Here is a 144,179-nt window from a genome sequence, read left to right on the forward strand (position 1 = left end):
AAGGGATTTTTCATTATTTTTTTACGAACAATGGGGCGTTGCTTGGGGGTTTTAGAAAGAAGAATAGGCCTATATTCATACTAGGGACTGTAAGAATGTCCATTTAAAATTTCAGTACAATCGGTTGAATAGTTTCTGGGTGAAAGCAAAACAAACAAACAAAGGCACTTCCATCTGACATTAATTCCGCTGAGAATTGAAGCTCACATCAAACGAAATATGCCACTGCATTCTCCTCTTATTCATACAAAAAAGTCTAGAACTACCTATTCATTTATGCTGGTACTTCAACTATTCATAATTATCTATTAATTAATTATAGATTAATTCTCAGACATTCCAGTTTTTTGATAATTTTTAATTAATTAATATTACAAACGTTTCAGCAGTAGGATTGAACTTTAACTTATTTGTTAAACTTATACTAATTTCAGAACATATACTCTTTTTAAAAGCCTGACAGGTTCCAAAAGTCGTGTGTCACTCTCAAAAACAAACTGCATGTTTCAAATATTATTTTTGGAAATACCTTGTATAACATTTAATTAGTAAAAATATATTTTATTCTGTACTTTTTCATTAATACTTTAACAGTTTAAAATATATATTAGAAGATAGGTAAAGAATTATGCCCTTATTATATATTTTGCATATTATATTATACTACGCAAGTAAATTATGGTCTACTAAGTAATCCCGTCTTTATAACGGAGTCTTCCATTCGAAATTTCTACTATTAGTGAAATTGCAATAACACTTTAAGACTATTTAAATCCTATTGTTTAATTAGTAAGCGATATCATAAAATTTATTATTATTGGCAGCCGTTTTGATTATGACAAGTGTCTTCCAAATCATTTGTCGCTTATCAATCGTACAAGAAGATGATGAGAAATTTCTCTGTGTACTGAAGATCAAGTGTTTTCATTTTCATATGCAATTACACCAAGTTGCAGCACTGGAAAATTTAATGTTTTGATTACTGGTTCAGTAGTGATTAATTATGTTCTCCAGTAGTCAATTAAAATACACTGGCATTCATCTTTAGCGATCTTTAAAATGAGAATTCAGTATGTCACAAAAATGTAACTGTGACCCATAATTCATTTGAAATGTTTATTGTCCTAATAAAAAATTAAATAAATAATGATACAAATATTACAAATTAGGTTTGAAAGGATTATTAGATTATTTATGACAGAAACTATGATACTTTATAAAGTGTACATGAAGATCGGTGATCGAAAGCTAATAAAATAAAGATATGTAATAAATGTAAACGATTAATATAATTTTATTTGAAAATATTCAGATAGAAACTATCAAATAGAGAATCCTCCTGAATATTTATTCATTCTTGTATAACCGCCTCATATAAAAAAGTAATTTAAAGTTTAACTGCCAAAGTGTGCAACAATCACAATTTCACTCAGGCTGTTAAACAATAAGAGATATCTGTACCGAAGAACATATTAGGAGCAACCGATTTTTCTACACTTAGAGTAGCTGAGGTTGGAAAAGTTGATTGCATGTGAATATTGGGATTCGCTCCAATTACCTTCCTTTTAATGCTGCATTAGAAGATAGCGATTTAAGGGGGGCTAAACGCAAAAAATTTTTAATTTTCATTTTATTGAATCTACTTTTCTTTCTAAAAAGAATGGTGCAAACAGTTTGAATTGTGACATTTCTAAGTATTTTTATTTTTATTTTTAAAATACCTTACATCTAGGTTTTTTCCCACGTATAGACAGAATTTATTGAATAATTCAATTGATCACGACACCTGATTAACTTCACTTATGATGATATATTTGCCTTTTATTCAGAGTATTTCAATTTTAAAACATACACATGTTGGCTAACCTGTCTAAAAACAGCTGTCTGCATGAGAATTAAATAAATGTTGCTGTTAATCAACAAGCAATATAGTTCTGGTGTTGTGAATTTGTGAAAATGGTTTTCAATTGCTATTTGATATTTTTATTTCTTTCTCAGAACGTACAATGCTTAGAATAAAAACATGGTGCAAGAAACGCAAGTTTACAGGAAACATGTATGTAAGAGAGGATGGTGAGAGAAAACCATCGATGTACACAGATGTTTTGAACCAAGTGTTATCTAATGCAGCGGAATAAATTATCAATTAAACAAGCTACTGCAGATGCAGTGGAAGAGAATGACGGGTCTAGAGAGACATTGCTATAGCCTATGATGGTACATGGCAAAAGAGAGGATTTGTTTCCAAAAATTCATGTTGCACAGTCACAAGTGTTGATACTGGCAAAGTATTGGACATAGAAGTAATGCCAAAGTACTCTACTGGATGCAACCACAACAAAACAGATACAACAATGGCTGCTCATGAACCACATTGCGTAAAGAATTATGAAGGTCCAAGTGGTGGAATAGAAACCGTCGCAGCAGTTGCGGTTTGCATGCGGTCTGAAACTACACGTGGAGTTAGATACGTAAAGTTTCTCGGAGATGGTGAATTCTAAGGCATACTCAGCAGTCATTGAAAGTAAACCATATGGAGAAACACAAGTAGAGAATCTTGATAGAGCGGCCCGAAAGATGACCAAAGAGTCCAAAAGTGCAAAAGAGAAGAAAGAAGCTTGCTGAATGTGAAGGCGGAGGTGATAAATACTGTCCAGGAGGTTTCTAACTCTTGTAGGTTACATTGTCATTGTATATAAAGGCTACCTTGGTTTGTTTTTTTGCGATTATCGAAAGTTTCATTTTTTCAACCTTTAGGTACCATTATCTTGGGAACCGTTCAAGATATCTCTTTGAAATTTTTAATCATCGTTCACTGAGACATAAAACAATTTCAAAGAACCAATCCAAAATATATATAAAAAATTGAAATAAATAAAAAATTAAATATCCCATTTTTTTATAATAAAAAAATTATTAAAAACGAAAAAATTTATAAAAGTTTTATTTTTTATGTTAATAATATAATTGGTTCATCATAGCTTGCCAAAGACCTCAGAAACACCCTCCAAAAACTTCAACATTTTATCTAAAATACAACCCGAGATAAGTGTACCTAAAATTGGGCTCTTTAACTTGGGCGACATAGGACCGTTTAGCCCCCCAGATTTGAGTTCTGAAGTCGTATTCGTCTAAAGGGTTTGAAAAACGACCGTGACGAAGAAGCTCAAATGCTTAACATCGTTTTTAAATCAAAAACAAATATAGTGTTGTCTAAATGAAGGCTTTCGATTAAATATGCTGCAGTAAGAGGAAGGTGAACTAGTGCTAAATCCAACAATCATAACATATTAATTAAGAGTAGTACAAATAACAGATTACAGAAACAATCATGAAATCGTTTTGAAAAATAAAATATTCTTCAAGAAGAAAATAAAGTAAAAAGTAGACTGTATTAGATTAATAAGAAAGCAATGATAATTTTACTAAAGAACTTAAGATTGAACATAATTAAAATGGAAGAAAAAATTAAATTTGTACTATTTTAGACTATAAATCTGAAGGTTGATATATTTCAGATCTATATTCATTATGTTTTATATTTATTGTAAGGAATATAATATTTTAAATTTGTTAAGTTAATGTACTAAAATAAAGGACGCGCAATCATTAATTATTGGTTTAATGTTATTATTTATTTAGTGTTGTCCAGATTTGAAATTTATTAACGAAAAGTAGAATTGTATTAAAATATAAAAGAGTAATTCAATACAATACGTGTACGCTATTGGTAACTTTAATTAAAATTTGTTTTTGTGCTGTACTTTGCAATATACATATATCTACAAATGATGGTTTCAGTGCTGGCAAAAATTACCTTGATTCACGCCCAAACGATACAAAATGTAGTATTTATTTCATTCTTAAACTAATGACCACGATTTTAACTTTAAATAATTTTAGATCTCAAGACCAAAACTACATTCAAAGTAAAGAAACTGCTATGGGTACACGGTTGCCTCCTTCTTACGCCAAAAAATTTATGGGACTATTTTTTAACTAGTTAAAGAATTTTGTAGCTAGTCAAAACTATAACCTCTAATTTGGTTCAGGTACATATATATGATATTTTATAATAGCGCAGCGTGGTATCAAAAAAACTTAACCACTTTCTTTTAATCTCAATTAATCTAGTATTTTAAAATTTACATGGTCTATCTCACCAGGTTCAGTAACAAACTTGGATACTGATGTATTTATTGAAAATCATAATTTGAAATAAAAAATTCATATCAAAGACAGCAAAAAAATTAAATATTTTCATTTTACCAGCTGCCACCCAATTAACATTAAAAACTGTATTTATGAGAGACTATAAAAAGGGCAAAAGATCCTTGTAACAAACAATTTGGCTGCCATAAATACATAAATATACGTCTAATGTACATTTTGAAAGGGAGTCTCCAAAACACTTTGTTCCTAAAAAATCAGAGTATCTAAAAACAATTCTAGTGCTATTAATCTTAATAAAACTAATACTTACTCAATATTTTCTCGGTCTTCATAAAATAAAAAAAATTCTAATGAATTCTTTTCCTATTTTAGAATCTTCCTCTGAAAATATAAATTAATTTTCTAAGCCCCCTAAAGTAATCTTTAAGAATCCTCAAAATTTACAAAACATTCTCTATAGACCGAAATTAAACTATAAAGGCAATGAAGAAAGTAATAACGCCAAATTTAACGTGTTCAGTCGTTGTAACAAGCCAAGATGCGGCATCTGTAAGAAGTTAATGAATTCTAAATATTTTAAAAGTGGTGCAAATGAAAAAGAATATCGTATTAAAGGTAACATTGATGACACTGCAAAAAACGTCATTTATCAAGTAACCTGTAAATTCTTTCCAAAACATTATATTCAAAACACTAACACTAACTTAAGAGTGAAAATTACCAATCATCTGTTTGACGTTGTTAATAAAAATTATGAGAGATCTTTATCTGCTCATGCGATTCAACATAATCAAAATAAATAAATTGCTTCGTATTAAAAAGAATTTATCGTTTATAGCCAAATCCGAACCAAAATAATAATCTGATAAATTTCAGAAATGTTTAAATTGCGCAACAATTAAATTTAAAATCAACTTACCAAATCAATTTATTCTCTTTTCGTGCATATTTAAGTTTTAGTTCTATGTAAACATTTAAAAATATTCTACATACAGCTGACTGAAATTTTATTGTTTATTTTATTTAATAGTAACTGGGATTTCTGTTTTGTTTAAACTTTGAACTACTTGGAAGAGTATATATGTGTGTGTGTGTGTGTATATATATATACGTCTAAAAGCAGTATGTACTTGCGGCATATATGCAAATTCATAGAAAAAGTACACTGAACAAAACATTCGCACACACTAGAGCAGGTGGATCAATCTGGAACCTCAAGTGTGTTTGCTTGATGGTTTGCTCTTAACTAAGATACGTGCATGTTATTCACGCATTGATTATGTTTTAATGTCTGTATATGCTGAACCAAAATAATCTCTACCTAAAATAATACTTTACGATTTGTTTAAATCTGAAGAAGAGGATGGAATAGAATCCTCGAACTTCGTGTTTAATTTATGTTAATTGGTTTGTCAAATTTCACTTTTTTGTACAAGTGCAATGCAAAATACTCTTCGTTTTTTAAATTTAAAATTTAAAAATATTTATAGTTTTTTTCATACCTTCTCGCATTTTTAATTCATTATTACATGGTTTAATATCACATATATTCCGAAAATTATCTAAAACGGTCAAAAGACTAAATATTGTTACTGCAAATAACTATATGACTTAAAAGTTTTCGGCCATTTCAAAATATAATAAACATACCTTTCTAAAACATAATACATCATTTTAATTAATAATATTATGTTGGTATTCATAATTTCTAACTTAAATTGATTGTTGCAACGATTAAACGTTACTCTTAACTAAAACTTTTCACAACTGCGTATGATTATTTTGTAGTTTATTGTCCTGAAAAAAGTTACATATTACGAGATAAAATTTTTGTTTACTTTTAGGAAGTAGTACAGATAATAAATTATATAAAGAACTATGTCATTAGAATAATTTGTAATTACATTTACCCATACAAACAGTGATGTTATGTTAACAAGTGCACCTTACTTTTAAAATTTTAAGGTTTTGAACGAGAAGTTTGTAGTGAGGAAGTTTGCAAGGAAAACTGTTAACAACGAAGTAGCCCTGAAAGAGTTGCTCTGGAGTGCAGCGTCAGCCCAAGTTAACTCAAGTTAGACATAGCTGACTAACTCTGTTACAGGTAAGAAACTTAGTTGGTTCAAGTTTTTATAGTACTCATGATCAAAATTAATACTTTTTTCCATACACAAGTTTTAATCCTAATTGCTTCGTAGCTATCTTCCTGAGCTTTACATTAAGTCTATACATTATATGTTAAATTCAAAAGGTAAAAATTATAACAGCCGGTTCATATGTCCAGTATATATATAATAAAGTATAAAAATTAAATTCTGCTAAAGTATATTCTATTTCAACACAATTCTACAACACATACTACAATTCTAAAATTAATACTAGTTTTAGACAAAATTCATTTAACTATATCATGTAAAACTAGATTTTGGGAACGTAAGTTACAGGTTGTGTATAATTGCAAATACTTAATGTTCAGTCAAACGGAAAAGAAACAGGATAGAAAAAAGTATTTTTTTGTTTTGTTTTTTACTGGAGTATATTTTGCTAAATAAGTTATCGAAACTAAAATAAGGCATAAATAACAAAATTTAAAACTAGATCGATTTTTTTGATTCAGGGAAGGTGTCTGGTCGTCTCCAAATATTTTATTTTTGACTAAGTAAATTTTCTCCTTTATGGTTTTGGATCACTTCACCAAATATATTTACTCAAACTTCTAGTGCTAGTCTTATCATTTATGCTCCATGTGTCAGAAGCGATTAGTCTAACAGGTGTTAGTCTCAAAACGTTTTATTATGAATATCAGTCTTTGTAACTAAAAGTAAACAGCACATTCATATGTGCATGTTGATATTTATGTATATAAATCATAAAAACAAATCTTTTGAAGATTTATGGAAAGACTCACTGCACAGAAAATTACTTTACCTTGAGGACACAGTTTCCAAGCGTTTATTTTATGCAATAAGTTTAAATTTTCTATACAGGAAAATTTTAAGACATGTAGATCACAAACAGTGCCTGCTCCTATATTTTATTATTGTATTAATATCGTTTTTCAAAGTAGCACAGCTTTGACAGATGAAATATATTTTTCTGTTATAATTATGCCACTATGGATAACAATATTACAACAAAAATGTACTAGAAAGCTTAAAACTTAACAATCAAAACAGAACCGTAGATGTCTGCTTTTTAAAAGCTAAGAAAGTAAAGACTGTATCATTTTAACAGGCGATACTAAGCCTAAAAAGACCTCTTTACCGCTTAACCTGGTAACCTACGGTTTAAAGGTGACTTCCAAATTACAACCAAAGGCCGCTTAGGCATGCCGCTTACTAGGACAAGATCGCTCAGATGTTACCCATCCAAGCAACAACCACGCTTGGCGTTGCTTATTCAGTTATCTCGCGATAGCGCCGTACCTGTTTTACTACGCTATTGGCAATCCAGTCCTCGTACCACCGCTGTCATGTTACTTTTGTACAAAACACGAGTTACGATACCAAAGGATGCGACGATATAGCTTTTCTCTGCAACAATCCATCTTCTTTAATGCGTGTGACGTGTGTTTTAATTGTACAGTGATATCGCTAGATTCATTCTCACCAATATTTTATGATAATGTTTTACCTTAAGGTACATCCTTGGTTCGCCCTTTCCCTCAGCATGCAGTAGCTCTTATAATGCTCCTTTGATGCATAAAATTCGGGGCGTCTTACAGCCAACAAACACATAATAGAGGTTTTCTACATAAAAGTTATACGGCCATACCATAATTATACGAAAAGAACATTGTTATATTCTTAAAAAAACTTGATGAAGGTTTTAACGAGATTATCTTAAAGTTGAATCTGTTTACGCAATCGTATAAGTAAATTTACTTAGATGGATTGAAAAAGGATACAATACCTTATCGAAAATATTCAGGCGATGAGAATAAGCAGAAGGTCAGCATTACCTTTTGTTTTATTTATTTTTTTTCTTTTATATGTATGGGTAAATTTCAGATATAACATTAATCGCAAAGCTTTGGTGAATTTGCCTCTTACTAAACGCTGTCCTAGTATGTTTAAGCATGGATGAGAGATGTTTGTCCCCTATCAAATACACTATAAGCATATTTTGTATTTCCCCTGTTAACTTATTTATATAATAATACCTATGGATTAATGGATTGGAGAGCAATACACTGTTTTAGTTATTTAGTTTATTACTAGCTGTAACCCATAGCTTCGCACAAATTTTAATTTTTTAAATTACAGAGACACCATGACGATATTGTTTTGAAATGGCATTTTTAGAATGTTTGTGCTCCTGAGATAAGTGATAGTGACTGAAAAATATCCCAACCTTTTTATCCATTTTGCATTTAAGTCTAATGATGGAGCTCTGTAGTCGGAGAGTGAAACTGGTTTTTGTAAGTACATTTGCATTTTCGTAATTTCTCTCCAATATTTCATAGTAGTTTATTGAATAGTTCTAATGAAATCAGTATCAGTTGAAATATTTTAGGCTAGTGTAGAGCCATTTTAGTATAAAGTAAGATTTAAGTTGTCATCCTTAGCTTTACATATCAGTTAACACACTTATGATGTAATAAATTATTGCATTTTCTGTACTTAATTTAAATCCTCATAAAACCCCAGACAAAGAAAAGCTTCTACATGTAACATGAAATTTGTACGGTGTAATTCAATTATACAGATGAAGAACAACATAAATTTACCATCACAAGTTTAAAAGGATATACATTATTATACTGTATTTTATTCGTGACTTTAATATGTGGGTACAACGCATTTACTATCTGCTGATTAAGTCGATAAATATAATGCATAATAGAATATTAAAGGAGTTTTTAATACTAGAGAGAGGTAGCTCGGATTGATTTTCGAAATGGGAATAGGCCAATATGTTACCCAGAGACTCTAAAAATATCCATGTAAAATTTCAGTTCTATGTTGTCCAGTAGATGCTACAATGTGACTGAGTAGCAGACATACTAATACACACAGAAAGACACATCAGATGGTTATACAGCGGTAAAGATTTTTATTTGACATGTTGCCTGAAATTTTGTAGTTAATTGAAATACCTTTATTGTTAAAAATATGCATTTATCATTTCATTACGTATGGATCATCGTAGCCATAGTAGCAGTGTTCATTTTAATAGAAGCTTCCAGTTAAAGCTCAAATAAAGTCATATCCAAACAGTATTATAAATCCGAAAGTAACTTTTTTTGCTTTGCTTTGACGCGTAGCCGATTTAAATCCTATTTAAATCCGTATATTAAATCCTACTGGTCTGGTCTCTAAAGTAGCAAAAAATCTCATCTTAGTCTTTGTTAATTGTTAAAGTTTGGAAATATTAATTGAAAGATGCTTTTAAATGTAATCTGCTTTCCGGTGCAAACCGTGGTTTTTGACAGCACCGTATGTTTTATTAATTTAACAGATTTTTTCATTTTGTTTACATTTTATAGTGCTAAAACATAGAGATAAAACAACAACAACGGCACAGAGTAAAAAATTATAAAAATAGGAATATGAAAAGTCAATCAAATATAAACTTATAACCGTACAATTTTAAATATTAGATATAATTGTCAAAGGTAATTATCTAATTTTGAATACAAATTTAAAGGCTGTTATAAGACCGATCCTTATTGTGTGCTACTTATTCCTGTGTATGGAAATATATTTTCTTGATTGATAACAAGAGGCAAAATAAACTATGCAAAAGAATCAAATATACTAATATCAGAGTAAATTTAAAAGGTTCATTTATACACTTTTTGACATATTTTCTTGGTCATGGCAACAAGGAAAACGGATATTTGGTGTAGGAAACACAACTAATTTGAACCAGAAAGTACACATAATTGTGTAGGTAACCACAAGTGATTTTATATGAACACATAGCATTGATGGCCTTTTAGCTTCTATTGATCTCAACACTACTATATGTATCTATTTCAGGAAAGTGTAATTGTTGATGGACAATGTAACATAGTGCCATGTAAGCACTGTTTTGAAAAAAAAAAAAAAAAAAACTTGAACTGGTTGAACATAGTGTGTTCACAAAGTCATGCCACATTTGTAAATAGTTTTAGTTTTCAAAAGTATATACAGAACGAGAATAATTAGGATAAATTATTACTTTAAATATTGTTACGTTAGTTTATCTAACCTCAACATTAGCACCTTGAATCACTCTGCAGATATCCTAGCAAATTTTGATCTCCTCCCATTTCATATGAACTTCAAGGGTAACTGATTCCACCGCAGCTCTAATTCGATGCTTTAGAGCTATAGCTGTTAAATACTTCAAATAGGTTTACTATAAGATTGAGATACGGCCCCTTATATGACTATTTGAAGAAGTAAAGTAGTGCGAGCGTTGATGGCAAAGCCTTTCAACCTATAGAACTTTCAGCCAATTACACTGTCAGAAACTAGCAAACAATTCTTCTGTAGTGAGGAAGTGCTCACGAGAGTAGAAGAAAATAAAAAAAGTAATTCCTCGTTTTTAAATTTGTAAAAAAGCATAGATTTCTTGCATATCCAAATAAATAAATCAGTTAATAGTATTTGGATAAAATAAAGATTTACCAATCACACGATCACACGAAAGGTTTATTTTTTGAAAATCGAACCAATGCTCTACAAAGGCAAGCGATTCTTCACCTCCCCTGATACGAAAATTATGATGATGCAACTTTCCGAATAAGTGAAAGGAAGCCTCATCATCAATAAAATAATGACATTTATAATATACACGTGTATCCAGTTACAAACTCACATTGTACTCAAATCATAAAATCAAACTTTGTTAGCCTCACAACACAGTTAAATTTTCTTTTATCTAAGTTGTCATAGTGATTGTTTTCGTAACATTAGCCATTTTTAGCTAATTGTTATCCACACAGCACTAGGTGCTGTGACAACAATTAGCTAACTTAATTAATGAAAACACAACTCTATAAACAGCTGTTTTAATTTCAATCAGTTTCATGAATTTAAGATCAATATTCCCTATAGCTACATTGTATTCTGTAATAACTAAATCAATAAAATAGTGACATGACTTTGTGGACCACACTATATATACTTAACCATTATACGTGGAGCTAAAGTACTTTACGCGCGTGCTTTGAAACATGAAAACATTGTTTTGCATGTAATGAACAGTTAATCACAATCCCGGTAGATGGTGGAATTCCCAAAGACTCCAAAATATAGGAGCAGACATGTGTATTGAATGTTACAAATACTTTGTATTAAAATACAAAGTTGCAAACCAGAATTCAAAAGATACATTACCAAAGGATTACAGTTTAGGACCTCAAGCATCAGGTATGTTAAATACGGCTTTACAATTGTTTAACAAGGTACGATTTAAAAAAATTTAACTTTTCTTAGATACATTTTATTGTAATACAAATGGGAATCCTTCTGATATGTATTATTGGTATTTATAATTATTTTTATAAAATAGTTTCCCATCCATCACATTACTTCTTCCCAATTTTAATTTATTTTCACATTTTTACGTTTCATGATTTTATTAAAGAGTTGAAATAACAGCACACCATTTTATTTACATACATAACAACTCCGGTTAACTTACGAATATGAAAAGGTTTAATCTTGTAAAGATTATAAATATTAACTGTATTTTAGGAATGTGTAAAAAGCTTTACTGAAGAAATATGTTTGTTACATATATTTATTTTACATACATATTTATGGAACAAAGTACAAAACCATCTTGTACATGAGCGTATATATTTGCACATACATATTTACTTAACATAGTATAAATATTCTCTTTTTCAATAATAAAAACCACTCACAGCCTCTACAACTTTACTTTACTGAAATAACCCACAAACATTGTTATAAAATTTTTGAATTTAATAACATTTCAGTAGTTACACTATCTTAATAGCATATTCTATATTCATCATTTAAGTTTTGTGAAACTTTCCATCAGAAATCATCATAGCTCACTTATCGTAGTTATAGTTATCTGAAAAACCTGAGAATTGTTAAACTTTACAATATTATAAGATCAAATAAGTTAATAATTGAGATTTTATTAAATCACAAATTTTTAACTTTGTTAATGCATAACCACAAAGAAGATGTAATAGTAAATTACTGTGTATGATTCTTAGAACAAATTATCAGGTTTATATAAAGGACTAATAACCCATTTTACAAACGGACTTATGGATTTAATGTAGACGTGTTTCCACACTACTACTTCGTTATTCAATAAAAATTGTATTACTTCAATATGTTAACATTGCTTTTACTTATTTTGTATGTTAAAATAATTTATTAAGGAAAGGTTTAACCGTTCAATATAAACAAATAAAAGAAGCTTAAAATATTGGTAGAGTGTTAATTTATTTGAAATATATAATCTAAGAGCTGATGTGTAAGTTTTTGAATTTAGAAGTGAGTGGGTCAAAAGGAATTTGAGTTATGTTTAGAAAGGACCTGTTAACCTGTGATTTACTTCACTGAGAGTTTGAATTATAACCGCATTATTTTCTCGAGAAGCAAGGGTTCAAATTTCAGTCTTTCATAGCCAGACTTTTTAGTCTATAACCGACTCTCAGCTGGGAAAGTAGTCAGCTCCTCTGCCGCTGTTATACAGCGTGTTGCGGGGTACCCAGTAAGGGTCGCTCGACTCCGGGGACGAGTGGTTGGTCTTGTTCTTGAGGATGGACTTTGGGGGCTCTTCTGCCTCGGGTCGTATGCTCTCACAGGTCTGCTTCATCTTACTGAGCTGTTCCTGCAGGCTGCGGTACTCCTCCAGGAACCGCTCCAGTTGAGCCGCATGGTAGTCGTAGGTAGTGGCTGCTAGCGCGCTGGGTGAGTACTCCGCCCGCTGGTCCAGCAGGTCAAGGATGGGAGTCTCGGTGACGGGACCGACAGGACGTGGCAGTTCCCTCACGGGGGAGGTCGGTAGGCTGGGATGTCTCCAAGGTGCGCGCCCAGCTGGTCCCTGAGATAAGTTCAGCGAGCTACTAGAACGCTGCTCACCTACCGAAGATAACCTGGACAAGCGGTAATGATGAAATTTACACATTAAAATTAACTTAAACTAAACAATTAACTCAACCGTCGCATCAAGATACTACTTGTATACATTACATGATAATATGATCACATTTATGATAATACAGCATGATATTTGCTCTCTATCATCTCTAAGTGTGACATTGAAACACACTTTATTTTTATTAAAGTATTATTTCGACGTAGATCATGTTATTTAATATGATTTAGTAAAATAGTTCATGCTTTTAGTAAAAAAGACTGAAAGCACCTATCCGATAGCCTTTCCCATCGGAAAAATCAGTCAATACTCTCTATTTTTAATGACACATTAACCTTTACCAAATCGTTATTTAATAGTTGCAATTGCATATACATAGTTTCACCACCATATATACGTGATGTTCCATGATAAAATTAAATATTCTAAGGTCTTAGTATCTTAATGACATGGGTACCTGAAATTATCAAAATTAAAAATAGATGTTTGTAAATTTACATGAAGTAATTTTCTTTTACCTTATTGTGTAATCATTTTATTACAATGTAGTGTAGAGAAAGGTGTTCTTGTAAAACATCTGTCGTAATTTATGGAAATTAAATCGGGTACAGTGGTGTTTAGTCTGGTTATACATATAATAGAATCTTTATTATGTCGTTTTATAGACTTAATATTACATTATCTTATTGCTCGTAAGGTTTTAAATCAGCCTAAAAAAGAATTAAGGGGGGACTTTTAGAAGTTATATAGCACTTGATTTCTTATACGAGTATATGCTGTGTAGTATTTAAAGACATTTTTATGTAAAAGGTATAAGTATACGAATGGTCAGCTAATTCTAGGCAGTAGACTAAGGATTAATCATATCACCTGTAATATGATGAAGACCTTGACTCCGAGGATAATCTCCTAGAGCCACCACTGTCTCCGCCACTACTGCCGTACCTGCTGTCTGTCAGTAGTGGACTCTGACTCTCTGACACTGCAGGCTGTCTTGTGGATCGTGTCCTACAACATCAGTTCAATATGATGAAGAACTGTTCTCCAAAGATAAACTCTTAGAACAAACGCTTTATCCGCCACTACTGCCGTACCTTCTGTCTGTCAGTAGTGGACTCTGACTCTCTGACACTGCAGGCTGTCTTGTGGATCGTGTCCTACAACATCAGTTCAATATGATGAAGAACTGTTCTCCAAAGATAAACTCTTAGAACAAACGCTTTATCCGCCACTACTGCCGTACCTGCTGTCTGTCAGTAGTGGACTCTGACTCTCTGACACTGCAGGCTGTCTTGTGGATCGTGTCCTACAACATCAGTTCAATATGATGAAGAAATGTTCTCCAAAGACAAACTCTCAGAACCAACGCTGTCTCCGCCACTACTGCCGTATGTCGGGGTATTCGATACTCTACAGTAGCCAGAAATAACCATTTTCTTTGTGGTCTGAATAACATTTTTTAATATAAGTGTTGATATAGTTATGAAAAAACGATTTAATATTAAATAATACTTGTTATACTAGACGGTTTAATAGTGCGGGCAACGCAAGCGACCAGTTGATGAACGCGATGGAGTGATTAAAAACCAATAACCAGTGACCAAACCAATTAACAATTGATTGGATCCTCTACCTCTTAACCATTTTTATTGGACCAGTTGAATATTACACAATTGGCTTAAAAAGCATTGTAAAAAGTTACGCTTGTATAACGATTATTAAACGTTATTTATTTCAATCATAAATATAGAGAAACAGTCGATAAAACGTTACAAACAATCGTGGAAATTTAATTTAGTTTTAATGATGTGGGTATTCAAGCTGAAAGATGGTTTTATAAAGATATTGAAGTAAAATAAATCTTGTGACTTGGATGAATGCAAGCTTTATAATTGACTTGCTTTTTTATAAGGTGGATGTCCCTACCGCCCTTTCATCGCTGCTATGTTTGAACGCTAATTTTATTAAGCAAATTGGGTACATTATAATTGCGTTTGTTTAAATATTTGTATCGCTTATCACGTTTTATAGAATTCGTTAATGTATACAAAAGAAAGTATTCATATAAAAATTAAAATTATTAGGAAAAATATTTGATGAAACTAAACAAAATAAACTAAAATTTTATTGGACTTCCATATACACTAGGATTGAAGTAAAGCTGATTTAAATAACTTTAAGTATACAGGGTTTCTTTATATGGATACGAAGCTTTCCAATTCTTAACTACAAATATATCTTTATGCAAACAAATTTAAATGGGTTTTTTTAAAGAATAAGTTAATTGAAACAAAATGATGGCCGATAAAGAAAACTACATGTTAATTTTTTAAGCATTATTACAAGTAAAAACAGTACAATTTTGGACGCTCGTCATGTTTCATGTTTTAATAATAGAACATTAAGTTATAAAGAAAATAACTAAAGAATAGGGATCATTCCAAAACGTAATGACCTTTATTAGTAAAATAAAATTGTGTCAAATGTCTGATAGCCTATAACTATTTGGCATTCTCCATGCTCATTACTAAACTTATATCCAGAATCAGTAATTAAAATACAAACCGCTTGACAAGAGAATTTTGTTAAAACAAACTGTTTTAGCAGCCAAAACATTTCAATGTAGAAAACATTTACATCATAACAGAGATAAATTAGATTATTTTGTTATAGTTTTAGGGAGGATTAGTGCATATAATACACTATTAGAGCTACAGACAATTATTCACTTGCTAAGTAAGATTGCATATTATGTGCAAATCAATTCAAAACAAACAGTTCGAATATAAATAGTCTTTAGACGACTTTAGCTAATAAATAAAACAATAGTAAAGCTAAAATAAAAATTTTATTATATGTGTTAAAACCAATATTTTTGTAGCAAATACTGCATCGTAAATAGTTCTTTCACATGCCTTTTAATAGCCAACAATGCTAAACACTGGGGATATTTGAATATTTAGGCAAAACATGTGCTAAAATTGTTGATATTAAGAAAATTGATCCAGTCTTATTTGGGTTACTGTATAGGAGCAATTTTTTATTCAAGTGCAGGATTAGAACATTGTAGCCAAGTAACTAATATAAATGGTTACATTTACACAGGCTAATTCTTTAAGTTCAGTTTTACGCAGGATGTATAAGATGTATGTATTCAATGAATTACACGATAAGCAGTACAATGCTTCATAATGCTGCATACCTTGCACTGTAAGATCCTGCATTAGTCATAGATACTAACCACCATCTTGGTCCAAGCCAGGTCGGCTCTATATTGCAGTTGTGAAGTACGACCGCTCCCACCACTTACACAACAAGCATTGCATGCAATAATTTATCATGCTGTGTAATTTACACTTACATCTTTTTCATTACTCACGCACGTTTACCACAAACCTGTTCTTCTACACAACATACATTGCATACAGTAATTAATAACGTATCGCAGTCACACTTACAGGTCATTAATTACTCTCACTGCTTTACTACCAGCTTGTTCCAAGCAAGATCTTCTTTATAATACGGTTGTGATGTATGGCTACACAAGTATTGCATACAATACTTCACAAGGATATGTATTTACAGTGTTAAGGAATACGACAGTACCGACCAAATAACAAGCTACTAGAGCTGACTAAATTTATACGTGTCTTGACAACCAGAACATTCTTAAAATGCTGTTCGAAATTTGTTCGATCATAATTTCACTAGCCTCTCACATTGCAGATGTACTTGAATAAGAATAAAACTGTTACGGCGATACGTATACGTATAAAAATCTGCGTGAAATCGTGAATGGAATCTACAGTTTCGATTTACCTAATTCTATGAAAGGTCATTTTCTCTTCATGCGTTTGGATTTTAAAACATTGGACTGGAATTTTTGCAGTTAAATGCTCTTATAAGTTTATAAAATTTAAGTATTGTTTTTTTAGTTCTTTCCTTACAAAGTTACCTCGTAGTAGAGATTGGTAATGCTTGCGTGCAAAGTAACCTATGAGGTGGAACATGATTTGGACTCAATTTTGATATATTTTCACCAGGTCCACTTAACATTCTTATTATAGAACGTGTTAGTTATGACTACTCCAAGTCAAATCTGGCCCAAAAATGTATTAAAAGAAACTAGGTTACACCAATTTCCTGAAGTAAATTAGCAGTTCAAAAAATGACAGTGTTACTTCATTGTATAACTGAAATAAGAAATAATATTTAACTTCTCGTATTTTAAATCATATGTTGAATATAATATCCTTTTACCAATATGTTTTCATGTAACCTTTTTGAAAGTAGCAGGGAAAACGGTCAAATGTATTTTGGGTATAATAACTGTCAAAAAGGTTAAGATCTTATTGCCAATGTATAATAAACAATGACTGTGGTCAGTTTAACTGTATTAACACGGAAACAAATATGTTCCACTAAACACAATAGTTACTACTGGAATCCAAAAATAATATAAACTTTATGAAAAATAATGATGGGCCAATATCACAAATTTAAAAGTGTTGACCACTCAATAATTTAATTTTAACCCGACCGTAGACTTGTTACGAAGTTTTAATACTACGCATAAGAATTTTAATCTATTTAATCACTGAAATGTCTAAGTAAAATACGTGATTTTTAGTTTTCAATAACATCGTTAAACATGGCTAAGTTATGACTAGAGTTTTTATTATGTCTAATGTAATCTAGAATACAAATGTTCACCTTATAAAATATAATAGTTTTGCTATATTTGTCCCATAAGTTGAAAAATACTACTTTATTAAAAAGAATATATTGTTTAAAGGCAAACTTAAAATTGGAGGAGAAATTAAATATAAAATGTCTTTAAACAATAATGTCAAAGAGACGAGCTACAGAAAAAAAACTTGAGTCCATTCCAATATTTATGTTATAGATTTTTTAGAACATTATAAACTATAAAACATGTTAAACTGCATAAAAAGAAATATTCCCTTTTTATCTCAGAGTGTATATAGGAATAAACTGCATTTTGCATGGTACTATGATAATATTTTAATTTAAACACTGTACATGTGTCATAAATTAGATTGTTATTTAAATTGTAGCTCCATATTATTTACAAAAATATATGTATATATACACATTTTAAATACGTTCTTGAGATTAACAAAAATGTGTTTTTTTATTGATAATTAGCCACTGAATATCAAAATAAAATTTTATTACCTAGGCAAAGTGCTGAAGAAGTGGTTATGGTCTGGTTGAGGAGATGTCTCAAGCAAGTCAGGATAGTTTCTATCATCCGAGGTAGCCGTCGTGTAGAGACTTCCTGTAGGGAGAATTTCTTTCCTGAGCACGTGATGTTGAACCGGAGCGTCTCCGTAGAGGTTCCTGTGACAAATGACTTTCAGGAAACACTTAGTGACAAAAATGTTCCTGAGCGACTGAAATCCTTTGTTGCAATCGTACTTCCTTCTATTCCAGACACAATCGTCCTGCCTCGCAATCTGGCCATGTTTCTCAGTTACTTTTCTCTTTGTTGTCGGTTTCTCTGTAAGACCTTTAAACGATTCAGATGACAGGACCTAAGAATAAATTTAAAGAAATGCTTATTCTCGGAGTATCGTATAAGAGATAAATTTTACCTCAAAGAATGGACCTAGAATGGAATGGACCTCTCCAACCACACAATAATATTTTTAGTACTACACAATCTAAATGCACTTTATTAGACCATATGTATCATTGTTATTAAACAAATGTGGAATCATACAACAAACTTTTAATACGAATAATATCAATCAACACAATTTACATATAAACAACTACTTACTTTATTCCCCGTTAATGAAAGAATGCAATGTTTTGCAAAAACTTATTGAATATACTATTTCCTAATATTAGTTGCTGTAATATATACCTTTTTTAATCTTAAATAATACCAATAAATTTTACAGATCTCTTAACATAGGCTATAAAATCATTAGTATTTTGATTATGTCTCACTTTTAGTGCTGATATTTTAATAACAAGTTTTTTTTAACCTTATATAGTATTTTAAAACATAACAGATTATGATTATTGTTTTTACCCGATTGAATTTATATTAACTATGTATGTATTATAACTATAACAGCCTTTTGGAAAACTTAGAAATGTGAAATTTATATAAACGGAAGTCCTTATGATACGAAACAGCACGTTAAGTTATCCTAAAAAGAGGAAACATTATGTACACGAAAAAATGTGAAGAATATATTTTATAACGTACGTTGTATATCTGAACTAGTTTTAGAAGTAATATCATAATAATGTTACCATAACAAAAGTACCAACATTGTTCCAGATCTGAACGAAGCAAATAAAAACTGCTGAGGAATATTCAATGATAGCCGATTATATAGGTGAAAATAATCTTTAAAATTGAAACTAAAGTAGTCAATAAGGATAAAAAAGCAATTCACTTTTTATGATTACATTGGTTTGGAGACTTGTGTGTCTATGGAAAGCTATGGGGTTTAGTGTCGGAAGGCAAGTAAATATTTGACGCATCCAGCAAAGGGTTTGTTTGTTTGCCTTGAGACCAAGGGAATTAGAAATTCAGATATCTACAGATAGTCCTGAAAGGCCAACAAAGCAAAGGCACTTTTCAAAACTTCAGAATCGCATTACTGCCAAATTGATAAAGGAATTAAGGCTTTGCTGGAAATAAATTGCTTTTGAAATACACTTATGAATGTTTTAGAGGCTGAAGTCCAAGTGTTATTGGTAAAAACCTTGAAACCCACATTTAAAAAACTATTTCTCTAAAAAGTTTAAGTTTATACAGACATTATTCTATGTAGTAAACAGACAGTGATGAATTAATTGTCGTAGACCATAAAAAAACAGTTTTGTTCAGGTTCGATTGCCTGTAAAATATATCACATAACAGGTTTTTTAGTACAAATTATTTTGTAAGAAGTTTACACTACTGTAGCTTGAAGTATATGTTTTACTTTCAATATTTTATGTTAATTTAGTATTTTAAATAATACAGCAACAATAATAATTCTTTATTTTACAATTCAACTTCAGCTAAAACATACTGATCTGGAACCCCATCGTAAATGTTGTCTATGTCATATAATATATAATATAAGAGAAAATAAAAGAATTTATAATATCGATGATCCCAATCTTAACTTATAGAATGAATAATAATATAGAAATAGAAGGTGTAACATTAAAAATCACTACATAGCGGTTTTTAATTATAAATAAAAATAAACTAGAATTAACGATTCATAAATGATGAGGAAACTTAAGAGGATTAATTCATATGACTTCCTTACCTGGCTGCTCGGGAATGTCCTCTCGAGAATTCTACGACATTTTCCTTAGCGTCCGACACGATCGTGCTTGGCGTGTCATCCTCGTCGTCGCCGTCCCCATCGTCGGCCGGCACCCCATGGTACTCGCTGTGTCTGGGATGCTGCTTGCTAGGAACCACGACCGCCACCTCTGTGTAGTGGTTGGCTGCCGTGTGGTTCATAGGCTGTTGGGGATTCTTATGGTTCAGTTCCATCTTCTCGTAGCTCTCTTTCCTAGTCATAGGCATCCCGTGTTTCTGGCGGGCGGAGCAAATGCATACAACCATTAGACAAGATGCAGCTACAAAGAGGATGGCGACAATAATACTGGCTAAAAGTATGTGCCAAGGGAGCCCTGCGCTTTTAATCCTTCTGGCAACTTCTAGTGTAACGTTACTTTCAACCTTGCCCGCATTGTTTTCCGCAGAGCACAGATACACTCCGGCATCTTGGAGATCTAAGTTGAGTACCGTTAACCTGGTTATTTTGTTCATCACTGTAATCACATAAGGTCTTTTGGCACTGTTCGTCACCCCGGACGAAACGTTAGGTAGAATACGACTCTTCCAGTACCATCTTACGACCGGGTCCGGAATTCCAGAGATAGCACAGGACAAAGTGACGTTTCCTCCCTCTGTACCTTTGAACTTCTCGGAGACGGATGAGATAGTGGGGGTACACGCGAAGTCGTCGAGGCTCAATCTATCCCATGACTTTCCTTGTAGACGCTTCGGTGAGCGACACATAGGAGGGAGGCTAGAGGGGATGTTGTGTCGTAACATCCATTCTCTGAGCTCCCTAAGGCCACAGGAACAATTCCATGGGTTACCCGAGAGTTCCAGACCGTGCAGGTTCTGTAAAGAGGTTAAAGTCGAGGACTTGACATTTCCCAGTTTGTTTTTGTCTAGTTTCAACCACTCGAGAGTACCATCAAGCCCACTGAAGGCACGAGGTTCAACAGTTACTAGTCTGCAGTCTGACATTTCTAACCGCACTAATTGAGGAATGTGATTGAAAGCGTCATTAAGAATCCTTATAATAGGATTGCCACTGAGTTTCAATTCTCTCAATTCCCCTATCGAATCGAAAACGTGCGAAGGAACTGCCACTAATACATTATAACTCAAATCCAACTCAACTAAATTCTTTAACTTTCTAAAAGCGTATCTGTCCAAAGTCTTAATTCTACATTTGGCCACGAATATTTTCTGTAAGTTGAGGAGTTCTGCTTTGCTGAAGGCGTCTCTACCTATTTCGGAAAGGTTGTTCCCCGTGAGATCCAACACTTGGGTGCCAGTGTCCAGCGAGACAGGGATGGTGGAGAGGTTGCCGTTGAGACATAGCACCGCTTCCTTCCCGTTCTTCCACTTGCACTCACATACCGCAGGGCAGGATCCCGCCATCACGCTCGCCACGCAGCAGGCCAGCGCTAGCAGCAGGTGCGGCACCTCGGTGTCCGCTACCATGCCGCTAACAGCCCCCCATCACTGGCAACCTGCAACACCACAAATAATTATTAATAATTAATTGTTCTATAGGACAAGATCCTGCCATCACTTTCGTCACGGAGCAGAACACGCTAGTAGTAGGAGCTTTAAGACGTTTTCTCCTACCATGCCACTAACAGCCCTCCCACATCTGGCAATGCGTAACACCATAATTATTTACTTATGCATGTACTATCTAGTATTATTATATTATAAGTTCAGTTCTCAAGGCAATCTTTGGTTTAGGAATTATTTTTTTTAAATACTAAGTTATTTGTCATAAATGGTCAGAAACAGACATAACTCAAAAATTTTACTATTCCACGAGAAATTACAGACATTTAGAATCCAAAAAGGGTATATCACACCTGGGGCTTTTAACTTCAATTTTCGTTATTAGTTCATAAACTTAAACCTTTGGTCAAAAGGTGATTGATGAGAAAGTAGTAGCTAAGAGCGGAGCATATTCCGCAAAGGATCCTTCCTAACTAGCTCATATCCAATAAAATATTTTGCCGACCACTGCCATAATTTTCCCCTCAAGAGATTTATTCCTCTGTTGAAGGGTTGTATCCTCAGTTAAGTTCATCATCCAAAGTAAGCTTAACCTTTGATGAACCAATCCGCCTGGTCTACTTATCCTCATAATTGATTCACCTCTCTCAAGGAAAGAAGCTGCTGTTCTTTTAACCCCCGTACTCCAAACACCTTTATCTTTTCATCCTCCGCAGTACTACCTTACTTATAGTTCCCAAAGTTAAGTCCACTTTTAGGTGTACTAGAAACCTGAAATTTTGAAAACTTCTCGCTTAAGTCCTTGTATCAAAAAAGGCTTGAAAAGGTGGATTTGGAATTTGAGAGTGTTTGGTTACTTAAGCGTTGGAGATATGATACAAATTTATTAGAATTTTTTAATTTAGGAAATCTTTGTTTGAATGTTATTTTTGACGATGGAAGGATTGTGAAGGAAACAGGATTTTTCCGGACATTTGCCATCGTTCAGTGAAACAATAAATCAGTAACACTGCGTTTCGAGATCTGTAATCTGATCTTTTCTTCAGGTAATAACTAACCTAATACATAATTACAAACTAGGTTCTTTAACATATATCTTAAACATATGCTTATCTTTAACATGGTATCTTTAACATTAGTTTTCAAACCTAGTTTCAAATGATGTATTAGGTTAGTTATTACCTAAAGAAGAGATCAGATTGCAGATCGCGAAATGTAGTGTTACTGATTTATTGTTTCACTGAACCGATGGCAAATGTTCGGAAAAAATCCTGATAGGAAATCTGCCAGTGGATTTGATCTAGGATCTCTGCTTTGCTCTCTACACAGCTTGTGACGACTGCGCTGTGCAGGTATTGTCTGTAATTTGAGTGATAGAATAACCAATTCTGTGGGTAATAGTATTCTTATAATATTATTTTTATATTTATAATATATATATTATATTATAATATTTATATTTTATAATAGTATTTCTTATAGTAGTAATTCTTATAATAGTATTCATAATTTCAAGCTAAAGATGTGCAATAAATATAAGTTGAGAATTTTTCGTTAAGCAACTACCTACCATTTTGTATTTTTTAGAAAAAAGTAATATCTCTCTAAAATAGCGTATGTAGAAAATGTTGAATGTCAAAAGTTTCACAGTTGAGAAGTAAAAGCGTATTTTTAAAGTTGATGGAATTCGTTGGAAAAATTATCTTTGGAATTGGTAACAAATTTATAGTTTACTATAATAACGGCGCCAATGTTAGGAATCTTCTTTACACTAACATCTCTACTTAAATATTTTGTCACCATCTACTATAGATTACAGTTTTGTTTGATATCGTGAACCATTTAAATGGTAATTTAATTGTAATGGAGATTTTAAGCTATCTACTTAAGGGGGATCGATACTGTAATGAATTATATATGTTATATTAGTTATTATTTACAAAGAGTCACACCCTGTTTATATAAAATTAATATTAACAGTAAAAATTACTTAAACGAGCTAATCTTTGATGATATGTAACAGAAATTATTAGTTTGTCTATATCGCGTTTTTTAAACACGTCCAGTAATTAACTGAACGGAAAGCAATAAAAACTTGTTAAAACTAACTTTATATTAGTGGGTATAAGATAATTAACAGTTACCATTATACCAGCTAGATTAGGTATTACAACTAGGTCACAAGTTAAATTAATTTAGTTTTACCTCGAAGCTGTTTAAGTGTTTAGAGCTAATGAGATTATCTGGATCGTGGAAACTCATACAAACTTTAAAATCACTTAAAGTGTTATGGCATGTTAAAAATTTCTTATAATAAAAATAACTAGCCCAAAATAATTTACAAGTTTTAAAAAGTAACCAATTATCTACTTTTTAGAATTGTTGGAGGTTCCTCTTGTAGCATTTTACAAGAGAAATTTTTACAACAATAAGAAATACAATGATACTTAAAATTTACATAATTGATGGTATAGATCATATGATATGGTATACCATTAAAGATTATAAATACACTCTATTGTACCAATAAATAAAAATGCTCTAATAATGATCTAGTTGAAAACCTGTTATTATTGTTTTTTTTCCAAGTTTTGAAGATTTCATTTTAATCTAAATTGTTGTAAACAAGCGTTAAATTAAAATATTACAGCTGGAATGTTTTTAAATATCTTCAAAAATGTGAAAATAAATAAATGTTATACGGGGTTTAAGCCGGATGTTATTTAAATGCATTCATGCAAATGTATTCGTTCATTTAAAAATTCATTACTTTGAAAAAGACATTGAGGAACATTGATTTTGTAAAATAAAATTTGTAATCATAACCAAGTTAATTGTTTGGTACTGCAAGTAGGATAACAGCACCATTCCCACATTCCCGTAAATTTAATCAAAATCTATAAACAATCAGACGTCAAACATTCTGACTGTATTAAAATCCGGATCTTCAAAAGTTCTGATTTTATTCTAGCGATATATCTCCTAAAGTAAATACAAAAATATTAACAATACGACAATTTCTGCGGATAATACCTGAGTGCGAAACAAATGTTGGGTGTTTGTTTGTCTATGAAATTAGGCGTAGTGTTCACATTAATTTTAATGTGAAACAGTATAGATGGATAAGGTTACATTTAAAGTAAGATTCAAGGAGAATGGTCTAATTATTTCTGAAATATTTAAAATGTTAATGAATTGACGTCATGCAAAGTGAGAATACTCCAATCCAATACGTTATTCCTAGGATAATTAGGGTTAACGATGGAGTACAGTTATTCAAAATGCCAATACATTTTTTTTTAATTCAATTTGGTTATGTGTTTGTTAGCGGTGTTTATACAACTGCACACATATGTATTTTGTTTTAGATTTTCCTAGAATAACTCAATTACAAAATTGAAATACTGTGGCAGACAATATGACGTTTCCACAATAAACCAATTAAAATTACATAAACGGAGTTGTATGTACATTTGACTCAGTTTCCATCAATCTGACATATAATTAGGTATCCATAAACAATATGGAGGGATAGGCGACTGTCGTTGTTTTAAGCGGGATACGATAATGCGGAATGTATGTTCAGAGTAAACTTTTGGATATTAACATCACGTTTAATAACTCTGAAAATGTCATAAGAATTATGAAAAATGCCGTATTGTTCTTAGTATTAAAAATAGACTCATACATACTTTCAATACTATCTCCTAAATCATAACAAATCGACTGATGAAGCTGTTAGTCACTCGTGGCGCTGGAAAAAAAGTTCAGTCGGCTTATCTCTCCCAAGGGTGTCGTTTCGTCGTAGCAGATAGTCCGTGAATGCTGAACTATGCTGTCAACGAACATCACCAGACAATTCCGCGCAGCCAACAAACAAACACAAAACACAAACACACAATAACTGTCAGCCAGCCAGGTGCTGGTGGGCTAATGTTATGATTCCAGCCGTACCAGTGTTATGTGGTATGGTATATTGTGTTGTGTAGTCAAATACAACTTTAAATTCTGTATAGTTTTATTTCGTTAAGTTCTGGTCTATTATAGGACAATATTTTCAACAAAAATAATATTTTGCCACATTCGTTTTATAAATAAAAATTATTGCTAAGCACTATTCCCACATACGCCAGAAACGATTCGGCTAATTACTTTATATAATATCATCTGATACCCGTGTCCTCAATTGCAATTAAAAAATAATGGTTTCGCCTTTTAGTGAAAGCATCTATGATGTAATATGATCGAGCCCTTTGATATTTTTCATAAGGAAGTAGGCATGTATGTGGTTGTTATTATTTCTTGTAGTTTTTATAGCGCCCAGGGCTAGATTCAAAAGTAAAATACAATTTTTACTAGTTCATACTTTTTTCTGGGTGTAGAAGCAAACCTTTTTCCCTTTTCAAAGTTCAGGGAAATATATTTGATAAAACCGTCTACCTCCGGCTCGTGCCATCAACGGTCTGTCTAAAATCACTCCAGTGTGTAACTGGTAATTTATGTAGATTAATTTTAGGACTACCAAATTTTTTTTTATTTTATTAATAATTTGATATTCTAGTGACTTAAACAAGGATTTTATATGTATAATTTCATATTCCTTACTTCCAAACTTGTTTTATTTTAAAGATGTAAAATTATAATTTGTTTGGGGGTGTACGGGCCCCCATTAGTTTAGTTTCCCGTGTTTTGCTATAAAGAAATCTTATATAAATAAGTAGGACGGAGAAGCCCTACCGTCTTTGACACTTTAATAACAAATTGTCTAATAATGTTTATTCCCAGGCCTACATTCCCTTATTTACCATGCAACAGTGAAGTTTCCTTGTTGCCGTCTTTAAGAAATTGTACAAAAATTTAAATTTTGATGACCGTCGCTTGAGGTTAATAAGCGTCAACTACCAAATCCTTCTTGACTGGCCTTATGATTCTTTTCGTCAATAAATTGTTTTCATATGTATATTACTGTAAGTACTTGACAGGTGTAAAACAAGCCAGTTACTTCCCTCAATAGGTAAGAATAAATGAGAGTAAAATAAAATATACATACATTACTATTAAAATATATACGTTTCGTTAAGACAAGTGTTCCTTGAAATTTACTACATTTTTCAATAGGTGATTGATGATAGTAGCAAACTACTATTAATGATTATTTTTATATGAATGTTGCTTGAAGCAGTTTAATAAATAATACAAAACTTGTGTCCTAACCCCATGTAATTATACTTCTAGATCTATAGAGGACATAAACCTCACCTCTTCAGACTGCAGGCGTATTGTGAGGAGAGTGGCTCCACTGGCAAACGTGTCTTATCGCACTGAAAGTAGCAATTGTAATGTAGCTGCTTTGCCTTCCTCAAACTCCTCACCAGTCCACAGATCATTAGAAATTCACTGCATTTATATGTCTTGTCCGTGTAATAAGGAGTATATCGATATGATCACTTTAAATCCATGATTTTTTTATTTAGTAGTTTCAAAAATATTAGAGCTAACTAAAACCTTCACCCACATCTTTTTATTCTAAGGGACTTAGTTTAAAAAAAAAACTCCAAATTATTCTGATACACATGTAATTTTTCCAATTATCTTATTATTATATAAATATACTGTCAACTTTATGATTAATAAAATGTTTAATTAAACATTCAGTAATACTACAATTTGAAAGCACGTTTTGTAACAACAATTACAAAATTACAAAAATACGTATTAGTAGTTTATAAGTATACATTGTTATTAGTGTGTAGTTAAATACTCAAATGTAACTAATTCTTGATCAGTGCTGTATTTTGTATTTGTTGTAAAAATGTGTTCTCAAGAAATAAAATCATTCTTCTTCTTCTTCTTCTTCTTCTTCAAATTAAATAACTAACTAAAAATCTTTTAATATAAATGACCTAACTTTTATTATAGTTATCAATCCCATTTTTAACAAAGCTGATATTTATGTTTGAGAAATATGATTCTGTATTCCAATTTCATAAATAAATCGATCCTTTTGTAATAAACAATATAAATTATAAACGTTGATGTAGCTTAAATGAACCGTTCATTGATATCTGGGTTGGTCCGGAATGCAAGAGAGAACTAAAGCATACTTCAGGTAATTGTTATGCTGAAAGGGTTTCCTTACAAAGGGTGGATTCTACCCCTCTCTCGAAAACAGTTTCCCTCCCTAATCACCAACAATATTGCCATCTGCTAAGCAGTGGTCATTATTCTACTTTTTTATTCTAACAATTATTGTTCTATAAAAATTCAATTAATTGTACTCAATATTGCCGATCGTACTTGGAAAACGAAATGTTTAAAAAGAATGCTTAACGTATTAAGAAATGGCTTTTGTATCACATTCATAGCATTGCTAAATTATAAAATTTATTTCGACAGAATGCTTAGTATAGAAAGATAAGGAATTTGAATATGCAATATTGTATTTATTTATTTTTTTAAAGACGATACTTCGCTTATAGTAAGATAATTGTTATATAATAACTATGTATTTCTCACAGTAACTACTTTACATAGTAACAATGCACTATTATCATATATCAAATACAAGATTCACTTATATATTTCTTTACCCCTTAAATAAATATAAAATGTCGTTAAAGACAGTAGTAGGCAATTTTTTATAAGACACTATTAAAGCAACTTAGCTTTGGGGGTATTTGGATATAACAGGCTTCGGTAATAATAAAATCAACTTTAACATTTCGAATTTTAAGCGGTGCAGACTGTATCTTTAGCAGGAGTGTAAGAAAACATAAACTGTATCATGCTACATATTTAATTTTACTAATTAAGCACTAATATTTGGAAAAGTTCTAGCCTCTATGTCAAGAGCTTGCTAATAATTTAGATGTTTAGTCCTAAATAAGTAATAAGTATAATTTATATGGTATTTAGTATTATTTGCTTCAAGGGTGGTTAAAAAATGCAGTGATAAAATAAAAAAGGAGATCTACAAACTTAATAAAACATTACATCCATTGTGACCTATAAATTATTATTTTACTAATATGGTAGTTATTTTATGATTTTGGTGGAATAAGAATTATTTCACTGCACTTGAACAGGTTAATCCAGTTAAAATAGCAATTAAAATAGTTTATTTCAAGTGTTGATATCTCTTCCAGATGTGTTTTCCTGAGATTGTTATGGTTTTGAAATTACTAAAATTAATATATTAGGTTCAATGTTTGATTTGTTCTAAATGTCAATGATTGAAACTTAATCCCATTGTGCGGTATCCAACGTATTTTGTGTAATACTGGCACGGATGTGCAGTGGGTTTGGATGGATCACTTGCGTGGAGATCTGGTTTCATCCCTTCGTTAATTGGACGAATCCGGCTTATTCTAGTTGTATACCCTTTCTCTAGCGTTATATCATTGTTTGGAATCACTGCAATGATTTATTCCAGTATTTTGTGAATGACCGAATAACATAGGCCTAACATTTATGAGGTTTATTCCGATGTAGAATCCTCCATTTCACTGTAGAAGAATCAAGGTTTTATATACTGTCTATCATAATATATAAAAGAAATAATAAAATTCAAGTCTTATTAAAATCCTGTATATATATATAATGTATAAAGTTAATTTGTTTAAGCCTTTAAGATGTTAGGCATTATAAATTAAGTTTTATAAATCCAAAAGCCTAAACGACTGAATCCAATACGTATATGGTAACAAACAAATGTGGATTTTAGAACCTAGTTTTGTGAGTTTTTTTTTTAATTTTTGACAAAAAATTAAAAACCGTAATTTATGGATTGAAAGCCAACTATTTTAGATATTTTAACATAGTATAGATTCCCCTGTAGAAATGTTTTTTTGAAGTAATATACTCCAATCGGTTACTATAGTGAAAATGTGAATTGAATTAATATGTTACTCAATAAAATTGAGTTTGGTTTGAATCGCTTAAAATTGTGTTTACCAGTATTGTTTCTTTGTTATGTACATTTATCACAATTGTGTGAGGCCGCCATCTTGAAATATTATACCAAAATTCTTTAACCGCAGTATTAATTAAATTACCTAAAAATAATGGTTTTTTCAATATAGCATCATAATATCGATATTGGTTTTCAACCGATTTTTTCTTTGTATTCATTAATGTGTCAATATCTTGAAAGCTTATTAATACAAAAGTAAAATAGTTTTTGTAAACTTACCTAGTATTCAAAGACATTTTTAATTTTATTTAAGATTGTTCATAGTGAAATATACTCTTTTCTGCCCAAGATTTATAAGTTCATAGAATCTTAAAAAGTTTACAACATTACTTAAAAAATTTTGTATTATGTTTTAAATTGTATTAAGTTTTGGGCTTTCCATGAGTCCCAATTGCAGTGTTTATCAAATTTTCTCTTATTACGAATACCGTGACACTTAATTTAATAGGAATTTGGCTTTGTATTTTATAATTATGCAAGGAGCATTTACAACTTACAAAAACATCTTTGACTAATGTTCAAGTTCCTCATACTAATTAATTGAGGATGTCACTCAATGAATGATAAGTTATTATACAGTATATTATATATAATGTGACATCCTTGTTTAAATTAAGGAACTGCAGAGTTATGATTTACGTTTGTATGCATGTAGTGTGAGTCTGATAAGGTGTTATAAATAGAAAAAAAGCGGTGAACGGTTTGAGCAATAAAAATACAAACTCCTTAAATCACATTCTAGAAATTTATTACATCAGTTATAATATTTGAGGAATCTAAAAATAATCAAAATCACTTCTCAAATTTAACGTTGCCGAGTTCTCCCACCATTGGATACTATATCACTAAAATTGAAAAAAAAACTAGTTAATTAATCTACGAATTATTAATAAGCAAATAACTAAGTTTACCAAAATTGTCGTGCTTCCAAAAATTGACACCAGTAAAATAACAGTAATTAAAAAAAGTTTTGAATAGTTATAAAACTATAGCCCTAGAATCTAAATTTTCTAAAAAAACTCTGAAAAATCTGTTCGTCTGAAAAGTACGGTATTATTTTTATCCAGGTAACAAGTTAAACTCAACTAAGACATCATAAATATCTTAAACTGGAAATAATTACATGAGCTGAAAATAGACAATTTTTAACCGAAATAGGATTGTCAGACCTATGTATTTATTACATGTATTTCATTTGGCGGTAACTGGCAAAGCTAACCATAGTAATGTAATTATAGAATAGTAAGTTAATTAAAACTAGGAGTTCCCCTTAAAGCATAAAACCGAAAATAAGTGACCGACGTGGATCCTTTTCATTCTTGAAGCCTATTTCCGATAAAACTTACCCTATTACTAGTTAAGTAAGGACTAAGTAATATTTGCAGCAGTTTTCTGTGCTTCAAAAATACGTAACCGTGTATCTAACGAAAGGTTTATACGTATAAACTATCTAAAATTCATTTTATAAATTCCTTTTTGGCTTCATATATACCAGAATTATATGTACAACCAAGTAATCATAAAACTTGCTTGATAAACATGGAAAAATGGCAAACATGATGGTTTCATGTTATGATTGTTTTACATAATAATGAAATAATTGTTAATACGAGGATATAGCTGTCCTGTAAATGTAGAACATGATACAGACACAAAGGCAATATTGTCTTATAAACAACTGTTAAAACAGCAAGTACATGGTAGTGCGGGGAGCCACGGCAGGGTGGGTGGGTGTATAACGCTGCTGACGTGTACACTCGCCTCAATGCACCTGCCTCACCCCTCACCCCTCCAGCCGTACATCGACGTATATGTCAGACGTATTTCGTACTTACATGTGTTCATATGAAACATTTAAGCCACTTTTTACTATATTATTTGGTTCTTACAGTTGTAAAGCATACTAACATTAATCCATGTTCTTCGTTTTAAATATTAATACGTAGCAAATACAAGGTCTTTTAACCTAGCCCTATGGTAATATATAACGTGGCACAAAAGTGCATGAAGGACAGACATAATGTATGTCTGAACGTATATAAATTTACGTATTCACAACTTTCATATACAACTGCAATCTTGAACGTTTATCACTACAAAAATCTTAAAAAATATATATTATGGTTTATATTTTTTCATCAAATACATTTATTTAATATACATCTGATTGTTATACTAAAGCAGTACAACATTATGATTAATATAAATAGATTTTTGTTCTAATTTATTTCATGCTATGTTAAAAACAGTCTCAAAAATCAGACCCTACGACAATATATATATTTTTTTAAACGAGGTTGGATTCAGGACATAAGATTGTGTTATACTATAGATATGCGCTACTATTAAGTCTTCATTAGAAGACGCGCCTTAAAACTATCTTCGCCTCTCTTGTAATGAAAGTGGCTATTCACTTATTATACAAAAAGGAAGGATATATCAGTTTATGGCCGAATGTAATGTGGGGATTTATGGAATGAGAAGTACAGTAAATACAAATCACTGTTTGGAATTGACCCATCTTATTCTGTACTTAGACGGAGTATTCGTTAAACTTTAGAAAGGATGAAATGATTTAACACAGAGGATTCTTGTCTACTTCTAGAGAATAACAACCTTAACTTCATCATTATTTCCAAAACATGTAATTTAGACTGACAAAGAGCACTGTCTTCCATAAAAACACAAATAGTGCCTTATGGTAACAATGAGTTTTTGTTTACGTGACTGCTTATTGTAAAACACCTTAAACGTCATAATATGAATTAAATTTCTTATGAGCAAGTACCTTTGTTTCGAATTGGCACTAGGAAAGTGTGGAAAATTTAAGAAATGGACGTGTGTGGTAGAAGGAAGGTTATTATTTACTGTAAGATATAAATTTTATAATTTTGTTTCTATAGTAAATGAACACTTGACTACTTACTGTAAAAGTGACGTTAACAGCGTTTATGGACGTTTCGGAATTAGTTATTGTCATTTATACTAGTATCCGATGGGTCAATAACGCATTCCAGGAAATAGTTTTGACTGAGCAAATAACGTTTATAGATCGTTTGCCTATCAATGTGGAATCGCCAACGAACAGTGTGAGTATATTCGTGAAACAATTTGTTTCTATATAACCAATATCGAGCAGTCACTGGCTGTTTATATTTTGTTGTATTGCAGGTTGACACTCTTTAATGAATAAAAAACTTTTCATGCGGTGTACTAGTCAACTATAGCTACTTTATTGATCCTGTATTTAAAAATGTACTAATATTGAAATACACAATTTACCATGATAGATTATGCTCATTATTCAAAAATAATAACATAATATCCATTTTCACAAGAATTTCAATACGTTTATGATGCTATTGTTGTAAACATTATGCTTCAATGCTCTAATAATATATAATTTATTGACATTTATAGTGAACATCGCGCATTAATGATATATTATTATGGTAGTGAGTATATACATAATTTCTTTGTTTATTGACGATAAATGATTTTATAGGATAAAAGGCTGTAAATTTGGCCATCGTTATATGTTACAAAAAGTATAACACGACATTTCGAGTATTGAAACGTGATTTCTTCTTCAGGTGACAAAAATTATTTAATACCAAAACATGCACAACACACTTAAAACATCAGCATTAGTTTAAATTTGTACCGTTGGTATACGTTGTCAAACAGTAGTGTGTGTTGAAAAAATATATAAAATTATGTTACGTTATGACGGTTCTATCCTTTTTTATTATATAATGTTTAAATCAGAACACAGAAATATGTGAGCATAAGTTTATCGCGAATAGAAGTATTTAATTAAAATCTTGGATCAATATCTTTCAGTGGCCCCATCCATCGTGAATTCTAAATAAACTCAGGTACAGTTACAATTTTACTTACATTGGCATAACAAAATATTTTGTTTCATGCATTCTGGCTGTAAAAAAACTATAGAAAATTCCAAACAAGTTTTATCGTTTATGTAAATTTAAATGTAATTAAATTAAGTTGTAAAAGAATAGTCTTCTATGTTAAAAAGTGTCACAGTAAAATCGGTGCTAATGAAAACCAAATACATTATTAATTGAGTAATATTAAAACCACAAATATGATTATCAGTTTTGTGAGCTAAGTGTTTGATCAGTAGGTGACTAAACACATAAATGTCACTTAATCTTGAATCCTTCGGTAAGGATAAAAATATTCTGCATCGACTCAGTATCAAAGCTAACTCTAAACGACATTATAAAAAGTAATATTGGGACAAGACTATTTAGTACTAAAAGATATTAAAAATAACTCCAAAAAGGAATTTAAAGTTCCTAAAAGACAATCCTTCTTTGCGACTATATACAAAACAGTATATTTTATAAGACGATAGCTTAATTTTTGATTTGAAAATTAAACTAGTGTAAGTGAGTCAATATTTGAGATGAGAATATGGAATATTGAGATGTAAGACAGCTACACTTCACTTAAATTACACTATATGGTTCTATATTGTAATCTAGGTGTCTCTGATTTCGAAATTATTATGTCTCTAGTTTTGAGCTTCGTCGTCATTGACTTTGTTTGGATCACTTTATAGGAACATGGAGCCAGATTCCTGGTGTCATTTGATAAAGCGTCATACCCGAAATTCAACAAAAGGAAAGTGAGCTAAATTCACATTCAAATAGAAAATATTTTTATATTTGAAAAATTGATGTGTAAGAATAACTGTGATGTACTAATGTAAAATAACGCCGCTAAGTATATGGCTGTATTTAGAACGTATTTATAAGACATAATGGATACCCAGTGCATGGTGCAACTGATATAAGGATACAAGAAACAGGTTGTATATTCAGGCTGATATGATAAGATTTATCAGAGCTAATCCATGTACCGGAGCTGTTTATAAGTGAAGAAACAACTGTTTTATTATCATGCGGCAAAATGCGGGGGAGTGGGATGGGTGAAAAGGGAAGGATAGCTGATTGTTTTAAAATTTCTACCAATTGTATTGATATCTCTCCCCCATAGCAATAATTAGATATTTATAATAAATATAAATACCATAAGTTTATTATTATTACTATTAATAAAGTATATAATATCTATGTAAAATTGTAAAGATAGCACACGACAGAATAAATGGTGTAAGAATAATCTTGATTTTTTTATGTGGAGGAACACTGCAGTTGAGAGGTTTTATGTAATTCTGCCTAAATTTTGTTTTATATATATATATATATATATATATATATATATATATATATATATATATATATATATACACAGGGTGAGTCAGAAATATGGTAAAATATTTTAGGACGTGATTCTAGAGCTAAAAAATAGCCCATGACTTCTATCAACATTTGTGAGGTCCACGTATGTTAATGTAAGAATTTGATGTAAAAAATTTTTAGGACGGTACCACTGTTTTACGATTTGGCATCCTCACGTATTACACTAAACAGCAATTTTTTGCTGTTTTATAATAAGGAATGAGTACCTGATTGGTAACAGCTGGTAATAATTAATCATTTAAACAAGAACTGTTTAAACATTTTTTTAATAATAAATAATCAGCTGGGCATTTATTATTAGATGACATATGTCACCATTAACATACATGGACCTCAGAAATGTTGATAGAAGTCATCTGAGAAGATTCTACGGTGCTGATAATGACGTCACATTCGGCGTCGGGTAAATCCGTCACCAGGCCCACATATGAGACACACATATTTTTAATAGTGCTAAGTTAAACAAAATGAAGTACTCAGATTTTCTTATTGAACTTAATTTCTTTAAAACTTTTAAAAGTGTTTTTTCAGGTTCTGGGAACAAAATTAGTCAATTACAAAAACGTCGGGTATACTCGTAATCAAGCCACTGAACTTAGTTTATAAGCCAAACACAAAAATTGTGTTGAATTAGAAGAGTTGGTTCTAACTCCAACCCAACTCTTCTAATTCAACAGTCCTACATGATCGGGCGATGCCTGTATTACTATGCTCCGAAGACCTCAAAGAACCTGTATCAGATAGGCGTTGATGAATAGTGGCAAAAATCTTGCGCTTGGACACCTGCGGTTAGGAAAGTTCTCTTGATACAGACGTCTTGCTGAAGTACTATTGCAGCGTCCCAAACCATACATTAAAATCCATGTCTGCTAATTCAGAGTTTGAATACACATGAATACTACCTTCCATTTTTAATAAATGAAACACACAACACAAAATCACTAATAAAATGGATGGAAATAACTGGTTAAAATACTTAACACCAGCACATAGTATCTTTACAGTTTGTTGTTTTGTTCAACAATGAGGTGACATATGTCATCTAATAATAAATGCCCAGCTGATTATTTATTATAAAAAATGTTTAAACAATTCTTGTTTAAATGATTAATTATTACCAGCTGTTACCAATCAGGTACTCATTCCTTATTATAAAACAGCAAAAAAATGCTGTGTAGTGTAATACGTGAGGAGTCAATTTCATAACTCTTTTACACATTTAGTTAGTTTTGTTTATTATGGTTGTTTTTAGAATTAAATTCTCTATAATCTGCATTAGGAAAAACAATTTGTTTATTGGTCATTTAAAAATGTTATTTGACATCAAACATTTAAGACGGTATTTTTGTTATTAGATTTTTGGCAAATTTCATACCTTTTCTAAAAAACTGTTCACGCTACAACCTCTAGAGTGGTTTTTATTTGATTTTTCAGGTGATATTCTTTATAAATCTATCTTATTTGAGTTAAAAGGTAAGAACAAAACCTTTCAGAATCACTTAATTTCACCAGGTAAACTGAAAACAAAGCAAAATATTTCGCTAGCCATTACTCAGTAATGCAGCGTTTCCGAACCTACCTTTATATAACATTTTTTTTCTTATTTTTAGCTCTAGAATCACGTCTTAAAATATTTTACCATATTTCTGACTCACCCTGTATATGTCCAATTCAGATATGCCCGATGGGATCTTTCCTTTTTTTTTCACTTAATTTTTAACGATTATATCGAAATACTTAATATATTACATTTTCTATGCTTTCCTTTTTTACAATTTTGGAAATAAAACTGTCTGGGATGTATTTGAACTTATGGTTACTGATAAAAACATCACGCCAAAACTCATGTTGTATTTATATCAGTAGCTAGCTCATAACTTACGTAAGATGAGCCAGAATGATCGAAGTCGTATTCCATGTTCATTTTTGAGGCATAAAGAAATTTGTATCACTAAATCATATAGTATTGGGTCCGTATTTACTGAGATTTTATTGTTTTGTATAATAAAAATTTTAATATTGAGGGTGGTTCCCTCAAGTTTGAAATAAAATTCATGGGTAACCAGGACTATTAAATAGAAGGCATCATTTTTGATGACAGTTGTCTGTAATTTTAGCACAATATAAAAGATTTTAAGTAGATTACGTAATTTCCGAGAAAAAAATTTTATAAAACTGCTACATAATATAATATTAGACTTGAAATTCTCTTTTCTTTCATTCAGTACAGAATACTAATACAGGTAACGTTTTAAACCCTTTTAGCCCCGGCGTCCGATATACCGGACAGAGGTGGTCTAGCTAAAATACCCAACGTCCGATATACCGGACGTCTCGAGAATTTAATGTAGCTGGCTAATAATATGTCCAAATGCCATCAGTTTCGGTATAGTAGTCGGTGAAGAAACGGGCTACATGCAAAAACAATAAACCTTCCAATTGGCATTGTATTTAGTCGTCATTGAGCGTAGTTTATTTGTCGATGTCAGTTGTCAGACGACTTCAGTTGCATTGTTGTTGTATGCTGACTTATAACCTCAATTAGTTTGCGTGATTGAAAGCGGTTGTTTTTCGCGTGATTTATTGTATTGTTAGTAAAAAAACATGAGTAAACGTCGTAGAGAAAAGTTACCAGTGAGTGAAAACACTTTGATAAACACTGGTACTTTGGGATTATACCGACCACACCCATACATGAATCGTTATTTGACATTTTGCTTCTACCGATTACTAGATTAGCGTAGAACAATATTTCGTCAATATAAAACAGGAATTGTCTTATCGCAAACCCCTCCCCATCCTCAGACAGAGGTCAAAGTCGAGCGGTCTAGTAGATAAGTGATTGCAGAGTCCCGCCGCCCGGCCTGCCGTAATCGGGATTCTCGAGAAAGATAAGATAACAGCGACAAAAATACCGATCACAATACCTGGAAATGCTTGTTGATTAATGGAATGTTAGTTCTGTTACTCAACTACATAGTTTTATAACGTTCTAAGTTCATTGAAAAAGGTTTAAGCGTTGGGTGCATATAACGGAATCTGACCCCATTCTCAAAGTACCATAAAATGTATATATTGTAAATATTATTTCTTTTACTTTTTTGAAAAATTAAACAAGTTTTAGTCTTACAAACCATTACAATTAGTTTGTGTTATTTTACAATTGTTATTATTTCAAAAGTGCAATAACAAGTAAACATATCTGTATACTTCTACTGACGTGTATGTGGAAATATATGAAGAAGTGCTTATGCAGCAATACAATTAATTGGATATATCTCCTGCATTTATCAAGGAAAGTTCTTAAAATTTTGTGTGTGTAGTAAGAAATATGTGTACAACAAAATTGCTTAATTTTTCAGGGGCTACAATTTTTTTTTTCTACCGTTTATGTATGTCCAAACTATAAAAAATAAAAAAAATAAAAAAAATTTTATGTATAAATACGCTAAAAAAACAAATCATTCTGTAAAAGTACTTTTTAACTATTACATCTAAGAGTACACTTATTTGTGAACAATTTAAAACAAAAACCTAAAAATTATCTTCAAAAATAAGAAAACTAGATGAATTTTCCCTCAATTCTGCACTATGGTCCCTTATCGCCATGGGCTTTCTGGCAAGTCCATGGAAAAATGGCTGGGGTTAAAAGGGTTAAATAGTCTATGTTTCAAAATGTTTATTATTAAATTATTTTTCAATAACAATACACTGAACAATCGTTCCCTAGCCCCCTTTAAGTGAAGTTTGGGACGGCCCAGCTGTTACTCAGAAAAACTCTTTTTACTTGATATACTGAGAAGAAAAGTAAATGAAACCTTGAATTTTATAGAATTTATTTCAGCAGTTTTAAGTATTATTTGTAAGAATAATTGTATATAGTTCTACACAACATTTTGGAATCTGCTACTAATTAAAAGTGTTTCCAATATATATAATTTTTCTATTAATTTTATAAAAATGAATGGCAAGAACTGGTAGTAGGTTTGCCTACTTAGGTCTAGTACCTTGTACGATTTAGGTATACATGATCTATAACGTGTGAAGTAAATTATAATAGTTTGAGTTTGCGATATGAATTTAGTATTTAAAATAACTGACTGGAGTCTAGTCACAATGTTGTGGTTTCCAGGGCGAACGTCCTGCTGTCGTCTACCATGCTAACGTCACAGTGGTTGTGGTTAGTAGCCGCCTGCTGGGCTGCTGCTACACTTTACTCTTACTAACCTTGTATTTGTTTTTAAGTTAATGTCTGTCATACTAATGCGTTCACTAAAACTATCATCGTGGTTATATTTAAACTTTGGAAAGTTTTAATGTTAATATTGGGAGAGATACTGTAATATTATGAATTACTCAGGCCCATTATCAGTATTTTAGTTTCCAAGATTTTTCAAAATGTTTTTCTGTAACAAAACTAGCTTTAATATATTTTTTTGTACTTGGTTTTAGGTGTAAAGTCATACGTTAATATGCAATACATAATGTAAATAAAGCATGCATTTGCCCTGAATAGTCAGTTGGCTATCAAACATTTGCTGATCCTTAGACAGAATCACCAGATAACAGCTCATGATTATAAAAACTAAGGAAACTTAAGTGATCAATGAATCATTCAGATTCTGGTGTTATTGGTTGATTTACAAAGACGAGTCCCAACTTTTACTTCGGTTGAAATTCGATTTAGATTATTTTACTTCTTCAGTCGAGCCATTAAGACTGTGAATGGCCTCTGATTGAACTGTCCTGCAAGTATGCGGATTGCATGACGGCGCGGCGCTACGAATACAGACCTCTAGATCGATTACGAAATAAAATAGTGCCTGGGCTATTTAAGTGAGGCTGTCTACCTTTATGCATTAAAGAAGTGTAAAACTGCCATAAATCGGGAACGAGAAAGTGTAAGAAATATGCAAAACCTAATTGAAATTTATTTACAATAGTATATAAAAGTAAATGCTCTATTCAAATATAAAAATATTCGTATGTAACTTTAAATTTTGTATCACAACGACACTACACATTATTGTACGGGGCTGGCACTCAAGATATTAATATCTGGCAGTACGGCAGTGTCGTACATGGCATAGTTGGACTAGTATTAAAAAGTTTTCATTCATTCGTGTCGAGAAAGGGATATCCCATTTCATTATAGACTATGGGCTGTGTCCTTATTTTGTATATTTTGATGTAGATTAAATATGAGATGTAGTCAAAATCACTGTAAAAGATAGCCGTGCTTTCTAAGACGTTTTATTTAAATTTAAACATCCTAATAATTTTATGTGTTTTCAAAGTGTAATAAGATTAGTAAAGGACGAAAACAGACTTATGTAAAATTATTAATTATTACTGTTAATACAATGTTTTATAATGAATTATAATCAATAAAACAGTTGAAAAATTAATTATACAAATTAATAATGAAACGTTTTGTTAACAGTAACAACATAGCTTTAATATGGAGATACCACTGTTAAAAACTTGAGCTAATAACTAGAATAGTAATATATTATTAATAATTACTTGTTCGGTCTTATCTGAAAGCAATTACGCTACACAGTTTTAATTTTTAAGAAAGATTTGTTTTATTTTAATACTATTTTAGTTCATTGTTCACAGTATATTATGTATTATAATGTGAGGATAACAGGTGTTTGGATATTTTCTATCGTTATTTCTACAAAAATACGAATTCTTCAATACAAAAATGGACTGTCATTTGAAGTTTTTGTTGTGAGTGCATGTGTTGTTCTGTGTAGTGACATATTAATTCTTAGTTTAATCAGTTTTAGCCTAATGTATGTAGTTGTGCTTTTGACGTAGTGTTTTTGCTGTCGTTATTCATGACTATGGTGATTACCGTCACATATTGATAAGTTATTAGTTTTAATATGTGCAATAAACAATTTTTCCGCCTGAAGAAGATAATGAATTCAAATCTTTAAAACGTAGTATTATATTTTTGTACGAATTACGTTTGAAAATAATTGAAGAGTCTTACTGGGAATTAAATTTTTCAAGTGGAAAAATCTAAATTCCTCACAAGAACTGTCGCCGACTGTCGCTTGTAATTTGGTTTATGGGGGGGGGGCACCAATATTGCTATTGTGGATTACTACGACCATCAGCTACCCTTCAATGAGGAAAGGGAGCTTTTATATTTACGTTCACTATCTTTGGACTAACTTGGAGTAAATGTAAAAATAAAATAATAAAGGTTTCCCAAATTTGCTGTTAGCGATGATTAACAGTTATACAATTAGAGTGTTCTTCTTTATAGCCCTAGCTATGACATCAGACCCTCTAGCTACGAAACTTGCTGCAATATAACCTATAGAGCACTCCCATTAAATAAGTAAACATCAATGCAATAAATTATATAAAATAACTTCTAAAAAACAAAGGGCAGATCTATTAAAATATACTAATGGCTTAATTTGGATAACAAATATGACAGTGTAATATATATTTCAGGAAAAACAATACTATCTGTTCGACCATTTATGATGTACTGTATAAATAACACAGAAAGAGTATGTTCGCTCATTACTAAATTATTCCAACCGTAATACACAACATTCACCCGAAGTCAATTAGTAGAAATGGAACCACAATGAATCATGAACATTTACATACATGGTTAATTGTTAATGTAATCGGAAATTCGCTTTAATACATTATGAATGCATACTCAAAAGGAAATTTTATATATTTTATCATATTTTCACGTAGGGGATATGAGTTATAAAGGAATGGAGGGTTTTAAATCGCCTTAAATAAGGAAATAGTTGAATTTTGAGTACATATCTGAACACGAATAAAATTTCACAATACCTTTAAGGCCGTTCCAAGTGTTGGTGGCAAGCGTAGTGCTGCCCCCCCCCCCCCCCACATAAGTAGATATAGTAATAGCACTCTAACTTCTACATAAAAAAATACAATATTTTTCGATGGTTATAATTTTTATTTATATTCCCCATCATAAAATAAGTAATAATATACCACGACAGCGTTGTTATAAAGTATACTACATTGTCATAAAATCGCAGTGTTCCAGCTCTTAGGGAAGCTTACCCCGGTCACCCTGTTTTTTTGGAAGTTTTTTACTATCTTGTTTAGACGTTTTTGACACCACATTCTATTAATTCACTTAAATAATCACAGAAAGTAATCAATATATCGTTACAAAAAATTTATGATTATTTAATGTGTTTTAAGTGAAGTTTGAAAATATCAGACTTAATCTACACGAATTTTGTAAATTAAAGAGATCTAATGTCCTTTAACTTAGCATTTATGATATGGTGTATTCTCTGTTCCTGTATGGCAGTTAACATTCCACCTTTAAAGTGTAGAAATAGCGTCGGATTTTAAAGTGTTAGGAAGTATAATTTGATTAGACAATATATACTTTTGGCGTAGTTTAATTAGTCAAAGAATTATGATTTATAATATAGGTATAGTTTTGACATGGAAACCAAATAAGTTACTTACACTTATTTTTGTGTGGGATATCATCTAATGAGCAATTTTTATGTTTAAATTGATCAAAAGTATTTTCATTTTATAATGAAAGTTTCAGTTAACGGTGATATTTTGCCTCGTCTTTGTTTTAATAATCCAAGCCGATATCAATGATTATTTGAAGGTCAACGTTAATTACAACTACGTAAAGTTCTAGTGAGTATTTAATCTTTTCGTTATTTAAACATTCATATTTTCTTCCTTTTACCTTTCAAACTTTCCCATTTTAATAACAACTAAGCAATAAACTAAAATTATTTTGATTGTATTATATTGTATTCAATCCTTTTTGCTTAGAAAATATCTGACGCAATACCATTTTATCATGGGACACATTATTGTCCTATTAGTGGTGAAAGAAAAGTAAGAAAAGGTTTTCCTTCTAAAACTAAGTGTATAAAAGTAAACTAAAATCCACTCCTCAAACCAAAGTACACGAATTCGTTACTTGTACGTTTATGAGTTGTTGCTAGTAAAATATTATTTACATAGTCGGAATGTCGCATTCAACCCAATTTCTGTTATTTTCCTGAAGATTTTTCACGGTTTTTAGTTTTTTTTCTCTACATTGTTAAATGAGAGACATTTGTTCTTTTAGCAGATCTTCCGCAGTTAATTCTTCATTTTACGTTTTCAATTTTCTTCCTTCAATAAGTATCTGCTCTCCTAGTGGAAGCACTATAAGATAAAAGATATTAGTTTATACACTTAACTTCTTGAAATAAGATGCTTAAATTTACAATAGAAGTTAAAATAATCTTTAAAACACCTATTTCCACAACTGACGAGATATCCTGTAAAAATAAAACACTCTAGGTTTTTAATTATAAAAAGCAGAGATCAAGGATCAGTACACTCTTCTTTTCATAAATCTTCTGTATCTCTACATCGCTGTTTCACAATAACTGTAAACATTGCTAAGATCAACAGAACTCCAATTCGTTAGACAAAAAGTCAAAATCACCTTATCAACTTTCTTCAAAGATTGACATGTCGCTTTCTATTTTCAATACAGGTACCGTACTCATTTACAGAGATCTTAGCAATCATGATTAAATTTAAAGTTGTAAAATTGATCAAATGACAGAAAAGCTTAGTTTTTATCATCTTGAATATCAGATAAAAGATTTTCTACAACTCTTTCACGTAACGCACCGGTAACAAAGTCTCTTTCTTCCCAGAATAAAAGAATAAATCTTAACAATGGCCAGTTTCAGCAACACATATTTGCCTACTATTATTCCCCTTTTATTGGTTTTAAGGGCTGAATCATCAATAATTTGGTAATTCACCCCAATTCTACATTTAGTAAAGGTAAATTTGAAGCATGACAACATTTTATCACCTTAGTACGTTTTTGATAGCTTTTCAGGTTGTTCCGGCTATTTGAAGAATTTAAGTATTTAATCAGTAACTCAAAATAATCTTCATGATGTAGCTTGTTTTATTTCATTGTTTCTAACTCGATCGAAGACCAATAAACATAAGAATTAAAACCTATCACGACCATTATATTGCCCTATTGCTTAAAATTTCGATGGTTCGGGTGATACAGTTATGTTTGTGCTCTTCACTCATGTACAATGACATCAATTGGGTTCAATCTCTATTAGTCAGGTCTTCATGCTGTTCGTCAGGTCAGGATTGACGTGTATGTACTCATGGTTGTTGTGCAGTGACATCGCTTGAGTCTATTATATCCAGTCTCGACTTCCTGCAGTTCTTTAGTTAGCATTTAATTATTTTTATTTTATTGGTAGTCCGTTAGGTCAAATTTTAGTACTTTAACGTCTTACGGTAGGTTTAAATAGTTTTAAACGTAGTGTTATACGCTTTAATTAGCCTTTTATTCTTTAATAACATTATGATGAATTTTTAACTTTTCTTTCATTGCAAGATTTGAATCCATTCATTACTGATCATTACTAATAAGAAATATAAATAAGGAGACTTTTGGGGGGTAAATCAGTAAACCTAATTAATTTTTAACTAAAAAATTCAACATGTTTGTGGCTTGGATTTTCTAGGCAAAAAAGGGTCAATTAACTTTTTCCAATTAATAAATAGTTTATTTGTAAATTATTAAGAAACTGGCATGGCCCTATTACTAGTTTTAAGTTAAGTTTAATCAGCTCTTGATCAGTATTAGTATTATCATGTATGACATCATAATCAATACCAATGTGGAAAAATTAATTACCATTACCACGTCCACTTGCACAGGCATCTCATGGCAAATACTCGGGGCCTTGGCCATTACCATTAAATAATTTTAATAAATCAGATATATGTCCGAAAAATTCTCTATCAATTTTATTGAACGTAAGTGACTACCCCTGGCTCTTTCAGTACCAATGAAATATATAGCATATATGGAATACATACATATATCTATCTATATATATTGTCCTATACTGTTAGGACGTTTATGTCCCAGAAAGAAAACAACATCATCGTTCAAACACCACACTGAAATTGTAAGTAATTGAAGAAAATACTCATATATTTAACGTAAACCATAAACTACGATTACTAACTAACACACTGATCTAGTTATGATATTTTTGTGTATTTTTTGTATACAGATGTTATTTACTATACATAACCACAACAATGACAGATTTTTTCAACTACATGATCCCATTTAAGACTGTTCAGGGCAACTGACACTAAAGAATGTTAGTTACCCTACCATGATATGACTAACAATATTTTCCTGTGGTGCTCCTATAACAACATTATATACAATATTAGTTATTTATATTTCGAAAATATTTGGCCTAGTATGAGTCAAAGGGTTGTCAACTTCATACCAAAATCATATATAAACGTTTTGTAATTTACGTTACAGTATTTTATTAACTGGCTAATTAGTAAAAGGTTCAGTACTTCATATAAGCGGCTCTTAATGTCTTATAATCATTTCCCTGTAACTGATATAATAAGTATACAAATTCAATATTTGACAATAAATAATAAACAATGAGCTACAAAATATTTTGATATTATATATATTTTCCTAATATTTGTAGCTAAAAGTAATCAAGCAAAAGTATTCCAAGAGTAAACAGAGAAGAGGGAATCACAAATTGATAATAATACGTTCATGAATATTTTGACTATCAACAAAGTAAAGGGCTTATGAAGCAATTACGAGACAAAGCCCCAGAAACAATAATTTTCAAGACTTAAGATCGGCTTGGTCTCGGTTCCCTGAACTTCCTTTCATCAATAAGACTCTAAACAATCTTGACTTCTTCGAAAACAACTTTTTTATAATTTGTTTTTAAAGGTTTAACTGTAAATTAGAAATGAAACCTCTTTATTAAACCAATGTATTTGTATTATTTATTTTATTATTTTGTAGTGTACTATATTTAATCAGTGCAAATTAACTAAAACATAATTCAAACGTTACCTATTATAGACAAACATTGCAATGGGTAACGCTAGAAACAAACGTTGTATATCAGTTGGTACTTTTACAGTGTTGTTAATATTAAGTAAAAAACAATAGAAACTATATGTGTTACTTAGTGATAGGGCAACCAGCAAAAATGTGTAAACGTTAAAAGTCCCTTTTAGGTTTCGTGCCGACCCCAAGAGGAAGTTTAAGTGGATTGCGTAAAGAGGATAAACGCTGTGCATTTAAAAGGTTTCACTGACAGCGACTTGCCCTTAGGCGTTTCACTGACCTGTCAATCGACCCTCGCCGTACTCTCCTACATCGCGCGGAGACGTCAACTACTCCAGCTCTTGCCCTGATGTCAGCACAGGGGAGCGTCTACATCACGTCTCTTCTGTCACCGCCGTACAAAATTGCAATGGGGAACACTAATTCGAGTATTAAGACTCTAACAGTTGTCAAGGCTTTTTACGGCAATGTAGCATGAATGCATAACGTAATATATTTTTGTACGTATTCAGTTAGATTTACAACATTTTCATTTAGTTACAAGGTGGGAGTGTCATACCAGGTTTCAATGAGGTTGCATGCAAAATACTTCGAATTGCTCATTTCAATAGGGCAATTGAAATGAGTTTTAATGAGTTAATGAGTTTTAATAAGTTACTTTGTCGCATCTTAAAATGTTATATGATTGTACTGAAATTGGTTTGAAATGTATTTATTGTGCCATTATCCCATTGCCATCATGGTTACCTGTAAAATATGTTTTAAACTTTTTTCGTCAACTCTCAACCAAATCCAATGGTGTACCATGCTCCTTCATTGGAGCTCGGGTTGCTTTCATTGGATGTTACTTACAAACAAATGAAGTTTCACACTAAACAATAAGTCAACAGGTCAGTTAGTTCTCGAGGTATCGTGTGAAGGGACAGAGACATAAATAGTTTTTATTAAATCACACGAGTATAATAGGTTTTGCTAACGCTCAGCAAATAATTTAAATACAAAGTTTTGGAATAATTTGTGCATTTTAGGTTAATGTAATTACAAGTCAAGAGATAATTACATACATAATTACATAATAACTGACGTAGGAAAATGAAATGTAAAAAGAAACAAAGGTCAGAACATCGAGCGGTCGAATGCAACAATAGGGAAATTGTAATTCCGAGTGATGTGCACACAGATTACTTTTCGGGTTTGAACTGCGTTACGTTGACTTATATTGACTCCACGTTACTCGGTGAACTGATCATTTAACCGTCAGTTCAATTGGTTTCCATTTTTGAACTCTTGTATCAGTGAGTTTTAATTTGAGTCTCGATAAATTTACTCGAACCATGTAATAAAAATACTACCATTCGAAATTATTTAACCTTACCCTAAATAATTAGTCATATTTAACTTCATTTAGTTTTTTTCTGTCTGGTAACACGTTTACGTTAACGCAAAATCTAAAGAATTTCATCTGTCGTTGTTTCAGGTGAGATGTCTTAAGCATACCTCATATTTTCTACACATTTAGTTTTTGATATATTTTAAAATACTGTAACCATGTAAACATTATCATATAGATCGATTATTGTATTTAAAAATGGTACAAAAGGCAATGTTCATTAAATCTACCCATTTTATGATAGTGTCGTTATACAGATAATTAGCCATTTATACTTATTATATTAATTAATAATATGGGATAAAAACTAGATACAAATGGTAGGAGTGACACGAGTTCATACACAAAGTATGTTTGGGCACATATGTTTTGCGAAAAAGAATATTTACTAAGTAATTCTTCATATAATATGCAATGATAATGTAGAAAGTAAAAGAATTATTTATCAATAAAAGGGAAACATAATAATGGACATTCTTTTATAAAAGTGTCTTATATCTCAGTGTTAAAATGAAGTAAATAATTAAACGTATTAATAATGTTTGTGTAATGTTATCAGAGTTACGAATTTATTAGGTTTAAACGTTAAACCTATTCAGTAACACTCAGCTTTGATTGTTGACACGTTAATTTTTAAATGTCATCTCTAAGTCACAGTTAATTTATATTTCTTAAAACCTATTATAATTCTTATTTTTATCCGTGTAAAAAATTAATACATGAGTAATTGAAATGTCCATAATTATTTGTACAATAAGAAAATATCACTGTTGTGAATAATTTTTTGAAGTTCTTTAAAATTCAGTTTATATTAGAATTGGGTAGAAGATAAATCGTTTGAAATCCTTTAAGAACACCCAATAGGACTCACTAACGTTTACTTATTTAACTGTATTTCCGTTTTTCTAAACTATGTCTAATATCTATGAAGGGTTAGGCATTAATGTCAACATTAGCCACTATGTTAGATAAGGACCAATATCCAAACAATAACATTTACGATAGATGTAAGCTTTAGAAATCGTTGCTTATCAGTAAGGTACCGTTATCATCTAATGAGAAATTTTATATTTTATATTAACACTGCATAAAAAAAACTAAAAAAAACTAATAAATTATTTATCGTACTATCACTAGTATAAACCAATTCAAAATTTTCCAATATATAATTTTTATTTTGTGCAAGGCCTTTCTGAATCAAAGATTCCATCATCAGGCACTTTAAAAATTTGTGAAGTGCTTGATGATGGAATCTTTGATTCAGAAAGGCTTTGCAAAAAAATAAAAATTATATATTGGAAAACGTTGAATTTGTTTTACTAGTGATAGTATGATAAACCTTTGTTCTAATGCTCCAAGATTCTACATTCTAATAAATGATTGTTCATTTGTACTTTTGCAAAAAATCTACATTTACCTTGGCTTAATGTAATTAATATCATAAAAAGTATATAAAAATGGTACAGTTTGATAAAATATAAATTATTATTTGTTTTTAATTCCCTGCTTAACGTATAATTTATGTTTATTTGTACACTTATACATAGCAAACTACTCTACACATTTAAATTAAATGGTTATAATTTGTAACCAATTATTGTAATTATTTTTTACTTATTCGACAAAATTGTTTATACTTATATTAATTTTTTATTTCATAAATGTATTAAATATTGTGCTATATAAAAAAAATTATCATTAGCCAAGAATCTCAAAAAGCATAAGTTAATGAAATATAATTAAAACCTGTTAATAAATATACAGTTATGGATTCAAAATTGCTACATTCAATTATTCTCTATTAGAGTAAGTATAAGCAACTAAAATATTCCTTTTTGAAACAAGATTTGTGGTAAAGATACTTTGGAATGGACTAGGTATGCAATAAACCTCTTAAAGAAATTCACTCAGTGGAAGTATACTTTGCCGTATTCAGAACGTGTATCGCTAAAGGTATAATGTAAGTATTCAGTGGATTGCGGTTCGTGCGCACTACTGAATTTATTTTTTATTTTCCTTAGTCTGAATTTCTGATGGAATGATTATTCATTGCTTTATAATAAAAAATACCAGAATTGTACCAAAAATAGCTGTTTTTAAGTCTGTACTCATTTGAATTTTTAGCATATGATAAGAAATATTTTTATGAAAACAAAAAAGAAAATACTTGGATTTTTATTAAGTTATACAAAGGACTCAATTTAAACTAAGGACGGCATTAAAATAAAATACAATAAATATTACATTATGAATTTTAACAATTATTTCGAGAGATTTGAAATAAAATTTCAGCATTTAATTACAATTTTGTACATTTAAAGTAATTGAACTATTTTCTATTTTGTGTATATACCTGTTTTCTGTTTAGCTTTATTCATTTTCAAGATTCCTATGTCAATGTTATTTTCACAATATGTTTTAAAATAAAATAATATTTGGTATGCCGTATAAAATATTTTATCTTAGATTACTTACATAATACATCAGATTAAAACAGATCATCTCTCTCATATGCGATCATTTCATATCATGTAAATATCTCAATTTTCTTTTTCCTGTCCAAGAGATATCTCTAAAACCTTTGAAACTATAGTATTATATCCTAATATTTGTACCAAGGAAAACTTTATAGTTTGTTAGCACGCTTATACTTCTGGAAAATTTCCCAATAATAAATACAGATAAACTAAAATTCAAGTACAGTCTATATTAATCAAAATTTAGAAACACCTTGAAGGTATAACACAAATATAAGAATATTATTTGTTTAGACAATTGGTTTTCAGCTAATTACTTTTGGTTAATGTATATCCTGGAAGTACGTAAATACATGGAAGTACTTCCATTCTTCCTCTTAGAATGTTGATCTAGTTTTTGTATAATTTAGTCTTACTACATTTCAAAGTTAGTAAAGACATAATAGACTACAGAAAACTACTTTACCCCAGTTTCTTATGTAGAAAGACATAGATAACAACTGAACAAAATATTACTATCATCGTTGGTTGAAACTTTGTTAGTGAGATGGGGAAGTCTAAATTACTGTAAAAGGGTTTAACTACTAAACGTAAAATCTTAATTAAGTTAGGAATGCTCTCAGTTTTTTCTCTGCAAAACTCGTGGAAATTTTTCTTAGCGAGCTGCCCCAATTAGTATTTAGTAGTAAAAGAAATACAAATTTAAAAATTAATCAGCTCCGGAAGCTTTTATATTTCAACATGGTTTGGTGGAATCAGAGCCTAACTGTATAGAAAGAAATATTTAGTAATCATTCATTATATCAAAATTATATTTGAATAACAACTCATACATGTACACATCATACCATCCCAAATTACTAGGTCAAAATTTGTAGACCAGGATTACCTTAATCTGAATGATGGGATATCCTTAAAAAAAAAATATATATATATATATATATATATATATTTATTTATTTATCCTTGAAAAAAAAAATATATATATAGATATCCTTGAAAATTTCAAAATATAAGTTTCATAAACATTCCCACTAAACTCTATCGATATTTCACAATTTTACATAAACCTATCATTATTTGAATGCTATATCTACATAAAACATGAAAATTAATGTATCGCTGTTATAAACATATATTCCTTGGTTTAATAGTGTAAATAAGTCTCATCTGTGGACATCATGCTTGGAAACTTCTTTTCTCCACAGAATCACGTAAAGGCATTCTAATAAGGCATGGTGTATTCACGAAATCTTAGGTTCACTCGCTTATATTTTCAATTATTAGTTTGTCTCATATGAGCAATAAGATTTGAGAGGGAGTACGATACCGCGGAATAGTTGAAAATTTTGAAAAAAATTAGCCGTAACTGACATGAGTATATTGATTTAGAATAGATTACCTCATAATGCATATTCAGTTTTATGTTGGATTGATAAAAGATCGATCACGACTTGATTTCTTTGACGGACGAAAGTTACAACCGTTAGATTAATTTACCCATGATCTCCTGTAATCTGAGATTAAGTATGTAACAAGGCGTGAGAAGGATGGGTAAATAAATGTTTTTAATACTTTTAACGTAGCTGAAAATTTTAAAAAGATGTTTTTAGTAAAAGAAATGTAGTAAAATATGTTCAACAGATTTGGACTAAAATCAAAATTGAAACCTGGCATAAGATAACGTGTATGATACAATTGGGAATTTCTAACATCAGATATAAGAAATTACTGTAGATATCTGGGCATTCAGACAATGTTCTACCATCAACGTTCTGTGAGATGTCTTAAGTTTTACGCATCAAGTATCGCTAATTAGCTACATTATTCAACATAATGTGTTATTAGCAGAGGCAAGAATAATGTATATCATCATTCTTTCATGAGTATTTATAAATCACGGTTTATGAGCTGTACATATATGGGGTAAGAAAAGAGATTGGGGTAAAATTGTGGAGATTTTTTAAATTTTTTTAGTTCACCTCTCGTGTCACCAATTTATAGCAACCTCGTGATGTCTTTTTTATAGATCTGGTGCTTAAGGAGATGGTATAGTGACATGGTTAATGAAAATTTCTGACAATAAACATCACTGACATCAGGAATTCCTAGGGAAAGACTTAGATTTATTATATTATTTACGACTTTTACTATAGAGGATAAAACTTTTTGTGACATTTAAAACTGATGCTATATTCTATTTAATGCTACACTGAAATCTCATTAGCCTTGGATGTTACATATTAGATGAATTAGAAATAAAAGTCAACTACTTATGAAAATAGTGTGCGTACTTATAAACATTTATTTATTTCAAACATTAATAAGAAATCAATCAATAACGTATTAGGTTCAAACTAAACTTACGATAAAAGCATTGCCAACCTCCATGAACCTATCTCTATTTCTTGAGAAAACTAACAACGTGTTAAAATTTTACGTAGCAAAACATAGCTGTCCAATTTGAAGAAGTCGTATCGACCTCAATATCCACCACCACTTGCCAGGTTCTACTTGGCGATCGGCTGGGTGTAGGTATCTATAATGCAAAGGCAGTATTTACAAGGTAGTTCGGAGTAGACCGTCTTGTTTATAGCCTCAACCACCGATCTTACGACTGGGCTAGAAGTGACGGTCTAGTACTTGGGCTTGCAGGTCTACAAAACGGGAACGTGATTCAACCTTAAATAATTACTTTTATATGTTACGTTAATTGAGATTTAATGTTGATAGTATTTAGGAAAATTTCAAAATATAAGTTTCATAAACATTCCCCACTAAACTCTATCGATATTTCACAATTTTACATAAACCTATCATTATTTGAATGCTACATCTAAATAAAACATGAAAATTAATGTATCGCTGTTATAAACATATTGTCTAAACTCACCTATTTTGTTGTTTTCCGTGTGTCCATGGTAATGGTGGACAATTTCCTAAAACATAAAAACATATATTACAGAAGCTCATGCAATATAAAATAATACCATTCTTAATTTATCAATGTTTAAATGTCGGCTTCTTCTAAATTTGTTTTCAACTTTAAATGTTCAATTGCATTTTATGGTAATAAAAGGTTTATATATTAAAATTATTTGTAGTGAACATTTTATTATTATTTGTATGTCTCGTTAATAAAGTACTATTATTTATTATATTTCTATTTAAAAAATGTTTCTCTATAGATACGTGTATTTTACATAAAAGATATTGCCTTATAAGTCTTCACAGCATAAATAAATTGAATGTATCAATAAGTGTCAAGGATGTGTCGGTCTTTTACTTGCGTGATGGTTATTAGTCTATTTTGGTTGATTTGTGGCAAATTATAAATTGTTCCAAAATAATTAGAGGAACTCTTTCTCCAAGTGAAATACAAAATGACGAACAGTAGTATTGAAATTTGGATAGGCATTTGAGAGAATGTACACATATAGATTTTTCGTATAGCAAGAGCCCTAACAAAAGATGGATCTGTAAAATATAAAAGATTTAGGATGATCATACGCCCATGTCTGTTTGAAAGTGCAATAAACTTGTTAAATGTGTGCGTAGGATCTCGTTTACGTAGGGTAAACGGCTATGATTCATCCAAGCAGCCATAGTAGGTGAAATAGGATGATCTATAGGAGCTTTGTGTGGCATGGTGCGCCACATTTCAACCCTTGTTGGTGTTTTTACCATTGCTGTTATCCGATGTGACATGCCGCTCAGTTCGAGTTGTGGCCACCACTATCTGTGTTGGCCATCCAACGCATTCTGGTGCTCTGGTGTTCATCGCATAAATTTAGTTAAAAATTCAAACCGTAGTTTTTTTTACACGGTTATTCGTTTTGATTCTGTGCAAGTTAGTTTGATTAAAGGTAGTAAGTATTATATAACATATTTAAATCATATATACATACTGAAGTAGAATACAGATGTTTAAATTTTTAGGTTTATTTTTTTCATTATTGACTGAAATTTAAAACTGCGGATAATGATCTTCTGATAATGACCTGAAGATTAATTCTTAGAATTTAAAATGTACACAGTACGAAAATTAAAAAATATATCAAAAGTGTTAAAAGGGTCTATTATTGTATATAATTTTATACTTTTTGAGGCAACATCTCTAATATACGCTAGGAACTGCTGTTCTATTGATCAATAATTTACCTAAATGGTGTCTAAAACTTGAGGTTTACCTGATAAATTATCATTATCAGACACTCTTTGAGATTAAAGAGTAAGATGAATTGGAAAATACAAAATATTAACACTGTAATTTTCTTCTATATAAAAATATATTTCAAAGTATTATAGGCGTAAAACACTGAAATTATGCAAGTATAAAGTAAAATTTCATAGGCTTGGGTGAATTAAATGACTTTTTGGAGACTATTGGTTAGTTTATGCATGTAATAAAAACGTCAAACACTTTGGTGTTCTAGAGCGAATTAAAGAAGCTTTGAATGTATTCTATGTGTTTTATTCAATTTATAAAAACGTTAAATATGTTGGGTTAGGGGCAAACTATACTGCTACGATAAAAAAGGATCTTAAGGTGTTTTCAGCCAAATTTAGTTATTTAATACAAAGTTTCAATGTATTTGTGTGGGGTAAATGGAAATGCTAGGGCAAATTAAATGCTTAGGGCGTCTTCGGGGCCTTTTATTCGTGTGATAGTCACGGCCATTGTGTGTGATCTGGGTGTGTTTAGTGAATAGTAGAGTGAATTGTAAAACTTAAGGTAATGTTGGGTCCATTCGTTTCATCCAAATGTAAATATGTGGGAGTTACTTTAGTAAAAGATTGCTGAAGAAACATTGCATTTCCCTTTACTGTATGGGAATTGTAATTATAATAATTAAATATTGAGTTATAAAACGCTTTAAATGACTCTAATAATAAATGTGTTTTTGTGAATAAGCTGCGCCTAATATTCTTAATTTTAACTATTACTTAAGTGAATGTAAACTTTATGTAATCGTACCTAATTTATAATCGGTAAAAATATTAAACGCAAAATTTTATCTGAATAAAACTATATTTTGAATCAAAGTCCCGGTCACTGTAGAATGTACAGAATATGAATGCAGCATCATTTCAAATACATGGAGATTTACGACTCTCTCTGCTCGGTAAGCTGTTGTAAATAGTTACTGGAAAGTTTAGCCTGTTAGTTGAGAGCCCAGCTGCGCCCGCCCGACCACACGGCACTCTGGGACTGGGCTGAATATTTTAGGCGTGAGTTTTAAGCGTTGGGATCAGCGACAATCCAGCATTTTACAGAGAATTTACTCCGGCTAAATTACTATGGATTGGGCAGATATAGACATACATATATTCTGAACACAATATGAAATAACAATTATGTTTAAGCTTTATTTACAGAAAATTTTAAGTATGTTTAACACGTAACAAGTATATTACAATTTATTCCTATTATACGTTCGATTTTTACTTACGGAAAAGTTAATAAACAGACTTATATACAACAAACGTAGTCATAATAAGTAGAATGATTTCTTAAATAGTTAGAATTTAAAATCACTACATATATATATATATATATATATATATATATATATATATATATAATTAGCATTACAATAAGACACATCATGCAGAAATTATGGACTGACAATTTACAGTCCTAAAACCATTGCAGTATTATAAACGCACAATCATGAGGAGATGTATTAGATCTTTTGGTTAGTTAAACATAACCAAATCACTGAATAGAAATCCTAGTATGGAGATTTTGACATAATTTGGCACATACATTGTACAGGTATAACAATGAATGTAACATTATAAATTAAGTTCAATATACAGGTAGTTAGAACGGTCTCTATTTACACAGATTATCGAGTGATGTGTTCGTAGCGTAACAGAATTTTGTATTTGGATGTACAAATACTAGCTGCTTGTAGTGGACTGGGAATAGGAATGGCAGTAGGCGGTATCACTAACTTTTAATATCCATGGTGACAATACAAATTTGAACCAAATTTTTCCATATAATAATAATAATTTTTAGAAATAAGCATCGCTAAATCATTAAATTTGAAGAAAAATTTTAATTGAGTACACTTAGAGTACTCGTTTGATATTGGGACGGCATACAAAAAATTTAATAAATCTAAAACTGACGATCGGGCACAAACATAAATCAACGAACCGTTTCACTCGTGAGTAAAACATAAAAAAATTAATGGTCATCAATCTTTTCATCCTAGAAAACGGAATCAAAGACAAAGTGCATATCCACAATATTGAAACCAGATTTACATATAGTGATACTTTCTAAAAAAGAATAATAGAAATACGGACATAAACAGCGGGCCAAGAAGCAAACAAAACAGAAATATAACGTATATTAATACGTAATTATAGTAATTGTAACTTTTTGTTGGTTATAGTGCATATGATTCTGGAACGAAATATCTAAATGCGCAAAACTTACGCAAAATACCCCTACTTTATTTTAAATATCATCAAAGGCCTTTATCATATTGCATAATTATTTATTTAACTTAGAAAACTACGGACAAAAACTATAGGATTCTTCCACGATGGCCTAAATCTCATAATGAACAATTGAATCAAAATAATTTTCTGACTGAAAGCTCTCTTCGTTGAAGTAGTTATCGTTTGAAATTCTTTTAAAAATTACAGGATTAGAAACGTGGCGTAAAATATCAGTTAGTTGTTATCGTTAAGTGAAACAAATTGTACTGTTACTGAATTTTCTTGCAGTACTAAACAATTAAATGGTAAAAGACCAAAAAAATCCTCATTGTAGCTTAGTAATAAAGTTTCTACTAGTACAATTGGTAATTAATGAACTATTCTCATGTCCGACATCTGAGCCATGATCGTAAGTGAAATTATATAAAAAAATCTATAAATATATTGGAATTACTTTCAGTAAACAGTAATAAAATTTTTCAATTGCTATTTTAAAATGATATACCTATGATATCCCTGTTACAAAGTGTATTTGCCTCCTATAACAGCACGTATCATAACAAAAAAATATAAACAATAAATTTGAAATAAATAATTTTATATAAATAATTTAGCAATAGTTTTAACTGTACCACGAACGTTTAATACTAAATCAGTTACAATAAAACTGTAAATAATTGTTTAAAAATCCATTTAATATTCAAAACTCTAATAATAAACATTTACATGTATAAATCGTAATGCTCTAGTATTTAAAAAACATTGTTAATCAATTATGTATTAACTTAACGATAACGTAATCGCTGTTTTAAATAAACCATTAAAGTCGGATGTTCATTAGAGTCAATTTCAAGTAAGAGATAATACAACTCTTAAAAATTACTGAGTGAAAATTATTACAAAAATGAAATTATATAAATTTTAACTTTTATTTTAAGGTGCTAAACAACAATAGGTGCTAAATGTAAAAATAATCCCGTATCGTTGGCACTAAAACAGAATGACCAGAGAATCCTGCTGAGTGAAAGCGTCATCACCATGAGATTGTTTGACTTTGCTAAGCAAGCTTCGGAACCATATTAGTGTACTTAACCAACAACATACGTGAACGCCTAGTAAATATGAGGTGCGCTGTTTCCTGCTGTTTAAACACCTTAGGTTGTTTGCTGAAGCAATAACAATGTACATCACTTAACTTGGACCATACTTTCAATAACTATGATTCTATATTTACATTTTACTGATTGATGAATATGGTTTACCTTCTAATGTTCGCAACATAAATTACTATAAAATATTGGCCTAACAATTAAAACCAACTTTATTACTTTGACTGAAATTTAGTCAGACATTTACAATATTTTAATATTTTTATCTGGACAGATGTTTTTGGCATAAAACCTAAATTTGTATTTTTTGTATTCTATTTTCATATGCTACCGGAATAAATAGCATATGCATGTATATTTTGGATTTTTTTATATGATGACTTCTGATTGACAATGAGTTTTATATAAGATTATCAGGCAGTATATAATCATGTTCATCATCAACTCATATTCGCCCCACTGCAGAATACTTCCTAGAATGGGCAACGCCTCGCAAGGAACCGGTATACACCATTTTCAGTTTTGATATAGAGGTAGTAGAGGTGGAGATTAAATTTATACATAAACCCTCCAAATGAACTTATTAGAAAGGTATCGGCGTATACAGTTATAATAAGGTTTTTTAACAATTGTTTGGCCAAATTTCGATTTTGTCGATCGTGTACACACAAAATTTATTTTTAGAGCCGGTTGTGCCGAGCGCCATTTAGATTTTCTATATACGGCGTGTTGCATACGTATAAGATATTTCAAATTACTGTGATATCGGACAGTACGGGAATTAGGAATGAGTGAGTGATTGGAAGCGCTTCCTTTAAGAGATTGTAGAAGGTTTTGAAAAAAAAATATTTATACAATTCTTATAGGCTAATGAGTTTGTAATAAATTTAAATAATGTAGGCTGTAGTTAAAAAGTATATTATCTGAAAATTGTATGAGTTTTGATAAAAACCTAGCTGTTTCCCGCGGCTTCGCACGCTTTTCGTAAGTTTTGCCCGCGTATGAGCATTTCTGGTTGAAGTAAATTATATTTCCAACCCCGATGTAGATTTTACCTTGATGTCACGATCAAGAAAATATGTAAAAATGTATTGTACATGCATTATGTATTTTATTACAAAGTGGTCTACCACTCAACCTTTAAGTTCAACCAAAAATTTAGTTTAGACAATTATACATCATAACTTAGCGCCTTCAAATAGTGTTTCACTGTTTAATATATACGTATCTATCTCGTAATTGCAGGTTATAATGTGCAGGCGCTTTGAAAACTTTTCTTCATTTTATTCGTTTATATTCACGACATAAGCGAATAATTCAGATAATAACTATCCTTTCTTCTAAGTTAGACTAAATTACGGATACATGTGAAATTTGATTGAAATTGGTTTAGTCGTTTTGGAGTTTATTGGCAACATAAATCGTGACTCAAGATTTTTTATATATATAAGATAAGGCAATGCTTAGAATGACAATCTTGAAAATGAAAGAGAGAACAAGAATGTTCAGTGTAATTAAATACTTGTCTCAATTGAATACAAAGTGAGTGTTACTAATGAGGAGTGCGGTGGCGTGGTGTGCAGTAAGAGCGTAAATTTCCACCACATTACCGGCAATGGAGTGGTAACGGAATGTGGACAATACAGAGGTACCTTTCACACGGTGACAAACGACAGCTACTCTCTCCCGTCTGGGCAGGGAGTGGGTTTCGGTGTAACGCTGCATTACTTTCATACAACTTGTATGCATTCCAACATTCATCTTTTGTTTCAGTACTTTCTTCATTACTCTTTACAAGAGTTATAATATATCTACCAGGTTTTGTACTATTCGTAAAACTGATCCAATTATTCTGTAACATACATTTTCTGTAGTATAATGTCTATTTTAAGGATTTATTATCTGTGATTATTACCCTAATCAGTTTTATTTACTTCCCTAATGAATTTAAAAATAGTCTATGAAGAAATTACCAAACTTTAAAATTTCCTACTACCCAAATATTGCTAAAGCTGATTCTAAGATCGGCATTTTTAATTTTTATCAAGAATGAACTTGGGGAGTGACACTATGATAGTTGAATCTCATGGTATATCATGCAATAAACTCATGAATGTATGAATCACCACACAATCACTGATGCTAATGGACCTTAGTATTATTCATGCGACCATAATTTTAAACTTTTTTAACTCTCTGTGGTCAAAGGCGGTAATAGAGAGAATTACAATAACAAAATCCCTTCCCGTTTCTCAAATCAAATGTGGAGGGTGCAACCCTGAAGGGAGATATGTCATGAATTTTTTACCGGGTATACAATCGGCACTAGTGGATAAATATCCTGTCAAAACACTACAATATTTTGTTATGTTGTAATCACTGGGTGTGTATATGCACTAAAATATTCTAAGATGAAGAAAAACGGACTTATTATGACGATTAACTTAAGTAAAATTGTAGTACATTCCAGAGGATTAGGGAAAATTTATGTCATATTACTTGGAGTTTTCTAACTTCAGGTAATTAAATACAAAACTCCAAATCAGTTAGTAGATGTTTAGCTGACCCCTTATTGAACAATCTAGCCTCTAAAGTCCAATAAACTACAATAACTGCAGATTATTAGAATCACCGAGGTAATGATATACTAAAATCTAGAAACGTCTAGTATCCAAGACAATTCTTGCATATAATATTAATCCGGTATCGATTTTGGAACCTATTTGATATTAGAAATATTAAATCTTGTGGTAATTTTTAGTATATAGAAGACTTCTATCACTCCGGATGTTTGCTATTGGCCAATCACAACTATTATTGAAGGATCTGTATCACTGGGTATCCCATCGTATAGACAACGATTATCAAAGCTTTAGGAAGATTACTGGTTTCCAGGGTCTTGGAAGTTCTGGCTCTGAGATAGCGGTTCTTCTAAGGCGTTCAGGGTATTAGAAACTTTCAGTCATTAAAAGCTTGCTGCTTCGAGAAGTGTCGAGAAGTGACGTCACGAATAATGCTATCTATTACACGTATGAAACTCAGTCAATTATCTTTTTATTTATTATTAACCTTTGACAAAATTTATTCAGTCCAATGAACCATTTAAATATCTAGCCCTTTAAATAAACGTTAAAAACAATAATAGGTTAATATACAATGAATACTGTATTTTATACTAAGGTAAATTAATAGCTTATTATAATAACCTTAGGTTAGTTTATTAATATCGGGTTGGGTTATGAATATACAACTAACATTGTTAATAATAACACGCTCACAATAGTTAGGATTATACTGTAAGGACGCTCACTGGCATGGAGGTCCTGTTGTTTTGGCGGGAATTATCCTGCTCATAATATAATCTGTGGCACCTTGATACTCTCTTAACATTTGTTTTCCATTTCGATCCTCATCATACGCGTTACTTCCAAGATATTACTTTATTTTAGTGCTCACTCTTATAATCTGTTTCACTAATCATTTTGGTTAAATACATCTAATAATATCTATAAACGTACTTAATAAAGTGATTTTTAGAGCAGTGCAATTACAGTCTACCAACATTTAATCTTAAAATGAAGACCAAACCAAATCAATGCAGGTCTACCAATTGAACGAGACATTCAACTAATGCCTACTGATGCCAACAGTATACAGATTCTTCAATATTCTAGGCCAAAGGACTTCAGGTACTGACTGAAGCTCTCCTGATTGGAGTTTTAAAAGTATACTCTGGATGATATAGTTAAAGACTATAACGCATATACAAAATACCAAAACAAACTTCATGTACTGTCCTTTCTCAAGAAGTTGCGTTCAAAAGAAAATATAATGAATGAAACGACTCAACTCCTTGGATTCTCTAAAAGACTTTGAATATTCGCTTTTGGATGTATTTTCCAAATTTTAAATTTACATTTACCTGACTAGCCATAAGCATACAACGTTAATCTTTGTGAAGCCATAGCTGAAGTTGTTTGTTTATGTTAAACCAAACTCTGTGTATCGGACCATTTACTTTGGCCGACAAATTTTTAATTTAGGAATAAGGCTAAATTCCTTAAAAGTTCGTACTATAACTATAAACTCTTTGTTAAATATACATTGTATGTTGCTAATTAAAATAGATATTACATGTTTCGATAGCACTAAACAATTCCTAATATTCCTAAAATCTTATTTTAGGACTGAAAGAGGAAGTATAACTATATCAGTTTATAAACATTAAAACAGTTTCCTATTCATGGAAAGAGAATAATCGCATGAATATTAAATGCAGTGTTTATCTTGCATTCACTCTTGCTTCGTAATCCTTCCATTCATATTGTACTGTTTATAGTTTCATTGCAGAGTTTATCAGATGCATCCTATGCATTTAAATGTAAGAATCGGACGTAAGTATAATCGGACAATTTTTTTAGTATCACACATAATAAATCAACTGTGAAATCAATATTCTTTGCTATGATAAATATATAATATATGAACACTAGTATTATACAACTATTATCCTTATATAAATAACAATGTAAAATATTTAATATTTTTTAATCATTTTCTTATGTTACAAAAAAGTAAAGTACATCAATTTATTTGCAAGGAAAAACGTAAGTTAGTTTTGAACTAGATTGCAAAGTTTTGGCGTGAAAAGCACTATAGGAAAGTTAGGTAGGGTCAGACTTTAGCGTTTGGGATAATCAGCAGGATTAGAGGCTTTATATCGTCAATCGGTAACATTTAGCGAATCCACTCGTAACTGGCTAAAAGTGTTCAGTAACTGGCTAACTTCTAGGGAGACGTAAACTTTTAAAAAGGAAATGTAAATTAAATGATACAAAGTCAAATTTAATCTATGCCAACTGAACATTATGTTTTCAACATTACGTCTTCAAGATATATAAAACAATACAACATGACTAACTCTACCTTTTATATTCTTGGTTTTATTTTCTAACGCATATGAGCACTTTAAACTAGACAATTTGGTAGACGAACAAACGAGAGACAGGCTTAATAGACTGACGAAGCGTAGCAGGATTGTCAGGATATGAGTTGGACAAGCCGGGTGGGTTCACCACAAGCCTTGACCACCAAGCCACAATGCCAGCTACTGCGTCAGCGTTTGCGCTACTGCGGCTTTCACTTCACCAGAGCAAACGCAACCACCCTTCTTGTTTTTGGAGGTTGTAAAATACATGAAAACATCTTACCCCATTATCATAAGATATTTATCATTGGAAAAGTAATTCTAACGCATTGATTCATATATGTTCAAATGATAAAATTTATTACCTATATGCTATTTCGTATTTAAACCTTTTCTCATTCCTGAACTTGAAAAGTTTGCTATTTAATTATGTTAAGTTGTGTATTAAGTCAGGTATTGCTATCGGACCCTGGATAGTATTTGTACTTTTGGTTATACTTTCCAGTCCTAGTTGACAATGTAAAAAATATAGTTAACAATATTATTTGGTAGGTTAGGTATAATTATTAAACAGTACACCTGTGTGGCGCTATATTATTTTCTTAACACATTACAAATTGTACCGAACTTTCTCTTAACGAGATATTTGTTCGTAATTACCTTATTTAAAAGACAGTTTGTGTATATGATTTAAGCTATTAACGATGACGATTGAAGGACTTTATGATCCATTTTAGATCGTTATATTTCAGTTAAAAAACTTTTAGATATTTTAAATCAATGAAAATCTTCTAAAAATGATTAGTGTTTACGAAATTATTTATGATGAGAGTAACTATAAATATGTTACCTTAAACGTTCAGTGTTTTATGAAATTTATTTCTAATGTATCAGTGCCATTTTTAATGTTTTTCCTTTAGTATCGATGTATTGATTTCAAATGAATAAACATGAAATATAAGTTTTGAAGTTATGTCTCTATTCCGCTGCCTAAATATAAGCAATAGGATAAAACTGCCAGTAACATTTTGAAATTACTTTAATATTCGTCGGAATCTCAGGAGGGTTTACTTTTAGCTAGTATATACATGTCAATAAAACCTATACTGGGGCAAACAAATAAATGTATCACTTAAATTGATCACTGTATCGAGAAACGCCAAAACAATAATCAGTTTAATGTAGAGGTTTACTGTTGCAGTGGGTGGGGTGTCCCACTTTTAAAGGCTTTTGAGTCCCCAAACAAGAGATTCATTGTCTCCGTTGCATGCTTTGACTGGAGAAGAAAAGAAAGGGACATACCTAGTCTGTTCGTATACACGTAAGCAGGAAACGGTCCCTACTCCCAGCCTTGCACATACTACGTATTGTCCGCTCCGAAAGCATCGCAAATGTCCTTTTAGATTACTAAGTGCAGTGAGGGGTTTCCAAACCTATATTCATGTCCAGAGTAAAAAGAAACAAGGAAAAACTGTCAAATTACTTCTGAAAGTTAAAGAAAAATGAGTTAGAGAAATGTAAATTATTGTTTCTAAATGTTGCATAATCCAGATTTAGAACCATTTATGTTTCATTAGAACACTTAAATTTTTTGTTTAAAAAATAAAATATAACTAGATTTAAAACTTCTTGAAAATTTTAATACGTATGAATTTGTTATAAATAGTATAAATAATAATGAACTTTGTACAAATATCGCATCAGATATTTCTATGGTGGTCCTTAGATTGCGATCTTAAACTATTATAGTTATAGACATTTTCATCGTCTGGAAATATTACAAATAACCAATAAGACTTCTGATCTCATTTAAACTTACACAAGAACCATTATATCTTTAGATAGTTCATTAAGTGCTCGCGATTAACGCTTCTTTAGATTATTACTTCTTGACAAAATAAGATTGTTCGAATTTGTGATAAAGTGTTCATAACACTTCTTCCTACAAAATATTTGTACTTTAAGATGAATAAAATGTAATTAATGCAAAAAAATTAAAAAAATGCAAAAAAATATATTGTTTGTAGATTATTAAACTTAGATAAGGTATTTTACCTACATGTGCCAAGTATCACATGCAAACTCATCTGTCGGTATTTTACTCTAATAATACATATAATTTCAGCATAAAAATTGGAGGAAATAATGTTTTTGTCTTCCTTAGTGACAATAGTCCAAAATAGGTGATTTCACAAAACTAGGGGTTTTAGTAATCTAATTTTTATAAAAGTATTTTCAGTATCCTAAATAATGTCACTATATTTACTCACCACAAGTAGCGTTCAGAAAGAGTAACTGGAACGACTAATGCAATTAACTAAGTGAAGCACTTAAAGCACGTTTTTGTTTCTCACTACCTGACAATACTGCAGACCACAATCACGTGATGGAACAAAACATTGCTCGCAATAAGAGTTCAAAGGCTAGAAATGAAACCCCAGTAATCTTGTCAATTTGTAAGGTTTCATCCGCTAGACAGACGGTGAACATTTGAAAGCAACCCTCCTCTTTCTTTGTATCGAACCTTCAATGTGAGGAAAACCGTAATACACAGACCACAGTATTATTGTGCTTTAAATACCATAGTAATTGATTAAATGATGATGATATGATCTGCGCATTTCCTTCAGATAATCTTATTTTAAAGTATCTAAATATCCGCAGTAAAAACTAGTGATGATTTTATAATTGGTCATTGATCTAGTCCACTACAAGCAAAGTCACCCCTCCCACAATATTTTTAATAGCTAATTAAATAAATTAATACTGTAGGCTTTTTGCTACATAATTTTAGACATGGACGTTGGATATGAGTTAGAGACGGAAGTGTTTTATACAAAAAACACTTTTTACTAAAAAAAGTATGTTACTGGGTTAGAAAGTTGAAAGACACTCACTAACGATAGTTCATTAAAATATTGATGAAATTTAATTAGAATATAAAAATAATTATCTTTAAAGATTATTTAAATGTAAGTGTAAGCCATACCGAGTGTCGTGAAAAAGGATTCACAGAGGTTGCACACAACATTTCAATTCTACGGCTAATGTTTGTCGTTCAGATGCCCTGAGAATTGAAAAAGGAACAGAAAACCGTACAGCACAAGCAATTTTTTAATCTCCTGTTTCTTTCACATGTGTGTTTAAATAACCAAACTAACATATGATCGGAAGACCAAATACTTTTTGCGATTCAATGTTTATTGAAATACATTAAATTCGGCTATTGCCATTTATACAAATTTAATGAATGTAAATAGAAGTCATTTGACAGGTATTTGGAAAGAAACGGCCAAATACAAAATAATTGAATCGTAAAAAGTGAGGGCTCTGTGGTGTAATGGTAGCACATTCACCCGACAAGTGAGAGATCCGGGTTCGAGTCCCGGCGGAGCAAGTACTTTTTGCGATTCAATGTTTATTAAAATAAATTATATATATATATATATATATATATATATATATATATATATATATATATATATATATATATATTTAATTATGCGGATGAAATATATATTGATATATCTTAAAGACCATTTGATTATGTGTTACTAAGTCCCTTGTTTTAGTGTCAGATGATTACATTGAGTTAATTACTTATTTATTCTATGATATTCCGTTACAATTACATTCACCTACAAAATCAGTGTAAAGATCGCTAGTTATCATGTAATGATGTGCATTGTCATCAAATTCAATGTTGAATGCATAGAAATGAGTCTTGAAGCAAACTTTCAACTCCATATGTCACTTTGTTCTAGAGGTATCGTGCGGATAGATAGACCGATGGAAAAAGAATTTTTTCGCCAATCGAAAAGGCTTTATTCTTTAACCCTCGTTCAATTAGTGATATGTATATTTTATCGATGTATGATAAATTATAAAACCTCACATTTATAGTAACTTTTAGCTTTATCTATACCATTATAGTTGTGGAGTTTGCGAGAGCAATAATTGAGCCAATTCTGCCAACGTTACAATTTCACTGCGTCGGCTGCCAGTCAATGTCAGTTACATGATATAACACACGCGTATCGGGTGTTCCATTGTCTCCGGAATAATGGAGCCAATTGCCACTATAGCTGACGTCACATTTCATTCATCGTTCGGGAGTTCACTTATACTAATTACTTTTTACAGTTAGGTGACGGAAATAAAGTTAAAGCTAGGTGGTGCCTAAAATAAGCTTGAATTACATTTGAAAAGGAGGGATTCAACAACAAAAATTTGGGTTTCTGTTAAATTATAATATAATTATCATAAATTGCAGCACTTAAAAGTCTAGAGCTTTTACAAAGGTCTTATCTTAACAATATTTATTTTGAAAATAGCTATTCAAATACACGCTTTCAATAAAAGAGAGCGCATTGTTTTACATATACCTCCCGTAGTAAACTATTAAAAAACAAAAATTACTTCTGAACGGAATAAAGTGTCAAAAACAACTATCCCATGGGAAATTATTATTAAATAGCTAAGACATATGTTTTATATAGTCATATTCAAAATATTATATTTTTCCGTGTTTCTGTCTCCATGTAATAAATATGGTATGCTGCAATATTTAATATGTATTAAATACCCCAAATATGATTTTATAATAGTTTAGGGAAACATAACAAACATCCAAAACTTTTCTTGAAACAAATTCAATTCCAAAATAATTTAAAGGAATCACTATTTTATGAATAATTCAAATTTTATATTATTATTACTTTAAGTAAATAATTAAGAGCAGAGAATTAGTTTACTTCACGTTCACTTTGATAGATCAAGCAATATGAAAGACAAAATATATATTTTTGTGTGTGTTTATTCGTTGAAATCCTTATAAAAATAAATTTTTCATAGACAATAATGAATTTTTAATGGTAACTGTCCAGTTTTGTACTCATGCTGAGTGCAATTGAAGTCTATCAATTAGGGTTAAAAATGGTCTCGTTATTCGGGCGAGGGATCATAAATATTTTGTTTGATCTCAAAAATGAAATAGCTAAATACTTGGATATTTTGCGTGTAACCTTTGTTACCTGAAAGGTTATGTATTTTAATACAAAAAATGGTTTTGCAATATACGTACTACTACGCTATTATCATAGATAGAATTCCAATTTTAATTATTATTTAAATTAAATTATATAGCATGTGATAGAGCAGCTGTTAAATATATAGTAAACAGTATCTATTTTATCGTGTATTTTGAAAAGCATGCAATGCATTTCCCATGTTATGTCGTAGTTTTTCCAATAGATTTTACTACACGTTTACATTATAATGTATATGTACATGAACTAGATGGCATTTGTAGTGCTGCGGTATGGTGTCGGCCCACACAAACCACATCCACAACCACAATGCCAGAAACTGCACCACGGTTTGTATAACCGTGTATTTACTTTAGGCTTCCAGGAACATCGGTTTAGTTGACAATCATTTTGGTCGCTCGACCGTGTGTTTTGACTTCATCAGTTCTTGCTATACGTTACTATTTAATCAATGGGCAGAAACATACACACACAGCTGTTACAATTTCAATAGTTACTGTTTAGTTCTTTTGCTATTCCCATGTTTCAATAAACAATTTTTAACCAAAAATAGTGATGAATATTATAAATTTATGATTATATTATAACAAATTAACACTTACAGATGTTTTATTTAAATACGAGTACTTTTATTAATAGACACAACATATTTTAACGGTATAAATAAAAAGTAGTAAAGTAAAAATTAATTATTTTCATTTAAAATCATAGCTTGAATAAAATACCATATGACAGATAATATTTAATAAAAATGTGACAGAACAGCTTTGATAGGTAGAATTTTAGTTATAATTGTACTGCATCGCCACCTGGACTATAAATTTAAAATTATAGCAGGTATAAATATATATCATCCTCAAAATAACACGTTACGTTGTTGTTGCTCTTCTGTTTCATCAGGTTAATAGTCGAATTAAATCGTCACACAGGAAAACACTATAGCATGAGACACATTCATGACAGGCTACATTAGACAACGTAACGCCCGGAATAACAGGTTACGTTGATGGTTCTCGTCTGAATTTTAGGTTTATAATCGTATTACTTTGTCACCAGGACAGAGAATATAGAAAGGAAGCCTTTGACCAGCTGTAGTTCAAAAACACAGTCCTTTGAGTTATAGGCTAATTTACTGCAGCTCCTGTGTATTATCAAGTCATAACAACTATGTCGGCACTTATAACATAGAATACGGAATTAGAGTACGTCACCAGTAACACTATAAATACATTCCTCCGAGTAACAGGTTACGTGACTGCTGGTCATGTGTATTAACAGGTTTATAATCGCATTACATCGTTAGCTGGACGAATATATAACTAGAGTAGTGACCATTAATACTAAAAAATACATTCCTCCGAGTAACAGGTTACGTGACTGCTGCCCCTGTGTATTAACAGGTTTATAATCGCATTACATCGTTAGCTGGACGAATATATAACTAGAGTAGTGACCAGTAATACTAAAAATACATTCCTCCGAGTAACAGGTTACGTGAATGCTGCTCCGTAGGCAGAAATAAATTTCTGAGTATCACTTTACGCACATAAAACCTTCATTAAGCCCTAGTACACTTCCACTTATATATTGATGGTTTATGACACACCTTAATATCTCATGTATATAAAGTTAACTCTCTATGTACCACGTGACCCAGCTATTGGACCTGCATATCAGGTTTAAACCACAATTACATCACCATCTAGACACAAAGGGTTATATGACAGCACCTTACTGGATACAGTACACTGTAATCGATATTGTACCAGACTTTGATGATTTAATCATGATGCTCCATGCTCCACAAACCTGTGTGCAAGTTATTATTTACTGATTTAATTAAATATGTCATAAAGACATAAATATAAGGCAATCCTGGTAAATTTTCGGCCCAAACTAATCTAGCTGTAGCCACACGTTCTCTCATTTTAGCACTGTAAAACGGAACAGAGAGATATAGTGGCAAAATGTATATTAGACAAAAATCTATTGTACTTATTCAGTAATTGAAAATATAAGGTTAGGAGTATGTACAATTTTAAATTGGATGATTAAAACATTTTTTATATTCTTTGGAAATTGTACTACAGGCTAAAATAATTTTGATTCAATTTCTTTACATTGTTAACCATTAAAAGTTGTTGCAATTTCTTATGATGAACAATTTTCAAAATTTGTGAGTCTAATATAGTGTAGACTATAAAACTGAAATAATCTTTACCAGTTAATGAGAGAGAAAATTTTAGAAATGTATTATTTGTTTCAATTATTTGTATGCAGTTTAAAATTGTATTTACCTTTATTCATGTTTTTTTTTCTTGGCGAGTTCTAAGTGAATGGAGTAAGCTTGTTCTTTCTATTGTATGCTTAGTAAACACGTAAAAACATTGTTATTACAATTTTATGGAAACCAACTAAATAGATCATTTAGTATTTTTACTTTCCATGACATTTCTTGGTATTTTCTAAGATCTTGGCCCCCAGAACCTAAGACCAAATTAAGCTAAATATTGATTATTATGGGCTTATGGCATATAAAAGAAGACTGTAAACACGATAACGTTAGTAGGTTTATACAAATACAGACTACATTTAAGAATGTAGACATAATTTTCAAACTTGGAAAAGTTCGTTAGCTAGTCGCAACCAGTGAAACGTTGAAATATGGCTGTTATTCGTATATTTTAAATAACCTAGCTCAAATGCAATGTACATTTGTAAAATATACCCTATAATGACATGATTTTAAAATATCATGTTGTTATAAACACCTTTGATTTATTGTCTTTTTATATATCATGGATTCAAAACAATACCAGTTCCAATAAACTAAAAAGAATGATTATATCTCACTTCAGTACTATATAATAACATTACGAAAAACTATGATCGCCATAGTGTTTATTCAATTAAAACGAAACAATGTACTATGACGCTACTCATACATTGTTTTGATAATTTTATGAACTAGTGTCATCTTTTTACGTTTTTATATATTATAGCTTCAAAATAAGTTTAATTACTTTTACTGGTTAATGCCGAAAATAGTTTAAGATTTAATATACTACTATCTAACACCCCACCTTGTGGTAAGGAACAATTTCAGTTGTAAAAACATAACTTAACACATCTTGAAGTAACCTTATAACTATGTTTAAAGCATATAAAGGACACATAGATATTTAATATAAATGTTTAATAAATACTCTTTAATTATTTCAACCTCAGGGATATTTGGTTTGATTCCATATTTTGAGTCAAACAAAGCTATTGGCAGTTTAAACATGTTCTGCCTAGAATACCAGCTATAACACCATTGAATTCTGCATGTGCTGTTAAGCAAAATTATTTTGTAGAAGGGCTAATACTTAATATAACTTCTAAAGTGTTTTAGTAACAGATTTGTTCTCATAGTTTGTTTAACTGTACATTTTGTTAAATAAATGTTCTTATTATTGAGAATCAAATGTGTTGCTTCTGATAGTGAATAGAATAAGAATAGGTAAGCCTACTTCTCTACGTGACTATTTGTGATAAAAATATGCTATATTTCTCATGATACTTCAAGTCACGCATCATCACATGGTTGCATGTCCCGTTTGATATGTAAATATTCTAGTTGAGCCAGTCTGTGGATAGCAACTGTGTTTACGTCATATATATGCTAAGAATGCTTTGGTTTTTTCTTATTATAAGGCATTAATCGCCCATCCCGATGGTAAAAAGAGTCATTAATGTTATTTATATATACACTGCCAGATATTAATTAATATAATTCACATTTAAAACTCACGATTAAAAACAACGATACGATATGATATCTCAAAATTTGTTGGATATTTTGTTTCTAGTACTGTGGAATAAATGTTATTGATAAGATTGGCCATAAACTCATAATTTTTATATGGTGCCAATTCCATCGCTTGCGTCAAAACAGGGAGAATTAATTTGTATCCAGTTTAGTCTATTCGGACACAAAACTCATTGAAAGAATTGAAAGGCACACGTTCCATTGATTTTTTCTTCGTTGGTTCAATGGTTATCGAGGCATCCCAAAGGTTGGGTTGCGTTTTTACGACTTGTAAAATAATGTGTAGCATTTTTTCCCTTTTTGTACATTTAATTATTCTAGAAAAGTTTGAAAAATGTAACAATTATATAATTTTAGCAACATCACTCAGTAAATCACAAAAGTTTTGTTCGAAACCGAAATTATGTGACAGTGTCACCTACACTTTTTTTAAGCACACAAAATAACACACTGAGTGTAATTCAATGGTTGAAGTTCGAGTTTTCCATTGTAATAAAAATAAAACAGTACGTACCGTTTGGTATTGCTCACTGTCAAAAAGAGGTTTTAAGATAGATTAATTACCAATTGTAAATGAAATGTTTATTACCGGTATGTTTCTAGGTATACCACTCATTCTGTGTACTAATTGCACACGGATTTGTCAATTGCTGTTTTGGTGGCCTTGTGAAACAAATGGTATAGTTCGGAACAAACCATTTCCATAAACTACTATTGACATTATTTCATGCTGCATAATTCTTCTTGTTCATAAACACCAATTACACAGAAAAATTCCCAGATTTTTATACCGTATAGATAAAGTTTGGTTATTAAAACAATCACAAATTTTATATGACATATCTGAAAAATAATGAACCCTGAATTTAATTTGTCAACTAGAATTTTAATGATTTAAATTTTAAGGGCTGTGGAGCAAAGACCGGAAGAGAGATCTGACGATATTTAGTAATTTATTAAATCCTACTTAATGTTTTCTTTAGTTTGATAATATGTAAATCTGTTCAGTAGTCACTAAAAATTAGCGTTTAAAAAATGTTTTAGTATATAGGATTGTTTGGTTTCAATCTATTTCTTGGAATAAAACTGTACTTTTTCTAGTTAAATATTACCGCTCATAGTCCACATAGCAAATTGATTTTACATCTTGTCGCCATTAAAAAATGTTTCTATTTTTTACAATAATATGTTCTGAAATATCCTAACATTAGAGACTCGTAGATGACCAAGGATTACGTTGGACGAACGGGTATTTTAAAACAATGTAACTCTCGTATTTATGATGCACACCAGCCAAAGTTAAATGACCAGCCTCGCAACAGATACGTAGTTGTCACCCAGTGTCCAGCCGATCACACAGGCGCGTCTCGCTATTGTGACAGGTTATTTACAGCTGCCAAGGCCTCAGGGACCTCGTGTCGTGCCATGTTTTCATTCTGTTATTATTCTCGCCCACGGTGTGTAAAATAAACAAGAAATATTTTGACCGTTTATCGCTTGTTGTATTTACACAGCGCTTGTTATTTGAAGACGAAGAAGATCTTTTTTTACAAACAAAATTATATATAAACCTCTCTTATACAACATTTTTCCATAAATAACTCTCAGGATGTGCTTAAAAAACATAGAATATTTTTACCGTTTACACCTTGCTGTATTAACATACAGCTTGTTATTTAAAGTCTAAAAATAAAACCAATATTACAGACAAAAATATACGTAAACCTCTCTTGTACAACATTATTATATAAATAACTCTCAGAATTAAACTCTAATAAGTGAAGTCCTACATATAATTCCTTCAAGAAATATAACGACACCTAATCACAGAAAAACAAAAAACCAATCAAACCACTAGAAAGTTTTAATGTGCAAAATAGTCTATACCTACTTTTATCTGCCTCATGAGTTTATTCCATTTAAAAAATATTAAAGGAAACATAAAATTAGACACCTTACTGGGATAGTACCTAAGGCTATTAAACTGACTTAACTAGTGTGCTCCTATTAATAGGTATACTAGTACTTAAATCGCCACAAAGACATATTCTGGTAAGACGGCTCTATTTTTTCTCTTTTTCTATTCTATTACCTATTTTACAATTATGTTTTCTCTTGTTCAAAACAGATGTTACTTTTTCAAGGTTCAATTACCTATAAGCAAACTCAAATTATGTTACATTTACTGTTAAATTGAAATACATTTTTTAAAGCAATAGGATATTGACCAATCACCCTTGATGTTTGTGGAAACTAATACTCATGTCACGCGGCAAGGTACTCATATAGTGTCGAGTCTATATTTGTTGCGTTGTGTAAAGTAAAGACTATATATGGAATTCGTTTTAGTTTTATCAATAAACATTTATTAATATACATCTTGACGCGTAGTTACGCCATTTTGGAGCTCGTCGGCCGTTTATTTTTATTGTACGAGTGCTGCATTTATGAGAGACCATCCATGGTTAAGACACTTATACGTATTGAATTTAAACGTATTACTTTATTTCAATAGATTGTGGTGACATATATTTTAAAGTAGTCTAAATATAACTTTTATTTAGAGCATAATAAAATAATATTAAAATAGTTTCTTGTTCACGTGCTATAAGTTGAGATAAAAACTAAAATCATTATTTACAATTATTCCCATAGAACCTTAGGTGGTTCTAACAACAAAATATAATACATGGGTTGTCTAATATACGAGTAAAACCCTGTTATGAAGGGCACTAAAATAAGCACATCACAACTGAAGAATCTAAAATAGTATCATCGAGATATATTTTTAAATGTAGCAATTCCTAAACATTTATAATATTGCAGTGATATTTCTATCTCAAAAAGCAATCCTCTTTTACTTTACAAGTCCAGTAAGTCTATCGCAGTTTGCATAACCATTCATAGGCGTACTCCCTCATTACTTGTTACATATTTCAGTCTTCAAGTATAATTAACATACTAAACTGTTTTCCAATATAAATCAATTAGCTTTATAATAAAGCACTTACAATAAATGAGAAACGTATACAATTCAAAAGACACCTATTTTAATACATTATTTTAATCTTATTTAAACATTATGGTTTTTATAAACACAACAAATGAACATAGGAATGGGCTTTCGCTAACATTTTTCTATACAGGTAATAGTTAAATACATGATTTACATCTATCAATTTATTCACGTGTTTTTGAATACTTATCAGTTGGACTTTGAACCATAACTAATTTAGTTTAGTACTTAAGTAGTTTGGATTGCAACATATTACTTAAAACATATTTTAAAATCCTAAAACACGCTTGAAATTTTAATTATACATTCATATGTAAATACTTTGTAAATGCTCTCTAAGAGGGAATATTCTTTCCGAGTTCCTACCGTGACCTTTAGAATCAATATCATACTACAAGAAAATGTATCTAGATAATATTTGTTGTGCAATTTGAAGGGAATGATCTAAAACACCCGTGTTGTGCTTGCGGAAATGGAGTGTGTAATATCGGATATCAGCTAGTATGTCAATAAAAATTCATAGGGAAATAGCTCCTACCTTATAGCGCATTCAATATTTAAAGAAGGTTATAACCCTCCATTGGAGTGTGTCCTCCTACCAGTAGAATATGATACAAATCAAAACTGTTTTTATGGAAACCGATTTTTTTGCGTTATATAATATACATATTACAGATTCTATCTGACGTGATAAAAATTCAATGTATACTCTTACGTTAATAAAAATAAAAATAAATGAAAATATCAGCCTAACTTTTGCGACTTTTTTTATATGTAAGTATGAATTCCTATTCAATAACAGCTATTTTATTATAGTATTGTACATCAATATTCCAGCCATGGAGGAGTGTATGTAGGTCACGAAAGCTTTAATTGACAACGCTCTCCTGCTTTAAAAAGGTTCTTATTTCAGAAATCAAATATTATAATAAAATCAATAGCAAAGTAAGCGGTTAAAATGTTACAATGAAAACATACACTATAAAACTTACATAACCAGTCGTCATTTAAATTTGTAAACATGCAACACGCCGATATTCCATCCCTTATATATTGATATTAGAATACTGAGCTAATTAAATGTGGGATTGGTTTAACATCACTGTGTATTGATAATTTTTAATAATACTAAAATAATCAATGTTTATGAATGAAAAAATATCTTTTGACCATAATTCTCAACAGAAAATATATTTATGGATCAAACATAGAACAACATAACGGTATCAACATCCTCATAACCAATGTATTTATAGTTACCGTTAAAACTCCTCACAATGTGATGCCCTTGATCTAAGTCTTTAGGAAGGTATAATTCCTTGCCGTAATGTAAGCGACAGTATTATTCCATTAACCTTAATCATGTATCATAATATAACCGGGTTGTATATAATTCAATTTTGAATGAAATATGGATGTAATAGCTGACAAGCTTCATAGATCCAACACCCGTTGGATCAACGATAATGTTATTGTTAATTATGTAAAATTAATAATAAAACTCCATTTTATATGCATTATATGATGGTACTCAATGTCATTATAAAATTATTTACTATGAGATTTTTCATTTCTATCAGACTTAAAAGACCAATGTAAAAATAGTTTCTAGTGCTCAAACTAAGTGTTACCTATATATCAAGTAAGACAAAATATCAAGTCTTTTATGTCTTTTATGGTTATAATTTTGACTGAGTTTATTTTTATACCGTATATTTTCCTTTCAGTATTGACTGATGCACTAGTAAAATAGACCAGCGAATAGGGTAATTATCCCAGCTGGTGTTGGAATAATCAATGTACAGTAGCCTGCCATGGTAAAGTACTCTTTGTCCAACTTTGTTTGTACATTAACTATCACGCTGAAACACTGTAATGAAACTGTTTATTAAGTTGCTTGCGGCAACAGAGCTATACTTTATCGAATACGTGTAACCTTTGGTATTTTCCGTTAGTTCCATTCAAATTTTACTGCTTTGTGTATTTTTTGTAAAGGGTTCACAAAGGGGTGTTGTGGGACTGTCAGTTTAGTGTCCTTTATGCAAATTTAGCTTTTTGTTCGAGTAACTAAGGAGAGGCGTAAAAGGTTCAAGAATAAAGGTTAATTACGACCTGTGTTTATAAACCATATTATGCTACAGGCCACATATATGTACATAAAAGCTTATTGTGGCGTAAATGGAAGTATGTACTTTTAAAGCGGTAAAATACTTGCCAAATTCCATCACGAATGATGATAATTAAAATCGTTCATAACTTGGATGCTATGATTTTACATGAGGATTATCCTAACCTAATTACTACTTAGAATCATAAATAAATAAGTACATTTCCGAAAACAAGTAAATTTTTATGAAACTTGGATAGTTTATACTAATGTAGGATGTAGCATGAAGAATACTAAAATATAATGTCTAGGTTCCTGAAAGTTATTCGTATAGTTACAAGTATCTCTTTATACTTACAAATAACAGTTTAGTAAAACCGTTATACCACGTGTCGCCTAACAGGTTTTACTAAGATTGCATGCAGCTCATTCCAATCGCGATAAGAAGTAGACCTATCGCGACAGGTAGTTAGGCGAAGAAAAATGTTTAAATCCCTTCGGCAGACAAAGACGAACTGTGGAATCGTTGATAGACTCGAATGACGCCTTGCTAAATCTTATGGGAGTTACCAATGTAATACTTATTCTTGTCGTGTAAAAATAAGATAAGGATTTTCAAGATTGAAGATGATTTTCTTTCTATATACTGTGGATATTAGGCTACAAGCAAATGTTAAAATGTTATATGATGGTACTCAATGTCTTTATAAAAGTATTTACTGGGAGATTTTTTTCGTTTCTATCAGACTTAAAAGACCAATGTAAAAATAGTTGCTAGTGCTCAAACTAAGTGTTACCTATGTATCAAGTAAGCTCTAGACAAAATATTAAGTCTTTTATGTAAGTCAATTACAAGTGAATACAAACTAATACAGTGAAGTGTCAAATGTGTTGAATTAGCCTCTTCAACTGTATACTGTTGGTCTTTGGTTTTGCCACACGTCCATGTGGTGGCCAGTTATCAGTCGTATAATTTATTGAATTTTTTAATTTGGAAAACATTCAACTGAAAGATCAGCCCGATATTGAATTTTTTACATCAATCTACTCATAGATCACCGCCCGATGGTATTTAATTATTATGGACGAAAGATTTAAGTGCATTATAATACGTATTAATGGTAATTCAAAGGCACAGGGATAATTTCTAATTTCGAATAAATCTTTAATATTTAGTTAATTCTTTAACTGCACTAAATTATTTTGTCGTTTCAAACTTTTCCTCTAGTTCTCCTAATCTAAAACGAGTCGTGATAAAAAATCTTTATCTGTTTCCTACAATTAAACTACTATATTATTGATGTAATGAATAAATTACGATATACTCGAATAAATAGTATATAAGTATATTACAATATATATATATATATATATATATATATATATATATATATACATACTATGTTTATTACCTTATTCGTAGTTTTTTCTAAAAATACATTTTTTAAAGTTTATATGTTTTTACCTCATATATCCCTCAATGGAAATTATTATGTTTCAAATGTAGAAATGTAGCCTTTCCCAGTAGAAAAAATATGTTTTTACGAATCGATGTGTATATATATATATATATATATAAATTTTACTTCCTGTTTGTACTATAAGTAAAATTAAGGGAGTGGAGGTAGTTTTTTGCTTTATACTGTCGTTTATAAAGCCTATTAAACAGTTCATATAAATATTTTACTAGTAGTTCTTTCTGTACATTACCACAACTGCGTACATTGGCAAATATTTCCTCTCTTATTTTGTCACAACAAAAACATGTGTCATCACAAACATGTTTTTAATTGTTATATATCCATGAGTAAGTACGGTGCCTGGGAGGTTAATTCTAGTTTTATATAAACATGTATAATTTTTTCTTTTGGTTTAGTATTCTGATCATGACTATTGTATAATAGAATACATTTTTTGCACACCAAGATAAAATAAAAGAAATATACCTTTAGAAATAGTGTACAAATGTAATACTGAATGTCTATTATAATGAGTTATATCTTGCATAAACACTAAAAAGTTACAGAAGTGACTTAGCCTTGTCGAGTTGCATTGGAACTTTCTTGCTCGCCACCAAACGATTGTTAAATTGAAGGATTTACTTAATGAAAAAATTGATTCTCGTGACATTTAATACTATAAAAAAGGATAAAAAGCATAAAATTACCATCCACAGATTTTTAGTAATAAAATTGATAATAAACCATGTTCAGGGTGCTGCGAAAGGTTTGAAACCCATATAATAACTGACATTCCTTAAAGTTTAATATTTAAATATTTGTTTTTGTTATCTCATGTGTGTAGCATGTCATATTGGAGATAACTTATTAACTTAATAAAGGTTTGTTTTATTTTTATGTAAAATAACCTTTAGAAAAAGTAAAAATCCTTGTCTGGTTAATCAGTTAAATATAACCTCAAATTACAATATTTTTAATAATTTACTAAAAACATTACAATATTTAAAACTAAATAAATGTAGTTTAAATATTCTTCATTGAAATATTTAAAAAAAGAATTAAGAATTACATGTTCATATGCAGAACATATACTTATAATCAGTAAATTTAATATATCATGAAATTGGGTATTAGTTTATCTTCTTAGTTTTCGCTGTTTTGAATCTAATTACAGAATTCTTTTGATTTTTCCCCAACATAGAAATAAATGTATATAATTTTACACGTCGTATTATTGTATGGACTTTAGAAATTATCATACGAAATTTACAGCATCTTGTGTACAGACGGACTATATTTCAACATACACGTTGTATATAGGTACGGTATTTTAATAAAAAAAACCTTTCTATATGAGTAAAACAAAAAGTATTTTGCATATTATTTTTATGTGGACGTGTTATTTTCATTATTTCAAAAGTAAAACGGCTCTGCGTAGAGTCCAAATAGCTCATTCAGTTTAGTTTTGTAAATACTAATTGAAGATGACTCAAAATATTTTAATCCACATTTATGAAGTAAATAATACATTGACAATAATACGAAGGGAAGTTTTAATGTTAATTAGTAACATAACTGAAGTAGAGATATACATTCTTAAAAACTGCAAAATTAATGAAGTGACAAATTATTGTGTTCTACTTTGTTTTACTGTAAATATTTTCCCTGAATATGATGGCAATAGTAATATTGGGATTACCAGTTTATTTCAGTGTTAAAAGACACGAGTATGTATGTATTAGAATACGAATGAAGTAGATTGTTACGAAACTACAGCACTAATAGTATGGCAAAAGTAAAAGGTAGAGTTCAAATAAACTTTTTTGTTCTTTTAAAAGTTGTATGCGCGTTGAAATAACGAAAAACTTAGCCACTGCAACTAACGGCACTTACCTGTACAGTTTTATCAGCAGTAACTAATAACACAACACTCGGAGTAAATGAAAACCCTCACTAGACACTTCACATGACGTCACGGTGTGCCCGCCACGGCGGCCGACTACTCAGTGATGTTCCCGTCATCCACCCCCTCCCGCGCACGCGCACCTTCCCACCCCTTATCACCGGGTTTATCTTACCCTCTTGCTTCAACCCTTTATATAGGTTTTATTAAGTGCTACACTTTAGATAGCATCTTCAAGCACCAGCACGTTCTGCATAATGGCGGCAATTTATATATTTTGGCGGGAACATTGTTTCCATAGATAATCCTGCTGCACGGTAAGGCACGGTGCAGCGCCGTGGTATTATGCTGTTTACACGGCGCTCTTTATACGTTGCCGTTTATCGTTACTGGGCTGTCTGGCTGGAGGGCTGAGCGACTTATGTGCCACCTAACCCTGTCTAAACTCGTTTACTTCGTTTTTACGCCTTGCTGTTAAGTGTTTTGAAGTTTATGAAGTGTTATATCTTGCTTATAAAACTTTTAGATAGTGTCACGAAAACAATTTTGAAGTTGACGTTTCATAATTTATAGCAATTTTAATACCTCATTTACAATATATAAAGTTATAAAATAAATTCACTTCACGCTGTTGAGTAAATTAAATTCATGATATTGTTTTAGTAATTTAAATTGCAAATTTTATTTTGGAAATAAATACTTAATGTAAAACTAAAATTTTACGTTAACTCGTAAAATTTGTATATATATTAGGTTAAAATAAAGCCTGAAAAATTCTGGTTCATTCACTGGAGATAAAGATCAGTATATATAATTTACTTTCGTAATGTTAAATATTACATCAATGTCTATTGATATGACTAATCACGGACTGAAGAGTAAATTGCTTTTAGTGTAAAAATGTTTTAAGAGTAGTTTGAGGTAAACGTATAATGTACTTATTGAAATGTATAAATGGAAGCAGTTCTTAATAAACGTAATATTCTAATTACGACTGTAATAGTTAACGCATCATAACGGATCTTAATATATCGGATGGCGGATCTCCAAATTAAATACTTTTTCTAAACTTTACTATGAATATCTTTTGGTCAGTTAAATAAAAAAAATTGAACCTTTTAATGATAAATGTTTATACATATATTTTATGTTTGAGAATAGAACGAGCAGTCCTATAGTTGAAGGATTTTTATAAAATACTACTCTACGGGTGATATAATTCGATGATTTACTATACGAATGTTGTATAAAAATAAAACAAACTAAGGATAGCTCTTAAACGAATTTGCTTTTAAGCCCTAAAGGTGGATTCCAATGTCAAAAAGTTACTTTTGCAAACTAGTAGACACGATTTGCGTGGACGGATTTTGAACAAAAAGTGGAATGGACATACTTATACATGCCTTATGGTTTACTCGATGTACACTTATGTTGGCAGTGATGTTCTGTAAAAAAAAAGTGGCGTTGGGTGGGATCTTGGGACCAGAATCTGTCAGAGTAAGGAAGCTTCCTAAGGCAAGAATCTTCCAGAGGAGAGAAAATGGCAGAGACTGGATTTTCCTATGGGTTGAAAGCGGTCACAGCTTGAGAGCTTCCGAAGGCTTATTAGTGCCCAAAAGTCTACAACAGGTAGGATTTACTAACATCTGTGATCTACTAGAGACCGATTTCTACATAAGTGTGGTTGCTTACAGAGGCCGGCGCCTGTAGACTTTTCGGTCATGGTACTCCTTGAGGAGTGGATCTATTCAAAATGGAGCTTCTTAATTTGAGGTGGGGATTTGATAGAGATTGGAAGCTTTCAGAGGCCAGGTCCTTCCGATGATGAAATTATAGAGCGTTTCAAAAGTATTATAATTAAAAACTACAGGCATTCAGGAACTGGTACTACGTGGTTTTCCATGTACTCTTTTGTTCCTTACTACGGATATCTCAGCGAATCCTGTTTTATCGTCTTCGTGTATCTAATGTATGGGTGTATTTACAGCTTTTTTTACCAGAATAACGAATTCATTGTATAATGTAACCTTTATTAATGTTGTGATCCTATATTATACTTCAAGTTTATGTCAGAAGCTATTATATATATACAAATATATATATATATATATATATATATATATATATATATATATATTGTGGATTTGTAGAATAAGAATCAATATATCTGAAGCCTAATTTATCTTTGAGTAACATATATTAAGGTGTTACAGTTGTATTTATTCATATAGTTTTCTTAACCTACATCACAACTGAACTTAGATCTACAAAATTACAAAATATCACATATCTCGCACTTAACGTAACGTACTCAGTCTGTTTATTTCGCAGTATCTTCAATATATCCAACCTATGAACCATATTAATCAAGAACAATCTGTCCAGTTCATACTATATAGTTCTTACTCATGTATTTTTTATTTTTTTCTTATACTGTATTTAATAATTTACTTATTATATAACATAAATATACGTTAGATCAGTACCAAAAGGTAAGCTTTTCATATCTTGAAACAGAGAAAATTTACTTTCATTCTGTTCATGAACTGTACAACACATTGTTAAGATTATACAAATAATATCATACCGCACAAAAAATTCCTGTTATGTTTAATTTAGAAAAAGAAAAAATGAGCATATATTTTATTCCAACTGTACTAATTACTGGGCTAGCACTATCGATTTAAAATTATTAAATTTCCCTCTGAATTGAATCTTAGTTTCCACCAATGATAAAACATATTTTCTCTATCCTAATTGCACAGTATATTTGATATCCTGTAAGGATAAATTCACGGATATATCCTGGTTCCTTAGTATAAAAAGAATCATAATATTAAATAAAATCAAAAATCAAATACAACGTTGTAATAATAATTGTAATATATGCCACCCTTAATGTTTCCAATAACATTAATATTAAATACTATATTATACCATCAATTTATATGCCCCTACACTTACATTATATCCCTTAAACACTAGTAATATTGCATTTTTTTTTTTCCGTTTTTATACATCACAATTAATACTTGTAATAAAACTGCAGATGAAACATGTTTACAGTTTTCAAATTATTTACAGTCATGTATAAAACGCTTGTCATTTTTATATATTATTTGTCACAAATATATTACTTAGCGTGGATTAATTATAAACTGTTTTTATGACAGAAATTTTCTGATGTTATTTCTGTAGCACTATTGTATTAGTGCGTGACAAAATAAAACAATCTTAAACTTGGTTGTTTTTTTCAATAATAATAAACGTAATGTTGAAGTAAGCAATACACAATATACTCTGCTAGCGCGTACGAGAAAATAGGGCATAGATGCCAAAGACGGCATTTTGCTCGAGAGAAAACAATTAAAGTGTGGGACTGTGAGTGACCGCGACCGGACCAAGTCCCCAGAACGGCCAATACGGTACAAATGAAAGTTTGGTCGTCTAAGGGACGCTCCAAGAAGGCGGAGAAACAGACACAACCCCGCGATTTATCCACCATTGAGATACGGCCGTTAAATCGGTCGATAGGTTCAACGGTCCAAAGTGTCCAAGTGATGAGCTCACCAGTATTCATTTTGACATAAGCATGACCTAAACTATTGCCACTGCTATTTAGAGTCTTTAACTAAATACTAAAAACTAACCCCTTACGTACTAGATATATTACAAATAATATAAAAATCCTTTTAATTTTCTTTTTTTAAATGCTTTGAATGCCAAAGGCCAATGTGTAGGATGTTTAGCTGTTTTAGATAAACCATATATCGATTCATGATAGCGTTCATAAAACACTATAATTTTTGTTAAGTGATGTACAAGCTAAATTATATTGCAAGAATTATTATATCAAGATTATCTTAAGAGGTGGACATTAGACTCTCTTTTGCATTCAAAACGAGGCAAGTAATGCTGAATATTACTTTTCCTACTAAAATAATCCCAGTAAAACAAAGGCGTTTTAAAATAATTTCAAGATAGGATAGCATTCTATGAGGCAGAGGCTTGGAAATCCTAAACCTTAATTCCAGGATCCAGAATTCCTAAAGAAAGGAGCTGCTAGAGTCCAGAAGCTCTTGGGGATTGGGTTGTGTGAAGCCATATGCTCCTATATACTAAGAGCTTAGAATCAGAGCTTACAGATTTTCAGGCCGACGTACAGTGGTGCAGCGTTTGTAATGTTGCGATATATTAATCCTCTTAACAGAAACAAACTTACCTGAATTCTATATCTGCTGAGTTAAAAAGTCTTGTTAATATTTATGACGTAATAGTGGATTTATGTTTTAAAGCATTAGTGTTAAAAGATTTACCGGCTACCATTAAAAAATATTTATTCCTTCAAGGATTTCTATTTAAGTTTACTACAAAAATTGAATATAAAATAACTATAATAGGAAATAGGATACTATATATATTTTAGTTTTTATTGGTTTCAGTACTATCTCAGTATTGGTATAAGTTACAATGCTATATTCTTTTAAAACTGACTATGCTTATCCTGTGTTTTACGACTCCCAACGAACTCTGATACTTTGCCTCGTGTTAAGATATTCACAGAGTGTATATACAGTTTTTACAGTGTATATACAGTGTAACAGCCAGACAGCACACCGCCTCGAATCATAAACCGTTTGTGCCACTAGGCCTGGTTTAGTTGTTGAAATCAAGAAATCTTAAAGTTTCAACCAAGGAGTAACATCAAGGAAATCTTACACTACTCGTTTTTGTAAAACTACTGTGATATTAAAGATGATTAAAATGTTTTATTTTTACGTCATAAGATGGTTTAAATATAAATGCCTTTAAACTAATAACAGCTTTATTTTATAAATAATTCCACACCACATGCACAAATTAGCAGTTACCCATGGATTTGCACGCATTTTGTGTTTGAGAAAAGGGTCATTATTGGCGTATTAATTTTTATTCATTTTTTAATCACATTCTAAACATTTCAAGGGTACCTAATGGCTACTTATAAAATATTACAATCTCCTGATCCATTTTAGATTTAACTGAAAAGATTATTGTTAACGATATCAAAATTTGGAGGGTAAAACAGTTGTACTAATAGCACATGAAATGACTTTCTAATAAGTCCTTAGATTTTCGGTTATAGCACTTACAGTTTAATAAAATATGGGGTTCTCTGTAGATTAGAAATATATTTTAGGTACATATTATGTATATATGTAGCTAATAACAAATATATTATTATATATTTAAAACGTTAATTTTTCATTTAAATTCCAATGATTATTTATTTACTTTAAGGAAAGAAAGTTAATACTTAAATATAACCACATTTCACATATATTCGCAAATGAGTTTGTTCTAAGATTAGTTTTAGCAATAACTGAATATAAACTCGAATTTTATTTGTTTTAAACCTGTATTTATAAATTTTTTTACAAATCGAATCATTCAAATAGATATTTTAAATGGAAATTTTTTAAAGGAATCATATATTTTGCAATAAATATAAATAATGACGTCTTTTAGAATAAGTACTGTAATTATTAAACATCATTTTCGCCTAATGCTAGATAACCCTGTCTTAGTACAACAAATAAGGAAAACAAAAAATATTTAAATTGTCACTCAAGTTAGATGATTTTCATTTAGTAGATAAAACGTCTCTATATTCCTTGTAAATAAAATACGTAGAATACGTGTTACATTCTATCAATTACTAATTCACTGCATTGATCTACGTAAACTACAATGTAATGTGGCGTAAACTAGTTTCAGACATTTCAAGTTATGCTAATATTATAAACTTCCTGCCATTCAGAATAGAGTAGTGAAAACAAACAGGTTCGTTAGAGAGAGGCCTGATCCCCGTTCGACAGAGGATCAGAACTGCCACATGTGTGACGTATAACAATGTATTTGTAGAGCGTCAACTACAACCCTCGTTCATGGATTGATCAATGCAACAGAGCACCTAGCCAATTCCGATCAGAACCTCCCACATGTGTGACGTCTATCAATGTATTTGTAGAGCGTCAACTACAAACCTCGATCATGGATTGATCAATGCAACAGAGCACCTAGTCAACTATCCGATCAGAACCTTCCCACATGTGTGACGTCTATCAATGTATTTGTAGAGCGTCAACTACAAACCTCGTTCATGGATTGATCAATGCAACAGAGCACCTAGCCAATTCCGATCAGAACCTCCCACATGTGTGACGACTATCAATGTATTTGTAGAGCGTCAGCTACAAACCTCGATCATGGTTCGATGAATACACCATAATACGTAGTCAACTATGATCAAAACCTTCCACATGTGTGACGTCTAACAATTTATTTGTAGACCGTCAACTGCAAACCTCATTTATGGTTTGATCAATGCAACAGAGCATCTAGTCGACTCCGATAGGAACCTCACCGATGTGTGACGTCAAAGTAGATCGTAAACTACAAACTTTGTTAATGTTCTGAATAATAATTTCAAAAGCTGTATTCTACTACATTGAAGAAGCTTCTGACGTATCCGATTTTATCATAGTGCGGTAGATGTACGTAACACTAAAAATAGGCGGCCACAAAATTTACGTGTGTTTTAATAACCAATATGTCTTTACTACATTATTTAAAATTTTAAGTGCATATCTCTCCAACCATCCAAATTAAGGATAAATAAATAATAAAAAAATAAAATCAATTGTCAATTATTATAGGATAATACTAGGGTTCTAATCGGATAGGGATGCAATTATTTGTTTATCTTTGATTATTATATATATATATTTATATATATATATATATATATATATATATATATATATATATATATATTTATATACATTTTAAGAACATTTATAAACATACAAAATTATTATTCTCTTACTTTTCTTAAACTGTTTTTTTTAACTGTTCTTAAAATGTATATATATATATATATATATATATATATATATATATATATATATATATATATATTAATGATAAAATATGTTTCATCTTTTATAAATAATTAGTTCATATGTAAACATGTTTTACTTCAAAGTTGATTCTTTATGATTTTTTCGAAGATTAAGTGTACAGCGGTGTGATTTTTTTCAACGATATTGAAAAAATAAAAACCCCTACACGCAGATTTGTCACGTGTTTGAAATGAGATCCCTTCCATAATGCTACTACTGGAAGTAGAGACGTTACAAGTATTCAAACTTTCTAACGGGGGTAAAATAACAATGGGCGGCATTATAGTCATCTCCGCAAAAATCTATTATTCTACAATATGTCTGATCTTTTACTAATTTAGTTTTAAAACATTACGATTTTAAACTCACTTTAAGTTTGTTTAGTAATGTAACTATCATTAATAGTTGTATGTACACAATTAATTTTCATCCAATGTGTAAAGTACGAAGCAAAATATTCACCCTTGTTTCATTATGTCATTCTTTATAAAAATCTTATTAAATATTTCATTAAGACTATATAGTCAGATAATATATGTAATTTTAAACTTAATATTAAATTTTTAGGTACGTTTTCAGGTTAGATATAAAACACTGAGGTAAGATACCGAGGGGTGGGTCGGAGTGGCAACCCCAATATGTTACTATTGGACTCTACCCTGAGAGGCCACAGGCGAGTATGAAAATGGAATGTCGGAACGTAAAGCATTTATATTATTTTCCTGCAGTGAATGTCAAATGTCACTGTGGTTTGTCAAGTATTTGTTACATTATTAAATTATTAAAAACTAGATATGTGGTGAACATGTTTTCCGTTATAGATATCATATATCCATAATGCAATTAACTACTAAATATTAGCGGTAGGTATTGGGTTGCCCTATTACATAATTATTTGTGAATATTATAGAATACAGTTTTGATTATCAGCATCAGATTAAATAGCTACAATACGTATAGGTACGTTATGACGTTGCTTCTCCTCAAAAGGCTAGACATCCATGTTTAATGGTGCCTTATATTCCAAATGTATGATGATTTTACGAACCATTCCTCTAAAAATGTAACTGATAAAAAGTGGCCGAGAAAGTTTAAAAATATGGCATAAATCTTACATCCCTTCATAAAAAATCAAAATAAACATTAAAAATAAAGCATTTAATTTCATCAGTAATGTACACTATTTTGGATTAATAGACTGTAAGCTTTCATCTAGGGGAGATCCTATATGGTTGGTTAATATTATTAGTATAAACCAACACGCATATTATGTATTGGGTGAATGTCCCTAGTTGGAGGGAATGTACACCCCAATGTTCAAACGAGTACAACTATACGGTAATTATATTATCAGTATATAGTTTTCTAAGATATACTAGTTCACGGAGAAAAAGCAATTCTATAGTTATGTTATTTTACACAATACATTTCCGTCTTTAATATTTAAGCATCCTTTATTGTAGTCTTGTATTAGAGGAAACCCTCTAGAAGTTTCAACATCCAAATTAAATCTCGACATTATCTAAAGCAAAGATATTGGCTAAGTAGCTTTGATGACGGCTAAGGATGACGTTCGGATAGCCACAAATGGTTGAGTCAATGATCGGTTCTTTCAATGAAATATAGGAATTTTTACAACACATTTATTGCTAAGGGTTTTACTGTTCTTATACAATTGTGTTATTTCCACATTTCAGAACTCCAATCGTGATTGTTCTAAAATAATGAGATCGGAAGTTGAAACGAACCTCATACAACTGGTCTGAAAAGAATAATATATTGTAAAGAATGCCACCCGAAAATATCCCCAATTCAGATGCCTCTAATAGCAGTTAAATAACATCTAAAAGATAGTAAAATGGTGAAAAGTAGTAAAGAGAGTCTCATCAACGAGATTATATATACGAATCAATCTTGATTTCTGGATTAGTTATAACAAAGAAATACAATTTTATATAATTGCAATTAAGGCTACTGATATTTTTATGTTCCATTTTCAACATCATAGAATATGAGACATTGATCTAAATTTCGTTTAGTTAATAGAATTTCAATAGATAGTTACATTAGTTTGTAACAGCAAATCGTATAATATAGATGACTATGTTTAGTCGGTTAATGCGCAAGAGATTCAACAATTTAGATAGAAATGTATAAAACTCTTTAAAATATATTTTTTTGTACATATAAAACATAACATGAAGCAATAACGTTATATTATGTTCCTATAACGTAAACTGGATACAATTTACAGAACTATGATAAATTATCTCACATATGAGGTCATTAAGTATATTAATAATATAACAATAGAATGAAATATTAACACGAATCTTCTTTATTAAAAGGTCATTAAAATCGATTACAAAGTGCTATTAAAGCGGAAACTGTGATCAGATGTACCATGTATGTCGGTGCAAGTTGTGGACTAATGATAGTCCGGTATTTGCAGGAATTACTACACAAGGCGACACTATACTGTGTCGGTTTATGTGGCAGTAACTCCTCATCTGTCCGTGTAATCGCCGCCGTGTGCAGAACGCTTATCTCCCAGTAAATGAGCGGTTCTCTTGTGTATTAACGTTTCATATTTAGCACGTATCTTACATTTTACAATACCACAGTATAACTGGAACAGTGTCTGGCAGAGTTATTACAGATATAACCTATCCGTCGAATAGTCTGATTTTCCTATAGTAGAAAATAATCATGTGATAGTTGTACGGAGGCTGCAATGTATGATCTGTTAACAGACCAGGTAACTATAACGGGAAATTTCCGCTAGCGTCATACATGTTACTCTTTTATGATTTAAAAACAGTGTTCTTGCAAAATTGGTTATTTTTGGTGCGCAATTGTTTTTACAATAAGAGGTGAAAAGAAGGAAACATAATCCTACTGTCAGGTTTACGTATAAAACCAGTTATATACTTATACTGACAAAATAAAAGTTTGCAGTTAACACAAAAAAACGTGAAATTGTGTAGCAGCTGATTTGTGAGATCCATCTACTAGGTCATTATTTACTATGATCGACTATGAAAAGGGAAAGTAACTCAATTCTAACGGCTTTTGTTATGCCACTGTAAATAGGACACGAAGAGTATTTTACGAGATTAATACTGTGCAAGAAACATCCGATCTAACTTTTTAAACGCAAACATTTAAGTCTTTAAATGGATACATTATATGATTTGCCACTAACTTATGCAATATTAAAACACTAAACACCTACTAAAATAATAAATATTTTGTTTAATGATATGATTAGGGGTACATTTTAAATAACGTATACATCCACCCTGTATACAGTACTTGATGATTTAACAGGAAGTTACTTTCAATAGGCTAAACTGTATTAGGAACTGTGTAATCCCTTAACATAGCTTTATGATAAGAACTATTTGGTGGCTTACGACTCATAAGTAATTATTGAAGATGGATGCTTATGTTTGATATTGTAACTGCTGGTTGGGCACAATTAATTTATGAGGCTGGGTTGCTGTTACTTGGAACTATAACTGCTGGTGGGGCACAGGTAATGTATGAGGCTTGGTTGCTGTTAGGTGGTACTATAAATGCTGGTGGGGCACAGGTATTTATGAGGCTGGGATGCTTTTAGTTGGTACTATAACTGCTGGTGGGGCACAGGTCATGTATGAGGCTGGGGTTCTGTTAGTTGGTACTATAACTGCTGGTGGGGCACAGGTAATCAGGTAATGGGTCTGTGCTGTTTATAGCCTGGGTTTGATATACTAGTTGATAACTATTGTAGTTTGCTGACTTCTGAATTTGAGATGGGTGCCTATACGTTACCAGCCGTATGGTTGTTTTAGTTTCTCCACTAAAACATATGAATAAACTGAAAATCAAGCAGGTCTTCCTGTGTTAAGCTGTTAACAATTTGTGTTCTTATGTATGTCTTACTTTATTTATGACACAAATGAGTTAATATAGTCTTTTTAGTTTATATTATTTTGTATAAAACCAATTAATTTAAAATTATTAACTTTAGTGCAGGAGCATGTTTTTACTAATGAGAAATTAGTAAATGAACTATTACAAAAATTATTTGTCTATTGTTAATCCAGCAATTCAATGGTTTTTTGAGATTGATGTCACGAAGAAAAAAGTTAATTTGCGTAAAATTGCATAAATTGTGAATAAATGAAAATAAAGCTCAAAGTCACGTTTTAATGATAATTAATTACTTGAAGAAGTTTCATCAACACAAAAACAAATTTGCGTCAACGGGTTCCATCGACACACTAGGACATTTACAATTTTCTTTTCACAGCAACAGAGTAACGAGAACTGACGAAAACACCTTTAACCTTGAAGTAGAATATAAGAGACGAATCTAGGCTAGGACTGCCTTTATTTTGTATTTCAGGTAAAGAGTACCGCCAGTTAATAAAAAGAAATCTTGACGTGTTCCTATTTATACATTTGTTCATAGTAAATTTTTATAGCTGTCCTATAACACCTACGCACTTCTAGTTTAGGCATAACATTATGGTAAATAAATATATGCTTCCTATCTTCCCATTTTATTTTTCATTGATCTACCTGTATTCATATACAATACATTTATGGGTTTCCAAACGTTTTTACTTCCGTTAAATCTATTTATTTAGTTATTTAGAAAACATCATTAGTTTTTTTTGGGTAGGTATGATACTTAGGGTAGCTATGAAGGGTTGATTATATGAAAATGTTGAGTTTGGATCCTGTTCACATTACTATTAGTGCAGCGTCTGAAGTCTGACACTGTCACAGATGACTTGTGGAAGCTGGAGTCATGTTTGCATGAAGGGATAAAAAAGTTGGGTTGCGATGTACCTCTTTGCATCGTGTTGACATCAACACAGCTAGACCACGCTGGAGTTAAGAAGTTTTCTACACGAAAGTTTTTACGTGTAGTTAGACAAACCTTGTTCCTCCACTGTGTTTAGGGATCATGTCAAAACATTGCAGTGCAATCAATTATGCACCTGAGACAATGAAAATACCTCTTTAAGTAAATTACACTGTGTTTGTGTTTAGGTCGTAACGATGCAAAGAGTTCTTCTTCGTCACCGAATTTTCTTTTCATATGTTCAGAAGAACATGTCTCCAGATTCCAGGAGTAGACAGTTTTGAATCTCAGACATTAAACTGAGAGGATGGCGAACGGTAGATAAACTCATCATTCACATATTATTTTTTTAAGTATGACCTCTTCCATGTTAGGATAATTATTTTATCGATGAGCTATGTAGTAGGGTTAAATATATTATATATGAAGGAAACAACCTTTTCAGAATCAATAAATAGTACACCAAAGCCAGTATAAACTTCCTAATATAAAACTAGTTTTATGAATACGGATACTGTTATAGACTAGTGGGTTCTACCTTATGATTGGCGCGATATGACTCTGAGTAGAGGCTATGCGTTTCCATTACTATATAGAGTCTGCCGTGACAGAGATGATGATGTTGACAGTTATTCTCAGTTAGTTATGCTGTCGTTACTCTGGTCATATAAAACTGGTAAGCAATCTCCTGAAATGCCATATTGACCGTAATATTAGACTAACGGAAAATAATTTTGTCAAATCGTGTTACATCACAAATAATTAAAGACTACGTTGAAAAATATTTAAAAAACTTTTAATTTGTATTCTTATTTTTGTTTCTTAATATAAAATTACGAACGAAAAATAGTTTAATTATAATTGTATACTGAGATTAATCTCACCTCATAATCTTAATATATAAGGGCATGAGTTCAGCTATTCTGTTTACCTAAATTTATTTTTGTACTCTTTAATTAGTCCTTGTTAAAAATATCAGATAAGAGACTGTATTTTAATGTTATATTAAAGATTTTTAATCTGTAAATATATTTCAACCAATTTGCACAATGGTATTTTTTAATACCAGCACTGATGTCCTCCTGTATCCTATAAATTGTATTAAAGGTTGGGACATTAAATCGTGATATATCAGGTTGTGTAATCTGTCCAGCGGCAGGCAATCCCGCTGACGAGAATAGCTGCACGAGTAGCGCAGTGCCGTGACGTGGGCTAATTGTCAATTAGGACAGTCTGACGACGATTTAATTAAATCAAACTGAACCAGATTATTGTTACTGCGGTATTTATTTTTATTTTGAATGATAAATTTTAATAAACCCTTTGAGATTGCATAGGACAAAAAAAAGGTAACTATCATAAAAAAATGTAAGTAGGTTAAAACTTATTTCGATAGATTTTTAATGCTAAAAAAATTTTTTTATAGACTGGAATATAATAAAGACATTTGTAGGGAATGTTAAAAATTATAGAAAATGTAATCGATAATAAATATGAGTATGAAATTTATTCACAACATAAATATAAATGGTACACATTTTTACATTATGATTTGAATTTAAATACATGTTTTAAGAAATAAACCAACTTTTTATAAGATCTCATTTATCCAGGAATGTTTTTATTCGTAAATCACACAGGCATGTTGTATATATACTTTTCTAAATCACATTAACAATTTGTATTGTGTTGAGCCGGGGCTCAGTTTGGATAGTTTTTGTCTTTTACTACCTTTCCCACCTCGGCCACTTTTGTCAGTCGGTGGGGGAGTCCCTCCGTCTTAGTATTGATTATTTTCTGCCTGAATGGACTGATTGGTAGAGGTCAGGTGGTTGACCTTGACTGTTTACCGACCAGCTGTTTACCGGCAGCGGCTACTGTTCGGAGCGGTCGGACACGTTCGGCAGAAGCTACTTGATTTTATGGCTGTTCACTGCTCGTCCTGATCCCCATGGCTGGCTAACTCTACTACTTTCGGCAGGTAATTGCCTTTTTACTCTCTTTACTTAATTAGTTGGCGGTTTTTTATCTCCCTCCCAGACACATATTTTCGTAGTTTAGTTATAAGTAGTTTATATATTATTTTGTAACTTGTGTTCTTGTGTACGTTTTTCGTGTCGCTAAGTGTTCTTTCCTGTCTTTCGTACGTTCTAATTTGTTAATTTATTTACTACGCCAGTTAAGTTTTTTTATATTTTTGCACTTGTGCTTTCTAACTGATCCCTTCGGCGAACGGAAATTATTTATTCCGTGTACACACTTTGTCTTTATTTCGTGTAAGCGAGACGGTACAGACTTTGCAAATTGTGTTACCTCGTGTTTTGTGCTGCGTGCAAAATTGGGTGGCAACATTCATGATTTTCATTTTATTGTTTAATTAATTATTTGCCTTATAGTAGCGTGAACGGATTATAATTTAATTATTGTTATTTGGGAAATAATGTATTGTTATTATTTGTAAATTACATAATTATTGTTACATTACAATTAATATTATATAATGATTAAAATACAGTGAATTATTGTTACAAGTAAATGTTACCAAGCTGAATATTTAGTATGGCTGTTCTAGCCTATAAGTAAATGTTTCAATATTTGAAAATTTGTTTTGTACGTAATATTTAATATTGTCACCAAGTAGTGTATTTTATAATACTTGTTGTCTTGAGTTATTTTTTGGAAATAGTCTTTTGATACTTAAAAGGTACTGTTAGTTACAGATGGTTATTTTTAATTGAGGAAAACTTCCGGTGAAGTTTATTTTCGCTAACTCGGGACAGTGTAATGAAATTAATCAAGAATGTATTCTTGTAAAATGTAACTTATAATCACTCAATCTAGTCTGGTAACTTATTCGCAATCAAGTTCAACAAAAAATTAATTCAATCAATTAGGATCGACTGGCATGGGTCGTTAATACAATTACTCACCAGCGAATGGACAGTAACCGAATCCACGGTGTTGAGTTTTTGTTCAATTATCGGTGACCTAAGTAAATGCACATTTCTGACGTTTTTGGTATATCAAATGATTAATATATTGTATTTTTTAGTTACATATATAACATGATTGACAAAGGATTTTATTAACTTGCGTTCATATTGGGAAGGCTATATTCGTTTTAATTTTTTCATTATAAAACGATACAGTTAGTAGAAAACTAAGAACGTTCCAAAGGGCAGGACCAATAATGTAACACATTTGTGCATTTTAATTTATAATATTGCACTGAACAACAACTTACAATAAAATGTATTTTTTGCTATAAAATTCGTGTAGTTTTAGTATAATAATGATACGCATAACAATAGAAGATATAATTAGTTTTTTCGTGTTATTTTTACTGTGATTTAACAAGAAAGTTTAGCGCGTATTTATATATATAAGTTGAACTAAAATATTATATAAAACAATTTTGTGCCCATCTAATTATATCTAAATGTAAACATATCGTTTTATCACTCGTGCCTGAACTCTTGTCCCTTTCAATAGTGATGTAAACGATAAGAGTGATCCTCTCACTTGATGAAATCTTTACATCCTGGAGGACCGTTATCTACACGAAATTACACTAATTGCAAATGTATGTTAAAATCACTGTGGTGCACTAATTCATTATGGAAATTCCGAACACCTAACTTCTATCATAAAATAAGAAATGGCTTTAATATTTCTAAAGTCAAAATAGTTGTGGTTATTTGAAGAATTTACCAGTCAGTTTATTGTACACGCACGAGATATTTATTTAAGTAAGAAACGTGTTATAATGTTTCAAGGGAAGCTTTATTTATGAACTTTAATTGTGTCACAAATAAATTATAAACATTTACTTAATTCTCTATATGGTCAGCATGAAACTTAATTTTATCAGTTTGTAGCAGCAGCTTTTGGATCACATTACAAAGAATTCTGCCGCCTGACCGTTAAACTATTCAGTAACTGTTTCATTCAAAATGCCATAATTTTCCAAGCGCTTCCCACCAAAAACCTCCATGGGTTCTAAAAAAAGATAAAAGTCAGGGCTGTATAGTGGGTGATCCAGTAATTTAATAGGAAACTTTTCCAGCTGCGTATGTCTTCTAACTGCCGCGTTAGGTCTTGCATTCTTGTGAAGCCGGCCGGTTTGGATATTGCGTTTAAGCTCCAATGCGCAATTGGTTCTTACTTTAAAAATGAGTATATTTGGTCACCATATCAGGATGTATACAACACCGTCCTCAATAGAGATGTTGGCAGGAACCTTACCATAAACAGTAAAATTGTTTCTAGGTTAACGAGAAAATTAGTAGCCATTGTACAAAAACAAAATGCTACCTCACTTTTACAATAGACATTTCATGACCTGACACGGAAAGTTAACTGCGAAATCATAATTTAAATTATTATTTCTACATTTCACTACTGAAATGTGTGGGTTTTTTTTAGTTTTTATTTAACACCACGGAATATATTTTATTAGCCTACGTAAGAAAATACATGACAACACTTAAATCATATTAGTAACTTATCAAATAGATACAGTATGATGTGTAAAATATATTAGAAGGAGGAGTAAATGATAGTGTACCATTCTTCAAATATACGAGTACACTATGACTTGCAACAATTACAATTACAATACTGTAAACAAGCTTTATACATGAATGCAGTTTAATACACGAAACTTTTGGTTTAGGTAGTTTTTTAGTTACGGTATGTGAGATTTTTCTTATTTTTTACTTGTGTTGGTCATTAATAAGTTAGTTGTACGTTTTACATGTACTGTTAGAAGCTGTATTATTGTTACATAAGAAAAAAGTGGATTTTAATCCTAGTGTTCTCTTTTGCAACATAGGAGGTAGGCAAATATACGAAATACAATTATTCTTTCAAATCATTCGTGGCAAATAACATCATTTTATACGAACATGGTTACAAGAACGTTGATTGAAATATGTGACAGTTTGCGTAAAGTACTGCTAGACTGTGCTGATAATTTGAGTGCATTAATGTGATTAAAGAGTGGGCGTAACCTGTGCAAAGTTATCTATTTATTCAGGTCAAGAATACATCCTGACATCCTTTACGCTTCCATTCTCTCTTGACGTAACTGAAATTTGTAATGAGATGTTTTATATTTAGTAGTAGTTTTTATAACACGGCAAATTTGTGCAATTTTGTTTCTTATACTTGTTATAAAAAAACTATAATGATCATTATATGTTAACTAAATTAAAAGATGCCTAAATTTGTAAAAATTACACTTGGAATAGTGGGTTATTGTTATTATTATTATTAGACTTGCTATAGTATTTTCTATCTAATTTAACTTCCATAGTGTTTTAAATTACAGATATTTATTTAGATAAAAAATGAAGTAGAGTTAGTATGAACTAAGTATTTGTACAAAAACACATGTACTTGCAGTCTTTATATTTTGTAACGTATAGTAATATTATATATGTTTTAGTATGTAATGAAAATTAGGCAAGTAATGCCACGTTTACAGTTTTAATAGCGTATTTATATATAATTATTATTCATAGTAATTATGTATATCTTTATATAATATTTATATCTTTATATCTGATGATGTTTATAAATTATTCCTGCATTATAGTAGTTACTGAAAAGAGAATGTACAGCATTAAATGTAAGGTACTACTTTTTCCTGTAGAATTATAAAATTGTAATAAAAACGCCTTTATCATAGCAATAGTCCTGTAAAATTTAGTATCCTCTGTGCCCTTATGATAGTTTACATTGTAGCAAGAACATAAACTTGTGTTTAATGTTGTAAACGGCCCCAATTACAAGGCGGCTAGTTGCTGAAGTTATAATGACCAAAGTTGTATCGTGAACACAATGTTGCGGGCACACTTGTTGCTTGTGTTGATTACATGTACGTTACTTCGCCTTTTTTAGGTAATTTGAATACAAATAAAAACAATAATATATTGCTCTAAAATAGTAGATGATGTTTTATAAATTTAAGTGAAACCATTTGAAGTTATTTTGCCTTTGTCGATAAATGACAATAAAAGTAAATTGAAAAAAATATTTACGGAAATAATTTAACTTACAGAACATTTTTCCATTAAGTAAATAAGGGAAACCCATGATATGAGTTAATATTTACGTATACCATATTTAATTTTGCACGTGAAGTATAATAAGAAAAAGATTTTTCACACGAATCAATGTCTTATGCCCTAAACCAATAACTTCTTTCCGAATAAGATTTGTTTTAGGATATAAACCATTCTTATTTTCATTTAATTAAATAACATTTCTTTCAGATTATGATAATCCTAACGAATTTCATTGTTGTTTCAGCTCTCAAGTTCAGTTTTGACGTTATTCTAGTTCAAAACACTCTACAATCTTGTTCAGCTGGATTTCTAAAATATAGCCACAACCCTGAAAACGTAAATAATGGTAGTCTGTTAAGTCCTAGAATATTCTGTCAAAGTATCTTGGTAACATATCGGAAACGACACTTGCTTACTACTAGCGAGTCATTGTAATGGCGAAAGAATTTGTTTGCATATTACAATTCAATTTTTGATGAATTCCTCCAAAATTACCACTTCATGGTTCCATTATATTTGTTGAGGTTCGAAAGACATTTTAGTAACACTTAAGTATAAACTTATGCGGATAAATGTATGTAAACAAATAGCTATAATCTTAAGGAACTCGTACAATTTCTGTTGATATTTTATAACCCAAAATAATTATAATACTTAAACAAGAACACCTTAACTTATATTAGTCTAAATAAATATCCATATACAAATATTATACCTTATTAACTAATTATTTTAGCTATATTTCTCCTTCCTCTTGGTGCAGCGAAATCTGAGACCAGCCCAGACATGACTCCTGGAATATAAAACTAAATTTTTGCATCGTTTCAACATTAGATACAACAAGAGTATAAAATATAGTGTAATCAAGGTGAAGAGGATTTGTTGTCTAATAAGGTGCACAAACGAGTGCAATACAATTTTTTAGACATGATCCTAAGGCACGGTGGAGCATCCCAGTTTTCTATATATAACTTGGCTATAATGAAGTCCATCGGCGTTGCGCTTGATGGTAGCCCTTCATTCTCTGATCATGTCACTGATGCTATCCAAAAGGCATCATACAAGTCTAGACACCTGTATGGATTTAGAAATTTCAATACTGAATCCGCAAAGCTACAGCACATGCAGTTTTTAGTTGTATATTTATATCGTGCTTATATAAACAGCGTTTAAAAGAATGACATTGGAATGATTCAAAGAATACGGAAATTAGCCATCCCTTTGTATTCTGTCTGATATTGTGTCCTTTGACCAAGATGCGGCCAGTGTTTTGTGTATGGAGCAGGTATTAAGTGTGATTACACTCTGAATGACCCATAAGGCCCTAACAATCTGAGTACCTCTTTGTCATGGTGGGAAACACGAGTTCTGAAACCAGGTCAGCCAGCTTCACTTCTCCAGTGTGTGCATGGAAGTGTGTAGGAGAAGTTTCTCCTAATTTAGCACTATAATGTACAGTGACTTACCCGGTAGTCTCGACTTCATTCGTAGTTCAACATTATTACTTAATGTAAAGATACTATACCTAAATACAGTTAATTTTTAGGTGTAATATTTACTTTATATGTAGCCTTCTTCATGCAGAAATAGAAAAATGGTATCACTTTTACTATCGTCACTAATCTAACCAACAACGAGTTTATCACGAGCTACTGGTAAGAACAAACCACTGCTCGCTGCACTTTAAAGCACATTATGAATAGATACTTCTCACCAGTCAATAAGATTGTTTGCTTTTACAACGGCTAAGTAATAATATAACAGACCACTGTTTGATGTATAAAATGAAATGCTGTTTAGGAGATTATTGATTAATTTGGTTCAACGTAACAGTTTTGTTTTGTTTTTTGTATAATTAAAAACATTTGTGGCTTAGTTGTTTCTTTAAATGAAATAAAACTTAAGACACCACTTCAATAATAATACATAAGTAATATAACCTAAAAGCACGGTGAATAGAATGTGCAGAATTATTTAAGAAACACCTGAACATTAATATAAAGTATTATATAATACACAGTTATACTAATAAAGCTCTCCTAAGATGTGTATTTATTACTGCAAAAATATTTGATTCAAGCTTAAAAAGCAAAAATAATTTAGAAGTTGATTCTATATATAAAAATTTATATTATAATAAATTGATATGTTTAAATTATCAAGCACAATCGAACAAAGTTTAAATACATGTAACAGTTTTGCTGTTAAAAACACAACACTACAAGAATTAGGATGGTAATGATATTAACCTGAATTAGTTTAATTATAAAATAATAGTAAGAATGTTATTCGTAAATAATGTTTGTTTATTCAAAATAATGAAGACAAATATTCACTTAGCTATATTGCTATTGTTCCATGATAATTATACACTAACACTTGACAAGCACTAGATTGTGCTTCAAGCCCTCTTGTTTGCTCGGAGGCCTATCCACTTCCATTGTGCCGTTAATTCTATTTTCTTCACTTTACTCATTATGTACTTATCGCATTGTAATTTTAATTTTAAAGTATTTATTTATATTATTATATTCTTCATATATAGGTATATATTATTTAAAATTAAATTTTATATCATACTCAACTTCTACTGGTCTTCACATTAGTTTTCTTACATAAATATATATATATATATATATGTATATATATATATATATATATATATATATATATATATATATATTATGATTCTTAATATGTACTTATATAGTTTGTGGATGATAAAATAATACACAGTTTATCTCACCTTTAGTAATAAATGTCACCAGTTAAATAGTGCATGGTGTATACGTGGCTTTCATCCATCCGTCAATATCAATCCGAAATTATTTTCTTTATTTATGTTTTAAATCTTATATGTTCTGTTTAAAGTAGTGGCATAACACTTATTGTTAGATAAGAAATTATTAGACTCTCATTCTCCAATTCTAAATTGAGGCACAAATTTTTTTATATTTTTGTATCAGTTTTAAGATAAGTACCTGGCCACAGATATTTTTTTATATAAAGATTTTATAGTTATTTAGGTTTTTTTTGTAGCATTATTTCAATTATATATAAGGATTCTCCTAGTGATATTGAATTCTAATCTAGACGGTTAATAAGTTATTAGCAAACAGTAAAGTGTTTACACAATTGCCTAAATGTTATAAGTATAATAAATATTAATGATAAGTGAATGAATATACATTCTTAAAGTTCTGTAGGTATGATTTATTTCACGACTTACCAATCAACAGATATATCTTGAGTATGTTATAAAAGATGACGCAATCAAATGCCGGGAGAGTTCACTGCGTGAGAGGTGTGTGGAGACATGCTTAGAAATAAGAAATGACACACAATCACCTGTTACTTATTCCTTAGACGGATTTTTTGCAGAAATACCTTTGTAGTAACTTTTTAAATATAATTATAAGCTAAACCGCCACATTTTAATTGATATTAAATTGAAGTAAGAAATTAAACATATATATATATATGTTTTTTAATTATATTAATGCATAATTTGAATTTTTCTGTAGACGTTATCAATTATTTAACATAATTAGTTGCTATGATAATGATTTTTTAGTTCTCAAAATTTACTCATTAGGCGATGAAGGCAACTTACTTAATAGTCCGGACTGACTGAAAAAGTGTTATTTGTAAAAAAGAAAAGTTTTTACAGTTCGTAGGATTGTTTAAAACATTATACATACGTTATTATTAAAATTTGTTTTCAAATTCCAAGCTGTTGTTATACATTAAGACTATGATAATTGCTGTCCATATATAATAGTATTGTGACACATAAAACTTGTATATAGTTAAACATGGACAAGAACATATTTTATTGATGCAGCAAACATAATTTTTCAGTTCAATATAGTTTGAACTGCTAGGAAAATTCTTTTTAGTTTATGTATTATGATACTATCGACAAATGTTATAATTTTCATACTTTAACTAGAGCAAACATTACTGTAAGGGTTATTTGAGAATTCTTTCCATTGCTGGATAAACTTTTTAATTTGTCGTTATACGAAAAAGTGATTTAATTAATATTATTATATTGTTTAATGTGCATTAGATATCTAATGAACATGTTATATAGTCTGTGATCCCAAAAAGGACCTTTGTAGTCTACACTTAAGTATGGTGTTTTGAATGAAGTTGGTGTAATAAATGATGGTTACACAAGAAGAGAAAAAACTATAGAACACTTAGGCGATCACAAAATCTGGAGCGAATTAAACTACAAGAAGATGAAAAAGTAGTCAATGATCTCGAAGAAAATCAGTCAAGTTCAGTATACTTCTTAAAAAGTACGTTTCAGGATCTATATCATGAACAAGAGAATCCAGATGGCTCTGCATTCTTTCCTGGAAACATTTATGTAGGTTTACTTTTGTTTTTTTATCGATTGACGAAACTTGTGTCTGTAAATATTTCAATGCCTGTATATTTTTGCCTCAACAGATGCATTAAATAGAGTAATGTTTTAAATCGTTTTTACTACATAATGTATGTAATATAAGGTCATCACGGACATATGGGTATATAAATATGAATACTAAGTGTTAAAAGCAAATATTTGTAATATTCTTTTGACAATTTATGTACATAATATAAATTAATTTTTTTGTAAAAATTTTATATATATATATATATATTTAGTTTATTTTGTGTGTGTCTAAATAAAAGTCAAAAGAATCTACAGAAAAATTCAAAGTTTAGACTAATTAGTTCCAGAGATAAATAAATAGCTTACCGTTAACATTACTGAAGATAAGGAGTCAGACTCCCCTTATAGCAATGTTAGGAAATAATCATTTCGGAAGTTATCCTACTAGACTGCATGATTCATGCCTCAACAAAAACTATTTATATTGAATTTTACTTCCATACCGTTAAAAAGTATTATAATCACTGTATCTGAGATTGAGTATCAGAAAGGACCTTGTGGTCCTATATTTTACTGAATAAATAGATACTTATTTCGAAAATGTATTTATCACCTACCAAGCAAACGTGTAAGTCGACATTCCGAGTAATCTGCATACTCCTGTGTATAGAAATAGATCACAGCAATTTTCATTAGAACTCACTCTACCTTGAATGCGTTATGAATTTTTAGACTTGACATTAAATTCTGTGGAAATAATTATACACCAGATTTTAGCTCTGGGCTATAAAATTATTACGTTGAAACGAATATCTAGCCAGTGTTAGAAAAACGAACCTTTCAAAATCAAATATGGGTCTAGTGTGTGCTAATGTAGTAAGTAATGACTTCCAAGAATTGAGCAGAAGGATTATCGCAATATTTCAGTCGCTTGAGTTTTTGTCTGTTATCTTAGCTGCGAAGTAAGCGTGACCTCTCAAATTATTAATTACTTAAAACCACTGATATGTAAACATTCACTACTAAGCTTTTCTACCTGGCTGTATTATTATTAATTAATTACATAATTTAATTGAAGGTGAAATTAATAATCCCATTCCTTTATAAATGTCAGTTTTTAAAAATTTGACGTTTCCACTGAAATATGAGGTGAACGGCAACAATAGCCAGTTTTGCTGAGGCTATAAGCTATTAAATGTCAACTGCAGCCTGACTTGTGGGGACCCCCTCCTCAGCAATCAGGCCTACCCCAATGCGGTGAAGATTACATTATTTAGTATTACAGCCCGCCCCTACATCTGTACTTCTTACAGTTGGGTTATAAGTACTGAGATTTATGTAACGTAATGGAACATTCTATGTTTGCGATACAGAGTGTCGTTTCAAAACTGAAATATTTTTTTGAACCTAGGTTATGGCTCTCTGTCAATATGATAATTTGGTTAAGTGAATTTTCCTTATACCTCTGTACCTTAATTTATAAAGTATTATTCAAAATTAACTAAATAATTTGTAGATTATCTCATTTCTTGTTGTATAATTTAAGATTAAATTTGTTCGATTTCCTCGAATTTTCTTAACTAATAGTTATAATTTATTACTGAAGTATATTAGGTACAGATTATACAAGTCCCCTTGGATGGTATTTATTTATATCACATGCACATTTACTAACGATCTCAGAAATTTTAATGTTATACGTGTAAAAATGTATACGAACTTTAATTTTTCGTGTTGCAGGTTAAGAACTATTCGTGAACATATGTCTGAACTTATATGCGATTAAAATGTTTTATAATTTATACTTACGAATTTAAAATACATGAAGATGTGTTTATTAAAAGGCTTTTTGATAGTGCGTTTACACTGAACGACCATTTTTCGTTGAAAGTTATCAGTTGACATTATCGTTCACTGACGCATGCATTACGTTTGGCAAGTGCGGACGCATAAGCAAACATTATTGAGGGTAGAGCCTCAATTTTTTTTTCACAAATTGTTTCCCTGTGGAAAAAATGTTATTGAGTTCGGTGTAAAGGCCCTTTGTGTCCCAGATATTGCGTGAAGAAGCGTTTACTGCAGAAAGCCTTATCGACAACGTGTCATTTACTGCCTATTAAGCAAACTAATGATGAAGCTTAGTGTGGAAAACTGTCAAAAATAAAAAAACTCTCGGTGGAGTGAAGAATATGCACAAGGACCCACTTTGTCTGGCTTTACACTACAGCCACAGAATGAAGGAATAAAATCAAGCGACGATCATTAACGAAAGACGATATCCAAAATAGATGCTTAGCAAAGGTGAAGCATTTAAGATTATAAAGAATTTGTTAATGAATGAAAATAGGAATCTATAGTACAAGATGTCTATTTTTTTTAATTCGTATACCAATTTAAAACTTTAGGACTTGTTATTATTTTTAGCAATTGAAAATTGAAATTCGAGTAATGTTTGAGAAGTAGCAACTATTTGTGAATTCTTTTATTAAGTGTTATTCACTATAATCGTTTAGTATTGTTAATAACTTCCTCTATCATCACCGGCTATGCCATTGATGGTTGAAATATTATTTGTGTAACATAAACATTGACTATGCTAGCAGTGAATACACAGCGAACACCATAATAAGTATAAGAAACATTGAAAACTATGTTCGGCATACACATTTCTAGCAAAATTTAGTTTGGTTAGCGAATAAAATCGTTACTCATCGCAATTGTTTGCCTAAGTGTGGACACAGCTCAAGAAGGATTCTCTATTTCGGTAACTCGTATAGTAACACCAAAGTCCAAATAGGTAATTTGAGTTGATTGCATAATATTTCATTTATAATTAACAAATAGTAGCCATCACACATTTATTAATATTTTCGTTGTGTTGACTTTTCTGTTACGGTATAATTATCACAGTAGTCAAATTAAGTTAACAATTATATATTTAAACCCAAGAATCCCCTTAAATGCTGTGATGGTTAAACAATTGTAAATAATCTCTGTCTCATGAGTAAAAATGGATAAATAGAAACTTTATTAATTTTACATAAACATACTTAAATATCCCAGATTAAACTCTATTTCTCACCATGAGAACGTTATTAACTATGAGTGAACTAACTGAATATTTTGCTAAAAAGCTCTCCACTGTTTCTGGGACATGCAAAGATTGTACAGTAGTAGATGAGACGAGAGAAGATAAGCAGATAGCAGCAAAGACCACGATACACTAATTGTAACAATGAATCAGTCACCATGACGTCACTATCAGATCAACTGTCCTGCTACAATAGCTGTCCCTCTTCCTCGTCCTGCCATTGTTGCGGTTAGTTATACAAATTGAATTTTTACTAAAATTATACTTAGAAATAAATGAATATATTATAATCATTACTTGATACATATGTAGTATAAAATCCTACATCTAAGACGTGATACTATAGCCGTTTTGTAATTTTACGCTGGTAAACCGTTTTTATGGTATTAAACATAAACAAATATTACTATTTTATTTTAACAGAAGTACGTTATGGTTTTTTACATCATTTAAATGTTAATTTTGATTAATTAAAAGTAAATACTTAAACGAATGCACTAGAAAAAATAATTAAAATAAACTATAACAATATAACATAAAGCCTGATACTGAATTTCTTTGTCATGCTACATTCATCAAAAATTAAAATTTAATAAATTCAAAACAGATCGGTACAACCTTCCAAAGAATTATTAAGACATTTTATTTAGATGAAGTCGAAATTATACATCTTAAAATTACTTCGTATATTTCAAATTATGTTAAGATCTTCCTGTAAACAAATGTGAAGGCTTATTCTTTAATAACATAATGTTACTTTATTGCTATTAGATTTATTTATATAGCAATAAATACATCTTTATTTCAAAATGTAAAATTGTCTTATATGTTTACATGAAGAGAAAGATTAAGTTCTCGAAATTCCGAGAAATCCATCAATGGGATATGGGAGTGGTATAATGTTGATACAATTTGCTGATACTATAACTAAAATTACTATTTTTGCATTAGTTTACGTTAAAGATAATTTGGAGGAATGTAGTTTTATGCTCTATAGCAGTTAGTCCAATGTTCTATCTATGAAACTGGCTAATACAATTAATTACATAGCGTCTTAAATGTACAGTATAATTAAAGATGAAATTCTAGTCTAAAATACCTTACAATTGTTGTGCTTTATCTCCTCTTTATACTTCTCTAACATTTGTTCAGACACTGTTTTTAAGCCTAACGAGCTTGTAGCCACAATCATTGTTGTACATCAACTGAGAGTTCTCAAGCATTCATGTCATTTCTCTATTATTATATTTTGTAACTGGTTTATAAAAAATTATTTCCTAAATATTAAACATTCACAAAACTATAACGTTAACAAATAACGGAAAACGTGTAAGTGTAAAAGTTTCCTTAATCAATTAAAACCTTTAACAAACGTGATTATATTAAATATTGTATCTGCTCAAAAACTTCCTCCATGTTTCCTGATATTTATAGACTAAGGGAGGAACTAATTTATGCCTTGTACACTATCTGTGTGTCATGGTTACGCGAAATTAATTGAAACTTATGGCAGTTGTATTCATAAGCTATATTATATTGCTTAGGACTATGTATATTTTATGTAATCATACGTATATAATTTAAAAGCATTAAATCACATATACATAAATGATGAAATGTTTTTAGTTATGTGTTGCTGTTGTCATAATACACGTTATCAAATAAATTTCTAACGGCACATCTTTCTAAAGAATGAATGCAGTATTAAAGCCAAAAACACATCTGAAAATTGTCCTCACCTAAAATATTATTTATCACTTTAAAATGGTAGTATAACTAAAATAAAGCAATCTGTTAGTCTGGTGCACGGTCTGGTTGAAATTTTTCATTCGCAGATGACAATTTCCTTAATTTACAATTATTTATGTTTGATCAGTATTTAGACCAGCAATTATTTTTTTAATATAATTATCATTATACTGCATACATTTTTTGTGGAATCATAGTGTATAATCTAAAATCTAAGCTTTTATGAAGTACGTATCATGTGGTACAATGAGACAGAATGGGGTTAGAGATAGTACTTTAATAAATTTAAAATTACTGCCTTAATCGATATTATAAGCTTCAGTTATTAGATTTGCAGATAAGATTTTTTCTCTTTTTTAAAGTAGTATAGATAGAACTTTAAACATATTTTGCTTTACGTTGATTTACAGATGAAATATTTCAATGTTGAATAAACATTTATTTACAATTGGTCCTTTATAGGATAATGTAAAATTCAGGACTGTTATAGAATATAAGACCTAGAGTGACCGGAAGTGACAGACTGCACAGATTTCTCCAAGTCTGTGTTACTCCCATCAGTGGTGCAAGGTGTGCCTGTATGTTATTACAGGTTATAAGGATACAGCTAAGTAAAGAATTTCAGAGTTTTCACTTGCATGTTCGTCGTGTAGCATTAGTATGTAACTGTTTGCAGGATCTCGAGTTTCCAGGATAAAGATCAACCTAGCTTAAAATTGGTATGGAACATCTTGCTGTTTATTTGACAGATAATCTTCTCCTGGACTCTATATAGCCGCTGTCTTGGTACAATGAGACCTGATATAGTACAGATATTGGACGTGTAAATTTTAAAAGAGGTTCTAATCTGATAATATCAGGCACGGTGACTTTCATGTTATCATTATAGCCGAGGCAGCTTTGATAAAGGCTATGATCATAACTGAGGAAGAATCAAGGATGTATGTTTGCTTTGATAACATTTCTTCAGAACCATTACTTACTATAAAGGGGATGTTAAGAAATTAGAAATAAAAAAGTTAGGATTTCATGTACAATAGATCACCTGGTAGGCTTGCAATTTACTATGTATACCGTGATGTAAATTAATTTAAAAGAGATACCCTGTGTAGATACGTGTATTGAATGTACGCTGTATAACTTAAACCGTTTCCGAAAATTCAGTGGTAATCTACATACAGACAGACAGCTGGCATTTTGGGAGACGGATTTCATTAGATTTTTGACTTATTACAATTCTGTTAATACATTTCTCAAGTATTGGTTACCGAAATCTTGCTTTAAATTCAAATTAGGCTACATATAACATAAAATAATTTCAGAAATTTTCTATAATGTCTTATGGCCACGAAATTATTTTCAAATCCATAGTATCTAGTTTCTAATAGTTTACTAAACTTCGATTCACACACTCTCTCTCTCTCTCTCTCTCTCTCTCTCTCTCCCTTATTTATTCTTTTAGTAATATACAGTATATTGTAGTATATATTGATTTTAGTAAATCACGAACGTTAGGTATACAAGAATTAAAAATTATAATACAGTCAAAAAATGTTATAGTTTGAACGGTATTATTTTCAAATAATTAAAAAAAATATATTATTGTAAAAGCTGTAAAGGGTTAGCAGTAAATTATTTGTGCGGCCAATAGCTCTATTATACACCTCAATGCACTTTGGTGTCAAGTCAAACAATACAAGCCGTAGCTTGTAACTTCGGTAAAGATATCAGCTGTCCTGGGCTCAACAATAACAAGGTCTTTCCCTCAAGGGAGTGTCATAGCTGTGTAACGCAGTGAGCCCTGGGCCTGTTATCTATCTGAAAAGACTGACAAAGAGCTAAAGCTGACACTGGGATCGTTGTTGTTGGGTGGAGGTGGGAGAGGGAAATCAAGAACCTCCTGCTGATTCTGACATCCTTCTTTGATCACTGTCATTTCAATATATTTAGTTTTCCCTATTATTCCAAGTTCATATAGCTTTTGTACATTCATAAAGCTAGATAGTAACATTGAATATATGTTACAAGTAAAAATAAATTAATAATTATGATAAACATATAAATATTTAATTAAAAGTGTTATAAGTCTACCTATAATTAAAATTAATGTCACTTTCGATCAGTTTCCTTTAGGTATTGTATGGCAACCATTATAGGAATTCGAATTATAACAAGTTTATTTGCAGGTATTGAAAAGGATTGTAAGTATAATAATAGCCTAATAGGGAGTTAAGTAGCAAATAAAGATATCTTAGGGTAAGTTCAGTATAAACACGTGTCGATTTGATTAAACTACAGCAAATATTGTTTAATTTATCCCCAAGTTTGCTCGGTGCAACAGAGCACCTAGTAAATTCCGATTAGAAACTCCCACATGTGTGAAGACTAACAATTTATTTGTAGAGCGTCAAATACAAGCCTCGTTCGTAGTTTGGTCACTGCAACAGAGCACCCAGTCAATTCCGATTAGAAACTCCCACATGTGTGCCGTCTAACAATGTATTTGTAGAGTGTCAATTAAAAGCCTTGTTCATAGTTTGCTTGATGCAACAGAGCACCTACTCGACTCCGATCAGAACCTTCCACACGTGTGACGTCTAACAATATAATTTGTAGAGCGTAAACTACAAATCTCAAACATCGTTTGATCAATGCAACACAGCACCTAGTCAATTCCGATCAGAACCCCCCACATGTGTGTGGTCAAACAATGTAGACCGTAAGCTACTAACTTTGTTAATTTTCAGAATAAATGCTTTCATAAGCTGTATTTTACTACAACGAAGAAGCTTCTGAAGTATCCTATTTTATCATAGTTGGGTAGATGTAAGTAAGACTAGAAATAGGCGGCCACTAAATTTACGATGTGTGTTTTAATAACCAATATGTTTTTACTGCATTATTAAAATGTTTATGTGCATACGTCTCCACTCCTTTAAAAACATGTAAGGATAAATAAATAATTACAACATAAAATCAAATGTGTTTAATATAGGATAATACTAGGATTCTAGTCGGATAGGAATGGATTTATTTGCACCTCTTTGATCAATATATATATATATATATATATATATATATATATATATATATATATATATATATATATATATAATATATATATAATATACATATATATAATATATATACATTTTAAAAACAGTTATAAACATACAAAATTACTATTCTCTTACTTTTAGGCTTATAATTATAAAATATGTTTCATCTTTTATAAATCATTAGTTCATTATGTAAACATATTTTACTTAAAACGTGATTCATTATGAATATTTCACAGATTAAGTGTACAGCGGTGTGATATTCTAGCAACGATATTGAAAAAATAAAAACGGAGTTATCACGTGTTTGAAATGAGATCCCTTCCATAACTCTACTACTGGAAGTAGAGACGTTAAAAATATTCGAACTTTGTAACGGGAGTCACATAAAAACTGGCAGGATTAAAGTCATCTCCACAATAATCTATTATTCTACAGTATGTATCATTTTTTACTAATTTAGTTTTAAAACATTACGATTTAAAATTCACTTTGAGTTTTTTTTAGTAATGTAACTAACATTACTAATTGTATGTAGAGAACTAATTTTCATCTAAGATGTAAAGTAAGTAGCAAAATATTCACCCTTTTTTAAAAAACCTAATAAAATATTTTGTAAAGACTAAGTAGCCAGATAATATGTAATTTTAAACTAACATTTTTAGTTACTTTTTCAGGTTATAGAGTATTTTAGAAAAGAAACTATATAATTTAAGATACCGAGGGGTTGGCCGGAGTGGCAACCCCAATATGTTACTATTGGACTCTACCCTGCGCGCCCACAGGCGAGTATGAAAATGGAATGTTGGAACGTAAAGAATTTATATTATTTTCCTGCAGTGAATGTCAAATGTCACTGTGGCTTGTCAAGCATTTGTTACATTGTTAAATGATTAAAAACTAGATATGTGGTGAACATGTTTTCCGTTATAAAGTTCTTATATCAGTCCATAATCCAATTAACTACTACTAAATATTAGCAGTAGGTATTGGGTTGCCCTACTACATAATTAATTGTGAATATTATAAAATATAGTTTTGAATATCAGCATCTGATTAAATATGTACAATACGTTATGACATTGCTTCTCCTCAGAGGCTAGACCTCTATATATATTCGTGCCTTATATTCAAAATGTATGATGATTTTACGTACCATTCCTCCAAAAATGTGACTGATAAAAAGTGGCCGAGAAAAATTGAAAATATGGTATAACTCTAACATTCCTTCATAAACAAACAAAATAAAGTATTTAATTTGGTCAGTATTGTACACTATTTTTAATTAATAGAGTGTAAGCTTTCATCTAGGAGAGATCCTGCAATATTATTAGTATAACCAATATGCATATTATGTATTGGGTTGATGGCCGTAATCGGAGGGAATGTAAACCCCAATGTTCAAACGAGTACAACTATATGGTAATTATATTATCAGTGTATAGTTGTCTAAGAGATACTAGTGCCTCGAGAAAAAGCAATTCTATAGTTATGTTATTTTACACAATACATTTCCGTCAATTTTAATATTTAAGCATCCTTTAGTGTAGTCTTGTATTAGAGGAAACCCTCTAGAAGTTTTAAGATCCGAATTACATCTCGACATCATCTAACGCAAAGATATTAGTTAGCTAAGTGGCTTCATTAACAAGGATGATGTTCAGATAGCCGCCAATGGTTGAAGTAATGATTGGTTCTTTCGGTGAAATATAGGAATTATTACAAGAAGTTTATTGCCATAAAAATTAGATTGATTGGTTGCAGATGAATATGGAGGTTTTTACGTTCTTAAAAAATGATTTTATTTCGACATTTGAGAACTCCAATCGTGATTGTTCTAAAATAAAGAGATCGGAAGTTGAAACGTACCTCATACAACTGGTCTGAAAAAACAAATATTTTGTAAAGAATGCCACCCGAAAATATCCCCAATTCAGATGCCTCTAATAGCTGTTAAATAACATCTAAACGATAGTAAAATGGTGAAAAGTAGTAAAGTGAGTCTCATCAACGATATGATATATACGGATCAATCTTGATTTCTGGATTAGTTATAACAAAGAAATACAATTTTATACAATTGCAATTAAGGCTACTGATATTTGTATTTTCCATTATCAACATCATAGAATATGAGACACTGATCTAAATTTCGTTTAGTTAACAAAATTTCAATAGATAGTTACATTAGATTGTAACAGCAAATTGTATAACAGAGATGACTATGTTAAGTCGTTTAATGCGCAAGAGATTCAGCAATTTAGATAGAAATGTATAAAACGTTTTACGATATATGTTTTTGTACATATAAAACATAACATGAGGCAATAATGTTATATTATGTTCCTAAAACGTAAACTGGACACAATTTACAGAACTATGATAAATTATCTCATATATGAAGTCATTAGGTATAATAATAATATAACAATTAAATGAGATATTAACACGAATCCTTTTTATTAAACGGTCATTAAAATTGATTACAAAGGGTCATTAAAGGAGTAACTGTGACCATGTATGTCGGTGCAAGTTGTGGACTAATGATAGTCCGGTATCTGCAGGAATTACTACACAAGGCGACATTATACTGTGTCGGTTTATGTGGCAGTAACTCCTCATCTGTCCGTGTAATCGCCGCCGTGTGCGGAGCGCTTATCTCCCAGTAAATGAACGGTTCTCTTGTGTATTTTACGTTTCATATTTAGGACGTATCTTACATTGTACAATACCACAGTATAACTGGAACAGTGTCTGGCAGAGGTATTACAGATATAACCTATCCGTCGTATAGTCTGATTTTCCTATAGTAGAAAATAATCAAGGGATAGTTGTACGCAGGCTTTAATGTATGACCTGTTAACGGGCCAGTTAACTATATCGGGAATTTAACCGCTAGTGTCATAGATGTTACTGTTTGATGATTTAAAAACAGTTTTCTTGCAAAATTGGTTGTTTTTGGTGCGCAATTGTTTTTACAATAAGAGGTGAAACAGCAGGAAACATAATTCTACTGCCAAGTTTACTTATACAACCAGTTATATACTTATACTGACAAAATAAAAAATTTACAGTTAACAAAACAAAACGTTACATTGTGTGGTAGCTTATTTTTGAGATCTATCTACTAGGTCATGCTTTAGTATGATTGACTATGAAAACAGAAAGTAACTTAACTCGAACGGCTTTTGTCATGTCACTGTAAATCTGACACGAAAAGTACTTAACGAGATTAATACTCTGCAATAAACATCCGATCTAACTTTTTTAAACGTAAACTTGTTAAGTCTTCAAATGGGTAGATTATATGATTTTTCACTAACTTAAGTAATTTCAAAACACTAAACAGCTAAAAATATAATAAAGATTTTGTATAATGGTACTATTAGGGGTACATTTTAAATAACGTATACATCCACCCTGTATACAGTACTTGATAATGATTTAACAGGAAGTTACCTTCCATAGGCCAAACTGTATTATGAACTGTGTAATCACTTAAAGTAGCTTTATGATGAGAACTATTTGGTGGCTTGCGAGTCATAGGTAATTGATGAAGATGGATGCTTGTGTTTGATATTGTTACTGCTGACGAAGCACAGGTAATGTACTCATATGAGACTGGAGTGCTAGTTATTAGTATTGTAATTTGTTCAAACACGTTCTTTAGAAGAATGTAGTAAAAAATGCTCTGTGCATACCTGATATTAATGTTTTGTAAATTTTTAGAATGAATTAGAAATTCTGTAAACTGAAACTTTTGCGGGAGGAAATGTAATGAATGAGCCTGAGGTACTAGTAGTTAGTATTATTACCGATTGCGAAGCAAAAATAATGTATGAGGCTGTTGCGCAAGTAGATGGAACTACAACTCTTGGTGGAACACAGGAAATGAATGAGGCTGGGGCGCTAGTTGTTAGCACTTAACTACTGGTGGAGCACCGTTATTGTATGAGTCAATGTTGCTAATAGTTGGTACTGTAACTACTAACGAACATGTAATGTATGAGGCTAGGGCGCTAGATGTTAGCACTTAACTACTGGTGGAGCACTGTTATTGTATGAGTCAATGTTGATAATAGTGGGTATTGTAACTACTAATACACATGTAATGTATGGGAATGATTCGCTTTTAGTTTGTAAAATGACTGGTTGAGCACAGGTAATGTATGAGGCTTAGTTGCTGTTAGATGGTACTATAACTGCTGGTGGGACACAGGTAATTTATGAGGCTGGGTTGGTGTTAGTTGTTACTATAATTAATGCTGGTGGGGCTCAGGTAATATATGAGGCTGGGTTGGTGTTAGTTGTTTCTATAATTAATGCTGGTGGGGCTCAGGTAATATGTGAGGCTCGGTTGCTGTTAGTTGGTACTATAACTGCTGATGGGGCGGACGTAATGTATAAGGCTGGGGTGTTTGGTGTTAGTTGGTACTATAAATGCTGGTGGGGCTCAGGTAATATGTGAGGCTCGTTTGCTGTTAGTTGGTACTATAACTGCTGATGGGGAGGACGTAATGTATAAGGCTGGGGTGTTGGGTGTTAGTTGGCACTATAACTGCTGTTGGGACACGGGTAATTATGAGGCTGGGTTGGTGTTAGTTGTTACTATAATTAATGCTGGTGGGGCTCAGGTAATATGTGAGGCTTGGTTGCTGTTAGTTGGTACTATAACTGCTGATGGGGCGGACGTAATGTATAAGGCTGGGGTGTTTGGTGTTAGTTGGTACTATAAATGCTGGTGGGGCACAGGTAATGTATGAGGCTGTGGTGCTGTTAGTTGGTACTACAACTGCTGGTGGGACACAGGTAATCAGGTAATGGCTGTGTGCTGTTTATAGCCTGGGTTTGATATACTAGTTGATAACTATTGTAGTTTGCTGGCTTCTGAATTTGAGATGGGTGCCTATACGTTACCAGCCGTATGGTTGTTTTAGTTTCTCCAATAAAACGTATGAATAAACTGAAAATCAAGTAGGTCTTCATGTCTTAAGCTGTTAATTATTTGTGTTCATAAGCATGTTTTACTTTATTTGTAACACAAATGAGTTAATAAACTTTTTTGTTTATATTGTTTTGTATAAAACCAATTAATTTAAAAATATTAACTTTAGTGCAGGATCATATTTTTAATAATGAAAATTAGTAAATGAACTATTACAGTATTTATTTGTCTGCAGTGGTGAATTTCAGACGTTAAACTAAGAGGATGGTGAAATGTAGATAAACTCAACATTCACGTATTCTTTTTTCAAATATGAGCTCTTCCATGTAAGGATAATTATTTTACCGATGGGCTATGTAGTAGGGTTAAATATATTATATATGAAGGAAACAGCATTGTCAGTATCCATAAATGGTACACCTAAGCCAGTATAAAACTTCCTAATATAAAAATAGTTTTATGAACACGGATAGTGTTCTATACTTTTGGGTTCCACCTTATGATTGGCGAGATATGACTTTGAGATGAAGCTTTGCGTATGCACAGAAGGCTGCTGTGACAGATATGATGAAGTAGTCATTTATTCTCAATTCTGTCGTTACTCAGGTGATATAAAACTACCAAGCAACCTGGTGAAGTGCCATATTTACCGTAATAAGAGACTAACGAAAAATAATTGTGTCAAAGCAAGTGTTCCATCGCAAATAATTGAAGACTAAATTGAAAAATACTAAACAAATTTAATTTGTATTCTTTTTTTGTTTATTATTATACAATTACGAACGAAAAATAGTTGAATTATAATTGTATACTGAGATTAATCTCACCTCATAATCTTAATATATAAGGGCTTGAGTTCAGCTATTCTGTTTGGATCAAACTTTTTTGGGCTTGTAAATTATTTCATAAAAACGTTAAAAATATCAGATAAGAGACAGTGTTTTAATGTTATATTAAAAATATGTAATCTGTAAATAGATTTCTACCGATTTGCACAATGGTACTTTGGATTATCAACACTAATGTCCACGTGTATCCTATAGTTGTAAGGTTCGGAGATTAAATCGTGATACATCAGGTTGTGTAATCTGTCCAGCGGCAGGCAATCCCGCTGACGAGAATAGCTGCACGAGTAGCGCAGTGCTGTGACGTGGGCTAATTGTCAATTAGGACTGTCTGACGACGATTTAATTAAATCAAACTGAACCAGATTATTGTTACTGCGGTATTTATTTTTATTTTGAATGATACATTTGAATAAACCCTTTGAGATTGCATACGACAAAAAGAGGTAACCGATCATAAAAAAATGTAAGCAGCCTAAAACGTATTTCGACAGATTTTTAATGCTAAACATATTTTTTTATAGACTGGAATATAAAAAAGACATTTTTAGCGAATCTTAAAAATTATAGAAAAATGTAATCGGTAATAAATATGAGTATTAAATTTATTCACAACATAAATATAAATGGTACACATTCCTTATATTATGATTTGAATTTAAATACACGTTTTAAGAAATAAACCAACTTTTTATAAGATCTCATTTAGCCAGGAATGTTTTATTCGTAAATCACACAGGCATGTTGTATATATACTTTTCTAAATCACATTAACAATTTGTATCGTGTAATGAAATTAATCAAGAATGTATTCTTGTAAAATGTAACTTATAATCACTCAATCTAGTCTGGTAACTTATTCGCAATCAAGTTCAACAAAAAGTCAATTCAATCAATTAGGATCGACTGGCATGGGTCGTTAATACAATTATTCACCAGCGAATGGACAGTAACCCAATCCACGGTGTTGAGTTTTTATTCAATTATCGGTGACCTAACTAAATGCACGTTTCTGACGTTTTTGGTATATTAAATGATTAATATATATTATTTTGTAGTTACATATATAACATGATTTATAAGGATTTTATTAACTTGCGTTCATATTGGGATGGCTATATTCGTTTTAATTTTTTACAGTATAAAACGATACAGTTAGTATAAAACAAAACTACGTTCCCAAGGGCAGGAACAATTATGTAACACATTTGTGCATTTTAATTCATATTATTACACTGAACAACAACACTTACAATAAAATGTATGTTTTTGCTCTAAATACTTAGTAGTAGTGTTAGTATAATAATAATACGTATAACAATAGAAGATATAATTGGTTTTTTCGTGATATTTTTACTATGATTGAACAACAAAGTTTAGCGCGTATTTATATATATATATATATATATATATATATATATATATATATATATATATATATATATATATATATGTATATATATAAGTTGAACTAAAATATTATATAAAACAATTTTGTGTCAATCTAAATATATCTAAATGTAAAAATATCGTTTTATTACTCGTGCCTGAACTCTTGTCCCTTTCAATAGTGATCTAGACAATAAGAGTGATCCTCTCACTTGATGAAACATTTACATTCTAGAGGAACCGTTATCTACACGAAATTAAACTCATTGCAAATGTTTGTTAAAATCACTGAGGTGCACTAAATTCATTATGAAATTCCGAAACACCTACCCTTTGTCATAAAATAAGAAATGGGCTTTGTTATTTCTGAAGTCAACAGTTGTGGTCATTTGAAGAATTTACCAGTCTGTACATTGTACACGCACGAGATATTTCTTTAAGTAAGAAACGTGTTTGTAATGTTTCAAGGGAAGCTTTATTTATGACTTTAAATAATGTCACAAATAAATTATAAACACTACTTACTTCTCTATATGGTCAGCATTAAACTAAATTTTATCAGTTTGTAGAAGCAGCTTATGGATCCCATCACAAATAATTCTGCCGCCTGACCTTTAAACTATTCAGTAACTGTTTCATTCAAAATGCCATAATTTTCCAAACTCTTTCCACCAAAAACCACTATGGGTTTTGAAAAATGACAAAAGTCTGAAGGTGCTAAGTCAGGGCTGTATGGTGGGTGAACCAGTAATTCAAAAGGAAACTTTTCCAGCTGCGTATGTGTTCTTACTGCCTTGTGAGGTCGAGCATTCCTGTGAAGCAGAATAACGTCGCTAAAAAGCAGGCCTCACCGGCCGGTTTGGATATTGCGCTTAAGCTTCAATGCGCAATTGGTTCTTACTTTAAAAATGAGTATATTCGGTCACCATATCAGGTCACCATATGTATTCAACACCGTCCTCAATAGAGATGTTGGCAGGAACCCTACCATAAACAGTCAAATTATTTCTAGGTTAACGAGAAAATTAGTAGCCATTGTACAAAAATAAAATGCTACCTCACTTTTAAAATAGACATTTCATGACCTGACACAGAAAGTTTAAAAGCGAAACCATAATTCAAATGATTATTTCTACATTTCACCACTGAAATGGGTTTTTTTAAGTTTGTATTGAAAACCATAGAATATATTATATTAGCTTACGCAAGAAAATACATGGCAAAACTTAAATCATATGAGTAACTTATCAAATAGATACGGTGTGATGTGTAAAATATATTTGAAGGAGGAGTAAATGATAGTGTACCATTCTTCAAATATGCACTATGACTTGCTTAACAATATTACAATTACAAATCTGTAAAATAGCTTTATAGATGAATGCAGTTTAATATACGAAACGTTTGGTTTAGGTAGGTTTTTAGTTACGGTATGGTGTGATTTTTATTATTTTTCATTTGTGTTGGTCATTAATGAGTTAGTTGTAAGTTTTACGTGTACTTCTAGAAGCTGTATTATTGATACTTCAGAAAAAAGTGGATTTTAATCCTATTGTTCTCTTTTGCAACATAGGATGTTGGCAAATATACGAAATACTACTATTCTTTCAAATCATTCATGGTAAATAACATCATTTTATACAAACATGGTTACAAGAACGATGATTGAAATATGTGACAGTTTGCGTAAAGTACTGCTAGACTGTGCTGATAATTTGAGTGCATTAATGTGATTCAAGAGTGGGCGTAACCTGTACAAATTTATCTATTTATTCAGGTCAAGTAAGACATCTTGAAACCCTTTACGCTTCCATTCTCTCTTGACGTAATCTGTTTTTAATGAGATGTTATATATTAAGTAGTAGTTTTAATAACACAGCAAATTGGTGCAATTTTGTTTCTTTTACTTGTTATAACAAAACTAATAATGATCATTATATGTTAACTAAAGTAAAAGGTGCCTAAATTGGTAAAAAAAACACACTTGAAATAGTGTGTTATTGTTATTATTATTATTACACTTGCTATAATATTTTCTATCTAATTTAATTTCCATAGTGTTTTTAAACTAAGGATATTTATTTATTGCGGACTATAAAAAAATGAAGTAGAGTTATTATGAACTAAGTATTTGTACAAAAACACATGTACTTTGAGTCTTTATATTTTGTAACGTATACTAATATTACATATCTTTTAGTATGTAATAATAATTAGATAAATAATGCCACGTTTTGTATTTCTATATTTAGATTATTTAAATTTTTACAGTGTTAATTGCGTATTTATATCTGATTATTATTCATGGTGATTATTTATATCTTTATACAATCTGATGATGTTTATAAATTACTCTTGCATTATAAAAGTGACTGAAAAGAGAACGTACAGCAATAAACGTAAGGTACTACTTTTTCATAATATTACCTAGACAATATAAATAATTATAACATTGCGCCTTTATCATAGCAATATTTCTGTAAAATTCAGTATCCTCTATGTCCTGACGATAGTTTTATATTGTAGCAAGAACATAAACTTGTGGGGTGTGTAATGTTGTAAATGGCTCCAATTACAAGGCGGCTAGATGCTGAATATATAATGACCAAAGTTGTATCGTGAACACAATGTTGCGGGCACACTTGTTGCTTGCGTTGATTACATGTACTTTACTTCGCCTTTTTTAGGTAATATGAATACAAATATAAACAATAATAAGATGCTTTAAAGTTAGTAGAATATGTTTCATAAATTTAAGTGAAACCATTTAATGTTATCTTGCCTTTGTCTATAAATGGCAGTTTAATAGAGTAAATTGAAAAATAATATTTACAGATATAATTTAACTTACAGAGCATTTTTCCGTTAAGTAAATACGGAAAAGCCATGATATGCGTTAATATTTACGTATACCATATTTAATTTTGCACGTGAAGTGTAAAAAGAAAAAGATTTTTCACACGAAGCAATGTCTTATGCCCTAAACCAATAACACATTTTCGACTAAAATCTGTTTTAAGATAAAAAAACATTCTTGTTTTCATTTAATGAAATAATATTTATTTCAGATTATGATAATCCTGAAAATTTCCTTTGTTGGTTTAGCTCTCAAGTTCAGCTTTTACGTGATACTAATTCAAAACACTCTACCAACTTGTTCAGCATGATTTCTAAAATGTAGCCACAACGCTGAAAACGTAAATAACGATAGTGGGTAAATACCTAGAATATTCTGTCAAAGAATGTTGGTGCCATATCGCAAAAACTTGCTTACTACTAGGGAGTCATTGTAATGACGGAAGAAATTGTTTGCAAATTAAAATTCGATTTTTGATAACTTCCTCCAAAATTACCACTTCTTGGTACAATTACATTTGTTGAAGTTCGAAAGACATTTTAGTAATACTTATGTATAAACTTATACGGATAAATGTATGTAAATAAATAGCTATAATCTTAAGCTACTCGTACAATTTCTTTGAATACTTTATAGTTCAAAATAATTACAATACTTAAACAAGAACACCTTTATTTATATTAAACTAAATCAATATCCATACAAATATTATACCTTATTTACTAATTATTTTAGCTATATTTCACCTTCCTCTTAGTGCAGCGTCTTAAATCTGCGACCAGTCCAGACTTGACTCCTGGAATCAGTAGTCATGTTCGTCTGAAGATGAATACAAGTCAGGTACGAAGAAGCTCACAACTAACTCTTTAGATCGTTTCAACATCAGATACAACTAGGCTATAAAATATAGTGTAATCAAGCTGAAGAGGGTTTTGTTGTCTAATAAGGTGCACTAACGAGTGCAATACAAGGCTTTAGACATGATCCTAAGGCAAGGTCAAGCATCCGAGTTTTCTATATATAACGTGGATGCGATGAAGTCCCTCGGCGTCGTGCTTGATGTGCACGATAACCCTCCATTCTCTGATCATGTCACTGATGCTATCCAAAATGCATCATACAAGTCTAGACACCTCTATGGATTTAGAAATTTTAATACTGAATCCGCAAAGCTACAGCACATGCAGTGTTTAGTTGTCTATTTATATCGTGCTTATAGATACAGCGTTTAAAAGAATGACATTGGAATGATTCAAAGAACACGGAAATTAGCCATCCCGTTGTATTCTGTCTGATATTGTGTCCTTTGACCAAGATGCGGCTAGAGTGTTATGTGTATGGAGCAGGTTTTTAATGTGATTACAGTCTGAACGATCCACAAGGCCCTAACAATCTGAGTACCTCTTTGTCTTTGTGGGAAACACGAGTTCTTAAAACCAGGTAAGCCAGCTTCACTTCTCCAGTGTGTGCATGGAAGTATGTAGGAGAAGTTTCTCCTAATTTGGCACTATAATGTACAGTGAATTACTTAGTCTTGACTTCATTCGTAATTCCACATTACCACTTAATGTGAAGATATTATACCTAAACTCATTATATTTTTAGGTGTAATATTTACTTTATAGCCTATGTAGCCTTCTTCATGGAGTAATTGAAAAATGCTATCAATTTTACAATTGTCACTAAGCTAACCAACAACTAGTTTATCACGAGGTACTGGTAAGAACAAACCACTGCTCGCTGCACTTTAATGCACATTTTGAATAGATACTTCTCACCAGTCAATTTGATTGTTTGTTTTTATAACGGCTAAGTAATAATATAAAAGACCACTGTTTGATGTACAAAATGAAACGCTGTTTAGGAGATTATTGAATAATTTGGGTCAACGTACCAGTTTTGTTTTGTTTTTTGTATAATTAAAAAATGTGTGGCTTAGTTGTATTTTAAAGTGAAATTAAACCTGAGGCACCACTTCATTGATAATATATGAGTATAACCTAAAACCACGGTGAAATAGAATGTGCAGAATTGTTTAAGAAACACCTGAACCTCAATACATAAAGTATTTTGCACGGAGTTATACTAATAAAATTCTTCAAAGATGTTTATTTATTACTGCAAAAATATTTCATTCAAGCCTAAAAAAAAGAAAATAATTTAGAAGTTTATTCTATTTATGAAAATGTATTATTATAATAAATTTATATGATGAAATTATCAAGCACAATCGAACACAGCTTAAATACATGTAACGGTTTTGCTGTTAAAAACATAACACAAAAAGAATTAGGCTGGTAATGATAAAAAACGTGAATTAGTTTAATTATAAAATTATACTAAGAGTTTTATTCCTAAATAATGTTGTTTTATTTAAAATAATGAACACAAATATTCACTTAGCTATATTGCTATTGTTCCATGATAATTATACACAAACACTTGACAAGCACTAGATTGTGCCTCAAGCCCTCTTGTTTGCTCGGAGGTCTATCCACTTCCATTGTGCCGTTAATTCTATTTTCTTCACTTTACTCATTATGTACTTATCGCATTGTAATTTTAATTTTAAAGTATTTATTTATATATTATATTCTCTCTCTCTCTCTCTCTATATATATATATATATATTATATATATATATATATATATATATATATATATATATAAGTATATATTATTTATAATTAAATTTTATATCATACTCAACTTCTACTGGTCTTTACATTAGTTTTCTTACATAAAATAAATAACTATATATATTATTCTTCTTAATATGTACTTATATACAAGTTTTATGTGTCACAATACTATTATATATGGATAGTACTTATCATAGTATTAATGTATACACAACAGCTTGGAATGTTAAAACAAATTCGAATAAATAACGTATGTATAATGTTTCAAACAATCCTACGAACTGTAAAAACTTGTCTTTTTTACAAACAACACTTTTACAGATCAGTTCGGACTATTTTAATAAGTTGCTTTCATCGCCTAATGAGTAAATTTTGAGAACCAGAAAAATCATTATCATAGCAACTAATTATGTTAAATAGTTGATAACGTCTACAGAACAATTCAAAATATGCATTAATTTTATTTTAAAATCATATATATTATGTTAATTTCTTACTTCTGTGAATCTGTTACCTTCTTTTGGTGGTTTAGCTTGGAATTATATTCAAAAAGTTACTAGAAAGATGTTTCTGCAGAAAAGACGTCTAAAGAATAAGTAACAGGTGATTGTGTGTTATTTCTTATTTCTAAGCACGTCTCCACATACCTCTCACGCAGTGAACTGTCCCGGCATTTGATTGCGTCATCTTTTATAGCTAGATATGTCTAACGATTGTTAAAGCTTGAAATATACCATACCTACAAAACATTAAGAAGGTATCCACTCTCTTAAGATTTATTATACTTGTAACATTTAAGCACTCGTCTAGACACTTTACTGGTTGCTAATAACTATTAACGTCTAGATTCGAAATTTACTAATACTAGGAGGATCCTTAAATATAATTGAAATCTTTCTATTCTACAAACAATAAAACAATAAATAACTATAAAATTCATATATAAAAAAAAACTTTGACCACGTTATTATCATAAAACTGATACAAAAAAATTTAAAAAAAAATTGTGCCTTAATTTACAAGTGGAGAAGGATAGTCTAATAATTTCTTGTCTAACAATAAGTGTTATGCCGCTACTTAAAACGAACATATAAGATTTAAAACATAAATAAAGAAAAATAATTTCGGATTGATATCGACGGATGGATGAAAGCCCACGCATACACCATTTAACTGGTGACATTTATTACTAAAGGTGAAATAAACTCTGTATTATTTTATCATCCACAAACTATATAAGTACATATTAAGAATCATAATATATATATATATATTTATGTATGAAAACTAATGTAATGACCAGTAGAAGTTGAGTATGATATAAAATTTAATTATAAATAATATATACTTATATATGAAGAGTATAATAATGTAAATAAATACTTTGAAAATTAAAATTACAATGCGATAAGTACATAATGAGTAAAGTGAAGAAAATAGAATTAACGGCACAATGGAAGTGGATAGGCCTCCGAGCAAACTAGAGGGCTTCAAGCACAATCTAGTGCTTGTCAAGTGTTTGTGTATAATTATCATAGCTAAGTGAAATAATTGTCTTATTTTGAATAAACAAACATTATTTACGCATACAATTCTTAGTATCATTTTATAATTATACTAATTCACGTTAAATATCATTACCATAATAAACAATACAACAGTGTACAATTATTTACCTTTAATTGTTGTAGTTGTTGTAAATGACGAATCTAAGCCCTCCACATTTTCACGAATAAACATAGTTATCTGCTTTATCTTGTGCGGCGGACCCACAGTTATCTGCTTTTATCCCGTGCGGATCCCGTGCGGCGGACCCACAGGACGGGCATCGTAACGTTACCCGGGCGTTACACTTTTTCATGAGTGACTCCGAGCCGCAACCTAATTTAAGACGTTGTCACGTCAAAAACTATTTAAAACATTTCACTATTTAATGCATCTATTTAGGCAAAAATATTCAGGCACTGAAATATTTCAAACACAAGTTTCGTCAATCGCTAAAAAAAAACCAAAAGTAAACCTACATAAATGTTTCTAGGAAAGTATGCAGAGCCATCTGGATTCTCTTCTTCGTGATATAGATCCAGAAACGTACTTTTTAAGAAGTACTAAAATTATCTGATTTTCCCTCGATATAATTGGCTGCTTTTTCATCTTCTAGCCGTTTAATTTGCTCCAGATTTTGTGATCGCCTACTAAATGCTCCATAATTTTTTCTCTTCTTATAGTATTTAACCATCATTTATTACACAAACTTCAAACAAAACACCATACTTAAGTGTATAGACTACGGAGATCGTTTTTGGGATCACAGCCTATATAACATGTTCATTAGATATTAATGTACATTAAACAATATAATAATATTAATTAAATAACTTTTTCCTAAAACGAAAAATAAAAAGGTTTATCCAGCAATGGAAAGAATAAATTGTCAAATAAACCTTACAGTAATGTTTGTTCTAGTTAAAGTATGAAAATTATAAAATTTGTCGATAGTATTATAATACATAAACTAAAAAGAATTTGCCTAAGCAGTTCAAAAGTATATTGGACTGAAAAATGATGTTTGCTGCATCAATAAAAATGTTATTGTTCATCTTAAACTATATACAAGTTTTATGTGTCACAATACTATTATATATGGATAGTAATTATCATAGTATTAATGTATAACAACAGCTTGGAATGTTAAAACAAATTTGAATAATAACGTATGCATAATGTTTCAAACAATCCTACGAACTGTAAAAACTTTTCTTTTTTACAAACAACACTTTTACAGATCAGTCCGGACTATTTAATAAGTTGCTTTCATCGCCTAATGAGTAAATTTTGAGAACCAAAAAATCATTATCATAGCAACTAATTATGTTAAATAGTTGATAACGTCTACAGAAAAATTCAAAATATGCATTAATTTATTTTAAAATCATATATATATATATATTATGTTAATTTCTTACTTCTGTGAATCTGTTACCTTCTTTTGGTGGTTTAGCTTGGAATTATATTCAAAAAGTTACTAGAAAGATTTTTCTGCAGAAAAGACGTCTAAAGAATAAGTAACAGGTGATTGTGTGTCATTTCTTATTTCTAAGCACGTCTCCACATACCTCTCACGCAGTGAACTGTCCCGGCATTTGATTGCGTCATCTTTTATAGCTAGATATGTCTATCGATTGCTAAATCTTTAAATATCATAGCATAAAGTTTTATTATAAACCTCATATAGTGATAAAAAAACAATATTACCCTGACCTCGTACATTTGAAGGAACAGGGAAGAAATATCACTATCAATACAACTCATTGTATACCAAAAAAAAATATTACCCTGTCCTTCTCTATCGGAAGGAACAGGGAACAACAACACCACAACATTACCAAAATTACACTGTCCTTCTACATTTGAAGGAACAGGGAAGAAATATATCTCATGATATATCACAATACATCAGAATACATCTGTGTATTTACTTTATACACCATGGTACCATAGTTCTAATTCATTTATGATGAATCGCGGTAGGAAGTAGGCTCTTGTTAACTAGACGCGGTGCGTGGACATTGTTTGTTCAGTTAGACCGGTCAATCAGCTGATCGAGCGACGGTGATACGTTCCGACCCGTTGCGCAGCAGAGAGAGAAGCAGTCAGTCGAGTCTTGGAGTTTCAAGGAGAAGGTGTACCGGTCGAAGCTGAAGTTTTCTTCCTCTAACACTATAGTTGGGATTTAGAGTAATTATTTATCGCGTGTAAATTCAATTTCAAGTATTTAAATTTTTAGTGCGTTTTATTTTTTCCGATCTGCCCCCGTAATCTTCAAAGTAGTAAGTCCCGTACGAGCGTATAGTTAATATCTTTTATTTTTATAATACTGTAATACAAATTTCTCAAGTTTCCCATCTTTCAGAGTCTGAAAATTTAATTCAATGTTTTGAAGTATTGTGAATTAAATTTTGGTCATAAAGTAAATATCAAGTTTTGTGTTATATTAATTTTGAGTATTTTGAGAAGAGAACTTTTTATTTTGTTTTGTTAATTTAAAACCATTTTTTTTGGAGAAGTATACATTTTTTAGTTTAATTTTAATTTTAATACCTTTTAATCAGACTCTAATTAGATTTGTTCGATTGAGTCACATTTTGAAGAAAATTGAATCAAAAGTTTGTAAACTTTGTTAACTTTTTGGTGAACTTAAATTTCGGAATAAACCAAGTATTTCCGAAAAGTTGTTTTAATTTATAAAATATTAGCTCCATATAATTCAATATATGTACTATAAAAACGGTACAATACCATACCTACAAAACATTAAGAAGGTATCCACTCTCTTTAAGATTTATTATACTTGTAACATTTAAGCACTCGTCTAGACACTTTACTGGTTGCTAATAACTATTAACGTCTAGATTCGAATTTAATATTACTAGGAGGATCCTTAAATATAATTGAAATCTTTCTACAAACAATAAAACTCTAAATAACTATAAAATTCATATCTAAAAAAAACTTTGACCACGTTATTATCATAAAACTGATACAAAAATTTAAAAAAAAATTGTGCCTTAATTTACAAGTGGAGAAGGATAGTCTAATAATTTCTTATCTAACAATAAGTGTTATTCCGCTACTTAAAACGAACATATAAGATTTAAAACATAAATAAAGAAAATAATTTCGGATTGATATTGACGGATGGATGAAAGCCACGCATACACCATACACCATTTAACTGGTGACATTTATTACTAAAGGTGAGATAAACTCTGTATTATTTTATCATCCACAAACTATATAAGTACATATTAAGAATCATAATATATATATATATATTTATTTATTTATGTAAGAAAACTAATGTAATGACCAGTAGAAGTTGAGTATGATATAAAATTTAATTATAAATAATATATACTTATATATAAAGAGTATAATAATATAAATAAATACTTTAAAATTAAAATTACAATGCGATAAGTACATAATGAGTAAAGTGAAGAAAATAGAATTAACGGCACAATGGAAGTGGATAGGCCTCCGAGCAAACAAGAGGGCTTGAGGCACAATCTAGTGCTTGTCAAGTGTTTGTGTATAATTATCATAGCTAAGTGAATATTTGTCTTATTTTGAATAAACAAACATTATTTACGCATAAAATTCTTAGTATCATTTTATAATTATACTAATTCACGTTAATATCATTACCATCCTAATTTTTTGTGTTATGTTTTTAACAGCAAAACCTTCACGTGTATTTAAGCTGTGTTCGATTGTGCTTGATAATTTCAACATATAAATTTATTATAATAATACATTTTCATAAACAGAATAAACTTCTAAATTATTTTTTTTTAATTTGAATCAAACACTTTTGCAGTAATAAATAAACATCTTATGAGAATTGTATTAGTATAACTCTGTGTATTACATAATACTTTATGAATTGATGTTCTGGTGTTTCTTAAATAATTCTGTACATTCTTATTCACCGTGATTTTACGTTATACTCAAGTATTATCAATGAAGTGGTGTCTCAGGTTTTATTTCATTTTAAAAAACAACAAAGCCTCAAATTTTTTTAATTATATAAAAACAAAACAAAACTGGTACATTGACCAAATTTAATCAATAATCTCCCTAAACAGCGTTTTATTTTATATCGTAAATAAAACAGTGGTCTGTTATATTATTACCTTAGCCGTTGTAAAAACAAACAATCACATTGACTCGTGAGAAATATCTATTCATAATGTGCTTTAAAGTGCAGCGAGCAGTTGTTTGTTCTTACCAGTAGCTCGTGATAAACTCGTTGTTGGTCAGCTTAGTGGCGATAGTAAAAGTGATACCATTTTTCTATTTCTGCATGAAGAAGGCTACATATAAAGTAAATATTACACCTAAAAATATACTGTATTTAGGTATAGTATATTTACATTAAGTAATAATGTAGAATTACGAATGAAGTCAAGACTAAGTAATTCACTGTACATTATAGTGCCAAATTAGGAGAAACTTCTCCTACACACTTCCATGCACACACTGGAGAACTAAAGCTGGCTGACCTGGTTTTCAGAACTCGAGTTTCCCACAAAGACAAAGAGGTACTCAGATTGTTAGGGCCTTGTGGATCGTTCAGACTGTAATCACATTTAATACCTGCTCCATACACAAAACACTCTAGCCGCATCTTGGTCAAAGGACACAATATCAGACAGAATACAAACGGATGGCTAATTTCTGTGTTCTTTGAATCATTCCAATGTTATTTTTCTAATCACTGTTTCTATAAGCACGATATAAATAGACAACTAAACACTGCATGTGCTGTAGCTTTGCGGATTCAGTATTAAAATTTCTAAATCTATACAGGCGTCTAGAATTGTATGATGCATTTTGGATAACATCCGTGACATGATCAGAGAATGGAGGGTTACCTTCAAGAACGACGCCGAGGGACTTTATCATAGCCACGTTATATATAGAAAACTCGGATGCTCCACTGTGGCTTAAGATCATGTCTAAAACTTTGTATTGCACTCATTAGTGCACCTTATTAGACAACAAAATCCTCTTCAGCTTCATTACACTATACTTTATAGCCTAGTTGTATCTGATGTTGAAACGATGCAAAAAGTTAGTTTTGAGCTTCTTCGTAGCTGACTTTCATTCCTCTTCAGACGAACATGACTCCTGATTCCAGGAGTTTTTTCCAAGTCTCAGATTTCAGACGCTGCACTAAGAGGAAGGTGAAATATATCTAAAATAATTAGTTAATAAGGTATAATATTTATATGGATATTGATTTAGATTAATATAAATAAAGGTGTTCTTGTTTAAGTATTATAATTATTTTGAATTATAAAGTATTCACAGAAATTGTACGTGTAGCTTAAGATTATGGTTATTTATTTACATACATTTATCCGTATAAGTTTATACTTAAGTATTACTAAATTGTCTTTCGAACTTACCAACAAATGTAATGGTACCTAGAACTGGTAATTTTGGAGGAAGTCATCAACAATTGAATTGTAATATGCAAAAATTTCTTTCGCCATTAAAATGACTCGCTAGTAGTAAGCAAGTGTCGTTTGCGGTATGGTAACAACATACTTTGACAGAATATTCTAGGACTTAACCCACTATCATTATTTACGTTTTCAGGGTTTTGGCAATATTTTAGAAATCCAGCTGAACAAGTTTGTAGAGTGTTTTGAATTAGTATCACGTCAAAACTGAACTTGAGAGCTGAACCAGCAAAGGAACTTTTTAAGATTATCATAATCTGAAAGAAATGTTATTTAATTAATTGAAAATTAAAATGTTTTTTATCTTAAAACAAATCTTATTCGGAAAGAAGTTATTGGTTTAGGGCATAAGACATTGCTTCGTGTGAAAAATATTTTTCTTATTACACTTAACGTGCAAAATTAAATATTGTATAAATAAATATTAACTAATTTCATGGCTTTTCCGTATTTACTTAACGGAAAAAATGTTCTGTAAGTTAATTATTTCCGTAAATAGTTTTTCAAAAATATTTACTCTTATTGTCATTTATTGACAAAAGCAAAATAACTTCAAATGGCTTCACTTAAATGTATAAAACATATTCTGCTAACTTTAAAGCAACTTATTGTTTATATTTTGTATTCATATTACCTATAAAAGGCGAAGTAAAGTACATGTAATCAGCGCGAGCAACAAGTGTGCCCGAAACATTATGTTCACGCTACAACTTTGGTCATTATAACTTCAGCATCTAGCCGCCTTGTAATTGGGGCCATTTACAACATTAATCACCACACAAGTTTATGTTCCTGCTACAATACAAACTATCATCAGGGCATAGAGGATACTGAATTTTACGGAAATATTACTATGAATAAAAGCCCTTTTATTACTATTTTATAATTCTTTATATTGTATAGGTAATATTATAAAAAAGTAGTACCTTACATTTATTGCTGTACGTTCTCTTTTCAGTCACTTTTATAATGCAAGAATAATTTATAAAAATCAACAGATTGTATAAAGATATAAATAATCACCATGAATAATAATCAGATATAAATACGCTATTAAAACTGTAAAAAATTTAAATAATCTAAATATAGAATACGAAACGTGGCATTACTTATCTAATTATTATTACATACTAAAACATATGTAATATTAGTATGCGTTACAAAATATAAAGACTGCAAGTACATGTGTTTTTGTACAAATACTTCGTTTATAATAACTCTACTTAATTTTTTATAGTTCGCAATAAATATCCGTAATTTAAAACACTATGGAAGTTAAATTAGATAGAAAATATCATAGGAAGTGTAATAATAATAATAACAATAATACACTATTCCAAGTGTGTTTTTTACCAATTTAGGCACCTTTTACTTTAGTTAACGTGTAACGATCATTATTAGTTTTTTATAACAAGTATAAGAAACAAAATTGCAACAAATTTGCCGTGTTATAACAACTACTACTAAATATATAACATCTCATTAAAAATCTCAGTTACGTCAAAAAAGAATTAAAGCGTAAACGGTTTAAAGATGTATCACTTGACCTGAATAAATAGACAACTTTGCACAGGTTACGCCCACTCTTTAATCACATTAATGCACTCAAATTATCAGCACAGTCTACCAGTACTTTGCGCAAACTGTTACATATTTCAATCATCCTTCTCGTAACCATATTCGTATAAAATGATTATTTACCACGAATGATTTGAAAGAATAGTAGTATTTCGTATATTTGCCAATATTCTATGTTGCAAAAGAGAACACTAGGATAAAAATCCACTTTTTTCTGATTTAACAATAATAGAGCTTCTAAAATACACTTAAGACTTACAACTAACTCATTAATGACCAACACAAATTAAAAATAATAAAAATCACACCATACCGTAACAAAAAAACTACCTAAACCAAAAGTTTCGTATATTAAACTGCATTCATCGATAAAGCTAGTTTACAGATTTGTAATTGTGATTGTTAAGCAAGTCATAGTGAATATTTGAAGAATGGTACACTATCATTTACTCCTCCTTCGAATATATTTTACACATCACACCGTATCTATTTGATAAGTTACTCATATCGTTTATGTTTTGTCATGTATTTTCTCTCGTAGGCTAATATAATATAATCCATGGTTTTAAATACAAACTTAATAAAACACATAAATTTCAGTGGTGAAATGTAGAAATAATCATTTTGAATTATGGTTTCGCTTTTAAACTTTCTGTGTCAGGTCATGAAATGTCTATTTTAAAAGTGAGGTAGCATTTTATTTTTGTACAATGGCTACTAATTTTCTCGTTAACCTAGAAAGAATTTGACTGTTTATGGTAGGGTTCCTACCAACATCTCTATTGAGGACAGTGTTGAATACATCCTGATATGGTGACCAATAATATGCTCATTTTTAAAGTAAGAACCAATTGCGCATTGAAGCTAAAGCGCAATATCCAAACCAGCCGGTGAGGCCTGCTTTTTAGCGACGTTATTCTGCTTGACAAGAAATGCTCGACCTCACGAGGCAGTAAGAACACATACGCAGCTGGAAAATTTTCCTTTTTAATTACTGGTTCACCCACCATACAGCCCTGATTTAGCACCTTCAGACTTTTGTCTTTTTTCAGAACCCAAAGTGGTTTTTGGTGGGAAGAGTTTGGAAAATTATGGTATTTTGAATGAAACAGTTACTGAATATTTTAACTGTCAGGTAGCAGAGTTCTTTGTGATGAAATCCAAAAGCTGGTGCCACAAACTGATAAAAGTAAGTTTCATGCTGACCAAATACAGAAGTAAATGTTTAAAATTTATTTGTTACACAATTTAAATTCATAAATAAAGCTTCCCTTGATACATTACAACACGTTTGTTACTTAAAGAAATATCTCGTGCTTGTATAATGTACAGACTGGTAAATTCTTCAAATGACCACAACTGTTGACTTCAGAAATAACAAAGCCCATTTCTTATTTTATGACAAAGGGTAGGTGTTTCGGAATTTCATAATGAATTTAGTGCACCTTAGTGATTTTAACAAACATTTGCAATGAGTTTAATTACGTGTAGATAACCGTCCTCTAGAATGTAAATGTTTCATTAAGTGAGAGGATCTTTCTTATTGTCTAGATCACTATTGAAAGGGACAAAACAGTACAGGCATGAGTGATAAAACGATATTTTTACATTGAGATATATTTAGATTGACACAAAATTGTTTTATATAATATTTTAGTTAAACTTATAACTATAAAAACGCGCTAAACTTTGTTGTTCAATCATAGTAAAAATATCACGACAAATTAATTATGTCTTCTATTGTTATTATGTATTATTATTATACTAAAACTACTACTAAGTATTTAGAGCAAAAACATACATTTTATTGTAAGTGTTGTTGTTCAGTGTAATAATATGAATTAAAATGCACGAATGTGTTACATAATTGTTCCTGCCCTTGGGAACGTAGTTTTGTTTTATACTAACTGTATCGTTTTATACTGTAATAAAATTAAAACGAATACGGCTACCCCAATATGAACGCAAGTTAATTAAAATCCTTATAAATCATGTTATATATGTAACTAAAAATACATTATATTAATCATTTAATATACCAAAAACGTCAGAAACGTGCATTTAGTTAGGTCACCGATAATTGAATAAAAACTCAACACCGTGGATTGGGTTACTGTCCATTCGCTGGTGAATAATTGTATTAACGACCCATGCCAGTCGATTCTAATTGATTGAATTGACTTTTTGTTGAACTTGATTGCGAATAAGTTACCAGACTAGATTGAGTGATTATAAGTTACATTTTACAAGAATACATTCTTGATTAATTTCATTACACAATACAAATTGTTAATGTGATTTAGAAAAGTATATATACAACATGCCTGTGTGATTTACGAATAAAACATTCCTGGCTAAATGAGATCTTATAAAAAGTTGGTTTATTTCTTAAAACGTGTATTTAAATTCAAATCATAATATAAGGAATGTGTACCATTTATATTTATGTTGTGAATAAATTTCATACTCATATTTATTACCGATTACATTTTTCTATAATTTTTAAGATTCCCTACAAATGTCTTTTTTATATTCCAGTCTATAAAAATTTATTTTTAGCATTACAAATCTATCGAAAATACGTTTTTAGGGTGCTTACATTTTTTTATGATAGTTACCTCTTTTTGTCCTATGCAATCTCAAAGGGTTTATTCAAATGTATCATTCAAAATAAAAATAAATACCGCAGTAACAATAATCTGGTTCAGTTTGATTTAATTAAATCGTCGTCAGACAGTCCTAATTGACAATTAGCCCACGTCACAGCACTGCGCTACTCGTGCAGCTATTCTCGTCAGCGGGATTGCCTGCCGCTGGACAGATTACACAACCTGATGTATCACGATTTAATCTCCGAACCTTACAATTATAGGATACACGTGGACATCAGTGTTGATAATCCAAAATACCATTGTGCAAAGCGGTAGAAATCTATTTACAGATTACAAATTTTTAATATAACATTAAAACACAGTCTCTTATCTGATATTTTTAACGTTTTTATGAAATAATTTACAAGGCCAAAAAATTTTGATCCAAACAGAATAGCTGAACTCATGCCCTTATATATTAAGATTATGAGGTGAGATTAATCTCAGTATACAATTATAATTCAACTATTTTTCGTTCGTAATTGTATATTAATAAACAAAAAAAGAATACAAATTAAATTTGTTTAGTATTTTTCAATTTAGTCTTCAATTATTTGCGATGGAACACTTGCTTTGACACAATTCTTTTTCGTTAGTCTCATATTACGGTAAATATTGGACTTCACCAGGTTGCTTAGTAGTTTTATATCACCTGAGTAACGACAGAATTGAGAATAAATGACTACTTCATCATCTCTGTCACAGCAGCCTTCTGTGCATACGCATAGACTCATCTCAAAGTCATATCTCGGCAATCATAAGGTGGAACCACCACTATAGAACAGTATCCGTATTAATAAAACTAGTTTTATATTAGGAAGTTTTATACTGGCTTTGGTGAACCATTTATGGAAACCGAAAAGGCTGTTTCCTTCAAATATAATATATTTAACCCTACTACATAGCCCATCGGTAAAATAATCATCCTTACACGGCAGAGCTCGTATATAAAAAAAGAATATGTGAATGTTGAGTTTATCTACAGTTCACCATCCTCTCAGTTTAACGTCTGAAATTAATAACTGTCGACTCCTGGAATCTGGAGACATGTTCGTCTGAAGATTTGAAAAGAAAATTCGGTGATGAAGAAGCTAAAAATAAACTCTTTGCATCGTTACGACATTAATGACACCTAGACACAAACACAGTGTAATTTACTTAAAGAGGTATTTTCAATGTCTCAGGCGCATAATTGATTGCACTGCAATGTTTTGACACGATCCCTAAACACAGTGGAGGAACAGGGTTTGTCTGACTTCACGTAAAAACTTTTGTGTAGAAAACTTCTTAACTCCAGCGTGGTCTAGCCGTGTTGATGTCAACACGATGCAATGAGGTACATCGCAACCCAACTTTTTATCTCTTCGTGCAAACATGACTCCAGCTTCCAAGTCATCTGTGACAGTGTCAGATTTCAGACGTTGCACTAAGAGTAAATTAACCCAGACTTCATTGAATTAACCCTTCCCATCATAGCTACCCTAAGTGTCATACCTACGCTAAATAACAAATGATGTTTATGTTTCCTTAATAACTAAATAAATAAATAAATATATATATATATAATTTATATATATATATATATATATAATATAATATATATATATATATATATATATATATATATATATATATATATATATATATATATATATATATATATATATATATAACGGAAGTACAAACGTTTGGAAACCCGTAAATGTATTGTTTATGAATACACGCAGATCAATGAAATAGAAAATGGTAAGAAAGGATATAGTTATTTACCATAATATTGTGCCTAAACTAGAAATGCATGGGAGTTATAGGTCAGCTAAAACAAATTACCTATGAACAAATTTTTAAAGAGGAACACGTAAAGATTTCCTTTATTAACTGGCGGTAGTCTTTAAGTGAAATACAAAGTAAAGACAGTCCTAGATTCTTCTCTTACATTCTACTTCATGCGCCATCTGTTAAAGGTGTTTTCGTCAGTTCTCGTTACTCTGTTGCTGTGAAAAGAAAATTGTAAATGTCCTAGTGTGTCGATAGAACCCGTTGACGTAAATTGGTTTTTGTGTTGATGGAACTTCTTCAAGTAATTAATTATCATTAAACGTGATTTTTAGTTTTATTTTCATTTATTCACAATTTATGCATTTTTCACTCAAATCAACTTTTTTCTTCGTGACATATCCATCACATCTGAAAAACCATTGAATTGCTAGATTAACAATAGACAAATAATTTCTGTAATAGTTCATTTCTTAATTTCTCATTAGTAAAAACATGCTCCTGTACTAAAGTTAATAATTTTAAATTAATTGGTTTTATACAAAATAATATAAACTAAAAAAAATATATTAACTCATTTGTGTCATAAATAAAGTAAAACATACATAAGAACACAAATTTGTAACAGCTTAACACAGGAAGACCTGCTTGATTTTTCAGATTATTCATATGTTTTAGTGGAGAAACTAAAACTACCATACGGCTGGTAACGTATAGGCACCCATCTCAAATTCAGAAGTCAGCAAACTACAATAGTTATCAACTAGTATATCAAACCCAGGCTATAAACAGCACACAGCCATTACCTGATTACCTGTGCCCCACCAGCAGTTATAGTACCAAGTAACACCAAGCAACCCAGCCTCATACATTACGTGCGCCCCATCATCAGTTATAGTACCAACAAACAGCAACCCAGTGTCATATATTACCTGAGCCCCACCAGAAATTATAGTAACCAAGTAACACCAAGCAAACCCAGCCTCATACATTACGTGCGCCCCCATCAGCAGTGTTAGTACCAACAAACAGCAACCCAGTCTCATATAATACCTGAGCCCCACCAGCAATTGTAGTAACAACTAACACCAACCCAGCCTCATAAATTACCTGTGCCCCACCAGCAGTTATAGTACCAACTAACAGCACCCCGGTCTCGTACATTACCTATGCCCTACAAGCAGTTATAGTACCATCAACAAACAGCAACCCAGTCTCATATATTACCTGAGCCCCACCAGAAATTATAGTACCAAGTAACACCAAGCAACCCAGCCTCATACATTACGTGCGCCCCATCAGCAGTGTTAGTACCAACAAACAGCAACCCAGTCTCATATATTACCTGAGCCCCACCAGCAATTATAGTAACAACTAACACCAACCCAGCCTCATAAATTACCTGTGCCCCACCAGCATTTATAGTACCAACTAACAGCACCCCCGGTCTCGTACATTACCTATGCCCTACAAGCAGTTATAGTACCAACCAATAAACATCCCAGCCTCATACATTACTTGTGCCCCACAAGCAGTTATAGTACCAACTAACAGCACACCCCAGCCTCATAAATACCTGTGCCCCACTAGCATTTATAGTACCAACTAACAGCACCCCGGTCTCGTACATTACCTATGCCCTACAAGCAGTTATAGTACCAACTAACACCAACCCAGCCTCATAAATACCTGTGCCCCCAATAGCATTTATAGTACCAACAAACAGTCACCCCGGTCTCGTACATTACCTATGCCCTACAAGCAGTTATAGTACCAACCAATAAACATCCCAGCCTCATACATTACTTGTGCCCCACAAGCAGTTTATAGTACCAACTAACAGCACCCCAGCCTCATAAATACCTCTGCCCCCCCACTTAGCATTTATAGTACCAACTAACAGCACCCCGGTCTCGTACATTACCTATGCCCTACAAGCAGTTATATAGTACCAACCAATAAACATCCCAGCCTCATACATTACTTGTGCCCCACAAGCAGTTATAGTACCAACTACAGCACCCCAGCCTCATAAATACCTGTGCCCCACCAGCAGTTATAGTAACCAACTAACAGCACCCCGGTCTCGTACATTACCTATGCCCTACAAGCAGTTATAGTACCAACCAATAAACATCCCAGCCCTCATTACATTACTTGCGCCCCCACCAGCAGTTATAGTACCAACTAACAGCAGCCCAGCCTCATAAATACCTCTGCCCTACTAGCATTTATAGTACCAACTAACAGCACCCCGGTCTCGTACATTACCTATGCCCTACAAGCAGTTATAGTACCAACCAATAAACATCCAGCCTCATACATTACTTGTGCCCCCACAAGCAGTTAAGTTATAGTACCAACTAACAGCAGCATAGTCTCATAACATTACCTGTGCCCCACAAGCAGTTATAGTACCAACTAACAGCACCCCACCCGGTCTCGTACATTACCTATGCCCTACAAGCAGTTATAGTACCAACCAATAAACATCCCAGCCTCATATATTACTTGTGCCCCACAAGCAGTTATAGTACCAACTAACAGCACCCCAGCCTCATAAATACCTGTGCCCCACCAGCAGTTATAGTACCAACTAACAGCACCCCGGTCTCGTACATTACCTATGCCCTACAAGCAGTTATAGTACCCAACCAATAAACATCCCAGCCTCATACATTACTTGTGCCCCACAAGCAGTTATAGTACCAACTAACAGCAGCATAGTCTCATACATTACCTGTGCCCCACAAGCAGTTATAGTACCAACTAACAGCACCCCGGTCTCGTACATTACCTATGCCCTACAAGCATTATAGTACCAACTAACAGCAACCCCAGCCTCATAAATACCTGTGCCCCCCACCAGCATTTATAGTACCAACTAACAGCAACCAAGCCTCATATATTACCTGTGCCCCACCAGCATTATAGTACCAACTAACAGCAACCCAGCAGCCCCAGCCTCATACTTTACCTGTGCCCCACACAAGCAGTTATTGTACCAACTAACAGCACCCCAGCCTCATACATTACCTCTGCCCCACAAGCAGTTATAGTACCAACTAACAACACCCCAGCCTCATACATTACCTGTGCCCCACAAGCAGTTATAGTACCAACTAACAACACCCCAGCCTCATACATTACCTGTGCCCCACAAGCAGTTATAGTACCAACTAACAGCACCCCAGCCTCATACATTACCTGTGCCCCACCAGCAGTTATAGTACCAACTAACAGCAACCAAGCCTCATACATTACCTGTGCCACACCAGCAGTTATAGTACCAACTAACAGCAACCCAGCCTCATACATTACCTGTGCCCCACCGGCAGTTATAGTACCAACTAACAGCAACCCAGCCTCATACATTACCTGTGCCCCACCAGCAGTTATAGTACCAACTATCAGCAACCCAGCCTCATAAATTACATGTGCTCAACCAGCAGTTACAATATCAAACACAAGCATCCATCTTCAATAATTACTTATGACTCGAAAGCCACCAAATAGTTTTTATCATAAAGCTGTGTTAAGGAACTGTGTCCTAATAAAGTTTGGTCTATCGAAGGTAACTTCTGTTAAATAATTATCAAGTACTGTATACAGGGTGGATGTATACGTTATTAAAAACGTACCCCTAATCATATCATGAAACAAAATATTTATTATTTTATTAGATGTTTAGTGTTTTAATATTGCATAAGTTAGTGGCAAATCATATAATCTATCCATTTCAGGACAAAAAGTATGCGTTTAAAAAAGTTAGATCGGATGTTTATTGCACAGTATTAATATCGTAAAATACTTTTCGTGTCACATTTACAGTGACGTAACAAAAGCTGTTAGAATTAAGTTACTTTCTCTTTTCACTATCGATCATAATAAATCATGACGTAGTAGATGGATCTCAAAAATCAGCTGCTACACAATCTAACGTTTTTTTGTGTCATTGCAAACTTTTAATTTGTCAGTATAAGTATATAACTAGTTTTTATACGTAAACCTTACAGTAGGATTATGTTTCCTTCTTTTTCACCTCTTATTGTAAAAACAATTGCGCACCAAATACATTTTGCAAGAAAACTGCTTTTAAATCATAGAACAGTAACATGTATGACGCTAGCGGAAATTTTCCGTTATACAGTTTTCCGTATATTATAAAAATTTCGTTATATCTGGCCAGTTAACAGATCATACATTGCAGCCTCCGTACAACTATCACATGATTATTTTCTACCATAGGAAAATCAGACTATACGACGGATAGGTTATATCTGTAATAACTCTGCCAGAAACTGTTCCAGTTATACTGTTGTATTGTAAAATGTAAGATACGTGCTAAATATGAAACGTAAATACACAAGAGAACCGCTCATTTACTAGGTGATAAGCGCTCTGCACACGGCGGCGATTACACGGACAGATGAGGAGTTATTGCCACATAAACCGACACAGTAGAATGTCGCCTTTGTGTGGTAATTCCTGCAGATAATGACTCATATATGAGATAATTTATCATAGTTCTGTAAATTGTGTCCAGTTTACGTTTTAGGAACATAATATAACATTATTGCCTCATGTTATGTTTTATATGTACAAAAACATATATCGTAAAACGTTTTATACATTTCTATCTAAATTGCTGAATCTCTTGCGCATTAACCGACTTAACATAGTCATCTCTATTATACAATTTGCTGTTACAATCTAATGTAACTATCTATTGAAAGTTTATTAACTAAACAAAATTTAGATCAGTGTCTCATATTCTATGATGTTGAAAATGGAACATACAAATATCAGTAGCCTTAATTGCAATTATATAAAATTGTATTTCTTTGTTATAACTAATCCAGAAATCAAGATTGATTCGTATATATAATATCGTTGATGAGACTCACTTTACTACTTTTCACCATTTTACTATCGTTTAGATGTTATTTAACTGCTATTAGAGGCATCTGAATTGGGGATATTTTCGGGTGGCATTCTTTACAAAATATTATTTTTTTCAGACCAGTTGTATGAGGTTCGTTTCAACTTCCGATCTCTTTATTTTAGAACAATCACGATTGGAGTTCTCAAATGTGGAGATAACATAATTGTATAAGAACGGAAAAACCTCCATGTTCATCTACAACCAATCAATGATGTTTTATGACAATAAATTCCTTGTAACAATTCCTAAATTTCACTGAAAGAACCGATCATTACCTCAACTATTTGCGGCTATCCGATCATCATCCTTGTTAATGATGCCACTTAGCAGATATCTTTGTGTTAGATAATGTCGAGATGTAATTCGGATGTTAAAACTTCTAGAGGGTTTCCTCTAATACAAGACTACAATAAAGGATGCTTAAATATTAAAATTGACGGAAATGTATTGTGTAAAATAACATAACTATAGAATTGCTTTTTCTCCGTGAACTAGTATATCTTAGACAACTATATACTGATAATATAATTACCGTATAGTTGTACTCGTTTGAACATTGGGGTGTACATTCCCTCCAACTAGGGACATTCACCCAATACATAATATGCGTGTTGGTTATACTAATAATATTAACCAACCATATGGGATCTCCCCTAGATGAAAGCTTACAGTCTATTAATCCAAAATAGTGTACATTACTGATGAAATTAAATGCTTTATTTTTAATGTTTATTTTGATTTTTTATGAAGGGATGTAAGATTTATGCCATATTTTTAAACTTTCTCGGCCACTTTTTATCAGTTACATTTTTAGAGGAATGGTTCGTAAAATCATCATACATTTGGAATATAAGGCACCATTAAACATAGATGTCTAGCTTTTGAGGAGAAGCAACGTCATAACGTACCTATACGTATTGTAGCTATTTAATCTGATGCTGATAATCAAAACTGTATTCTATAATATTCACAAATAATTATGTAATAGGGCAACCCAATACCTACCGCTAATATTTAGTAGTTAATTGCATTATGGATATATGACATCTCTAACGGAAAACATGTTCACCACATATCTAGTTTTTAATAATTTAATAATGTAACAAATACTTGACAAACCACAGTGACATTTGACATTCACTGCAGGAAAATAATATAAATGGTTTACGTTCCGACATTCCATTTTCATACTCGCCTGTGGCCTCTCAGGGTAGAGTCCAATAGTAACATATTGGGGTTGCCACTCCGACCCACCCCTCGATATCTTACCTCAGTGTTTTATATCTAACCTGAAAACGTACCTAAAAATTTAAGTTTAAGTTTAAAATTACATATATTATCTGACTATATAGTCTTAATGAAATATTTAATTAAATTTTTATAAAGAATGACATAATGAAACAAGGGTGAATATTTTGCTTCGTACAATACACATTGGATGAAAATTAATTGTCTACATACAACAATTAATGATAGTTACATTACTAAACAAACTTAAAGTGAGTTTAAAATCGTAATGTTTTTAAAACTAAATTAGTAAAAGATCAGACATATTGTAGAATAATAGATTTTTGCGGAGATGACTTTAATGTCGCCCATTGTTATATTACCCCCGTTAGAAAGTTTGAATACTTGTAACGTCTCTACTTCCAGTAGTAGAATTATGGAAGGGATCTCATTTCAAACACGTGACAAATCTGCGTCTAGGGGTTTTTATTTTTTCAATATCGTTGAAAAAAATCACACCGCTGTACACTTAATCTTCGAAAAAATCATAAAGAATCAACTTTGAAGTAAAACATGTTTACATATGAACTAATTATTTCTACGAACGAATTAGTGTGCTAACGATAAAAAAGACAAACTAGGTGTTAACGCATTTTTAAAATCAGGCTTTTTAGATATTAACAGCTTTTAATTTTATAAAAGTATTCACAATTAGTCTGCTAAATTTCTAAAATAAGATAAGTTAACTAATGCTGAATAAGTTTATGATAAGTTTAAAAAGATTTTCATTGTTTTACTTAATGTCTTAAACCTACAGTTCTGAAGAAGAGGACAAAAGTCTCTCGTTTTAAATTTATTTTATTTTCATTGCAATGCTTAACAATGGGAAATCCTGCTATCACTTCAGATTCGTTACTGTTTAACACTGATACGAATCTTTTATGCATTATAAATTAAAACATGCTTTCAAAGACAGAAACTAATCTTTCATAATATTTTCCTAGATATAGATAAAGATTGAAAAAATAGACAGTTGCGTATTTTTCCAGATAATATGACAATATGTTAGACATTAATCATGAAATTTGGACATATATATTACACCATTTTCTTTTTCACTGTGCATTACAGCACTAATTTTAATGCAGAATATAGGTGCATTAAAAACCCAAATTTTACTAACGAACACTTTTAAAGTTAAGTGTTTTATTTAATTGCATGGAGGTTAGCATTGGATCTTCAAAATATATAGATAAAATTTAATTACATTTTAAAGATTATTCTGACATTACGTTTATATATATATATATATAAAATATAAACGAATAATATATATGTATATTATGTCTGGAAACACCCAAATATATCCTTTAATAATTTAAATATAAAATTTGAAACCTCTTACAATCGTGATAGAGATTGGGCATCCTACTTTTTGGAACAATGTTTTGTTATGTCACACCAACGGGGGACGTCCCTGCCCGAGGGTATCGTGAATATTCTTAATGGAAGCCTATACCTTGTGATACATAATTTTAAAGGTAATAGCTTACTGAATTGAATGCCACAAACCGCCATCTCAAAGGAATTATTCTATCAGAAAATAGAGCATTTTTAGTATTGAAAATTTACTGATGTTCAACAATGTAATTTTAACATGGTTCTTGCCACAAAATGTGTTACACTAATTTTTTAGCATTTTTTAAATGTTCAATTAAAATAAAAATAAACAATTTATTTTTAAGCCTGGTTTCATTAGTACAAATTTACCAGTTTTTATTACAATGAATAAAACTTATGAGTCACTTTCTCTGATTACTTATGAATCTGTACTTGGTGTTTTCCAGTCAGCAGGAAGGTTTAAAGAGACAAAGGTCACTAGCCTATGAGAAACATTATTGTGTTATTAATCATCTGGTCTACAGGTTTCAGTTTGTTGAGCATGGAGCTTTCACTAGACAGGTCTAAGCTTGGGAATTACAAATGGACAAAGGTCATATCATTCCTGTCGAGTTAATCAGTGTCTCTGAAGCATTGCTGTCAACAAGTTATCTAATTACAGTAGTTCAGTTTTTATTTGGCATTTTAATGGAATTGTCTGAAAGAGAACGAATTACTCTGTTGATGATGCGAGGATATGGCGA

The 144,179-nt window shown here is 31.0% G+C and overlaps 1 protein-coding gene and 1 non-coding gene across 2 annotated transcripts; one reads left to right on the forward strand and one right to left on the reverse strand.

The window, feature by feature from the left end:
• Positions 1 to 11,889: 11,889 nt before the first annotated feature.
• Positions 11,890 to 80,086, reverse strand: LOC124356797. The gene is made up of 6 exons (XM_046808006.1): positions 79,981 to 80,086; positions 53,044 to 53,089; positions 20,559 to 22,071; positions 18,451 to 18,615; positions 14,122 to 14,259; positions 11,890 to 13,249 (listed from the first exon to the last, which is right to left on the reverse strand). Exons 3-6 carry the CDS (start codon positions 22,040 to 22,042, stop codon positions 12,805 to 12,807), a joined length of 2,232 nt encoding a protein of 743 aa, XP_046663962.1. The 5' UTR covers positions 22,043 to 22,071; positions 53,044 to 53,089; positions 79,981 to 80,086; the 3' UTR covers positions 11,890 to 12,804.
• Trnav-gac lies at positions 65,972 to 66,042 on the forward strand. The gene has a single exon. It is a non-coding gene; the product is annotated as a tRNA-Val (tRNA).
• Positions 80,087 to 144,179: the final 64,093 nt, after the last annotated feature.

This window comes from Homalodisca vitripennis, chromosome 3 (assembly GCF_021130785.1).
Source record: "Homalodisca vitripennis isolate AUS2020 chromosome 3, UT_GWSS_2.1, whole genome shotgun sequence".
Classification (NCBI taxonomy): Eukaryota; Metazoa; Arthropoda; class Insecta; order Hemiptera; family Cicadellidae; genus Homalodisca; species Homalodisca vitripennis.

Excerpts from the sequence above, each read along its gene's own strand:
- LOC124356797 (XM_046808006.1), bottom strand. The coding sequence starts at position 22,042 with ATGGTAGCGGACACCGAGGTGCCGCACCTGCTGCTAGCGCTGGCCTGC. Across the intron at positions 14,260-18,450 it reads TTCTTCAGCACTTTGCCTAG|GACACGATCCACAAGACAGC; the intron begins GTAATAAAATTT and ends CTGATGTTGTAG. Across the intron at positions 13,250-14,121 it reads AGGTCTTCATCATATTACAG|GTTATCTTCGGTAGGTGAGC; the intron begins GTGATATGATTA and ends CCGCTTGTCCAG.